At 41.7% G+C, this 144,179-nt stretch overlaps 5 protein-coding genes across 6 annotated transcripts; 2 read left to right on the top strand and 3 right to left on the bottom strand.

Annotated features, from left to right (window-relative positions):
• The first annotated feature begins 31,122 nt into the window (after positions 1–31,122).
• LOC135933225 (hippocalcin-like protein 1) lies at positions 31,123–80,664 on the top strand. Its single transcript, XM_065471261.1, has 5 exons — positions 31,123–31,491; positions 62,497–62,665; positions 66,239–66,520; positions 71,257–71,362; positions 78,103–80,664. The coding sequence occupies exons 2-5, from the start codon at positions 62,570–62,572 to the stop codon at positions 78,198–78,200; spliced, it is 582 nt and encodes a 193-aa protein (XP_065327333.1). The 5' UTR covers positions 31,123–31,491; positions 62,497–62,569; the 3' UTR covers positions 78,201–80,664.
• Positions 80,665–82,176: 1,512 nt separating this feature from the next.
• LOC135933115 (keratinocyte-associated protein 3-like) lies at positions 82,177–94,234 on the bottom strand. Its single transcript, XM_065471030.1, has 6 exons — positions 94,222–94,234; positions 92,883–93,079; positions 89,799–89,858; positions 86,516–86,707; positions 82,769–82,909; positions 82,177–82,602 (listed from the first exon to the last, which is right to left on the bottom strand). Exons 1-6 carry the CDS (start codon positions 94,232–94,234, stop codon positions 82,177–82,179), a joined length of 1,029 nt encoding a protein of 342 aa, XP_065327102.1.
• A 1,492-nt stretch (positions 94,235–95,726) lies between these two features.
• Positions 95,727–96,458, bottom strand: LOC135933106 (gap junction beta-3 protein-like). Its single transcript, XM_065471017.1, has one exon. The coding sequence runs from the start codon at positions 96,456–96,458 to the stop codon at positions 95,727–95,729; it is 732 nt and encodes a 243-aa protein (XP_065327089.1).
• Positions 96,459–99,799: 3,341 nt separating this feature from the next.
• Positions 99,800–100,701, bottom strand: LOC135933098 (gap junction beta-4 protein-like). The gene is made up of 2 exons (XM_065471002.1): positions 100,166–100,701; positions 99,800–100,076 (listed from the first exon to the last, which is right to left on the bottom strand). Exons 1-2 carry the CDS (start codon positions 100,699–100,701, stop codon positions 99,800–99,802), a joined length of 813 nt encoding a protein of 270 aa, XP_065327074.1.
• A 2,473-nt stretch (positions 100,702–103,174) lies between these two features.
• On the top strand, positions 103,175–123,258 carry zgc:91944 (uncharacterized protein LOC436941 homolog). 2 transcript variants are annotated; one of them, XM_065471259.1, is made up of 11 exons: positions 103,175–103,427; positions 104,376–104,487; positions 106,148–106,577; positions 106,850–106,935; positions 110,311–110,421; positions 111,643–111,861; positions 116,009–116,165; positions 118,970–119,052; positions 120,020–120,115; positions 120,254–120,372; positions 121,376–123,258. In XM_065471259.1, exons 2-11 carry the CDS (start codon positions 104,406–104,408, stop codon positions 121,520–121,522), a joined length of 1,530 nt encoding a protein of 509 aa, XP_065327331.1. In that variant the 5' UTR covers positions 103,175–103,427; positions 104,376–104,405; the 3' UTR covers positions 121,523–123,258. The 2 variants fall into 2 exon arrangements, with proteins under 2 accessions (XP_065327331.1, XP_065327332.1); XM_065471260.1 differs by lacking the exon at positions 111,643–111,861.
• Positions 123,259–144,179: the final 20,921 nt, after the last annotated feature.

The raw sequence follows: 144,179 nt of genomic DNA, 5'->3' as shown, positions 1-144,179 counted from the left end.
TGCACATGAAATTGACATATTAAGGCAACATAATGAACTTCTTGAACAGGACCTCCAGGAGCTTTCCAAAAGGAGTGGTGACTGTCAAAAAGAACTGAAACCACATGATGAGGGTGTGAAAGGAGAATCACGGATGTTCAAAGCCACTGAGAAAGACTCCAAACATGATTTTAACGTGACCAACAGAGAAAAGGAGTTGTTGTGCCATGAATGTGAGGCACTGAAAAGAGAGCTTGAAGAGGTCAAGAAAAATCTGTGTGATGTACAGGAAGCCATGAAAGCAAAAGACATGGCATTGCAAACCCAAGCTCAGACTCCCAAAGTTTCACAGGAAGAACATAACAATCTGATAAACAACTACGATGTCCAAGTTAACGCACTCAAACAACATTCATTTGATTTAATTGGCCCAAAATGAGTGACTGTACCCAGACACTCAGTAGCAAAAAAATTACAGAGATTCAAGAGAGAAAACGGTTTCTGCATAGACTCCTATAGTACTGTAAGTCGTGTCATCACCTGGTGTCCTGCATAGAGTGCAGGTTTAAGGTATTTACGTATCTTTCAGTCTTAGAAGCTATGCTGCGACAGGGGTTATAACAGCTGTGCCCCCCAACCGGTCGAGGCAGATGGCCGCCCCTCACTGAGCCTGGTTCTGCCGAAAGTTTCTTCCTGTTAAAAGGGAGTTTTTCTTTCCCACCGTCACCAAGTCTAAGGAGCTTGGAGAAAAGCGCCTGGACTTCTTTAAGTTTAACTTAAAGAAGTCCAGGCGCTTTTCTTTCCAAGCTCCTTAGACTACTATGGCCTTGATGACTGAGAACCTTCACTGTCATCAAGGGTTTGCTCACAGGGGATCATCTGATTGTTGGGGTTTTCTCTCTTATATTGTATGGTCTTTACCTTACAATATAAACAGCCGTGAAGCGGCTATTTTTGCAATCCGGTGCTTCAGAAATACATCTTAGCTGAACTGAACTCCATAACATCTGGACTGAAATGCCTACACACAACGGTAGGCTTTTCAATCAAGAGCTCTGTCCAAAACGTTCAATGACAAACATCAGCACCAGGATTGTTTTTTAGCTCACCAACAGTTCATGTTCCATACCCAGTTTTTATTGTCCATCATTCATATCACTGAACGGATACATTCATCTGTTTGCCTGATTGCAACTTTGTAAGACTGGGTTGGGAGATGTTCTTGTGGTGAGCTCAATAGGGAAGGGGTTGGTTTCTTTAATATTGAAATAAATACATTTGTATAACTGAAAACGGCGTTCTCATGTGTGATTGTCATATTGTATTCTTTAAACCATGTAACAGAATATATAATATATATAATTTAGTCATAGTAATATTAATATCTAATGTGACTGTGTTTCCTCATCTCTACTTATGTGCTGATGTGTTCACTGAGGCCATTGTATGGTCCATTTTGGCTGCATTTCCATGTTTTAAGCATGAAATATGCTCATTTAAAGGGTGTCTCATGTATCTCTTATGCAGAAATATGTGTTGCCTAGCTGGACAAATGTAGTACAGGTCTACTATTATTGGCCTAATGTATTTTAACAATCATTTCAGCATCCAGATAATCTCTTTCATACTCCCTTAGATGAATTTAGCCTGGTTGTCATGAAATAGGCATTTGAAGCAATTACTACCAGTAGCTTTGAATGTGTGTGATTTCACTAATCCTGCATATTTTTTGCAAGACACCTGGGTGCTTTCATGTAAAGAATGATCTGAGAACACTGAGGCTAATGAAGTAACAAGAGAAACATAGTAAGTTTTAGTTTTTTAGTTTGCATGATCAATTTTGATTAATGTTCATTTTCATTGCCATGTCAACATGTTTTAGAGCAACGTTTTCTCATTTTGAGCTCTTTTAGGTGTAAGTCATCATCAGTGATTACCCTAAGCCCAAAGCAACACCAAACATGGGCAACCAAAATGCATCATTTTGTTTGCATGTAATTGTTCTCCCAACTCTTATAAATCAAGAAACAACAAAAATAACAATTTTAACTTACAGACATGAAACACTTCCCCACCCCGGAAAAAGTCAATTTTGCCTTTTACAAAAATATAAGGTTAGTGTAATGTTAGATTTTGCATTAATACCTATGACTGAGGCCTCAAAGGTAATTCCTCGACTGCTTCAGTAATAGCCTGTTCACAGAACTAAGTAACAGCTAACTGAAATAAAGAGTAAACTTGACCCTGAGCATACAAAACAGCATAGAAAATAATAAATAAATTAAAACAAGTGCTCTGTAGCACTTGTAGCTTATGCTGTTTATGTGTATTTGTAGTCAAAATTTTAAGTATCTTTCTCATCTTCGTAGCTTATGTATTTGTTGAAGGTGCAGGTTTGGGCAAAACACATTTTCAGCTGTGGAGACTGTTTTACATATCTGTGTAGATACTTATGGTGTTATTTTTGTGTCAGTATTCTGAGCGCACATAAAAAAAATTTGAGCGCACGCAAAAAAATTTGCAGGTGCAAGTGTTGCATTTTGAGGAGAAATGTGTTTTGAGCGAAGAAAAGCTGAATTTGAGTGAACAAAATTCATTGCTGCATGCAAAAATGTATTTCATTGTTTGCTATTATCCACACACACACACAATAGCAGCCCCTCTCGCTCAGTTTTTGCATTTGCGCTTGCTCACAATGTGTTGCTTGCGCTCTCAACATTTCTGCCCGTGCGCGTTCATTTCTCTACACCGTCATATTTGTGCCACGAAACCAACCAATCACAGACTTGCATGCAAAAAATTCTGATTAGCTGTTTTGGTCTCCAATCAGTTCGAAATTACGAAATGCAATATCCCAGAATCCATTTCATCCAAAATTCAAAAGAGGGAGTGGCGGAGGAACACAGAGTGGCGGAGTTTAAAATATTACTCTTTCTGGGTCAGAAAATTAACTTTTAAGATATTTTCAGGCGAGAATGGTGCTGTGTAAACTTCAAATACCTGCTCGATTTATCAAGACATCACATATTTGCAAAAGTGCTCTAACATTTTCAGAGATGCCTGTTACCCAGCAGCTGGCTGCAAAGCTGGACTGGCCATCGGCCATGGTGATATTTCATTTTTATGTTTGTTTGTTTGATTGTTTTTGTAACAGTATAAACAATGAAAGGTGATGGATTAGCCAGTTGGTCATGATCAACTCTGGGCTGGACCAATTACAATACACAATACAATACAACATCCATATTGAGGTGAAAAGGAACGCGATTTGCCCGTACTTCAGCTAGAATGAAAAAAAAAAGACACAAAGCTGGAGTTATTCTGTGTCTTTACGGTGCACAGCTGCCTCTTCTTCTCTCATTCTCTCCCCCTCCCTCTCCTGTTGCTACTTCAATCATGAAACTGATCAATGATCAGCTGATCGGCTTTTCTGCCGCAAGTCCCGTCTCTCTTGTTTGTTTATCGCCCGCTTTGCACCAGAAAGAGGAAACCAGCGGATGTTACGCTAAACAACAGCAGCACGTTTAAGCTTGATCAGCTGTTGTTATAATTTACTTAATATTACTTTCTAGTATCAGCTGATGTTTGCTGGAGCCACAGCCGTAAAAGCTGCAACAAGACAGTGTACATCACTGTCACAACAGCGTTTGTTTTCGTTCAAAGGCTTTATGGTTTTTCCTATAATACCTGGTGGTGTAGTCAATACCTGGGCTGATTTTTTGTCCCAGTCCAGCCCTGGCTGATCCGCTGGTCAAGGCGTGGACTCCTGGCACATCGTTTTCAAACCCCCCGCGGTCTTTCGCTACTTGGATTAAACACAATATATAAGTCACTTAGATCACTTCTAAATGTTAATGTTTGGTTTATTTCAATGTTTGATTTGTTCCTGAGTAAATCGGTTTCGCTGAGATTAAAGTTCAGCTTCATAACTGGACCGTATTATTTAATACCAACCTTACTTGGAGAAATGTCAGTTTATTGTGAATTTCACCCGTCATATTATGAAAATGTTTCCTCCTGAATTTAAATATTTTTTTATATTAGATTTAATTCAGACTCCGCTGTTTAAATAAGAACAGAACATTTTACATCAGGGAATATGACGGCACACTTCGGGTGTCATTGTCCCCCATTGTCCATCATTAGTTCGTTGCAGAGAAACAAGCACAGGGCTCTCATTGATTTAGCATTATGGTGAATTATATATTTTCATGTACTTTACATTTGTTTTGTAGTTGTGTGTCTTATTTGCTGGTGGGTAACAGGCATCTCCAAAAACGTTAAAGCACTTATGCAAATATGTGATGTCTTTAAAAATTGAGCAGATATTTGAAGTTCACACAGCACCATTCTCATCTGAAAATATCTTAAAAGTTTATTTTGTGACCAAGGAAGAGTAATATTTCAAACCCCACCACTCTGCGTTCCTCCCCCACTGCCTCGTTTGAATTTTGGATGAAATGCATTGTGGGATATTTGCCTGGGTTTAGCTACAGCAGCTAGAGAGCTGATTGGATACCAAAATAGCCAATCAGAATTTTTTACCTCTTTAATTTTAACTGTATTTCTTGGTTTCCCCTTTTTTTTCTCTTATTCTAAAGGATCTTTAATGTAAAACTCTACAAGCTGCTAACATAGAGTTGCCAAACTGTGTTTCATTGTTCTTGTAACAGTGACAATAAAGATCTATTTTATCTTTCATGGTAAATCTGACAGGTATTTTACTTAGTCAACCTCAAAATCATGCCAAGAGCACTTGTGGTTTTCTAGCAGAATGGATAGATAGAGCAGAGGGTGGCTGCAGGCCAGTCACTGTCCCAAGATGGCAAAATGGAAAAGGGAGTGAATTTCCATTCATTCTCTCCATTGATGTTTGAAAAAACAATTTAGGCCTGACTTTAAGCCCAAGACCAAGCCGATAAGGCCTGAGGTGAATCGTTTCAATAAAAAGGTTTGATTTGGATTGAAAAATTAAAGGGAAATGAAAAAATGTTCTCTCTTTTTACACTGAAGGAACTACCCATTTACTATTTCCATTCAGGGTGGTGGAGACCTGGGGCTATCCCATATGATGCAAGAGATGGTGAACATTATGGATAATTCACCAATCTGTTGCAGGGATAACAAAGAAAGACAGAGAGCCATTCACCCTCACATACACACCAGTGACAAGTTTAGAATTTCCAGTCAAACTAACATGAATGTCTTTGGACTGTGGAATGAAGCCAGAGTGCCCAGAGAGAACCCAAGTAGGCACAGGGAGAACATGCAAACTCCACCCAGAAAGGCAATGGGCTCAAACTCTTCTTGTTGTGACCTATGGATGTGCACCATTAGTCAACCGGATGACTGATCACAGTTAATGTCACTAGTCCAAATCAGACATACTAGTTAACTGATGCCCAATGCTGATAAATTGTTGTCCTAAATGTTATGTCGCCATCTGCAACTAGATGGAGCTGCAGCCCGGACATCACTGTAGACAAACGTCATAGCTCTGTTAATCTATGCCTGACATTTTTGGTAGGTCTGTTATTGTCAGAGGTGTCAGAAGTACAGACATTCGGTACTTAAGTAGAAGTAACAAAGTACAAAGTAGCTCTTTGGAGGATGTTTCTACCACCTATTTTTCTGCAAAGCTAAATGAAACTTGTGCTATATTAATGTAATAATAACTTAATATTAGAATATAACTGGAATATAGAATATATGTTATTTCATTCTATTTTAATTTTAATAAATGTACAGTTAAATAGAGCATGACCAGAGGAAAAGAAGGGAAATAAAATATGGATACTGTTTATATTAGACGGCCACTGTGCACTAACCTTCAGAATATTTTCAAGCAGCCTTTAAATAACACAGTTTGTCCACCTCAGTTTGCATTCCCGCATGTCTCACAATATCAAAAAACATGTCACATGTAGAGACCCATGTAAGCTTTAAATTTGCAGTTTATGTAATCCCAATGAGCAGTCCTTACCTTTAAATCTAATCTCTCTTCTACCTCTCCTGTCCTTTCTTATCTTTCTCCATCTCTGAGTGAAGTTAGCTCTCCCTATAAAGTACAGCAGCTGGACATTTAGCTAACAACATACTGTGTAACAAACTGCACACGGGTTTGTGTGTTTGCTGATGTTTGTTGAGCTGATAGAGACGCTGCATTTGAAATTACCTGCCATATATTATTCCCTTTATGCTCATTCCTCTTCTATAAGAGTAGCTAGATGCTCAAGTACCTCAACTGTAACTTATGGACACCTCCAGTCATTCTGGTGTTGAAGCAACAAAAAAAAAAAAAAAAAAAACCCCTGCGCACTTTAACCCCTGACTTTGGCACACCTCATCTCTTTTTATGCTCTTTTTATTCCCTGGTGATTAGTAAACAATGAGGATTACCTTTGACGTGTTTCTGTTTATGCTCTAATCGGTTTGATATTTGAATCCTCGCACTGACATCAGGTAACTCCCCTCAAAATGTTTCAAAACGTTGGGAGTAAAGTAAAATAGTCAGAAAAAAAATACTCAAGTAAAGCACAGATACCTGAAAACTACACGACAGTACAGTGCCTGTCATGATCACCACCACGACAGGCATTAACCATCCAGTGGAGGCAGCACCTTGCAGCAGCGTCATCTATGGAGGTGCAGAACATTGTCCATTCTCACTAGCTACCCATTTTACAACATCTTTGTGGAACAAAAAAACATAATCACATAATAAAACATAGAGGAAGATGAAAGCCACTGCTGAGCTAAAGGAACATACAGGCTCATCTCAATTTTGCCAGAAAACATGTGGATGGTCCCCAAGACTTGGACTGATGAGACAAAAAGGTGAACTTTTTGAAAGGTGTGTGTCCCATTACACCTGATGTAAAAGTAACACAGCATTTCAGAAGCACATGCAGAAAGTGCATACATGCCATGAGCACTGATGACGTTCCTCTGACATTAAAAAGAGATACTGGAGCAGATGTGACTGTTATAAGTTTAGACCCACTACTGTCTACAAGAGACAAAAGTATTCATTCCCAGTGTATGTGATCAAAGGACAGAGTAGCAGTTTACTCAGCAGATCTAGGTTTTAAAAATGGGTTTATAGCCAAATTGAAAGTAAGTTTGCTGCTGTGTTGATTTGAAACAACTGGATCAGGCAGTAAAAGGTGAGAAATATGTGCTCCCAACAGTAGACAACATCATGCCGAGACTCTCAGGATCCAAAGTGTCTATATCACTTGATGCGGCCAATGACTTCTACCCGATTCCCTTTATAAGGAGAGCTGCAGATTAACCATGTTTATTACACCTTTCGAGAGATACGCTATTTTAGAAAGTACTCAGGCGATCCAAGCTGCAGGCCTGAAGCTAAATAAGACTAATTGCAAATTCAGGCAGAGAAGGATTCGGTTCCTTGGACACACCTGTGATGAAAACGGCATGTGATTAGGAATTTCCTCAGCCACAAGGTTTCTTGGAATGGTCAACTATATGCCAAAGTTCATTTCAGATCTGTCTACAGTGGGCCAACCTCTATACAAGCTGCAAATATGAAGGTGGAATGCCTCTCAATAGACAGCCTTTGAAAAGCTAAGAGTAACCTGAATTTTGTGTTTCTTATGAGACTAATGCATTTCAAGGCTTTAGCTGTGTATGCACCTGGAAAAACGCTGGCTGTAGCTGATGCTGTTTCCAGAAGACCAATGCCATGCACGACAGATGACACAAGTGAAGATGTTGCTGTTCATGTTGACTCTGTCTTGAGACATAACAGAAGATGCAGACAATCAAAGCTCTGACAGATACAGGCAGTGAAACGGCACAGCTAGGTAGGGTTGCCTGGTCATGTGAAATAGGTGCTTGAGATGAGGTGAGGGGGGAGCTATATGAGATAGATGGATTAGTGGTCAGAGGCAATTGTATTGTTATTCCCACTGGGTTAAGGAGGGATAGGCAGGATGCATGAGGGTCACCAAGAACTTTTAAAGTGCAGGGAGAGAGCTAGTCAGTCTGTATGGTGTCCACGAATATCATAGGATGTTGTCTCAAAAGTAACACAATGTCAGTTTTGCAGAGAAAACAGAAATTCACATATAAAGGTGGCATTAGAGCAGGGGTCACCAACCTTTTTGAAACTGAGAGCTACTTCTTGAGTATTGATTAATGAGAACAAATTTGCTCAATTTACCTTTAATTATATGTTATCATTAATAATTAATGATGTTCATCTATGTAGAAATAATGATTAAGTTAATGATTTCTCGCCATAATTATAAACAATGGTTTAACAAGGTAGGAAACAGATAAATATCAATGTTTAACTTCATTTCTATAAATCTCTGCAAGTATTTACATGTTCAAATGATCACTTCTTCAACATTTTCACTTGCCACAAACAATTTTTAACAAATCATGCACTACAATTCAGTGTTTGCACAGATGATCAATTATGTAACATACAAAACATCTGGTAGTGCTTTCTTTGACTGTTAGTGGGAATCCTGGCATTGCACGCTGTTCACCAGTGTGTTGCAATCTGGGGTATAACTTGACACTGCAACTCGGAGTGAGTCTTGCAGATGTGCATCAGAGAGGCGTGGTCTCTGTTTGGTCTTGATGAAGTTCATGTCAGAAAAGGCTGATTCACAAAGACAGGTTGAACCAAACAGGTTGGCAACCTTTAGAGCTGCTGTTCATACACCACTGTACTTTTCTGTGTCAACAAGGCACCAAAAGTTTGGTGCACCATGATAGGCTTTGAGGTGGAGGTCATTTTCAATGTTACATTTTTGATCTCCACCTGTCCAGCATCCAAGCTGAACATTGCACTTCGTTGCTCAGCAATGTATGTTGTGTCCATGTTCATGAAATGATTGAAAATAAACAACACACATGGCTCAAGCTGATCAAGGTCACAAAACCTGTTCTCAAACGCTTGCCCAAGTCAGTTTATGACTTGAGAGAACTTTTCTACAACTTTGTCAGAAGTCTCAGATGCAGAAGCATTGTCTTTCAGCACCATCTGCACAGAGGGAAAGTGCAGCACCTTTTTTCTCTGTAAATGCACAGAGAAATTTTTCATCTGGGCTTTAAATGCATTTAAAGCACTTATCATCAGCAAGAGTCTTACCTTTGGGTTACAAATGGTTCACTTTCCCAGTAACGTCCGTTAAAAATGCAAGGTCAAGTGTCCACTCAATGTGCTCCAGCAGCGAGGTGTCTTTGCCTTTGGATTGCATGAACTCCTTGATTTCACCCAAAAGTGACAAAAACCGAAGCAAAATTCATCCCCTGCTGAACCATCGGATTATCGTGTATCAGGTCACCATATTCAGCTGACAGCGCCTCCTCTTGAATGTTCTGTGCTGTTTCGCTCTGTAGCAGATGCTGTTTATGATTTTCACGATGGGAGTCCATCGGTTCCATATTTCTCGTCTTCAATCACAGTTTTTGCAATTATTATCATTGCTTCTTTGAAAACGTCCCCGTATGAAAATGCCTTCTTTTTCCTAAAGAAGAAATGTGTAGCCCTAAATGAGGCTTCGGTTGCTTTTTGGGAGTTTTTCACCGGTCTCGTGAAAAAATGTCAGCTGTTCTCTCAAACCTGCCTTTAACTCGCGAGCTTTTTCCGCTCGTAGTGTGCGGCCCATTGGGTAGTTAGCATGGTAGCTTGTGTGACACGTTCGGAAATGTCTCTCCATATTGTGCCACAGTCACCCAGATTAGACAAGAACTCTTCCTCCCATTCACTGTGAAAACGACATGTTTTCTTTCTTTTTCCCCCATTTTGTCATTATCGCCTCACCTTTACTGGCCTGCTAGCTGGTCTCCACGGCAACCGTTTCCGTGGAGACCAGCTAGCTCTGATTCAATATAAAACTTTTTTTTTTTTAAGTTTGTTATTTTTTTCAATTTTATCATTTTCAAATTTACGCCAATGGAAGTGTGATTTTAAAAAGAATAGCAACAACAACAACAGCAACAACAACAACAACAACAACAACAATAATAATAATAATAATAATAATAATAATAATAAAATAGATACAACTGGAAAGTGGCGCTATTGTGAGGTATTTTTAGAACAGGGGTCCGTTCTTCGTACCTTGCTTACTACATCCAAGATCAAATGACACATCCAAGATCAAATGACACATCCAAGATCAAATCATCGCGCTAACTTTGAGCTCGCTAATCCGGTTCTCCGAACACACCTGTTGTTGACGATTAGTATAGCTGGATGAAGTAATCTGAGGCTGTGTCCCAATTCAGGGGTATGCACGCTTGAAGTACGCATTTCAAGTGCGAATACGTCACCGCCACGCGACGACGGCTGTCCCAATTCGAAGTGTACTTCAAATGCGTACTCCAAATGCGCCGTCGATTTCCCCAAATATCAAGCGTGGTCCGGTGCACGCTTCGTGGTCCCATATATCCCACAATTCATAGCGCAGCGGTGGATGTGGATAATTTTGCCGCAAAATACGGCAGAAGGGAGCGGCCGAAGAGTGAACTGGCAAAAGTAAGTACTGAATATTATGTCACTTATTTATGTGCGAATGTTTAATAATGAAGAACATTAAAACATTACTGTTGGCCACATGTCGGTAAAGTTATGTGACATTAGTGATGTTTGTACTTTCAGCGTAAACTTGGTTTTAAAGCCTTTACTTATATATATATATATATATATATCATAATTGGCCATATTATATTTACATTACCACAGTGAGATGATTTTAGTCTCATGAACAACATTAGCTGATTGTTATTTACTAACTAATATTGAAATGACTGTTCAGTACAGAAATGAAGCCCAACAATCATGTTTTACAGTCCCGTGGTCTCAGCCTCAGATACTCAACTAATCAAAGTGATGTCATGACAAAAATGAAGGACCAACAGAACATTTTTTTCTCCTTCATTTCTGTCAAACAAAGCTGTATGACACGTTTCTCGCGGTTAGTATCATGGTTGCTAGGCAACCTGAACAGCGCGACGAGGGCTAGACCGTCCCATTTCACAAGCCTCTCACTTCCGCACTTCCCGTACTTATAGTACGCACCGTCCGTAGTACGCGTAGTGTGCGTACTTCAAGCGTGCATACCCTGAATTGGGACACAGCCTGAGATCACTGGGTGGCTTAAAAGTAGTAGAAACATTGATCGGCAACCCTGTGATTGGTCGGCGAAGATGTCGAAGGAGCGCGCTCAGTATTTTACGGCAGCAGAGCAAGAACTCTTGATTGAAGGATTTCAGGAGTTTCAGAGTTTAAGTAAAACGCAGGGGAACACTGCAAAGGCTGCAAAAGCAAGGAGAGAGGGCTGGCAGAAAGTTGCTGACAAATTAAACTCGTAAGTGATCCATGATATTACATTATATCATGTGATATTATATTATACCACATTATATTATATTACATCATATCCTCTTTCACATTAGAGCCACAACAGGACCCACTAGAACATGGGAACAAGTAAAAGTGAAATATAAGAATATTCTACAGAATGGTAATATTTATCACTTATATTGCTTTTAGTCTCTTGAAAAGAGACCCTGCAATAATCTGTTTGTTTGTTTATAACAACAACCAAGAAAAGGGCAGAGCAAATAAAGACAGGTGGTGGTCCTGCACCCCCTCGTCACACCCCGGCTTTTTGTACCGTGACATTTATTGACATTGTGGGTTTTTTTGTGTGTAGTTTTACATAACACTCCATCACTTTTACCTGTTCCCATGCAAGGGGTGACTGAAGCATGCACAGTAAGTTGGGAGATATATCTATCTATCTATCTATCTATCTATCTATATATATATATATATATATATATATATATATATATATATATATATATATATATATATATATGGAGAGAGAGAGAGAGAGAGAGTTAAGTAAATAACAAAAAAAGCGATATCTCTCTATGAGCACACTGTCGCGCTGAGCTAAAGGATCCTGTCTATCCCGCAATATACGCTGAATTCTGAAGACTCTCCTTATCAATCTTGCACCTTCCGCAATGGGTTGCTCGCGTACAAACGGACAGGACATGGCTGCGACAGACTTCCCAAATCCACCTTCGCTTTTATAGCCGTGGTCTCTCATCTTGATTACACGAAGTAATTTACTATTACTACTCTAAAATATGAATTACATCTGAAATAATCAAATACATGACATAGAATGATTAACAGTACATTTCCCTTTTTTTAGGAAATGACCTGTATGTATCTGTATGACATCAATAAAAGAATCAAATGCTGCATTATCTTTAGTTACATTGATAATATTTATTTATGGAAAAACAGTGGAGAAATATCGCTGTTGCTTTCGTATAACTGAAGCGGACATACCTGAGTGGCCGCGATCTAATCCTGTTTACATAAAGTAAGCCTGCTCCCAAGCAGGTTTACGCTTACGGATCTGTTGCTATGACAGCAAGTCCCGGATGAGCTTCGGAGAACCGAATGATCCAAGATCACGCGAAATCGTCAACAATCAAATCCGGCTAACTTACTTAGCGAGGTACGAAGAACGGACCCCAGGCCTATAGCGTTATTTTTGTGCTGCTATTCTGAGCGCACGTAAAAGACTTTGCAAGCACAGATGTTGCATTTTGAGGGGATTTTGAGGAGATTTAGTTTGCTCAACTTAAACTTTTCTTCACTCAAAATAATTTTCTCCTCAAAATGCAACATTTCACTTACATTTTTTTTTACATGCACTCAGAATAGAGTCACAAAAATAACGCCATACAGACTTGCTTGCAACTCATGTGGTCCTTGCGGGCGACCTGGTGTCCACAGGCACCATGTTGGTGACCTTCTACCTTCAATAACAACAAGGCAAGTGGTAGAAAAACTGAAGGTCACTTTTGCACTCTATGGTATTCCAGATGTGCTGGTGAGTGATAATATTCCTCAGCTTGTTTCAGATAACTTCAAACAGTTCAATGAGAAATGTTTTTGTCTGGATGTCAAGGCCAGTACGTGAATATGAACCCAAATGCAGATTCAGACTGCAGTAGCAGGAGGGTAGGCAGGTGAAGAGTTATGAATCTATGAGCATGAACCAACGGTTAGAGTTTCCAGGGTTGAACAGCATCCAGGTGAGTGAATTGTGGAGTATGAAGGCTCCGTAAAGCTACTAAGAACACAAGAAGAAAAAAGGTAAGTTTTAGCAAGAACACGATGAATCACAAGAAGTAAGGATGGCCTATAACTAACGTGTTAGCAGATGAACTGGCGAAATATAGTTGGGTGCGCTGGTCTTAAATACTACTGGCTGAATATCCCAGATCAGCAAAGTATGCGCCACAACCACTCTTGCTTGTGCTGTTGATGGCCTGTGAGTCAGCCATGAAGGAGAAAAAAGTTATAGTATACAAAGAGCTGAAGTGAATGTGAGAGTTAAAAATTTTGAAATTTATCCACTGGAGTCACTGTATGTGCTTTTCATGTTTTATTTTATGATCTTTAAAGGTTTTTTCATGGTCCTCCAATCCTGGAGAACATGAGTTGCTTTGAAGCTCGCTACAAAGTAACACATTTTTCTTTTGTCTTTTATATTTCTTTTTATCTCTTGTACATTTTATAGAGTTTGCATTTGCACTGTTGACATTGCATTTAATTAAACTGTACATGTTACAGTCGCAGTAAAGACAGTCTATTTGTACTTTGTGGCATTACTGCTTTTACCTATGTAAAGCATGTGAGTATGATCCATGAATTCCCATATCAGTAAACTTTATCAAATGCATTTGCATGTTTTTTTTTTTACTTTGCCAGTTTTTTTAAATGGATGGATGGATGCTTCAAATACTGATAATGTGTAAAAACAAGAAATAAAAATTATATAGTAATGCATGGTTATTTTGTTAGGTTCATGTTAATTAAGGATCATCTGGAATAAAACTGAGACCATGACCGTTTAATAAAGAGAAAAGCTTATTACAGGTGGCTAGAATAAACCATTTTATTGAGTATTTGTAATTTTAAACAAAACACACAAGTTGTATGCTGTTAACTTTTGACGTTGTACTCTTAAAAGCTGTGTTGCCGTTTTTAAGAGTACTTTCTTTAAGGTTAGTTGAGAACACTGTTATAGTGAGCCTGTTGCACAAAAATCACAATGTCCCATTGTCCTATAGTCATTATTATTTTTCAATTTGGTGTCAAAAAGGGTTTTTAGAACTAAAGGTAGAAAAATAAAGGGCACATATTGATTTCAGATGCAACCACCCTAGCCCTGACAGCATTGTGATTCATGACTACATGTTAGAAACTGGAATCTAATAAGAACTCTATAATAATGAATTAACCTTCAGCAGTGAAGCCAACATCACATTTTTCATTGGGTTAATCCGAGAATTTTCTGTCATGTGTTTCTCTCGCCATGAGAGGAATAAAACGTTCTGGCTCCTACCTTCTATATGCCAAGAGTCTTCCTTCTGTTTTCATTTCTAATTGCCTTAGCAAATACAAACAGATAATAAAAATGTTCACTTGTCAGGACTTTTTCCAAACCAGTGACTGACCCTGTGTTGAGGATGGAGTCATCTCAGATGTACTCTTAGCTGAACATTTGTCTGGTTTCAGCTTCTTCTTCAGATCATCAAAATGTAAATATTAGACAAAGATAACACAAGTAAACACAAGATGCAGTTTCTAAATAAAGGTGTTTATTATTAAGGAAGAAATAAAAAAAATCCAAATCTACACAGCCCTGTATGAAAAAGTAATTATCGCCTAATCCTAATAACTGGTTGGTCCACCTTTAGCAGCAACAACTGCAATCAAGTTAAACTCTCCAAAATGAATAAATATTTACAATATTCCGTTTCTATAGTTAGGCCCTGAGAATTTTATTTTATTTTTTTCCCTTTTAAAACTAGGGATGGGTACCGGTTCTGACATAAACGGTAGTAACCAGACCGAAAAGCAGCGCACATTTCGGTGCTTTATTTCGGTGATTTTCTTTTTCCTGAGATGTCATACACTTTGGATTCTAGCCAATTTTACCTTTCCAAGGATAGTAGGTGGTCCCAGGTACGTACGTTCTTTTAGAGCAGAGCTACAGATTAAAAATGCCCAAGGCGAAGCGGTCAAAAGTCTAGCTGTACTTCACAGCAGAAGATGCAAACTCAGCAGCCTGCAACAAGTGCTTTAAGGTGATACTGTGCAAAGGAGGTAACACCTCAAATCTGATGAAACACCTGGCGACGCATAGCGTTTTTTAAAAGCCGAGAAATGCACCGTATTTGATAGCTTGCTGCGAGACCTCACACCGAGCACATCTACTGTGGGTGTGGTGCCTGTTATCGGACCCGGAGTTAGCAACATCCCCCAAGAACCCGAAGAGGAGAGTCCTGGCCCCTAGCCCTGCCAGTGTAGCAGAGATGATGACGGATGATGATGGCAGCAGCAGCCGTCCTTCTCTGGGTCAGTAGCTTAATGTTGTTTGTGTGTAATTTACATTGAGTAGGCTAACCACGTTATTAAATTAATGCATGTAAGGTGAACTAGCAAACACCGTCGTAGTTACATGCGGCTGTCTTCTTGTTTGATGGCAGATACTCCCTTCACCCTGGCCAAAAAGGCTAAAATGACCAAAGAAAAAGTGGAAAACAGCTAAACATGAGAGGTTTTTGGACAAAGTTTGTGTTTTTTCCATTGTTTAAGCACTGCTTCCAGCCAAGAGTGATACCATATATGCCCTATAGCTGCAGAAAAGGCTAACATTGTTGTCTTTTTACAAAAAAACAGCTAAACATGAGAGGCTTTTGGACAAAGTTTGCGTTCTCCATTCTTTAAGCACCGGTTCGAGCACCGTTTAATCACCGGCACCATTTCAAAAGTACCGGTTTGGCACCGGTATCGGATGAAACCTAAACGATACCCATCCCTGTTTAAAACTGACTAAAACTGCCCCAAATTCACTCAGATGATTAAAAACTTTAGCTACAGAGGTAACTACAAGGGGATCTAGGAGGCTGTAAATCAGCAGTCCCCAACCTTTTTTGCACCACGGACCAGTTTGATGTCAGATATATTTTCACGGACCGGCCTTTAAGGTGTCGCGGATAAATACAACTAAATAAAATGATACGACCAAGACAACAACTGTGGTATTTTGTAAATATAATAATAAACACGAATTCACTGTGTAATTGTGTAACTTTATTAGCAGCGTCGTCCTGAAATGCGCCAACAACATTGAGAGTAACATCCTCCTCTCTGCCTCTTAATGCTCTCTGGTCACTAAGGTAATGCGTAAATATTTCTTTCAAAATAAAACACACAACTACAACACGGAAACCCAGGGAAACCGAGTTAACGGTAAAACCCTGAAAACCATAAATTTCACACCCGAGCCTCAACTCTCACAGCCCGGTACCAAACGACTCACAGACTGGTACCGGTCCGTGGCCCGGGGGTTGGGGACCACTGCTGTAAATGACCAAAATGTAAAACATTTAGTCAGTCCTTTTTTACAGTTAAAGGTCCACAGGGAAAGTCTTCTCCCAGAAATAAAGACATTAAATGATCTTTTTTAGTGCAGCAACAGCATTATGGTTTAAATGAGAGCAAATCTGTAATTATTGGAATGGGCTTTTTGTAGTTCTTATCAGTTGTTCTTATAAGTGTTAGGGTTCAACGCAGGGGACTCAAACGCGGGACTCCTGAATCAGCTTAAGACAAGGGTTTATTAACAGGGGTCACCAAAGTGTATATACAGAGAGTGCGGGGTAGTGCTATATACAGAAATGTGAGGGACGGGCTCCAGGGGATCCAAGGGGGGAATCACTCGCTCTCCAGCTCTCCACATACACGACAGCAGTCCTCTTCTTTCACACTCGACACAGATTCACACGGGAGGGGTTATCCAGGGGGTCTGCAGATCAGAAGACAGGAATGAGAACAATATTTACAGAAGGCACTTGACTTATCTTGAGCTGAGGTTCGACTTTCACTGACGCGTGGCAGACAACGATCCAGCGAAGACCAGCAGTCACTTCCTGGCTTAAATGCTGTTCACCTTGATGGGCACCAGGTGTGTTCTTTCCCGTGGGCGTGGGCCGAGGGCGTGAACCCGCAATGAGTTCCGCCCCGGCGACAGAGAGGAGGAGAGAGAGAGAGAGCACAAGAGCGAGAGACAGATGGAAAAGGCCAATCAGCGTCTCGCTGATCCCTCAGGCCGTGACAGTACCCCCCCCCCAACGGGAGCCTCCCGGCGACCCCCAGGCTTGTCAGGGTGGGCCGCATGGAACGCCCGCACCATGCCACGGTCCAGCAGGGCAGACCGCGGAATCCAGGACCGCTCCTCCATCCCGTAGCCCTCCCAGTCCACCAAATACTGCAGGCCACGCCCCCGGCGCCTGACGTCCATGATCCGAGAGACAGCGAAAGCCGGGCGGCCAGCAATGACCCGGGCGGGTGGCGGGGGCCTGGAAGGAGGGCACAAAGGACTGGACAGGCAGGGTTTCACTTGAGACACATGAAACACATTATGGATCCGCATATTCCGGGGCAATTTGAGACGAACAGAAACCGGGTTAACCAGAGAGTCTATAACAAACGGACCAACGAAGGTGGGAGATAGCTTCTTAGATTCAGCCCGGAGCGGAACAAACCGGGTCGACAGCCAAACCTTTTGTCCCGGGACGTAGGCAGGTGCAGGGGTCCGGTGACGGTCCGCCAGGCGTTTATTGCGATCAGCCGTGCGAAGAAGAGCGGCCCGGGTGGCTCTCCAGGCGCGTCGACACCTCCGTAGATGCTGCTGGACAGAGGGGACAAAGTGCTCACCTTCTACAGCCGGAAAGAGAGGTGGTTGGTAGCCCAGAGATGCTTCGAAGGGGGACACCCCGGTGGCTGAGGAGGTGAGACTATTGTGGGCATACTCTATCCACGCAAGTTGCTCACTCCAAGTTGTCTGATTGGTGGATGCCAAGCACCGGAGGGCCGCCTCGAGTTCCTGATTGGCCCGTTCTGCCTGGCCGTTAGTCTGCGGGTGGAACCCAGAGGAGAGACTGACCTGCGCTCCGAGGGCGTGGCAGAATTCTTTCCATACCCGAGATGTGAACTGCGGTCCTCTATCAGAGACGACGTCCGTGGGGATTCCATGAAGGCGAAAGACATGGTTAGTCAGGAGTTGAGCCGTTTCTAAAGCAGTGGGGAGCTTGGGAAGGGCGACAAAGTGAGCAGCTTTCGAAAAACGATCAATGATAGTAAGGATGACTGAGTTACCTGAGGAGGGAGGGAGACCCGTGATGAAGTCCATTGCAATATGTGACCATGGACGGCCAGGGGTCGACAGGGGTTGGAGAAGGCCGGAAGATGGCTGATTGACGCTCTTGTTTTGAGCGCATGTAGGACAGGCAGCAACGTATTCGCGGACGTCCTTGGCCAACGATGGCCACCAGGCGAAGCGTTGTAGAAAGGTAATGGTGCGGTGGACCCCAGGGTGGCAGGTGAACTTGGCTGTGTGAGCCCAATGCAAAACTTGTGATCTGACGGTAGAGGGAACAAAGAGTAGGCCCGGGGGACCCGTACCAGGGTCTGGTTCCATGCGTTGGGCCTCTCGAATAGCTGACTCAATCTCCCAGGTTAGGACCCCGACAACACACGTGGAAGGAAGAATGGGGGTGTCCTGGGCAGTGTCTTCGGAGGTAGCAAATTGGCGTGAGAGGGCATCGGGTTTGACATTACGAGAGCCGGGTCGGTAGGTGATTGTGAATTGGAATCTAGTGAGAAACAGAGCCCACCTAGCTTGCCTGGCGTTGAGTCGTTTCGCGGACCGGATGTATTCCAAGTTCTTGTGGTCGGTCCAAACCACGAACGGTTGGGCAGCTCCCTCCAACCAGTGACGCCACTCTTCAAGGGCCAGCTTGATGGCTAGTAGCTCACGGTTCCCCACATCATAGTTCTTCTCTGCAGGGGAGAGACGGCGAGAGAAGTAAGCACAAGGATGAAGCTTACCGCCCTGTCGCTGGGAGAGCACCGCCCCCACTCCGGCGTCCGAGGCGTCCACCTCCACGACGAAGGGTTGACTGAGATCGGGTTGGATAAGGATGGGAGCAGAGGCAAAGCGCTCCTTCAGACACGAGAAGGCCTGGCGAGCCGGTTCATCCCAGCGGAAGGGGACCTTGGGTGAGGTGAGACGAGTCAGGGGTAGAGCGAGCTGGCTATAGTTGCGGATGAAACGGCGGTAAAAGTTGGCGAAACCCAAGAAACTCTGAAGCTGTTTGCGATGGGAAGGAGTGGGCCAGTCTAACACAGCCTGAACTTTGGCGGGGTCCGCTCTCAGGTTACCTTGTTCAATGACATAGCCCAGGAAGGAGACTGTGGACGTATGAAACTCACATTTCTCCTCCTTCACAAAGAGACGGTTTTCCAGAAGGCGCTGGAGGACCTGCCTGACATGGCGTTCATGCTCGGAGACAGAATGAGAGAAGATGAGGATGTCATCCAGATAAACGAAGACGAAGTGGTTAATGAAGTCCCGAAGTACGTCGTTGACCAGGGCCTGAAAAACAGCTGGAGCATTGGAAAGACCAAACGGCATGACCAGATATTCATAATGACCCAGGTGAGTGTTAAAGGCTGTTTTCCATTCATCCCCCTCCCTTATTCTTACCAGATGGTATGCGTTGCGTAGGTCCAGTTTGGTGAAGATGGTGGCCCCCTGAAGGAGCTCGAAGGCAGAGTGTAACAGAGGGAGTGGATATTTATTCTTCACTGTGATATTGTTAAGGCCCCGATAATCAATACAAGGTCGTAAGCTCTTGTCTTTCTTGGCAACGAAGAAGAAGCCGGCAGCCACAGGAGATGACGAGGGACGAATGAGACCGGCAGTGAGTGATTCGTTGATGTACTTTTCCATACTTTCTCGTTCGGGCTGAGACAGACTGTATAGGCGGCTGGTAGGGAGGGGTGCGCCGGGAAGGAGATCAATGCCGCAGTCATACGGCCGATGCGGAGGAAGCGAGCGTGCTCCATCCTTACAAAACACTTGTTTGAGATCATGGTAGACGGGTGGCACGGAGGAAAGGTCCGGCGGCTCGGAGAGAGAAGAATTGGTTGGCGGTTCAGAAAAGAGGGTGGCAGCTTTAAGACAGGACATGTGACAATCTTCCCCCCACCCCACAATCCTCTCCTTTTTCCAATCGATAACGGGGCTATGTTGACGCAACCAAGGGTAACCCAGAACTAGCGGTGTGAGCGGGGCTTGAAACACATACAACTGGATAGTCTCGGAATGATTGCCAGAGAGAGTCAGTAAAACGGGCTCAGTGATATGAGTGATGTTAGGAAGCCGCTGGCCACTGAGGGCGGTGACCTGGAGTGACTGTGGCAAAGGCTCGGTGTTCAGGTTAAATCGTCGGGCCAGCGAGGCATCAATGAAGTTTTGTTCTGCCCCTGAATCGATTAGAGCCTTAAGACGGTGGACCTGAAGCTGTACAGTTAATTTAGCTGCTAGCATGAGCCGTGGAGGAGATTGTGAACTAGAGACCTCGCCCACCCGTATTCTCCCCTCTACTGGTGGGCACGACCTTTTTGGCAGGGATGGGCAGGCATTGGCGACATGACCCCTTTTGCCGCAATAAAAACACTCACCGGCCCTCCACCGACGGTGCCGTTCTTCGGGTGAAAGACGAGAGCGACCCAGCTGCATAGGTTGCTCACCCTCCTCCATGTTGTGCGCCTCCGAATTTCTTCCGCCACTCGTGGCACTTCCGCCCGAGGCTTCTTCGCCGCGTCCCAGAGACCTCTGGGAAATGTAGTCCCCGGTACTGCGGCGCGCACGTAAATGCTCCTCCACCTTAACACACAACGTTATCACATCAGATAAAGTCTTCGGTAACTCTCTCATCATGAGTTCGCCCTTTAATTCATCACACATGTTATTCAACAAAGTACTTATCAAGGCTGGCTGCCCCCACCCGGTCTCCTCGGCCAACGTCCAGAACTCAATGGAGTATTCCGCCATACTCCGTCTTCCCTGCTTGAGATTTAGTAAATGGTGAGCAGCTGCCTCGGCGCCAGTACCTCTCTCAAACACACATTTAAACTTAGTCAGAAAATCCTGATAGGAGATGTTGGCGTCAGTTCTAAGAACTGCTTGAGCCCAGTTTAAGGCTGGTCCACGTAAGAGCTGGACAAAAAAGGCAATCTTTGCCCCATCAGTTTCATATGTCCTCCGCAACTGTCTAAACTGCATTGTTATTTGGGTTAGAAAAGCGGCACACTTGTGAAACTCACCCGCAAAGGGCTCCGGTGTTGGCAGAGCTCGTTCCGGAGGCTCCGATGGAGCGGGGTGAGGCTGAGCCGAAGATCCGGGTATCGGAGGCTCAGAGCCCGGTAACTGTGAGGAGACAGAGGGAGGAGAAACTGTTGGGCTTGCCAAAGGTACATGCTGGGCGAGGGCCTGCGTTAGAGCAGCCAACTGCTGATTGATGTGCCGCAGCATTTGTTCGTGGCGTTCCAACACTTCCCCGGCCGTGACGGCGTGCTGCTGGGCGGCAGAGTCCGCTGAGTCCATATTCTGGCTGGATCGTTATGTTAGGGTTCAACGCAGGGGACTCAAACGCGGGACTCCTGAATCAGCTTAAGACAAGGGTTTATTAACAGGGGTCACCAAAGTGTATATACAGAGAGTGCGGGGTAGTGCTATATACAGAAATGTGAGGGACGGGCTCCAGGGGATCCAAGGGGGGAATCACTCGCTCTCCAGCTCTCCACATACACGACAGCAGTCCTCTTCTTTCACACTCGACACAGATTCACACGGGAGGGGTTATCCAGGGGGTCTGCAGATCAGAAGACAGGAATGAGAACAATATTTACAGAAGGCACTTGACTTATCTTGAGCTGAGGTTCGACTTTCACTGACGCGTGGCAGACAACGATCCAGCGAAGACCAGCAGTCACTTCCTGGCTTAAATGCTGTTCACCTTGATGGGCACCAGGTGTGTTCTTTCCCGTGGGCGTGGGCCGAGGGCGTGAACCCGCAATGAGTTCCGCCCCGGCGACAGAGAGGAGGAGAGAGAGAGAGAGAGAGCACAAGAGCGAGAGACAGATGGAAAAGGCCAATCAGCGTCTCGCTGATCCCTCAGGCCGTGACAATAAGTTTGTCTTTGTAATTTTGTAGTAGTTGGTGTTTGTTTAGTGTACTGTTTGGGACCATATTTTCTGTCTATAACCATGTAGAATGTATCAGCTAAACCTTGTTTGAATGCAATAATGTTGATATGTATCATTCCTTTTTTGCTGTATCAAAAAACGAAATAAAATTATATTAAATTGCAATATTTGCATCCAAAATATAGTGGACTAGAAGTCAAAATTGTGTACTTCAAAAGAAATTGACTATTGCTTTCCAACATAAATAAACAGACTTTGTTGTGTAAAATTGATTCCCAGTAGAAATGCAAATAAGTGCTTATGAAATTCAGTGGTAGAAATCAGTATTTGCTCTCCTGGTGAATCTGTACGTTTGCTCACTTAGAATGAAATGAACAGTCTCTAACTTTGATGTTCGTTTGTAAAGAGGAGTGAGCAAACCTGGTGACCGACTACAAGAAACATGTTACCCCTGTGCTTGCCAACAAGGGCTTCTCTACCAAGCGCTAAGTCATGTTTTGCTTGAGGATCAAATACTTTTTCGCTCAAAGACATGCAAATCAATTTACAACTTTTATGTCATGTTTTTTTCTGGATCTTTTTCCCCATAAAAATAGGGACTGTTCATTTCTTTGTAAATGAGCACACTTACAAATTCAGCAGGAGATCAAATAATTATTTCCCCCACTGCATGGACTTGGGGCATTCTGTCACACACTGGTAATCTATATTATGTATCATTAATGAGTAAAAAAATGTATTTATCTCACTTCTTTCAGGTTATTTCTCTCCCTCACTCTTTGCTTTCTTTAAATTCCAAGAAAACACTTAAGTCTCAGAGAAACTCTGCACTCTTTCCACCCTGTGAATCGCTGTATTTAAACACCTGTGCGTTCCTGTGTGGTAAATGAGACTGAGAACAGCAGAAAGCTGAAACACTCCCATCAATAAGTAATGAAATAAACTCATTAATCCTCAGGTCATTTAAGAACTTTAGTCCAGCTTCATCCTACTTTACTCAAGGTCAAACAGGTCTGATGATGCCGTCCTGTGGTGAGCGGAGCTCCACGCACAGCCAGTTAGTCTTCCTAGAATACTGAAATGAAGGTCAGTTTTCTGGGCCGTCTTTTCCCACAGTGACCATCCTGCCTGGGGAGGAAGAGATGGAGGAGGCAATGCAACACGACTGCTGCGCAGTTACGCAAGACCAGGGAAAGTGCAGCAGCAGCACTGAACCCTGGCACAGAGAAGGGAAAGTGCCAACGTTACACAAAAAAGACAGAGGGAAGAGGGAACGCGGGGGGTGCAGAGGATGAGGAGGACGGGGTAATTCAATCACATCAGTGTCCTCATTCGCAGGACACAGAGTTAGAAACCACTAATGAAATAAACAAAAGCTGAGTCAGATATTTTCGTTCTGTCACGATCCCTGGGAAATGACAAAGAGGGGAGACAAAAACAGAAAGCAAAGGCAGGAAACCAGGAACAGAAGTGGACAGACAGAGAAAGACCCATCCTATAATAACTCCAATCCATTAGGTCATTCCCCCCCATCCATCATCCCTTTGCTCTGAGCTTTAGACCACATGCATGACCACACACACACACACACACACACACACACACACACACATACATGCGATCTGGATTAAAAAACAGAACTGTTCAAGCCTCCAGCCTTTCACCATCTTCCACACTTCCTTTATTCTTCTCCCTGAGGTTTATAGTGTGACATCCACACAGCAACCCCCCAGGTCAGAAAAATGCAGCAGGGATCCAGTTCCAAGTCTCCCTATGATGAGCCAGTTGGGGGTGTTATGGGATCAGAGGAACAGCCGTTTTTACTGCACCAAAGACAAAAAAGCCATTAAAACTGCTCTCAGTTGCTTTGAACATTGGTTTATGTTACTCTGAGGCTTGCATATTTGTTACTAAACCCCATGTCTCCTCCTAATTACAACTTTAATGTCAGTTTATGTCCAAAACTGCTAATTATGCTTACTTTGAAATGTCATAAATGTTGCATGTACCTCTGCTATATTATTTCTTTCTTTAATTGTCGGTTGGTTTACAAAGACTACTTTGTAAACAAAAGAACATTCATCCAGCTATATAACTCACCTAATCTCTGGCTGCAAACCACTGGAGCGTGGCATAGCACAAATATGTTTTGCCTCTGTTTGTGGCTCTGTGGTGTTACCGGTCAGAAAGGTTTTTCTCTGTAACCACTTTGAGTATCAATATCATGAGATTTCAGTAGCAACACTTCACCAATTTAATGTCAGGGATATATAGTAACACAGGCAAGTATTGCAAATATTGGTACTCTGCATGCTTTATCTGTTTTCTAATATTAAGGACTATAGAAAGTGCACTTTGGGTAAACCTTCAAGGATCATATCACTTTGTGCAATATGTGGGATGGATGGTGTAAGTATGAGCCACCGGATGAGGACACTGCACTGAACAGAAGTGTCATAGGAATCTGATATCTCCCGTCTAAAGTGAGTAAAAGGGATGTGTCATCATGACAGTTTAAGAGTTGAGGTGAATAAAATATTACCATTAAAAAAACTAATGGTAATATTGTGTAAAATATTTGCACATTTATATTAGATATGCTAAAGCTGTTGTATAAAGAAATACTTGGCTGATTCTGAGGAGGTCAGGTTGAAACAGTTTTTCACATGTGTGGGCTTTCAGGTGTTTAAGTAACAGTACTAAGTGCACATCTTAATTCTTTACAATTAAACTGTATAATTCCATATTTAGCCATTGCTTGATATTTCTATATGGATGCTAACCACAAAGATTAACAAACTACATTTTAAAAAATGTCATTTTATTGGACACCTGATAAAAATATTATCACTTCTAGATTTATCATCTAAATATTTTCTATTAGCTGGCAGTTATGGGTACTGGATAAATTGTTAGAACATTTTCCTGTAACAAAAGTAGCAGTGAAATACTATGAAAACACCTCACTACACATAAAACTGTATTACTGGCAAACTTTATTAAGTATATGAAATAAAAGTACTTACTCTGAAGCAAATGTGGCTCAGTATAACTCCTGCAGATGTTTAAAGTTTAAGGTCAACTGAAATATTTTATGTTCTGTTTATTCTACAGTAATGTATCATAATCTGTCTGCTGTGAGGACCACATATTTCTTAAAAAATTCAAATTTTAATCAGCCCAGAAACAGACATACAACTTGATTTCAAAAAGCAAATTCAATAAATATATAGTGATTTCTTATAGATGCTAATTGGAACATGCTGGAACCTAAACCTGTTCAATTTAATGGGAGTTCTACAGTGGCCCTGAGAGGCCAAACGGACTGCAACTTAAGAAAACCCCAGCAATAAGAAAAACGCTGCAAAAGCACACAAATCACAATGGAAATAGGAAAAAAGAAAACAGAAATAGGAAAAAACAGATTTCCAAAAGCACAAGGAAGTGTTTCTGGGGAGACAATAACCCGATGGACCAGTTGCAGGAACCAAAATATGCTAGGTATGCGTGTTTTAATCTCATGATTCATATAATACTGATGACGTATTTTTAGGCTAATAGTTAGGCTAACACACTTGCCTCTCATCTTTTCTTTCCTCACAAAACCGATCGATCCTCCACTTCTTTTGAGTGTCTCCCAGCGCAATTCTTAGCATATTTTGGTTCCTGCAACTGGTCCGTGGGGTAATTGTCTCCCCAGAAACACCTTCCTTGTGCTTTTGGAAATCTGTTTTTTCCTATTTCCGTTTCCGTTTTTCCTATTTCCATTGTGATTTGTGTGCTTTTGCAGCGTTTTTCTTATTGCTGGTGTTTTCTTACGTTGCAGTCCGTTTGGCCTCTCACGGCCACCGTAGAGTTCTCCTCTTCATCATCAAAGCTTGCTAAAAAAGTTACTAAAGGTTTCTCATATCTTACATCCCAGGCAGAGATGGTTACTAAGAGAAAAGCCACCTGTTATGATGTTAAATGAGAGTGCCTATATTTGCAAAAGCTAGCTCTGTTTCCACACAAAGCACAGATATTAACTGATCTCAGGGCAGTGAAAGCAGAGACAGTGACATCTTGTCTAGTATCAGTCTCCCATCAAAGACCAGACTGCTATCCACAAAGCTCATGTGGATACAACCAGTAAAGGTTGCTGGCCTCTTAGCTCAATAAACTGGGACAGGTCACACCCATGACAATGCCTATGCCATATAAATTTCAATGGCTCCAAATCAAGAGGCGTTAATTGTTCCAATAACCAGTGCAGCCACAAAAGGGATTTTATGTAAAGGACTAGATATAAACAGGCATAATAGAAACGTGGTGACAGAAAGCTGTTTGAGATGAAAGGAGAGAGATCGCTTTCACTCACTGGTATGTTTTAACTGTTGTCTATTTTTACATTTCTCTAATAGACAAGCACTGCATGCCTTGCTTGCCCTGATGGAGCACTACTGCTTTGAATGCACTTGGCTACACCCGCCCATTAAGCTTAATTTGAAAACCATGCTGAGGGCAGAAAATTGTAATTCCACTCTTGCCATCTTCCACTTGCATCTCATTCTGCACTTGATTTAGCCAACCCTGCTGTGATTTCTTCTCTTCCTCTTCATTTATATGCCTGTGTGTGATGTCTATGCCATGATGTTCATCTATTAACGATTCCCTTTAATCAGACACACAACTTTTGATTTGCAAACAGTCTCCACCCCATGTTTACAGGCCTCCCTGAATCAATTTTTGCCCGCTCTTTGAAAAGTGGGTAAATTGACTGTGATGTTGTAAATGCATTGTGAAGTGGTTCATTTAACTGTACTGTACATAGGATTCATCAGCAGAAGTGACTGTGATTGGAGCAGAGAGCACCCAGTGGCCACGTCAACAGCTTATGTGTTGTCTAAATGACTAAGGTCTAATGAGACACGATCATGGCACACTACAGCAAATGATTAAAGAGCTGGCCATCTTTGCAACCCCTTTCCTGATGTCCCTCTTCAGAAATCCATTATGGTCCAGGCTATCACGGGAAAATTGCTTACGTGCTTCTGTTAGGAATGTGTCATTTTAGATTTTTCTGTTGAGGAAACGCTGGTTGCACAGGCCAGATGTCCCTTCAATGAGCAGCCAAACTTAGTCCAGAGAGACCGCTGGCTGTGAGTCATCTCCAGCCTTTGGAGTTAATAAAAAAACCTCCCCAAAGCTTGCTAAAGCTCTGTGAGGTGTGACAAAGTACGGCTGATGTCTGGCTCAGATGGTAAACCTCAGATTGTGTGTGTGTGTGTGTGGGGGGGGGGGGGGGGGGGTGAGTTTGTGTGTGCCTCCTGTTTAAGTAATAATGATTACTTCAGTTAAAAAAAAAAAAAAAAAGTTTTATTTTATTTATTTATTAATTTTTTGGAAAGAGACCAAATCACTGAACTAGTGGATGAATAAACTTTTTCATGGCATTGTAAATGGCAACTCTTTTATAATTAGATTTATCGAGATTACCAAGCAAAGACCAAGGATACTACTACTAATAATAATGATGAAACAATAATAATAATAATAATAATAATAATAATAATAATAATAATAATAATAGAAATGCACTATATGACAACCAGTCCATTTACCATGGATGGGATGAAAAGATAAAAATAACAGTTTTGTACCTCAGTCTTACCTCAGTTTAATATTTTCACACATTCATATTTTCTTACCACGTCATGAAGAGTAAACGGACAGGTTGCTATGGTGCACCCATTCGTACAAGCACTTTTTTCTATGTAAGTGCTGTCTATCTAGCGTTCACACACATTCATACTCTGATGGATGCATCAGAGAGCAACTTGGGGTCAGTATCTTGCCCAAGGATATTTGGTACTGGAGCAGACAGTGATTGAACCACCAAACTGATTAGTAGATGGCCTGGTCTACCTCCTGAACTACAGCCAGTGTAAAAGACAGTAATTCTCCTGACATCAATCAAAATCTATTTACATGTAAAAAAAAAAAAAAAAAAAAAAAAAAGGGGGGGGGGGGGGGGTTAATTGTCTCCAAAACATAAGCTAGGGTTGGGAGATTGGGCTAGGGGTTGTAGTCTTCACCAGCGATCCAAGTGATTCTCATCCTGCTTTGGGCTGAGGTTAGGATTTGGTTTTGTTTTAGCCACATGCAAATCTTCAGAAACAAAAAAATGTTGCATTTTAAATGTAACTCCATATATTTTTCCTCAAAAGCCTTTCCAAAAATCAGTAGAAAGAGTTCAATGTGGGTCTCAAATTAGAGCAACAGACAACTGCTCTTGATTTCTCTCAAATGAATCACGGCCACAGTCACCAATTTTACTTAACAGGTGATAAGGTTGTTCGTTCCTCGTAGTCTCGAGCGAAATGGCTAGCTTAGTAGCACATGTGCAGTAGTGTAGGACCTGAGTCCTCCCCAGCGTGCTTCATTTACCTGGCCAACACTTCACTTTGATGGGAATTCAGCACAGAAACCTTAACTCTAACCCTACATGGGTTATCAGAGACCCAGTTGACCCAGTACAGTCTGAAATCTCTTGGCAATTTCTCATTTCTAAGTATGCTAGTTGTCCAGGCTTCATGAAGGATATTCCAAAGCTCATCCCTGGATTTTGGCTGCATTTTGTTCCATTACCTGTCATGATGATCAGTAATATTAAGGTCCAAGCTCTGAGAAAACCAGTCTATGACTCACAGTGTTTCATTGTTTTCTATCTGGGTATTATTGCAGTGTATTAGCAGTGTGTTTATTGGCATTGTGTGGTGGTTCAAAATCTGATAGTGTGTTTCTGCATAGGGCTGTGGCCCCAAACCATGACAGAGCCTCCACCGTGTTTTACAGATGCTGTATACACACACTGTTGGGCCTCTCTTCCGTCCTCAAGAGTTTGTAGCGGCAGCCTTCTATTGGGAACAGTTGCTACTTATACACACACAGAAGTTCCAGTTGTGGTATACCTTTTAACTTCTATTTGTAGCTTTTAAATGAAGTGTGTCATGTTGTAAATATTGATCAGCAGGAACTAGCAGAATGCTATCACTTGGGCAAAATCAGTTTACCGGTATTAAAACTATGGTAAGTATTTATTTATTTATTTTTTATTTCCACTTGGACACATTAATGACACTGTATTTTTGAAAACTAAAATAAAATCCACAATTTTTGTATCATTCAATTCTGTTCAATCTCACGCTGTCTTTTGCACCACAGACTGAAATTAAAGCCATTTTTTTAAACTCAGAGTGCAAGTGGAGTATATGTCCCAGAGCTAATTCTATTATTTGAGATAATAAAAATGTTTATCATAGTAAAAACTAGGTTTTGTTAACTTTATCAATTTACGGTCAAATCTTGTGTTTTCATTACAGCTGCCATATTATTATGAGGTAGTCACCTCTTCTTGCATGATCTGAAATTTACTGTATTAGTGTTGTTCCTACATCATCATAATAGTTAGCTAATGCCTTTAAAAACTAACACCAGAAAACCAACATGAATTACTTAAACCCACATAGCAAACAGGTCTGGCCCGGATCTGGAATCAAGCCGGCACTGCTGGCTGAAGTCTGGCATGGTAAGTGGTGTGTCATCCAGATATGGGCCAGGCCTGGTGTAGATGGCACTGTTTATGTAATGGCATGCCACATCTGGCTCGATTGTGGTTTGGCTTATGTGGCCCAGGCTCATATAAAACAGGTCTGACCCAGATCCGGCATCAAGCTGGCCCTTGTGACTGACTGGTGTTATGGCAATGATGACACTATTTATGTTCCTTTTTTTCTGTTTTAGTTAGAAGACCCAAATGCCATGTTGCAATACTATACTGCTATGGTAGCCAATGTTTTGAATGCAGGTTTGAAAGGTTTGTGAGTGTACACTTTATCCAAAACCTAGTGAGGCTTTACTCATGTTTACCACTGGGTGGCTGTAACTCAGGAGGTAGAGCAGGTCACCTACTGATTGGAAGGTTAGTGGGTAGTAGTAAGCACTCAGTTTAGAGAAAGTGTGTGATTGGGTGAATGTGGCGTGTTGTATAGAGCACTTTGAGTAATCCGGAAGTGTAGAAAAGCGCTATATAAGAATCAGTCCATTCACTGTCTGAACAGAGTTTCGTCATGTCACTTTTGCACTATTATGTTCCAGCACATGTTGTTATTACATGGCTTGATTAAGGTACACATTAGGCTGACATCTGGGGCCAGAGCTAAAACTGTTCTGGGCCAGCACAGGACCAGCAGTTTGTCTGCAACTGGCCTTCTGCTGGCCCATGTGTTGGCCACCTCTGGCACACCAGATCTGGACCACCAAAGGGCCGTCATTCTTTGTGGTATGTGGGCCATGTGTAAGCACATTGTGTGGGCCAGATCCAGGCCATACCAATTTTGCTATGTGGGAACTGGATAACAGCAAAGCTAACTTGAGGACATATTTATTATATGTATTTATTATACTGTATAAATAAATAATAAAGGACAATTGAAACGCTTATCCCCCCACCCCACAGAACAGTGGTATTTATAAAGAAATACATTTTTGTATTTTTCACCCCACATTGCAAAGCCATAACATCACAACATCGTGATTGGTCAGTTGCAATGATGATTTTGAACCAACAATATTGTGAAAATGCAGAAACAACACTTACACAATCACTCCTTTCCCTATGCATTTTTTTTCCTGAGAGATGAGGCCACCCCAATGTACAAACGGCTGAACGCTCCTGACCCCTGTGCAGTCCTCATCGCAAGTCACTTGGAATAAAAATGTTGTGCATGAAATATTATTAAGCACACAGCGTGGTGCGGCATCAGCCGGTGATGAGATCCACACATCCAGCTATTTTACTGCCAAAGACAAAGAGAGAGAGAGACGGGAGAGAGAGAGGACAGAGAGAGAGGGGAGGGCTGTGCGCAGCGTTGGTGCCAATGGGCGCAGGGCTATCTAATTAAACCCCTACCACGTAATCCCAGCTACACCATCCCCCCGTTTAAATCCACTCCGCCGGCGCATACCACTTAAACACATTGCCCTCCCCTGCCGTCCTGTCCAGCCCAGGCTCCTGGAGGAGAGAAAGCTGCCACCACAGCAGCAGCACCATCACTGATGCCTGTCGCCTGCACGGTATCATGGTTTGAAGGGTTCGGCTGCTGTAGCCAGGGGCCACTAAGTCAGTCACTCAGCCTGCGCGTGTGTGGATGTGTGTGAGCGTGCACTGAGAAGCGGCAGTAACAGCACGCGACCGGTCCAGCGACGCTATTCAGCCAGGAGCTCCGGAGAAAGTCGCATAAGAGCGAGCCGAGACGAGCATCTCTCCCCGGCTGTCCTGCAGCAGGGATACCCTCCTCACCGGCACCGACACTGCCTCGCCTATTCGGGTAAGAGGAGCGGGTCGGCGTTATTGCTTCAGTTTAGCTTGCTTTTATGCCTAATGTATTCTAGGGCTAATATTCAGTTTCTGGAAAGCGGCGCAGACGCTTTTGTTTACTCGCGGAAACTGTTAGTCTTCCGGCTGCGCGGTGCTGATAAACCGCGTGAACCGACCAGCCGAGCTGAAAATATTCCCGCCTGTAGTATGTGTGTGTTTTTGACTGTTTGTGTCGTTCTCCGGACATTTCTTTAAAATAAAAGGAGAAAAAAGGAGGCTGCTTTTGTACAGCCAATAGGATGAAAGCAGTGTAGGCCTGCCATTTTTATGAATGATCTTCACGCGGGGCAAAAGGATGGAGGCGCGTGGCGCTTCTCTGGAACTTCCTTCCCTGCTCTGAGCTCTCAGGTTTGGGCTGCACTGAAGCCTCCGGAAGAAGAGGCAACATCTTTGCCTGCTGGCTTATTTCTAGCCTGATAGTAAATGCGTTACTAGTTAACTACTGAGTGCAAAGCATTTCCGTACAGAGGAGCCTACGTTAATCACGCTCTTTAATTGCATGATGCATTTTTGCCTAATGTGGAGTTTATAGAAATTTCAAACTAACACCTTTGTTTCTTTTGTACCAGCTGTGTATGCCTGCTTATCAAATAAGATAGTACCAACAAAGACTAGCCCAACATTTCAGGATGTGATGTCTTTTTTTCTCTGTGAGTGAGGTTAGCTCACTGTTTTGGTTGTTAACACTTTTCCTGGGCATCCACTGTGATTATTACATATTAATACTGGACTGAGAGCTGGGTGGGGTGTGCACAAGAGGGAACCAAGAAACAATGAGTGGGAAACAGAAACTTTATCAAATATAAATATAAACTACTAGAAAATTGACAAGTTGGCAAGTTGTCATTGTGAAGAGACCTGCCTGCATAAATATGTATTATGAAACATGTATGCCCTGTCAGGGACATTAAAGCACAACATCCAATTGAGGGGCTAACAAAAAGCAGTAAATATGTTGGTAGAATTAAAGAAGAAAGTCATTTTGATTTAAGCACACTTTTGCAATGTGAAGGAGTGAATCAAACCAGTGTAAGGCACATGTTGAGGGAAAATTGTAATGGTTTGCATCTCGAATTATATATTCAATATTCACTGGGGACTGTTCTTCCACTCACGCTCTAAACCAGTGGTCCCCAACCTTTTTTACGCCATGCACTGGTTTATGTCCAACAATATTTTCACAGACCGGCCTTTAAGGTGTCCGTATAAATACAACAAAATAAAACCAGTACCAGTACCAAAAAAAGAAGATTTATTCATAACACATGGGAAAAGACCCAGGGAAACTGAGTTAATGATAAAAATGATCAAAAAAATAACGCTAAAAACCGATAAAAACCCTGAAAACCATGACTTTCACACGCGAGCCTCAACTCTCATGGCCCGGTACCAAACAACTCACGCACCAGTACTGGTCTGTGGCCCGGGGGTTGGGGACCACTGCTCTAAACAACTCAGGAATGACTGTTCTGGCTGATGTGTAATGTGCTAGCTTAATGGTACAACATAACGATAAACTGGACTGCCTCTAAGTTCTGAACGCGTTCCGAAAAAGATGTTTTGCTAGCTGTCGTCGTCTCTGATTGTGTTTGTTATTACCTGTTTGTACAGCAGCACCAAATATGACTGTGACACACACTTTGCCAGTGGAATAGCTGGTAGTTAGTGGGTCATTTTTATAATTTTTGTTGTTTTGTTTGTTTAGCTTTAAAGTGCATATTACATTACCACACTTGTTTGGCTTTAGTAGTACAGTGCATTCAACCACCCAGTAGTAAAATCAAGGAAGATATGTAGACAAGACAAAGGACAGTCAACTTAATGACTGTTTGAGTATTAGAAAATCGTGACTAACCCCAAATGTTGCATTAGTTAACATTAAATAATATTATTTACAGTGATGCATTAAAGGAAGACAGTGGAACCTTTTTTTCCCAACATAATTTGGACTTATGGTACTTTTAACATAACATATCATTTTTGAAAGGGCAACCCCCGTAAGGATGGGGTTGTGACACCCCAGACTCCCTGCTTTAGGCGCACCCATGTTTAGGACCTCTGCTCTGCTTTTTCCTTGAGATAGCACACCAGCTTCTGCCGTGCTCCGCTGATAACACGATACATTGTCTCTGCCTTTTCTTTCCTAAATGCCACACAGCTACTGCTCGCCTTCTGTATAATCCTTTCAGATTTACCATCAGGCTTGGCACAGGGCGCAGACAAGCGAAATTTGTGCAGGCAGTCAGGAATACTCAAAGGAGCCGCATGATTGGCAGCTCATGGTGGGGGGGTGGGGGTGAAAGCCTTTGTGGTCATTCTCTAGCTGTCATTTAGGGCAGCTAATGATGAACAGAATGATGAGAGAGACCATTTTAACATGGCCATTTTCAGCCCGACCCCAGGTTAATGGGAATGTGGAGGCACGGCCCCAACAAATTGATCCGTGTTTGGGGCTCGTGCTGTAAGGGAACCTGCTGAATTCTGTCTGAAGCGAGCAGAATTGTGCTGCTCATGTTTTTGGTGGGTAGAGGCAGCATTTAGCCTGCATCTGCTTGTCTAGTTGTTACATAAGAAGATAAATGTGCGCTGGAGCACTACTCTCTCAGTCACTTGGACTCATAAGCACCCCCGCCTGCACACACACTTCTAACTCGTGCTTGTATATACACATGAAAAGAGGTTTTAACCCTGAAGCACCTTGCAACAGATCGATGTCGCAGTCAACGTGTATATCAATGAGGCAGGTGAGTTGCAGAGCAGAGGAAATGGCCTCATTAGTATCTCTTACTCTCTTTGGTGGTTTTTTCACGCATTGCTTCTGTGTGAATAATGCATCCCTTTCTATGTTCTACACTGCAGGCTCTCACATTAAGGGAAACAATGTAGCCTCGCTCATTTATGTGACCCTGCTCTCACATGATGCCGCCAGAAATTCTTGACAAGATAGATGCCCCTGACTGCTTGCATGCATGGGAATACATAAGTACGCAGCCTCAAAGTCACTTTCAATTAAGGTTACATGTGAAGGCAGGTCAGCAGGGACATACAGACTCAGCATCTTGGAGATCTTTCTTGAAGAGACACAAGGAAATCCTGTGAATCTGTGGTGGCCACAGCTCAGGAGGTAGAGCAGGTCATCTGCATGGTTTGATCCATGCCAAAGTATACTCGGGTAGGATACTGAACTTTATGTTGCATTTCCGATGCAATCCTCGGAGTGTGAATGTGTGTAAAAACAAAGTGCTTGTATTAATAAGGGTGATTGAGGCGTGCTGTGTAAAATGCTTTGAGTGCTCAGGTAGGAACGTGCTATATAAGAACCAGTCCATTTACCATTTACCATGTGACTGAGGCCGGGGAAACGTACATGTCCAAAACAGCTCCAGGCTTAAAGTTGGGTTAACTACCCCGCCCCTGCAAAAGTGTGCTGTTTGTACATCTTCCAGTAACCTGATAGATTCGAAAGGTCAGAGGATTTTTATTTATTTTTCTCTGAGGAGAACTACAAGGCCTTTCCAGGAAAAAAAACAATACAAAACAAAACACAGTCATTATGCGAAAAGAGAAGAGAGACTTCAAATGAGTGTAAAATGGATCTGTGGTCTGTAGCATAACACAGTAATGGGTGGAAATGGAAATCGTTCAGTTTATCTTTTACAAGAGTGATGTTACATTTAATTAGCAAAATGTGAGCAGTCACTTTCCCATGAACCATCATAACTGGATTTTAATGATGCTGTTAGGTACTAATGTACACGACACTTTCTATGTTTAAATGATTCACACACCTTTAAATTTCTCTGATAAGCAACTTAAATAATCTGTATAGTCAAACTGCGATTTTTTTAAATGAAATTTGAACAGGATTTTGTTGATTCGGTGAGACATTGACTCAATTCATTCTGCGAAAGCAACATGATCACCTACTGTACCTAAATCACATAACTAACAAAAACAAAACATTCTTAACGCCACAATAAGTTGGATCATCTATGTAACGTTGGTATGCGATTGCTGTCATCTATGTTTTGTAACAATTTTGTATCAATAATACTATAAACCACGCTATAAACCTTTATTGCTTCGATAGAGCCATGCCTCATGTAAGTTAATGACTCAACGTGTTGGCAGGGTTTCTCCATGATTTGCATGTTTCAAATTTTGGTAAATGGACTTGTAATAGAAAGTGATTTACTACTTACTCATTGTGAACACTTTAAGCATTTTCTATTACAAGCATCATTTACCCAGTTACAAACATTGATGACAGTTTCTTTTCTATACCTAAATGCCTTGTCTAACATTCGGGCACACACTCTCATGGATGTATTTGGGGGAAACTTGGGGTTCAGTAGCTTGTCTGAGGATACGTCAGCATGCAGAATGAAGCAGCACGGAGTCGAGCTACCGACCTCCCGGTTTGCTCTACCTTCTGTACCACAGTAGAAAATGTGGTATTCGTGGGACCACACTGGTTAAAGTGTTAAAAAGACAAAAATCGAATTTATTTAGATGGAACCTCAAAACTGTAGCAACTGACTGTGCTGATAGTAATAATGCTAACTAACAGAAATAGTTTGATAGTAATTTCTTCATGCATGCTCAATCATCCAGGTAAGTAAATCCTCAAAAGCTGATTCTGTTCATCAGATGAACAGATTCAACTTTTTATAGCGTAAACTATAAATAGCAAATGTGTATACATTTCGCTTCAGAGATATCAACTGAAGTTGAAATGATTCCAGGCTGTACTCTCATGTAATACCACTTTGAACCACAAGGTGGCACAGCAAATCATTTTACACTCACCAACCAGTTGGTGAGTGGTTGGTGGAGATTGGTGGCTGTTCCCAACCGATTGCAAAGAAGAAGCTGCACCAAAAACCTCTGTGTGGTTGCTTTGGTCGCTAGCAGATTGCTGTTGCCACCAGTGGTTGGTGCCCAGACTAATAACAAGGAGATTTTTGGTGCTGCACTGTATTCCTTTTTGCGACCAGTTTCACACTAGTGTTCGCCAGCAGCCCCTCTTTATGCCTGTGTACAATGGGCTTTAACAATCGATTTTACAGCAGCCTCCACAAACTTTCCAACTGGTTTTGGAATATGCATTTTTCCCTCGCAACTTGTGGTTGCCACATCGTCACTGACTGGTCTGTGGGCCTGTCTGACTGGGGTTTTAACATGGCCTGATTCCAACATGCGGCATATTATTGTTAAGCTTATGTCAGCTCAAATGGACATAATTCCTGTTTCTGTCACACTTACTTGTTTCTGAAGTTGAAAGAGCACAGATGACGCAGCTTCCGAAAAACAAGCTTAGAAATATTAGATTAGTTAGAAGTCATCCATCAAGATAGAAATAGAGGTATGATTCATCACACCAATGTTTGAAGCCGACTTAAAAGAAAAAAGCAACAGTTATTTAAGTTCAGCATAATTTGGAAGAATCAAAGCTAGTTCATAAAAAGAACTGTTAAAATCATACCGCAAAGGCAGAGTTTGGTGTGACAGGTATGTCGAGCTGCAAAAAAGATTAGATCCTACATTTCCCACAGGGCAAGAGACTAATGTTCACTATCACCAAGCCCAACTCTCCTTCAAATAACACAAGAAAAATTCAATGAATCCTGTTCTAAAGGTGCTCTGGTGACATCAGTGTGACATCCCAGGGTTACAAACCTACAGAAGGTATTCAGCTATAACTGCTTTTTTAGACTCAGTAGCATTTTTTGATTACACTTCACACATGTGTAAAACGAGTGGAGTGCTCCTTAAAAAGACACAAAACTACACTAAACTTCACACATAGCTTGAGAGTCGTGAATGCTACATGATCATTATGGGATGAGTGGGAATCAGCAACTCAGACAGAGATGTTTTCATGGTCATCTCTGTGTGTGGATATGTTTTCACGTGATCTGTTCGGGAGTGGGATGTAACCCGCAAGGGTTAACGCGACGTCCATGCATCCCATGTGCGCCGCCGGCCACATAATCTGCTCTGATCCTAGTTGGGAGGGGCGTCTTCTGACTGTCAGACATCCAGTTTGATAATGACTGCGATAAGGCAGAGAGAGCAGCTGCTCTGCTGGAGGTGGATGGCTTAAAGTAAAATGCTAAAATCCAAAGAGTTTACCCATCAGTCCGAGGTGAACCTCCATTTACTCTGTGGGCTTATTAGAGCATTGGTCCTGTGTAAATTAGCACAGTAGTGCTTTGCATTTTATGAGCATCTTTTGAATCAAGCGAATGAGACATGAAGCTTAATCAAGACTATTGTTCAGGTTCCTTATTGTAAGGAGATCTAGCTACTCTGTCTCAAATCTCTGTCTGAAATCAAAAGGAAACAATCTGAATTCTGGATTTGACAGAAGTGGTTTGTGATGCTCCTTTTTGTCCTCTAATAAAAGGACCGAAAATAAGTGAAGAAGGAAAGAGCAGGGAGTTAAAACAATAAAGTAGCTAGTGAAAAACAATAAAACAGATCACAGGAAAGCAAGAAGACTCTGAGTGGAGGTTTTATTTATGAAACGACTGTAATTCTGCTTGTTTGCCTCTTGATCTCTCCTTGCCTCTCCTCTTGCCATTAGGAGGCTGAAAGGGCAGCCAATTACTCCCTGAGCTCGGTGTGCAGTTTGGCTAATGAAGCCAGGGGAGGAAAAAAAATGTGTGAGAGCAGGTTCTTTAGCATAAAAGGGCCACAAGCTCTCAACTGATAAGGCGTGGTGGGGAACACACAAACATGCACACGCGCTTCAGATCATATCTCAGTGCAGCTTTATCTTCCATGTCTCTCCCAGACCACAAAAATATTTCACTTTAGTGTCTTTAGAGCGATTTCTCTCTTCTTCTCTTCCGTTTAATCAAATCTCTTCCTGTCCATCCACAAAAATACCTCTCTGTCTGTCTCTCTGTCCATTTCAAAAGGCTCCCTAAGAAGCGAAAAGTAGTTTAATTAGTCCCTTCACTCCAAGAAGCTGTACAGTAGGCGAGAAAACGAAAATATCTTCTGTTCTCAGGGCGCTCCCCTGACTCTTCGCTCCTCCGGGCCTTCTCTCTCAATTTAGATGCCTCCCTTCCACCTGAACATAATGCTAGGAATTTTATGGAAGAATAACCACCAGCTGTGTCTCCACCTCAGTCTCATAAACATAAACAAAGTGGTGGTTGTTGTCGCGTCTGTGTTTTCTTATTTATTTATTATTATATACGTCACTCTAATTGTATTGAACATGGAGATAAAATGTTCCCGGTGACAAATTCAGCCCGTGCCTCGGAACTGTCAGTTAAGCTTCGCTCTCCACCAGTAGCCTTCTTGCAGGGCTCCCGCGACAGTAACAGAGGGCCAATCAGAAATAAGAAAATCGATCCGGCATCGGCCGGTTTGTATGCATTTACAAGCAGCCATAACAACTGCAGACTCATTTCTCCGGCTGCTGGTGCAATCGCACAGCAACCTCCTTCTGTCGAACTGTGAGCAAAAGAGCAGCATTATTCTGTGGAGTCTGCTCAGTTACTGTAAATGCGCTTCCTGTCTTTCAGGCCGTGGCATGGTGCTCTTATAATGTGAACAGCTTTTTTTTACCCTGTTCCCTCATTTGACACAGTCAAACACAGTATGTTTCTGGAGACTCTTTTTCTTTTGTCTGCTTTGCAGCTGGGAATATGACTTTTTGCATACTGACTGATCACACTAATGAGCACGTATTGATGCTGCTGCTGCTTCAGAGCTGTTGGTTTGAATTACTGCTAATCAATGGCATCGTATGAGGAAGGGATCATACAGGTCTGTGGACTCCCTGCGAGTAACTACCTACTGCAGCGCTCCCCTGAGTACTACATACCTTAAGGGGCTTTCCTTTTCTGTTTGCCTTCCTACCACCAATAGGAGGGCTAGTGTGACATATTAGTTGGCATAGCAACAGCTAGAATGGTGTCGATGGTAATAGCCTGCAAAAGGAACTGTCAGAAGGTGGTGTTAGTGCTCCTGAAAAGTGTTTACCAGCACCCATTAAACAAACAAGAAGGAAAACATGTTACTAAGTTCCAGGTGTGGCAGGTGTGGCGTGGTGACGTTAGAAGCTACTGAACGAGCAGGAGAAGACTAATTAGAAAGAACTTAAAATGAAACATGGAAGAGTGTAACTGCGTAGAGTTAGCCTGTTAGTAGTTAGCAGGGTGGTGTGAGATCTAGTCGAGTAATTGCCAGGATATCATTTTGTATTTTTTCCCAACTTTCCCATCTGTACTGATTAATCTTTTGGCTCCCTGAAGTGAGGGATAGCATCTAGTAAAACACAGGAATTCAGATCCACCTCAGCTGTTTTTACTTACTTTATTGTTATCCAATTTCAGATTCAGCACATTGTTTCACTTTATGTGAATACCCAGTCAGAGGAAATGCTAATGAAGCTTTAACAAATTGAAAAAACTATTTCTCAGGTAGCTAAGGTCCAAATCCCACTATAATGCCACTGCTAATGTTTTTTGTGTATTTTTTTCTTATCTGGCAGTTCTCTGTGTCACAGTATTAAAGGCATTTTTACATCCAGACAAATCAGTCTACAGTTACATCACTCAAACGGTTCTCCACAGAGCTGGAGAGTATCTGTCTTGAAATAAAAGGCAGGAAAAAATCCACAGATGGGGTTCTAAGATCTTTGATAGTTTCTTATTCCTTCAGTGTCAATACACAAAAAGGAATACTTCCATTAAAGGTCATAAGAACTATGAAAAGATTCCTCTGATCCTAAAATACCTATTGATTTGGGCCAGGGCTGAACTGGTGCCATGCAAAATGGTTTACATTACAGACATTATTCTTTTCAGTCATTGATTTTCTTTTCTAATTTGTAGCTGTTCTCATGGGGTCAAACAGCATTCTGTGACTTCATGATGATAATGGCTGAATCTTTGCAGTACAGTGGCAAAATACTTTTTCTGACTAAAAGATGTTGCATGAAACCCCAGACCGCTGTCAGCAGGTCTTATAGCATAACACTTATACTGTGAAATGTACCCCATAATCATTCTGTAAATAACCACTCCCTAAACTCGCTAGTTTCTGAATGAATGTCGCATAAAAATAATGCTAACTGTAATATCTTTCTTTGTTTCTTCCACCATGAGAAACATGATCGGCTAATTCTCCTTCAAATTACCCTTGACTCTGGGGTTGGCTTAGAGCTGGAGTTGGTCCCTGAGTGCTGCACACAGCTGCCCACTGCTCTTAATACTTGGTTGGGTTAAATGCACATATAGAAAGATTTCCCCATAATAGGATAACCTTACTTAGTTTAATATGAATGCTACCTAAACATACTCAATCCTAAACTTAGTTGTGGATTTAATGCCGTTGCTTTCAGCTGTGGTGCTTTTGCTGCATCACTTAACTGATGTCACATGTTACATCAGTGTTTTATGTCCCTGCCTCTGAATACATATTCAAAGCTGCTAATTTCACATCTCTGTAAAATTGATCCATGGATTATAATATTAACTACTTGACTTATTCGAAATTACATTTGATTTATTTTACTGACGTTAAGGCTCTGGGACTACCTTTAGTCTTAATAATGCTACAGATCCAACCGCTGGTGTAAAACTGCCAAATCAAAGATGCAGAGCTAGCTGCTGTGGTGACCCCTTAGGGCAAAAGACCACCCGAAAGCATTTTTATGCTACCATGTTACCTATGATTACGAGATAAGTTAATCTGTTCACCCTAAGTGCCTCAATAGCTCAACTTTGAAACATGAAACAGTTTCACGAGGCAATGGTTTATACATTAACCCTTTAAGACCTAGCATAGAACCAAGTCCGCCAGAGCTTATATTATATTTTTACATGCTGTAGTGCCAATTTTGGGAGCATTTCAAGTTGATATACATCAATACAACCATTACAGCCCAAATTTTAATAATATGTATGCATTAAGTGCATAGTAATTACATAAATTGCAAAAAAGTGCAATAAACTACAAAAAAAATGAAAATCGTTTTTGTTTTTTTAACATATATTTCTAGTTAGAGAAATTTAAGAGGCTTATCCCTCAAAACTGTAAATACAAAAAAGTTGCACAAACTAGTTTCCCACCACAGGAAATTTATTTGAAGTGTCTTCATAGTTTTACTTTTGAAATACACCAATTTTTATATACTGCAGGAAAAACGAAAATAAATATTATAGTGCAAATTTGCAAAAAAGCAGCATATGCATCAAAATAAACTATTTCCAGCAGTGCAATTTGAGTTCTAAGCATCCCAGAAACGACACAGAAAGTCATAAAGTCAAAGATAACTTTTAAAAACACCAGTATAGAAAGTCATAAAGTCAAAGATAACTTTTAAAAACACCAGTATAGGCTCTGAGGCCCTGACAGTAAAAAAAAACTACATTTCCGCGAAAATGACGTCACTTCCGGTTTCGGGCAGGTAATGGCGGACATGCGAAAGTTCGCGCTGACGTCTATTCCAACGTAGGAAGTGTTATGAACAGCTGATCGGATCGGCAAAGCGTGTTTCTGGAATATTATGTTTTTGTTGCTGCAAGCGCTTTTTATGCAGTTTTTGCAAAGCTATATGTGGAAGAAAACCGTGACCTAGGACAAGCTGATGGCATAAGATGTAAGTACAACTGCTCCGGTTTCATATGCAAAAAAAATTATTGCGCTAGCTTACGTGGTTGCAGTGATACAGGGATTTAAAAATAGATATGCAAATCGTAGCGGGGGCGCTACGCTCGGCTCTAAAGGGTTAAACTAAACTACTCATGATGCAGTTAAGAAGAAAACTATGTCAAGAAGAAAACTATGCGCCCTTGCAAACTGCTCCTCAGATGGTTTGGTGATTTATTTATTTTTTTGCAAGCCTTGACATACTAAAGAATAAACCAAAATAACCTAGCTTACTTAATTAAAGGGCAAGGGGGTAGTCCCACTTAAATAAGAAAATAGACTAGCTGTAACTTTGGGATCTGAAAAGCAAAGGTAGTGTTGAAGGGCCTTAAACCTGTGCTCTTTCTAACAGCCAATAGAAGGTTTTTTTCTGGTTTGAAGAGGAAGTCTGATTCTATAGACACCTATGGGAAAACGACACGTCTGCTGTCTTGCCCTGAGACCTCAGTAAAATGTTTCCCAACATGTTTACTGTCTCTGTCTTTAGTTACATTTTATTGAATACAACACAATGTTTATTTTATGAATGTTGGTCCCCATTAGAGGATAAGTAGGGTGGGCCCATAGTTATTCTCATATGAGCATGTAGTGTCACGTCCACTCTTCAGTTTCCACTATCGCCAAGATGTTGATAGTGGAAATTTTCTGCCCAGGGCTTCACAACAGATCGTCACTGACCACCAGTTGCCATCTTTTATATACAGTCTGTGTCTAAAACACTTAAACTACAAGTTGAGGTTTTCCATTATGGTCTGAATTTGTTTATCAAAGCAAGTTAGATCTTTGCTGTAGCTCAGAACAAAACTGTACCTTGTTCTTGTAAGTCAGATATTGGGTTGAAATATGCTGTTTTCCTGTGAAGCCTTTTGAATTTTTTTTCAAATGCATTTTTCCCAAAGGATCCCGCCTTGAATTTAAATGCCGAGTACATTAAACATGCACTGTTTACAGTAAACAAGAAAAACAAGAAGCAGAGCTCATTTATTTTTTTTTTGCCTCAATTTATACCCTGGTGCAGTAAGGAATCTCTCTTCCAGTGGTTGCATTATAAAAACGAGTAACCTGAGCAGCGGCTAAGCAGCACGAATTCTTTGCTCGGTGCCGATGGACTGATGTGTGAGCTTCACAGCCTGCAGGAGACAAAGAAGGAGTAGGTAGAGTGTCAGAACAAGAGAGTCTACAAGCAAGAGACATGAAGTTGCCTGAATGCGTGAGCGTGCCCTGCACTTCAATACACTGCAAGTCACAGCACTGCATTGTGGGATATCTTCATCATGCAGCTATCGGCGAGACGCGATCGTTTCTGAAGGGGAAATTCTTGCTGAGCTGGCTCTCTCCCTTCACGGCAAAGGCTGAGGGTGGGCTGGACTTTTATTTAATGCTTCCTCTGTTTTCATGGCTGGTTCAGTGAATCTGAAAGTGAGACATCTATAATGTGGGAAGGTGTGGAGTGTGTTTTTTAGCTGTCCCTGTGTCTCCTGTCCCAGGCTTAACCCATCTCTCTGCATATATAGCACTGCATTTAAGAAAGGATCTACATACATTCCTCACTCTTGAATTGTTTAATGTCACTTTACTTGCCTTTTCTCTTAAGTAGACCAGGGCAAGCAAACCGGTTGCACATTCATCAGCTACATTCAATCAAACTTCGCTGTGACAAGAGAGAAGTCACAGTGAAATAGGCAAGGCTGAGCAGGAGTTAGATTATGGTTGTGAGAACACAAAGTGGGGGTTAAATCCTCTTTATGTAAGTATGTTTGAGGGCAATGTTCTTTGCTTCATTTTAATATGGTGACTTAAGGGCAGGATCTCTCCCTCTTCTGCAACAGGGATACTCATTGGAGCTGGAATCAGTGTAATCACCAAGTGTAACACACTAAAGGGATTTGAGGATCTTCTTAGGACAACTCTGCGTTATGTACAGATAATAGGATTATTCTGAATAGCAGCCAAAGACATGCAATGATGAGTAAATATTACATTTTCTTTCTTTAATGACAAGAAAGTTTTAAGAAGTAATATTGTCAAAGCATTGGAACAACATTAGTCTAAATTATTTGGACAGTGCAAAATGGAAGTGATATGAATAAAAGTGAACGTCTTTACTCGACATACTGTCACATAATGTGTGAAATGAAGCAATATGGCACCTACAGTTCTCCTACACATGCTCTGCAAACAGAAACACTGCCAGGTTATATATATTTTAAGTTCCATTCAGTACATTCTGCTTTGTGAGTCACGTATTTCCAAAGGATGTGTGATCTCCATATGATGGATGATGCGAGGTGGAATTCATCCAAGAAGTATAGGGGGGGGGGATGTTGCTGGTGATTTTCCTTGGACAATTAGCAAATGTCACAGAGAACATGCAACGTCGGCACGAGAGATGTGGTAGAGGAAGAATGAAGGGAACCAGATACGGGGGAAATGAAGTGGAAAGCTAAACAGAGAGTGAGAGAGAGGGGACAAAAAAAGCGAAAGGGTCGTAACCTTGTCGTCAGTGTTTGTGCCAGCTAGCAGCTGGAAAAGACTGATGCTCCTGCCTCTCCCATCTGCCTTTCACACCCCGCCCCACCAACCATCAGCTCCACATGACCAAAGCTTCTCGTTTTTCTTCTCATGTAACTGTGACTTTTTCTGTTTTCTGTCACCGGCCTTAAGATCAATCTTAATTTCACTGATCAATAACTTTTGTCAAAGTTTCCCACACGACTTTTTTTCTAATGATAACGAGACGATAACTAAATAAATACTAATGCACAGTGAAAAAACCATGATGACATGCATTGACACTTTCTTCATGAATGAGACGAAAAATGACGCACATGGAAAAGCTGTTCGCTGTCCATGTAGCGTTAATAGTGTGGTTTTATTTTGTTTTCTTTGTAAATTTTCATTGTAGCATGACGTTAGCTGAAGTTAATCCTCACTGTAACCATAGGCAAGCAGAATATTTATTTTTTTATTCTTATTAGGTTGTTCTCCCAAGTCAGGAAACAAAGAAGATAATAATTATAAAACTATATATATATATATGTAGTTTTTAAATTCAGCTTGATCTTTTTCCAGAATATAAGATTAGGAAGAGCATTTATGATGACCTGAATTTTCGTGGGATCAAAAGACTTTCCATGCGGGTGATCCAAAAAGTAAAATTCTATACAAAGGGTGGGATAAGTGACCAGACACAGATACTACCCTTAACTCTAACTTAGATGGGTTGCCAGTGTCTGGGTGGGTGTTAACAGGTTGACAAAGATGTGAATTTTTCAGACTAACTGCGCCGTAATGATGGAAGCCTGCCAACACTGAGACCTGAACGTTCTCGCACAGTCACAGCTCAAACCGTTTCTCCATAAATATCCCATGATATCAATAAAATACAAGAAGTCATTTTTCTTGTGGCAGTTATCTTGAGGAACCAGACTTTTGTTTTCATAAGATAAAGAAATAAACTGATTCATATTCTTGAGAAAAAAACAGCTTTGTTACCTTGAAATACCTTTGTTACCAGAATACAATTTCCCAGTGACTGATATAAAAAAAAAAAAGGATAATATAACTGCGATATCAACAGAAAATGTAAAAAAGCAAATGGTATCATTATCATCCAAATTAATCTATAACTTTATTGTTGTGTGTCGCTTTTAGTATGTGAAACAAACAAGGATGTAGACACAGTATCGACATTTGGTTTGTCACTGTCAGTTCATGATCCAAGGACATGAACGATCGTGTTATCATGTAAAAGATAAAAAGGTGCTTTCAGTTCACCTAAGACTGATGTGTATTATGACCAAGTAAAATATTAAAAAGGAAAACTGAATTCTCTCAGGCTAAAACGTGGGAACTGTCACAGTGAAGTCCACGAGCCTGTCTTTTTCCCCCCTCTACTCGTTTCTCATCACAGAGCAATCCTTGACCTGAATAAGCGAATAATTGCCTTCAGCAACAAAAGAAGGAAGCTGATGCTTAGAGAATAATTACCAGCTTCATCTTGGGAAGTGTGTGTGACACTGCAGTGTGTCTTTGTCTCGTAGGACTCCTGCACGCTGCTCCGAGTGCGTCCTTGGGGCTAGTGCAGGTTGCTGCTGTGGGACATGAACTAAAATACACGTTAGTGCCTCGACAGCTCTTCACCCTGGAGGTGTCGCTCCGTAAGGGATGTCCCCTTTTTCGAGCCCCCGGAGAGCTCCAAAAACAGTGCAGTCCACCCTTTCATTCCCTCATCAGTGCCTACAAGACATTTCACTTCCCAGGCAATGTGATACCGCTTGCAGGTTGAAAGGAGAGAGGTTTGATTCAGTATCTTGTTTAACTTACTATTACATTATCATCTACATTGTATCTAAAGCTAACCAGAAGCCTTTCAGAAGATCAGAGAGCTGCTAAAGTTTTTAATTTTTGTCACATAGAATTATGTTATTCTTGATTTCATTGATTGCCAAGGCTCAGGCAAGCTAAGGGTTAGCTTTAGGGTTATGGCTGGGGTTGTTGCAATGACTTAGATGGTAGAGGGTTGACTTTACTACTTTGGTAGCTTTTTAATAGTCAGGTAGCTAAAACCAGGACACTGCACGGCACATCTGAACCCACTTTTAGTTAGTTTAATAATGAGGAGAAAGGCCACAGGGCTGGGTTCTAGGTTCTGTTGCCAATTTGCATTGGCAGGAACGGGACAGAAAGATCTAGAGCAGTGATACCAGGGGAGCACAAACAGCAGCAAGCTAGGCCCAAGGCATTTACTAAAGATCAAGGGCTGTTAGAAAATGACAAACTGACACTAGAAATGGTTTAGAGTGGACAGAAGATGCTGGAAGGAGGACAGAGGATAAGAAAAAGGAGAGGGTAAAAGAGAGGATCGGGAAGACGGGTGTGGTATGTCAGCAGATCGATTCCAGCTAAGGATAGATCTATATCAGGATCCTCCTTCACCTCAGCGACAGGAATAGCTGCACTTGTAACTCCTGGGGGAAATTTGTGGATGCTATAGATTTGTTTAGGGGACAGTCTCACAGACACAATTTCAGTTATATCCTTGATGGTGATCTTGGAATGCTATAAATGAGCTGGACAGTTTGCTCCGTTGTCCAGTCGTCCTGTGTTTGCTGCATTGCCAATGACTGATAGTGTCGCTGACCGGGCAGCAGGATGTTAATGTGAGAGCGTAGTAATATCCATCCTCTATGGTGCACAGTTTGGGCCCCAAAACAAAACAAAACAAGGAAGGAAGATTAACATAAGAGATGGATATGAGCCAGACACTAAAACAGTATTAACTGATAACATTTGGTAGCTTTTTACTTTTTACTTTTTGACCTTAAACCTGTAGGTCTACTATAGGTTGATGATGATGGACTGATCGATGAAGCCACTCACACACACATATTTATTTCAAAGTATGCAGAAGTGTAGGCACGACCTTGTGTGCAGGTGCCTGTGCATGCCCAGACATGCCTGTGCTGCAAATAATGGGTATATGTGGAGATGCGACATGAAATTATAGTGAACTTCATATTAATCACCCAACATCATCGTCCATCGGCACATCCTGGGGTTCAGTTTATTAAAAAGGATCAGTAACAAACATCTGCATCAGATTCAGATAAGGATTGGTGACATTGGGGTTTTTTTTCTAAATAAGCCGGTTTGTACCAGTGAGGGAAAAAACACAAGAACTTTCTCACTTGAAATTAAAGCTGTTAGAACTTGAACTGAACAGAACAAACACTAAAGATATAATCAGGAACACAATTTGTAGACTGTTGCAAACAAGGATTCAGATATTAATGGTTATTAATATCTGAATCCATAATTTCCACCTCTACTTCATGTACACTAATATTTTCCTACATGTGGTATCATTGGTGAGAACTGCTCCAATAATCTGCCTATAATCCTTAGTCCATCCACAGGAGGATTACCTTGCCCTGATAGCTGTGTGGCTGCTATACCAGCATGTTAGCATGGGACTAAATGGCTCAGATTATGATGAGTTAAAGGACATCAGGTTAAATGAGTGGTGCAGCTCAGTCTGATGGGTAATTATTTTGAATTATTACTCATGCATAGAATTAGATTCTATCTCTGCTAGGGCTTTGGTATATACATACATACATCTGCACATGAAAGGAGACAGACAAGATGTGCATCTGCAAACACTTTAATAACCAAGTACTTTGAGACAAAGTAACAGATTAATATTATTGACAATCCCTCGGCAAGTTTCTCATCCTGTCGATTGGCTCCACAGGCATGGACTGTAGCCAGTAATAGTAGTATTTATGCTTTTTGCTGTTTAAACTCAGCACAGTAGGACATGAACCAGTTCTCCTTCTTGATTTAAAACACTGTGTTTAATTCATGCTGTAGCTGGTGTAGCCCAGCACCCTACAATGCAGCCTCACGTATATCTGACAACAACACGACATAGCATCGCAGACCCTAATGATTGTGATAGGTCTGTTTGGTAGTAAACATAGTATTGATTAGTTCAAGCTTACTTGTTTCTAGCGTGCTCTTGCTAATGCTAATGCAGTTGTAGCCAATTTTCTTATTTTCATAATCTAATAATAATCTAAAAATCACCCCAACTGGTCGTGGCAGATAGCTGCCTGTCCCTGAGCCTGGTTCTGCTGGAGGTTTCTTCCTGTTAAAAGGCGCTTACTCATAGGGGCTCATATGATTGTTGGGTTTTTCTCTGTATGTGTTAATGTAGGGTCTACCTTACAATATAGTGCCACTGTTGCTATGATTTGGGAGTGTATAAATAAAATGTAATTGAATTGAATTAAATAATCTGTGTGAGGGCTTGAGAGTTTCTGATGTTGTCTTTCTTTTCTGCATTTCAGTGAAAATTAGTTTGAGATTTATTAGCCCCAAATCCAATATGGATAGCTCTGTTTCATGATGTTACAATGGAGACACACCAGGGGAGAAGTTAAAACCTGTCTGACCACAGGACAAGAGAATCACTGGAGGGACAGCTGAATGATATTTGAAACTGATCTACCTGCCCTGCCAGCAGGAAAACACAAGAAAGGAAGGGCGAGCGCTAGCTGGTTAACAGCAACTGAACTCCCAAAAAGCCAGGGACTGTCCTCTAGAAAATCAATTGTGGTTGGATCTGGTTGAAAGCCCATGATAGTGCCTGGTAGTTTTCTGTCTGGGTTTTCATATTGGCTTTTTCTTGGTGGAAGCTGTAGAGCGTGTCTGACAATGGAAAACCTTCCTGACAATGAGTTGGATTATTGCCTAATATTGTGTTACAGACTTGCCATGCTCAGCTGCTGAGGTCAAGTTGTCTCCAGGAGGAAGATGAGCAAACTTGCGGCTGTATCACCAACCCTCACCCCTTCTCCCCCATGGGAGCTCGATTCCTGGTGATATAATAGGCTGTCTTAGTGGAGGGCCACGGTTCAGCCTGTCAGCAGCCTGTCTCCTGTCTTGGGTTTGCACAATGAGCAGCAGACCCTATGGATTTTCATATATTATTATGCTCAGGCCCTGTGCTAGAATTACACACTCGCTAAAGGTCAGAGCGGTGCATAGAGCAGCTACTGAGACGAAAACAGACGGCGAGAGAAGGGAGGGAGGGAGGAAGGAAGAGGAAAAAGTCACATTAATTATCCATCAGTGTTCCACTTGTTTTGTGTAGTCTTTTTTTATTGCTCCTCTTTTGCTCTTTCTTTTCCTCCTCTTAATCTGCTACCTTTACAGAGTGAAACCTAACCTCGCAAACATTCTTCAGTCATGATGTCTCTCGGTCTCACATATGGTCTAATCATCGAAAGGAAAAAGCTCGGCTCCCTTTGATGCGCCAACTGTGCCGACACCCTGCTCGCAGTCTCCTCAAACCTGGCCCTTCCCACACAAGCACATGGTGCGCTTCAGTTGGGAAGCTAGCTAGAACACCCTCCCGTGCTGTGAATGTGCAGACAGATGCAGAGCTGACCTGAGCCGTATGCTGGCTAGCACACAAGTCTTCCTCAAAGCAACAGCTCAGAGTGTTCGTGCACTCAGCCAAATGCTTCGTTTTCTGTCTGAACATGTTTACGGTGCACTGATGTGTTTTCGCCATTAGCTGCAATGAAATCAAAAAATAAGGCTGTAATAGCTGCCCACACTTTCCCGTTTGTGAACACTCTCCCTGCTCTGTTTCCATGCATGAAATGGTTAGTGTAAACAGCACGAAGTGCATTACCAAAGGTACTGTTCAGATCCTGTTTCAACCTAAAAATTCATAACAAAAAGTGTGTAGCTACAGCACACAATTGCTTTTGCCTTGGACGCAGCGGTTGTGTGCGTTTGCAGTCGCTCAAGGCAGAATTTCTCTGCAATTCTGCCCCATGCACGTGTGAGGGGAGCAGAATGAAGTAGTTAACAAATGCATGCTGGCTACATGGTGAATTTTGCCTTAGTGACTGTGAAGATGAGCTTCCCAGTGTCAATATTTTATAAGGAACTGCTGTGAGTAGGCTTTCCACCAGTCCGGCTTCTAGAAAAATATTACATAAATATTATATAAATGAATATCTTCTCTCTTCCTTGTCATGTGGGACCGGCTGGCTCATATATCTTTCCTATGAGCAAAAAGTAAAGAATATCCGTACATTCCTGTGTGCTGATATATTTGGGGATGTGCATCTTTTTTCTTTTCTTTTTTTTTTTTTATCATACACGAACCCTCTGAGGTCTAAATTATCATTTATGGTGACCCTGCACTAACCCTGTGCTACCAGAATATGTAATTTTGTTGTTTTAAAAAACTGTTTCTCTTGGGTCTTGGCAGTCAGGAAAAAGTAGTGAACATTCTTACTGGCACTCATAAAAATCTGATTTTGATGTTTTTCCAATAAAAGTACTTTTTAACCCTAAAACAAAGGGTTAGGGTTGGGATTGGAGTTTGGGGATAGGGTTGATGGTGTTGCTGATGTCGACTTCAAGCACAAAGAGGTAAAGGTATTTAAGTCATGAAGGTAAACCTTTTTCCCACAAGTCAGTTGAAAACTGGAGCAGTTGGTGGTATGGACAGTAATTTCATTTTGAACCATTCCTGTTCCCATTAAACAAAGTGTTCACGGCTGGATACAGATCTTTATTGAGTCTCCTGTAACTCCTTACAAACCACTATCACTGCTTTCCAGAGTTTGATTTGTCTCAGTTGGAATGATTATTTTGTGTCTGCTAGCATAGAGTTAAGTTTTAGGGTCATCATCAGATTCCCTAACAGAGAGCCAATCTGTATTCTGCCGATCTGTTGGCGACCCAAGGAAATAGATAAGTTGTGGGGGAGGGGGACTGCTGAATGCTTTCAGTCATGAAATTGAGATTTGTACTCCTGGATGCAGGACATTATTTCCTGTCTTTGTGACCTAGATGGAAATAGCGTTGCCCTCTGATGGATGTGTTATAAATGAGGTCAGCCTCCTCCCAGATGGAGGTCTGAGATTTTGAAAAGAGGTCTACAATTGGGCCGATGAAGAAGGAATGCTGGCAGTATCGCAGCATTAATACCACCTGCCTTAATGGTGTGTAGACTGGTCTTGAGATGTCGAAACCACTTTTAGCTGTTTTAGCACTGGGGTGTTGGCAATAGATTCTTACATTTCGGTGCACTGGGGTTGGATGATTAATTAGACTTCAATTTATTAAGATGTTGACCTTTAAGAGAAGAGAATCCAGTTAAAATGATTGTTTTTTCCATATATTCACACTACAAGGTTTTCCCCAATAGGAACCTTTTCAATTACAGCAGTGCTCATTCATCCTTCTCAAAACCCCAAACTTACTTACTTCAGATGGAGCCGAGACAATGGAAAAAGGACCTTTGGTCCTCAAGACTATATCTGAAAAATGTCAAAGTCATAACAAGATTTCCAGAAGTGAACCTTTGACAAGACCATTAACTGTTCCCTGCAGCTGCCTGTGTCTACAGATCCAGCAGCTTGTGGTGGAGGCTGTGCCATAATTTCTTTATTTTTCATCTGAATTAGATTTTTAACTGGCAAAAATTCCCTGTAAAAAGATGCAATTTTCAAAAAGTCAGTAATGCATAATTCTTGAATGAGTTATTGTGTTACATTAAGAGTTTTGGCATAACAGAGCAGACCCTGTTTCCATGCACTGGACCAATCCCAGTTCACTCTGAAGATCTTGAAGATCCATTTGGGATGCAAGGAGTTTGGAGTCTTGGTCTCTTCACAGTGCTCCTTACTCGTGAATAGTTTTTGTTTTGTGGGTGAATCCGATGGAGAGTGGGACTGTACCAAACAGAAGATTGCTTGTAACTGGGGATCTTCTTACTCAACTAAACAAGGAAAAAATATTAGACTGACCGCTAGTCTAAAACTAAGAAACACTAAATATCAAGTTAAATTTGAGAATTGCTTAATGGACCATGTCAAAAACCAGTAACAAAGACATTTGAAACCATTAATCACATTCATTCTTTTTCTGTCTTCTTGGTCATAAAAGCAAAGTGACTATAAAAAAAATCATAATTCACGATCAGTCACTGAGTAGAGGTTTTCAGTTTGACCTTTCGAATTCACAGCGGGGATTTACTGCTTTTGTGAGTTTCCATGACAGTAAATGGAATATCATTCGACTGTAATTTATAGCATCCTTGAAATCTTTAGCTTCACTATTAATTGCAGCATTAACCTCTTGACATATAAGTGTCTGTGGTTAGGGCTAGGATGATTGTGAGTCTCATGCTAAGCCAGCACATTTTTAGAAAAACGTTATATTTTAAGGGTCATTTTTGTATGTCTTCCTTGCAGCTCTTTCATAAGCTTTCATATGTTTTTCCCATCTCAAATGGGCAAATTTTCCATAAAAAGAGTGCCCTACCACCAACCGGAGTGGGACACTGCGACCTTGGTGCAAACAGAATAAATAGATATCCATTGATTATGTTCATAAACAGAATACATATTGAACAAATAGGAAAGATTAAATAAACAGTTTGCAGTTCTCTGAATTGATTGCAATAATATGTGAAGAATGATTAGCAGCTATTTCAATCATGTGGAAAGCTCCATCAAAAAAGGCGTCCCTGATTTACCCCTAAACTCTCCTCTTCATCTGTCTGTTTTTCTCTCCGTCTCTCAGAGAGGTGAATGCCACATAAGCCTTTTAAGCCATAGCCCGCTGCACTTATGTGACCTTAGCTGTTACTTCATCATACCCCAATCTCTTCTTATCGTTTTATACATTAGTCATTTTGAATGAAGGAGGAACGGTTTTAGATCATACTGTATTGCATTGTGTGTGTGTGTTCAGATAGCCGTGACTACTCAGTAATGTGTGTGTTCCCTGTTTGATAGCAGGTTATTATCAGCATTTAGTCCTGCTCTGAAAACTCTCTCTGCAGCAGCAAAGAGCTCCACACTGAGGACCAGTCCTCATTCTTATTTTTAACCACTCCATTAATGTCTTTTCTTTCAATAACTCTCAGTTTCTTCAACAATCCTTCTTCCTGTCCCCTGCCTCTGCTTCTTTATGTCTATTTTTTCCCACTGCTTCTTAAGATGGAAGCACAAGAATTTGGAGACTTGACGAACTGATTTGTATTGATCAGCTGCCTCTGCCAGGCAGGCAGTGACAAGGCACAATATGGAGCAGGTTCAGGAAAGGAAGGATGGGGTTGATGGGAGAATTATTCTTAAAGGGCCATGATCATATCTATTATGTACACAAGAAAAGCTCTTTGTTGGTTCATTTTTGTGAAATACTAATGAATTGTTACTAAATCAACATTCCCCCTAAGTTTTACTGAGCATTTTAGCATTTTCCAGCTTCTGTCTGATTTAGTCCCATAACATCAGGTGTTTGGGGGGTTAGTCTTATGAGTCTTTATAAGTTTATAAGTCTTATAAACCCCAATTCAAAAAGCAGACAAAGTAAACAACTAGTAAGCTTTTAGCACAGACTTTTGTCGCTAAAGATCTGAACAATCCCTCATTAGTTTTAGCAAACAAGCTAGCTAATGCTAGCAATGGAGTGCTAATGTTACCTTTTGCTTCAAAGGCATTTGCAACCATTTATAAAAGGTGTTTAATGTCATCACCGTTTGTAAAATGTAATTAAAATGTTCACAATCAGAGGACAGTGTTTTACCGCTTTTGCTACGTAGCAACCATTAGCATTAAGACCTTTGATCTTAGCCTTTCAAAAGAAATGGTCCCAGTTCAATCATACTCGGCATGATCAGTTATTCCTTTAATCTTACATTACTGCATCTATCATACCACCACTTTGCATTCTGTTGATAGCATTAGGTACTTTTGAAAAAGTTTAAACTTTTTTTTTTAAATTAATAGTTAGTAGCTTTAAAGTTGCCAAAAATCTCATCCCATTGTATCAGTATTTCATTATGCCCAAAAATCTCCTGAATGCTTTAGTTCACCATAAGTGCGCTGTTGAATATATTCAAAGTTTTTTAAACAAGGTCTAAAATTGACTTTCCTCATTGGTGCCTTCAGGGATGCTGCAAAAAAAGATTTGCATTCATGAATTATTTTGCCCTTTAAAGGATAAACCATGAAGAATTCTGGTGGCGACTGGATGTCATAACGGAGATAGGATTTCAGAAGCAATAAAGGAAGAGTGAAATTCAGAAGTAAGTTTCAGGAATAAGATTTGCGAGTTGCAGTCAATGACACAATGACCCAGCAGTTCTGCATAACTCGTCGATCAGAAATCTTTTTGTTCCTATGTGTTCACAAATAATTTTATTTCCAAATAATCTATTCTTCCAAAACTTACAGTCATTTGGAAATAAGTCTGTCAAAAATCTGTGAAAACCAGCTTCACTCTTTGCAGGCTTGAGAGTCTTAACCTCCTAGGATCCGGCGTCCACATATGTGGACATCACATTTTGGGTTATTTAGACCAAAATACTCAATTTTGCTTCACAGGGGCCTGGTATCCACTTACGAGGACATTATACTGCTACTGTTCTATCTAAATTTTAAATGAATATCCTCATATGTGGCTCTCATTTTTCTTAGAAACAAAAATTAGGGAAAAAAAATCTGGTAATTCTTTGTTTTTACATTCATCAGGTCCCAATCAGCCCAAATATCAAAGAGAAATTAAAAATGCATGCTGTGGATGAGTTCGGGTCTCAGGAGGTTAAGGTGTGTTTTCATTTTTTTTTGATTAGGGTTTTTTGCTGAGGCAGTCCATGAGGGTGGAAGTTGCTATATAAAAGATATAAAGGAGTGCCTTCAATCTGCATTCTTTCTAATGTACAGTAGGGGACGACTCCTCTGGTTCCAAAAAGAGGTGCATTTGTATAGAATTATATGAGAAAACAGACCTGCGCTGGATCTGTGAGCTCAGTAAATGCTGTAATAATCAATATAATACATTTATAGGCTTGGCTGCTAGTTTTAAATCTCGTTGAATACAACATGATGTTCATTTTGCAAAATAAAGTATGAGCCCATTACATACTATTGATTTATACTTCTGTGTAAAATATTTCTGAAACCTTATGCTGGAACCTACGCTGTAAGCTAACATGAACCTCCCTGGAAATGCATCCATATGATGAACTGGCATAAATGCTGGCAAAGGTGCTGACCACTTGCAAAGGCTTTATTGTAGACTCTACACAGATTCATGGCAGTAAAAATAAAAATATAAAAGTATCATTTAAGCTTTAGAAACTGCAAGGGTACGTAAAGGGTGAACAGGAGCGGACCAAACGATGAGGATAAAAAGAGAGCAGTTAAGATGCAAATATCTTTCAATCTTTTACTATGTTACCATTTTCTAATTTGTCACCTACACAGTGCACAAATACAGTTATCATCAAAAGTGAGAAAAAGGTGTCAAAAAATAAGACTCAAATTCTTTTGTGAGAACAATCGCTGTGAGACCACGCCAGGCTATCGCTTATCCCCGGAGTGACAGGGAGAAGCACCAGGAGGGCTGCTCCAATAGAAGAAAAGGAAATTGTTGGGCAGAAATTACGGAAAATTGCGAGGGAGATAAAAGCATGAAGAGCAGGACGGGGAGGAAAAGAAAGGTATAAGCAGCCCAGCATCTCAGGTGGCCTCTCAGATTGCTGCTCTTTGGCTCTTTGAGAAGAAGCAACGGGAGACGGCAGACTGAAAACACTCGAGTGGAGAATAATAATAAAAAAAAATCAATGGTGCCTCTCAGTTTTTTTGATCTGTCGCTCTTTTCACATGGCACCAGCTTGGTGTGCTTTATTCAAGTACCGTATACCACTTCAGCATCCCCCCACCCCTGTTGTCTGTCTTCTCTCCAGTCCTCTTGCTTTTTTTCCCTTCCTCTCTCTATCCCTTTTCCTCCCTAATGACTGAGCTGCTGGCAGGCGATATGAAGGCGGTATTTTCTCATCGTAAAAGCATATTAAACAGTCAAGAAAGAGACCAACTCTCTGAAATGTTAAATTGAACTTTGGACTTATCTCTAGCTCTCTAGCTTGCCTTTTTTTTTAACATTCTTCCTTTCTCTTTTCCCATTTCCACCTCTCCGTCTCAAACTTTTCTACCTCACTACTCTCTCTTTCAATTTATTGCTGCTAAAGTTGGGCAGATGTTCTGTAAAAGCCTTTTATTAAAAACCTGATATTGGCCAGCCAATGCCATCCTCTTCTTTTATAATGGCAGTGCGTCCCTGACCACAGTTAGTCAATATAGTTTTAATACTTTTTATTTCACATGGGCGCCCAGAGAAATAATTTCAGCCTGGTGTGGGAGGATTTTACTGAACGGTCTGTAAAACCTGCAATGAAACCTGCTTCAATCCTCCTTAAGGAGCAGCTTACACAACTAGAAGAACTAAATTACTTGTAGAATCAACTGATGTGCTCTAAGGTACTTCTGATGGGTTTTCTGGGTAATATAATTCTATCTATCTATCTATCTATCTATCTATCTATCTATCTATCTATCTATCTATCTATCTATCTATATAAAATGTATCTAGCACATAATAGCAGGGTGCAAGCTGCTAGCAGGCAGGGCATTCATGGAACGCTATAACCAAGTGGCCGGCATATTATGACAGCAACATCAGGAAGAAGGAACAAGAGAAGCTGGAGAAGTACCAAGGGCTCAGAGAAGAGCTCGAGAAGATGTGGATGGTGAAGGTAACAATGGTCCTAGTGGTAACCGGAGCACTTGGTGCAGTGACTCCCAAGCTAGCCGAGTGGCTCCAGCAAATCCCAGGAAGAACATCTGGTATCTCTGTCCAGAAGAGCACAGTCCTGGGAACAGCTAAGATACTGCGCAGGACCCTCAAGCTCCCAGGGCTCTGGTGGCAGACCTGAGCTTGAAGGATAGACCGCCTGCAGGGCCCAGAGGAGACATTTTTTCTACATGTGTTACATAAATGCCTGAAATCGTGAATGCTATGAAAAATAACTTATCATATTAGTTTTCCAATTACATAAAAGCAAACAACAACAATAAAATGGTAAATAGAGCTTTAGCATCAACAGCTAACTTAATATTAATTTAACATAAGCATAAATAACACTGAAAAACCCAGTTATGTGATTCATTAATACTGCAATGTATGTCGCTAACATTAGCAAGGCAGCTAATGTGTTGACACAACTTTGTTCGATGGGATTTGCATGGTTTGGTTAGTCTGTATCCCCCACCTCTAGCTCTTGAGCCAAGCTAGCTAGCTAGCTTTGAACTGTATGTTTTGCTGAATGCGGCAAGATCACTTCAACACCTCGATCAGACTCACTCTAAAACAGCAAAGCAACAGCAAACTAAGTACCAAGCTTTTAAAGAAATGGGCCATTAGGTGATGTGAAGTTATCATGGTGTGTATATGACAACTTAGTAAAGACATTAGACTGTTACCTAAACAGGAGGGGCTACTATGAACCATACATCAGCTACAAAGGGACGTATAATGAGTGAATCGCTTTGTGTTTACTCAAAAATACCACATTTCTTTTTAATTAGTGAGAGTTTCAGACTGCAGTGCTCTGAAATTGCTCTGAAATGGTGTTTTTGGATTTTCAGGAAGGTACTTGGAAAAAACACAGTTGCAGATACTGTAATAAGTTTTGGTAGCACCTCTAAATCCACAGATCTGACTTTCTGTCACCTCTTTTCCCTTTCTCTCTGTGATCCTGTCTTTGTTCTTAAGCCATTTGTCTGTGTAGCTTTGTCTCTCTTCTTCGCCTGTCTTTCTCTCTTTTCTCCATGCGAAGATCATCAGGGTAGAAGTCAGTGACCCGCTTAGCAGCTCTGAAACAGATGTTCACAGGGTTTGTGTATGTGTGCGTATGGACTTAGGACGGGGCCTGACAACAGCAACTAACAAGCAGTGGGCACTTAAACTGGGGAGATGGATTAATGTTTTTTTCATGTTTCAGGATGGAAGGATAAGCAATAAAGGGACAGTAGGGATTGGGTTTGGGAGTTAGATTGGGATTAAAATAACTGTGGCTGTGGCTTCTTTGACCGACTGACATGCACACAGAGTTGTCGTGGATCACAGCTTGGTTAAAGAACAATTCTAGGGGGAAAGAAGAGAGTTGTGAGTTCACAGAAAAGGTCAGTGTGCTAGAATAGGTTTTGTTGTACAGTTGTAGCATAGAGCACTGTCAGTCAGGCTGTCACTTTGCATTATTGAGTCTTTAGGACAGGATCTGACTGACTCGTGGCGGTAGCCATTTTTGTTAGAGTTTTAGGGATGGTCTTGATGAAATAATATAAAATATGATTGTAAAGATCACCGTTGTGTTTAATACACAATGCTAACAATCTTATTTGTTGTGAAGACTCAGATCTAAAAGCCGAGCGGATTGCAAAAAAGCGCCATGACATTCCAGATTTTTTCATATGCGAACTTATAACATATAATATGTTCTATAAGATATGCACACATGGAAAGGATTGCATTTCTGCATTGTGAAAAAAAAGGAAGTAAACATCGAGTGATTATGAGCTGGTCCTGATATTTCAAAACAAGAAATGGAGATTCTGGGTTCATCAGTTCTCAGCAGAAGGCAGCAACGGGGAGGTTTGAAGAGTTGAGGCTGTATGACGGCTGCTTTTGTACACATTTCAGGATGTGAGTGGGGCACTTTCAGCTCTTGTCGGTAGAGGTGGGACCACATCAAAATTATGCAGGTGGTGTGAACGGTGAATTGAGAATAGTCGAGGCCCCAACATTTCTTTAACACACAAAATATTTTCTGTGTCCGGTGTGTAAAGGCCTTGAGCGTGACTACGAAAAACACATGCCTAAAGTAAAGTCCTTATAAGGTAACTGTTTGTTTTTTGGGTTTTTTTTAACTCAGTTACTTCAAAAGCTGGATGAGCTTGCTCTTAGGATGCAGCTGTGGTTCCCATTCTGAGCCTTTCCACCAACAATAAATGCACTGGACCTCCATGAGAAGAGGAAAATCCCATGATCTGTGGATCTGTGGCTACATGTGGCAAAAGGTCCTCAAAAATCCTGATGTGAACATTTTAGCAGGTCTTCACAAACTCACTCACTTTCTGTTTGTTTTTTTGGATATCAGCCCAAATCATCTGCAGCGTTTCACAGAGACATCATGTGGAAGTGACCCTCGTGGCTAATTGAAGCAGAGGTTGACTGTTTCTGTTTGTCATCGGGAAACCTTTGTTGCTGTTATTTAATCACCTTTGTCTCAACAATTAAATTTCACATTTGGGCAGCGTGGGAAGGAATTATTAATCGTTACAGGAACTAGAAAGTGTGTGCATCAGTGAGTGCGTGACGGGTGTGTGTTCTCCAAATGCTCATCCAAGGCACAACGGTGCACTCGGTCTGTTCAGCTAAAACGTAAATTACTGGTTTACAGCAACTGCCTACTCATTTCACATATAGCCTTCAGCGCTGCAGGCACCACCACCCAGTTACTCCTTGAGGAGAAATAGATTTATGTCCGTCTTTGTGGTTGGATTGCACATGATGTTTAAGACCAACTGAACTCTGCTCAGAGTAAAAAATCAAAGGTTTGTGTGTTGAAAATTTGATCACTCAAACTATTTAAAAACATCGTGGACTTAAAATTTGAAACAAGCTCTTCTGGGAAAAAACAAAAAGAAAGCATTGGTCCTCAGGTGTTTCTAAAATAACCTTCTAAACCTGACGCCCTAGTTCCTTCAGAATCAAAGCAGCTCCAAGGTGTGAACTTGACAGGAAACACTGGTGTTGCGCCAAGTAAACGGCATTTTTCTGACAGCTGGCAAAGGGTGGAAAATTGCAGTGCATTCTGGGTAGTTGCCACCATGTTGGTGTTTGCTCAAAACCTAAACAAAGATAGAAATCAACAGGTAGTTACTCAATATTCAATGCTGTACTGTAATGTGTTTTGTCTTTTTTCCAATTAGATAAAACACAACATTTCCTTATTATTACATACTAATATTTTGTAACCATGTAACAATTACTGTAGATGTGTAACTGAAGTGCAACGACAGCACCCAGTCAGGACTGCAAAACTTTTAAAATACGAAAGTATAAAGCTTTTGTTTGATTCAAGCCATACCGCCATGTAGCTACAGCCTACATAACTGCCACATTTGTAATGTAGCAAAATCCCTACGATGTCTTCAAGCCGTACATCGTCGGCTTCATGACCAAAGCAAAAGTCTTCCTCCACTCTGTAAAACACGGCTGTGTCACAGCAGTTCACCATTCTGATGACCCAAAAGCAGCTTCAGTCTCTGTATTTGCTTTTCTCAACTTGGATTTGCACGAACAATGGTCCCATAATGCACTTTGTTGGTGACGACACGATCCCAACCTCCGTCACATCCCAGTCCTCCATCTGCAACTTTCACCAGACCCCAAAGAGGAAGGACTCATAACTGATGGTTGCAGTTCCAGCGTCAGCAGGCTGGGGACTGACTACAAGAATTACTGTCAGTGCTCAAGCGTTTACAGTAAAGCCTCCAGAATGAGGGACTTAATATGAGTCTAATTTTATTAGCCGAGTAAAGAGATGGTTGAGTGCGTGGGTTTCGCTTCTGCGATGGTGCAGCTCTTGCCAGTCAGTGATAAACACCTGCATCGCCCACGCCGTCCACCTCAAATGCCCCACCAGCTCGCTTTGACTTTGTAGAGGTCGCGTAAACACAAACAGGCCCGCGCTTGTTCTCGCTTCTTTGGGCACGTACACGAAAAGCCGACGGCGTAATTACTGAGCTCGACCGAGGAGAAAGTGGAGGTCAGGAAGCGTCTCGTCAGAGGTGTTCAAGCCCGACTGATACTGTAATTTTAATTTGCATTGCCACACACACAGAAGACACAGAACACTTTGATGGCTGAGCACAAGCTAATTAGTGGTCCAAAGTAAGGAAACAAAGTTAACAAGCACAAGTTTGTTGCACCTTTTTTTTACTGAAAGATGTTACAGTGCAGAACTATATGAACGTATGTATAGAAAGCTCTACCACAAGAAATACCACAAAGACGTCATTTTAAATGAGGCAATCACTGCATTTCAACCCTAATTGGTGGCAATTTAAGGTATATTTAGTTTTTTTTCCTACTGTTAAAATCTCTTACTCTATGTATTTAATCTTTAACCACTATTGCAATCTACAAATTGCCTCCAAAGTACCTTGATTACATTATTAATAGGTAAATTAATCTGATTTTAAATAAATGATGTACTCCTTTTCATAGTAATGGTTTTATTGTTTAGTTGAATCATTAAAATCGCATTTTGTGCAGCAGGTTGATCTGACATGAAGATTAGGAGATCTGAAGGCACACACCACACGGCTGATTTGACACACAGACACGCAGCTGGCTAAATAATCCCATAAAAATGTGATCAGTGGGCTAGCGCTTGACGTCACCGGGGCGCGCTCAGGATTATTTAACGTTTTGCGACTGTGATGCGACAGTTTAAAGACTTGCGTAACATCTCGTGTCAAAGGGACCGGGTAACAATACCGTCACAAGGCTTGCTTTGATTCCATTAAAAGACTTTGTGTGAGTTGCAAAGCTGTGCTGTCTGTTTGGAAGTGTCTATGTTACTGTTCCATGGTTTGCCCGATCATTTTATTTGTTCAAGCAGAAAGCAGCTGCTGGTTTTAATTGTAGCCGACAGTCGACTGTGCGAACCCTCCCTTCTAATCCCTCATATGTTTTGTTTTTGTTTTTTTCATCTGTTGCCGAGCAGCTTTGGTGACGTTGCGCTGTTTGCACTTCTCAATTGTCACTCGAGTTCACCCTCCTCTCTTCTTAATTGTTGCTGACCTCCTGTTTCCTTATCTCTGATTGACAGGTGTGAAAAGCAGCCCGGCTAGTGCTGTAGTCGCTGTTGTTGTCAAGGAAACCCAAAGTCCCATCCCGTTGCCATGGGGAAACAGAACAGCAAACTGCGGCCAGAGGTGTTGCAGGATCTCCGTGAGAATACCGAGTTCTCCGACCACGAGTTGCAGGAGTGGTACAAGGTGCACAATTCACACCCTGAACACGTACGATACAGTGCTGTGCAAAAGTCTCAAGCCCGCCTTCAACTCTTTATACTCTCCTTCCAAGGAGCAAGACTTTATTGCAAATTTTTAAAGTGGTCTTGAGCAATAGTTCTTCAGGCTTTCTGAAGGTGTTCAAAGTTTTTTAGACATTGACTGCAAGTCCTTAGACTCAATCATTTTCACAGGAATGCTTTCTCTTGTTTGTTGAGCCACATAACCCTGACATATGATTCATTCTAGGATAAAATGGCACCTAATGCCACCTAAAGGCACCAAACCTGCGTTGTGTCTACACATGACAGACCACAGATCAGTAGATGAACAGTATCTGAAAGTCACATCCCTAAGAAACAGGATAAAATCCAGCAAAGACCTGACACAGGACCTGAGCTGCCTGAGAGATTACAGCTGGCTCTTCAGCTGTATTTTGTGTATCAATGTGTACAGAGGAGGTCAGGATAGAGGTACAACAGTGTGTGGCTGCAACCATCTGTAAAACATGATGGAGGCTTTGTCGTGGTTTGGGGCTGCATTTCAGACAGTTGTGTCAGGGATCTTTTGGATGATGATGGAAAAGATGGAAAAGTACTATCTGATTTTGATCCACCATTCAGTACCATCTAGAAGGTGTCTGGTTGGCCACAGCTTCATTTTAGAGCATTACAATGATCATAAACAAACTGCCAATACAGTAAAAATCATTCCTGGTAGAGGAACTAACACAATGGAACACTTTCAGTCATGGATTGGCCTCCCCAGAGCCAAAAATCCAATGTTTTGAAGCAATGTGGGATCATCCTAACAGAGAATAGAACAAAAGCCAACATCTAAAGAAGACCTTCAAAAAGTTTGACGAACTATTCCCAAAGATACTTGATAAAATGATAAGGAAGCTGACCTAAGAGAGTTCAAGCTGCGTGGGAGAGTAAGGCCAGTCATACCAAATATTGACTTTCAAGCTCATTAAAACTTTAAATTTAAAGCTTTAAATACTGTATTTCTAATTGTGTTCCCACATGCTGCAATAAATTGCTGCATGAGAAGGAATGCAGAAAATTAAAAGAAATGATGAATGGCTCAAAACCTTTGCACAGTACTGTACTATATTATAACTGTAGTCTTACGCTACTGTACTTCCAAGAGAAATACTGTATTTTTTTGTTTTGCACATTTATATTGAATTGCATATAATGACAGATCTGGTATTTATATGGCATCTACATAAAATGGACCAGTAATACTAATATAAGTATAAGAGCTATCATTTGGCATAGATGTTTATAAAGCCGACAATGAAGCCAACAGCAAAGAACCAAAAACTGCAGTTTCTCAAATGGCCATCTGAGGCATGAGGCTCAACTTTAGTACAGAAATAAACTGCCCAAGTTCTCTGCACATGGCAACTGTGCAGGAGGTGGTTTTTTTCAACTCTTCCATTTAACATTATACTGGGTTAAATGTTAGCTATTAATGAGGGTGGGGCAACTTTGAGTTACAGAATAGTGCTCACCTCAGGCAATTCCAGTCACTGAACTAGATCTCTTATTTGTGGTGTTGGTGCCTTTTGGAGCATATTCACTGAAGTTATCCAGCAAATAATATGGATTGCAGTTTGGTTATTATACAGACAGATTGTCCAACAAATCCATGATCCTGTGTTGTTTGTTGAATTACAATCTTTTATTCTATCGTGGGATATCTTGACGCATGCTCGATCATCCATTTAAGTAAATCCCAAAAGGCTGATTCTGTTCAACCGGATGTAGCGTTTTCAGTGGGAGAAATGTTTCGTCACTCATCTGCAGGTTTCCTCAGCCTTCAGTGGCTGGTTTCAGTTACTGTGCAAATGTACTTTGGGAAACCTGCAGTCAGCTGAGACTGAAGAAGTCACTTGGATGAGTGACGAAACGTTTCTCCGATTGAAAACGCTACATGCAGATGAACAGAATCAACCTTTGTGGGAAATGTTACTTGGCTTAAACACAGATACCAGGTATCTGTATGATCTACTACCATCTACTCATACAATGCCAACTAAGCTTGCTAGTGTTAGCTGATAACACAACCATTTTTGTCAGATTCTTTGGCTATTTGGGAGCAACACAACTAGCTAGCAACTAGCTGAACCCATTAGCAAACTAATAAAAGCAATAACCCAGAGCATAAAGATGAATAATCTGTTCGATTTAAGTAGATTCGTCACCTCGCATATGACACAGCACAATCGGATCAATTGGTGTTATAAAAATATTCAGTGTTGCACCTTTAACTAAAACGTCTGAACAGCATGGCTTGAGTTATCATCTTCTGATATCAAAGTTGCATGTTTAAAATAAATCTCTTTACCTATTGTTTCTCCAAAATCAGAATCTTCCTGATCTTCAAACATTTCAAAAGCGCTTTGGATCCTTTCATTGTTGGTAAAAATAAGTTCTAAACTAGGCAAATATGTCACACAGCAGAGTTATGATTTATATCACGATTGTTAGGACATCCTTGCGTCTTCTGTACAGACATGTTTCTATCTGTGATCTGTAACACTGACAGCAGTCTTATCTCCGTCCACCACAGAGCACTGTCTAAACCCAGTCCTTTATTCAGTGAGGAGCTTAGCATTATGAAATGCCACAGTGACCTGACCTCACGAGTTATCTCATCTTATGCACATGGATATATGTGTAGTGGCTGCGGAGCTTTACGCATGGATTAAACCTATGGAACAGCTGTGCGTGCTGTCCTGAATAAGAGTTGTACAGGTTAAAGCCCCTCCCTCACTGACCTGTCACAGTGGTCGCAGCTCTCAGCAGATTAACTGCTTCTGAGTGTGGGAGATGCTGGATGCTTCACTAAACACTGTGAAATTTTGAACACTGTCAATTAAAAAATATTTATTAGGAGCACAACCCTGCTGATTTTTCCCCTCCACTTGTGAGTAAAAATCCCAGCCATCAGAAATGGTTTTGTGACCTCATTGCCTCTATCTTAAAGGTCTTTGTAAAAGAGCTTTATTTCTTTTGAACAAAGACCAGGGATAGAAGTGACTTTTACCTCCCTTTTTTTCCTCAGGCACAATGCCACTTTATCAAATGTGAGGGCTTGAATAGAAGATAGCGTTGGCTTTTCTTATCCAAGACTAAGCTCCTTTTCAAAATCATTCTTATCAGAATAAGAAGTTACATGATTGAAAATGTTACTACTCAAAGTTTTGATTGAGAAATTTGATCTCTGACTGTTCTGATGTTTTGAAAAAGTTATGTTAGTTTCCTGGCTTCTGGATAGAAACAAGGCCTTGCATATTTGAGCAACACAATGCTGAACTGCATACTGCATTTATTACAACACCAAGGCTTTATAATAGAAGAGTCCAGGTACTAGACTAGCCTGTCTGCAGTCCAAAATAGACACTGATCACCTAGAATTCAGTGCATTTTAGACAGCGTCCCAACTTTATTGGAATTGGAGTTGTTTTATGTTGTTCTATAGACATAAAGAAAATGGACTTATTTTCAACGTTGTCTCACCTAATAGCTGCTTTTTCTTTAACCTCAGGGTTTCTTGAAGGACTGCCCCAGTGGAACCTTGAATGTGGAGGAATTCAAGAAGATCTACGCCAATTTCTTCCCCTACGGCGATGCCTCCAAGTTTGCCGAGCATGTCTTCCGAACTTTTGACACCAACGCCGACGGGACAATAGACTTCCGGGAGTTCATCATTGCCTTGAGTGTGACGTCACGAGGAAAGCTGGAGCAGAAGCTTAAATGGGCCTTCAGTATGTACGACCTGGATGGAAATGGGTACATCAGCCGCGAGGAAATGCTGGAGATTGTAGAGGTAAGCAAGGGAAACTGGTTAGTTTTAGTGGAAGTAAACACTTCTTCTGGCCTCAGGTGCTGGTGGAGGGGTTGTCACATGTAGACCATGCGATTTGTCTCAAAACCTTCCGTTATAGCTCAATATGACACTTTTATTAGGACCACAAGGTTGCTGCCATTTAAAAGCAAACTGTTGTTGCAGTGCTATCTACTGCATTTAGCTAGGTCACACATCCAGAGGGCTTGTAGCCTACTCTACATTTACCTCTTGACTGTATACGCTTACCTAATTGCATAGTGAGTTGATGTTGGTGGCATCTCCCCCACCACATAACCAACAACAAGCTAATTAACTCCCTTTAAATCGAAACTCAGGCTAGATAAAAAGTTAGCCATGGCAGTTTTGAAGTTGTAACACTGGAATCATTAGTAGCATCCAAGTTTGCGAACATGAATTAGAGTGCCTTAGCAGCTCACAGACACTTAGTATCATCACTAAATAATATAAATACTTGTGCAAAAAAACTTTGTCATCTCCCTAGCAGGCCTTAATATTAGTGCTGTCAGCGTTAATCTCGTTAAAATGACGTTAACGCCATAACCACATTAATGCGGCAAATTTCCGTTAGCAAGTTACCGCGGATTACCCCGTGCGTGGGGCTGCACGGTGTCAACGCGTTAACGAGCTAACCGCGCTAACGCGGAAGTGACACAGCTATAGGGTCTAACATACAGACAGAAGCACTGACTGCTTTTGAAAAAGTAACTATTTTATAACTCGTTACACTTGTACAGTCAACAAATTTCGAATACATTAAATCACGAATGAAATCACTAATGTAGACTCTATAGTATGCTTGCCGTATGTGTAGAAGATCCCTTAATATCTGTAGCAGTTGTAGCTCAGGATATAGAGCGGGTCGTCCACCAGTAAGGTGACACTCAACCCCCCAATTGCCTGTGATGCACCTGTGGGCATGCTGTGTGAATGTGGCTTGTAGTAAAAAGCACTCAGTAAGAGCAGTAAAGCACTTTGATTTATGGTCCATTTCAATTTCTAAATCCCCAAACCTGAATTTTCCTTTTAATAAACACACATCATGCGACTGAAACAGGAATGTTCTTGAATAATAAATTTGATCTCACCAGGAGTCTCAGTATGTTTTCTTGCTTTTTCCTGCTTGTTCTTTCCATTGGACCTTCAAATTTTCATCTAGCACATGGTGCAAACTACATGACAGTTTCTATTGATCAGCCAATCACATAGATTTATACAATACTAAGAAAAGGCAGAGCACCTTTAATAAATACTCCCATTAGTTATGTTAAGTAAGTTAATGCATTCATTTAAGTATGTGGATGAATGCATTAACTTACTCTAATAGGCACCCTGAGTGCAGCATTGGCACAGGCAACAGTTTGCAGGAAGGCTGTTAAGTAGTGCTGCATCTAATCCTTTCACTGTTGAAGAGAACAAGCAGAAGGACTCATATGTCAAGATACTGGACTGAGGATCTCGCTGTGTATTCTGTGTGTGTGTATGCACTTCTGGATTCTCATGGATTAGCAAGTTAAATTTAACTTGAGTTTATCCCTGAGTGTGCAGAATGCTAGGATTATCTACAGGCTCACTGAGGTTACACACCGTTAGGGAAAGGAGGGGACCATTATGTGCTGAGAGTGAGCAGGAGAGTGGGAGGGTCATGACTGAGGTCAGATTTGTTTTACACCACATTATCAGATTAATAAAAGCTCTACACTTTTGCTGATCAATGGATGCGTCCACCATAATAACCACAATTTCAGTTTCTGGCATATTGTGAGTTGTATGTGGGGCTGGACATGCAGGAAGGAGAAAAGGACTCGTGTAGATTGGTTAGACGGAGAAATCGAGGTGGAAACGACGTGCAGCAGGTCAGGGTGATTAAAGATAGATATGTGCTAACAAGCAAAAGAGTTTGCTGAGAAGATGGAAGGAGCCGTTTGAGGAGCTGATGAATGAGAGAATTGGGAAAGATGGTGAACTGGGAAGTGCAGAGGATTAGTAAGGAGGAAATGAGGGACAGAGGGCGGTGGACTTATTAACCAAATTGTTCAGCGCAATCCACAAGAGTGAGAGGATAACTGAGGAATGGAGAAGTCTGCTGCTACTGATTTTCAAGAGGTGTGATGTGCAGAGCTGTAGTAGTGATGAGCCATACCAAGATAATATGGGAAAGAGCTGTTGATGCTAGGTTGAGAATAGAGGTGACGATTGGTGAGCAGCAGTGTGGCTTCATACTGACAAAGAGCTCTACAGATCTGATGTTTGCTTTGAGAGTGTTGATGGAGAAGTGTAGAGAAGGATCTCCACTGTGTCTTTGTGCATCTAGAGAAAGCAGATTGTCAAAGAGTGTCAGGAGTGGGAGAGATATGGGTGGTGCAGTGCATGTATGAGGACAGCTAAGACATTGGTGATGTGTGCGGTAGGAGTGACAAGGAGTTAACCCTAACACTAACCAACGTGGGGGTGGGATTACATCAGTAATGAGCCTCTTCTTCTTCCTCTCCAGAGGGTTGGTGTGACAGAGGAGGATGTTAGGGATAGGCTGAGATATTCAGATGATCTGCTGTGGGGAATCCTAAAGGCAACAAGCTGTGGCCTTCAGTGAATCCTTTACAGACTATGGCCTTGCTATGGTGGAGTCGCTTTTTCTACTCTGGCACAATTGAAATTGGGTTACTTATTAACAAGTATCATAACTGCTCTTCCAACATATCTTTTCTGTAAAATTCATATTTTAGAGTCCACATCTTTACTCATAACCTGAAATTGAGTAAACCCCTGCAGTTCAATCTAAATGTGATTTTTATCAACTCTATTTTTTTAAGTGTAAAACTTTAAAAAATTAACCAAAACTATTACAAGAATGTAATGAAACAACTGCTTAATATTCACATCCATGAAATGTGCTAAAGATATATAATCCAAAGTTGTAATACCATTTTGTACCACAAGATGGTGCAAAGAGTCACTATAACATTTAATGTAACCAGCCAAATCGATTAAAAACTGAGCGGGGGAGGGAGTAAGAGGAATATCAAAACATCTCAACCATCTACAGTCATTGATCTCAACACAGTCAGTTGTGAAATGCTGCCCCCTGGTGTTGAAAGTTTTAGTTTTCCTCAACAAATGCAGGGATAACTTCCACATCCCAAACTGTGAACTTGTGTATCACAAAACCCTGTTTTCTCACTAATGTTCATTTTATTTATTTTTTACTTTCTAGCTACCTTAGTAAGTCAGCTTAGGACAATATTAATCAAATATTGAGCTAACGCTGGTTTGAATGCTGTTTGTCTGTCTTAATGATGGATGGATGCTACAATATGCCCTTAAAATGGTATAAAGTAAGAGTACAGCTGGGCTCCATTTCAACTTGAGCTGATATCTCTGCAGCAAAATCCACAGACATCTTGGACATAACATCATCACTGTTGTGTCTTCAGATTCTGTTGATAGCTACAGATCAGTTTGGATTTTTTTTTAACTATAACTATTTCAGGGGTCTAACTGAGAAAATGTGGCCAGCACTGGATAGATACTGACGTTTCGAAACATCTCGACATTCGGGGTTTTTTTTCACCCAATGAGTGTTTTCATGATGGCAGGTGCCAAAAGGAATCTCAGCCATCATCACTCAGGACACTGCTAGATTACGTTCTTGATGGTCAGTGGTGTGTTTGGGCTAAGTCGATCCACAAAGCAGCATTTTAATAGACACAAATACTGTGTGGTCCCGAGTCATTAGTGAGCCTTCCTGGGAGGCACATCTGAGGATACCTCTCATTACAGGGAGCCACCTGGCACACCTGTTGGCATTAGCTTGACATTCATTGTTGGTGAAAAGATAAAAGGAGCCAACCATGAAACTGAAGGGTTGTTGCACACTAATGATGGCATAGCTGAATCATCTGTGCTCAGACTTAAAGCAGTAAAATACCTGATTATTTCTGTGTGCCTGACGCCTTTATCACTATTTTTCTCCTTGGAGTTTTTTTCCCACAGTTTTTTGAAGGAAGACGTGGGCATGCGCTTTATAGTCAGAGGAGATAACATTTTAGAGCCAGTGTATCTTTCTAAAAAGCACAGAGGGCTCATTTCCTGCGAGCTCCCTGCCTCTGTGACGATGCTCCTGCGACACCAATCTACAGTCGCTTTTACACCCTATACTCCCAGCGGAGATTTAATAGGCACGTAAGCTGATTTTAGATCCGCGCCTGAGGCCAGCTGATACTCTGAGCTTCTCTTGCAGAGGTTAATTTAATGCTATCAGGGGACGCGGCGTGCTCATATCGGTCAGCAGATAAAGATGTATGAGATCAATAGCGTAAGCCCTGCTCGTAAGCCCTCCCTCCCTTTACCCCGCTGCCACATGTGATCCATGTCACCGTGGTGCGATGGAGCGATTCTATAGGCACACAAACACTGCGTGGGTATTTGTGGAAAAGCTGCCCAGGGAGCAGCTCTTAGCATCAGGAGCAACAAATGTCAGTGAATCATGTGGACTTTCAGAAAGGCTATTTATCAGCATCTTGAAAGCTGCAGTGACTTTATTTTTTTAGTTCAGTTATGTTTTACTTCTTTCCTGCTGAGTCTCCTTAATGGGTCCCTGCTGGCTTGAATTCACTTATCTTTCTTGTTCTCCTGCCACCGCCCACCCAACCACCCACCCTGTCTCTCTCTCCTTCTTTTTCTCTCTCATCTCTCAGGCCATCTACAAGATGGTGTCATCTGTGATGAAGATGCCAGAGGATGAATCCACGCCGGAGAAGAGGACGGATAAGATCTTCAGACAAATGGACCTCAATAATGATGGTGAGAGGAGGAAATGGCAAAAAGGAGGGTGCTGGGGAGAGACAGAAAAAGAAATGAGGGTAGCGCTGGGTGAATGTGACAAGATCATCTTTGAAATGTGCTAATTTTGTTGGGGACAAAAGACTTTGTACAGAAGTCAAACAGCATATATGTGTCAAACATTTACAAACACAAAATGCGGCTTTCATTCACACGTGAAAAACAAACCATTTTGTGTGTGTGCGCATGTGTTTAATGAAAGCAATTAGTCTTTATGTGTCATCCTGTTGTTAGAATAGAAATAAACAAAGTGCAGATGAGGCCAAAATTATTAGCCATCGTCTGAAAATTGTATTTGACTAAAGTGTTTCCCAAGTGCTGTTAAACAGAGCTGGGATTTTTAACACAGCTCTTTAAAGGTTTGATTTTGGATTCTTACATTATTTTTATTTTTTTTACACAAAAGCAAAATTATTTACCCCCCCTGCCGTTAATTATTAGCCCCCTGATGGTAATAGTTACTTGTTGGTATCTTTTTTTGCTGGATAACAGCCTGCAGTCATTTGCTGTAGTCTCAAAAACACTTCTGAGCTCTCCACATATTTTCAATGCGGTGCAGGTTGGGGCTTTGTGACTTCTGGAGGTAGTGCTTCACCAGGAGCGACATATATTTTGGGTCCTTGTCATGATGAAAGACAAAGTGCTGATCCAGACCTGGTTTTACTGCTGACTGCTTGAGGCTTTCTTTCAAAATCTTCACAAGTCCTCCTTTCTTCATGATTCCTTCCACCTTCATGCATTTCTCAGTTCAAGATGTGCTGAAGCATCCCCACAGCGTAAGACTCCCACCACCGTGTTTCACTGTGCTGATGGTTTTCTTTTGGCTGTGCATCCCTCCCTTCTTTCTCCAAAAATAAGAAACACCTCTGTGGCCAAAAAGCTCTAGTTTCATCTAATCTGACCAAAGGATGTGCTTCCAGTACGCATAGTCTTTCTCCAGAGTTGCAAATATGGACGATATGATCTAAAAGCATAAACTAAGATTTACGAATGTGTCCAATGATTTATCTTTTGTTCAGCTCACAAATCCAATAATTTTCTCTTTCAGAAACCTTTCTGTGCACAAAAATGTGTAAAACTACACGTACCATCTCTCTCGCTCACTCACAAAACGTGTGGCGAATTACCTGATACGCACAGATCATGACCACGTGGGGTTTTGAGACTGATTTAATGCTGGCAGCTTCGCACAGATCCACAAATGTATGCTGCTTTCAAGTCCCAGTGTAAAACTGGGACATCTGGGCTTCCACTGTATAGTTGAGGGTTTGTTTTCTTTTTGCTTTGCTACCATTACCACCATGATTATTCATTACACTAACATTAATGTTAGCCTGCCTTTATTAGTGAATGGTGACATTAACATTAAAGTGTTACATTATTTGCCTTAAATATATATTCAGACTATACTGAGATTAGGTAGCATACACTCATCCCAGAGGATGATCCACAACGTGGTGTTCCATATCTGCAGCTGAGCACTGGCTGACTTTTCCCAGCAGAAGAACGTCCAGCATGTAACACCAGATTATTTAAACCACATATTAACCTTTATAGGCTGCTGTATAGTGTCTGTAATTGGTAAGTCACATTTTCTAGTTTGTTTTTTTTAGAAAAAGAAATGTCAGGTATACAGTGGAAGCCCAGATGTCCCAGTTTTACACTGGGACTTGAAAGCAGACATATTTCTCTCCATATCCTTAGCATACTTTAATGTGGCTTGAAGGTGTGTCTTCTGCAGAAGAGCAGTTTTTCTTGGTCTGTAACCTCTGCAGGGTTCTAGTGGTTGTCTTCTTTGAGACTACAATTCCCAAAGTGGTTATGAGAGTCACTTGTGTCTTGGCAGATGTTCTGGGCTCTTTAGAAACATCTCTCACAAGTTTTCTTTCCAGAGTCTGAAATCTTTCACTTCTTCCCGCTGCTAGGCTTTCTCTGTTTGCCATGACACTAAAACACTGTGGCTCTCTTAGAATCTCTTGATGATGTTTCTCACTCCAGGTCTTGACACTTGCAAATGCTGTGGTTTGTATATCTATCTTCTGCTTTGTGCGCATCAACAATTTTTTCTCTCAAGTCTAAACTGATTACTTTGGTTTTTGGTTTTTCAAGTGACAGATCAAACCCTTGCTGAAGTTTTTATACTTTGTGTAAATTGGAAGATAACCATGGTATCTGTAATTTTGTCTGATATTGTGTGCAAAAAGAAATAACTTCACAGACTATCACTGCCTATTGTTGTGCATCCTTTATGGCCTTGGCTACTTCCAGCATGCACCAAGTCCCAAAGCAAAAGTTATGTCAAAATGGTTTCATTGGCATGGGGATGTGGCTTTACTGTTGGCTGATTGACAAATATATTGGTTATCATTGGTTGACAGATATTTTACTAAAAGCTTAACTTTTGAGTAGGTTTGTCCTACCCAAAAAGCATTTCTAAGGCAACTGCAACTCTATGTATAATGTAAGCACAATGAACTGTGGGTAAATCTGCGAAGTCAACAGAAATTCAGACGTACCAAAAGTGTTTGCCAAAGAGCCCATGTGTACTTAAAAACTTGGGGTTGGAACAGACATAAGCCCAGACTGATTTAGCAGGAACGCAACTCAAACTCTGGGAGCCTGAGAGTGTGGACATTGGGATTGGGCTTCAAACTCCATGACGCAGAGAAGTGAGGGTTTAAAGGCTGTAATGATGTAACTGCACAGGAACAGGCCAGCAGTAATGAAAATTAGAAAGATGTTGCAGTAACTGTCGAAATAAACACTGGATTGATTCAGATATGATTTAACCATAGTTCTGACATAAAACACGAAAGATCGTTACATGATTCTGAATAAAAATCTTCCAGTTGGTTCTAGTGTTGGTTTTTATTTATCTAAAAACAGAAGAAAACTGGAGGCAAGAAATAAAAGACAAAGAAAAGGAAGATGAATGGGATGTAAGGATGTACTTATGCCTTACCTACCTACCTCCATTAAAAGCTAACTACATATTTAATGAAATACATATACATATACAAGACAGACTACTCTCACATGCTTGGGGGCAATTAGCTTAGCCTCGCATAAGAGCAAAAGAAGGAGCAAGTGTTAATCAGGCGGTTTCTGCTGGTGTAAAGATACACACCAAACACACATGTATCATTATACATATATATTCTATTATACATTATAGCATTAGTAAACGTTCAGACAAACTGTTTTCTGGTTGAAATTTTATGCTAACATAAGCTGCTACAGAAATGGAATTGTCAGAAACATCACAGCATGTATGTAGTGTTCAAGCTAGCATAAAACAAGGACATGATCATAGCTATGCCACTAATGGAGAGCTACAGTGGCTTGCAAAAGTATTCGGCCCCCTTGAACTTTCCCACATTTTGTCACATTACAGCCACAAACATGAATCAATTTTATTGGAATTCCACGTGAAAGACCAATACAAAGTGGTGTACACATGAGAAGTGGAACGAAAATCATACATGATTCCAAACATTTTTTACAAATAAATAACTGAAAAGTGGGGTGTGCGTAATTATTCAGCCCCCTTTGGTCTGAGTGCAGTCAGTTGTCCATAGACATTGCCTGATGAGTGCTAATGACTAAATAGAGTGCACCTGTGTGTAATCTAATGTCAGTACAAATACAGCTGCTCTGTGACGGTTTCAGAGGTTGTCTAAGAGAATATTGGGAGCAACAACACCATGAAGTCCAAAGAACACACCAGACAGGTCAGGGATAAAGTTATTGAGAAATTTAAAGCAGGCTTAGGCTACAAAAAGATTTCCCAAGCCTTGAACATCCCACGGAGCACTGTTCAAGCGATCATTCAGAAATGGAAGGAGTTTATAACTGTAAACCTACCAAGACAAGGACGTCCACCTAAACTCACAGGCCGAACAAGGAGAGCGCTGATCAGAAATGCAGCCAAGAGGCCCATGGTGACTCTGGACGAGCTGCAGAGATCTACAGCTCAGGTGGGGGAATCTGTCCATAGGACAACTATTAGTTGTGCACTGCACAAAGTTGGCCTTTATGGAAGAGTGGCAAGAAGAAAGCCATTGTTAACAGAAAACCATAAGAAGTCCCGTTTGCAGTTTGCCACAAGCCATGTGGGGGACACAGCAAACATGTGGAAGAAGGTGCTCTGGTCAGATGAGACCAAAATGGAACTTTTTGGCCAAAATGCAAAACGCTATGTGTGGCAGAAAACTAACACTGCACATCACTCTGAACACACCATCCCCACTGTCAAATATGGTGGTGGCAGCATCATGCTCTGGGGGTGCTTCTCTTCAGCAGGGACAGGGAAGCTGGTCAGAGTTGATGGGAAGATGGATGGAGCCAAAAACAGGGCAATCTTGGAAGAAAACCTCTTGGAGTCTGCAAAAGACTTGAGACTGGGGCGGAGGTTCACCTTCCAGCAGGACAACGACCCTAAACATAAAGCCAGGGCAACAATGGAATGGTTTAAAACAAAACATATCCATGTGTTAGAATGGCCCAGTAAAAGTCCAGATCTAAATCCAATCGAGAATCTGTGGCAAGATCTGAAAACTGCTGTTCACAAACGCTGTCCATCTAATCTGACTGAGCTGGAGCTGTTTTGCAAAGAAGAATGGGCAAGGATTTCAGTCTCTAGATGTGCGAAGCTGGTAGAGACATACCCTAAAAGACTGGCAGCTGTAATTGCAGCAAAATGTGGTTCTACAAAGTAATGACTCAGGGGGCTGAATAGTTATGCACACCCCACTTTGCAGTTATTTATTTGTAACAAATGTTTGGAATCATGTATGATTTTCGTTGCACTTCTCACGTGTACACCACTTTGTATTGGTCTTTCACGTGGAATTCCAATAAAATTGATTCATGTTTGTGGCTGTAATGTGACAAAATGTGGGAAAGTTCAAGGGAGCCGAATACTTATGCAAGCCACTGTAACTACATATTTGAAGCTACACTAGTGTTTTGGTGCCACCATGGATTTTTGTTGTTGTTGTGGTTTTGTTTCCTGCCAGAAGCAAAGAGCGCTAATTTATCAGCTAATGCTAGCAAGCTTGGCTAACCCGATCCGTACCGGAAACAAGATCGGTACCACGCATGTGCGAAAGGTGTCTACTTCCGGCCGAAGCATTTTACGATAGTTACGGGTCAGAGTATCTGTTAAGATGTTAAGAATAATAAGTATCGCTTAAAATGTTTGCAATAAAGAAACATCTCAATATAATGTAGACAAAAACTAAAAATAAAACGATAGTTACAGATCAGGACTCCCGGATCCTTACTGAGCATGTGCAAAGTCGGACCGTACAAATCGGGTCTACCGGATCCGTACTGCGCATGTGCAGATGTATTCTTCTTCTTCTGTTTCGTTTAATGGCAGTTTACTCCCCAGTGTACGAGGATACTGCCACCTGCTGACCGAGCGAATGAGCACTATTGTAAAATGAACTAGCGTCATTACACATGCGTGTTAAATTTGATTTAGTGATAGTCGAGTGTGTTTACCCATATGGAAAAGATATATATAAATCTTATAAAGTTTGTATCTGTCTTGTGTGAAACTTGTATGAAAAGCATACAAGAGTGAAAACAGATATAAGATCCTTTGAAAAATTATATAAATGAAACTTGTATGTTTTGGATACTTACTAAAACAATATATGAAAGTAATGAGAAAGTGGCCACTTTCATGAGTAAATCATGTAAGCCTTATATGATTTACTCATGAAAGTGGCCACTTTCATGAGTAAATCATATATGGGTATGCTTGTCTGTGTGGAAAGGATTGTTGGAATAGTAATGATGATGTCCGCTATCACTGTCAATTGTCAGTAAACACTTAATCTGGCTGATGAATCTTCACGTGACATATTGCTAAGTCAGTATTATTAAGTCTGTAATTAGGTGCCATTCTTCTTATTTTACGGCGCTGTTGTTCAATCAGGGGACGCTCTCTGTTGAGGAGAAAAGCATGAATTTGTTTGTATACGGATTATCCATTGTTTAAATGTCCCGGGCAGTCGAAAAGGAGGCAGAGCTGTTGAGAAATGCTATGAGCTAACTGGATGCTAACCGTGTCACTCAAATACATTAACTGTCGCAATGTTGGCAAAGAGAGGAAGTGACGTAAGATTTGCGCATGCGTGGTACCGATCGGGTTTCCGGTACGGATCGGGTAGTGACACTAACAAGTAGTACTGATAAACTGTAAGGATACAATGCGCAGACACATTGGCTAATTGTAGTCTGATAATCCAATAAAATGCTCCAAAAGGTGCATTTTAAACAGCCCAAACTCACACACTGTATATTCTGTAAACATACATTTTAATTCTGTAAAGTTGGCCATTTCACACGGAAATACCATTTTTCCCACTTGTATATTTGAGGAGGGTGTTGAATACATTAGTAGGTTAGTTTGGAATGTGCACTATCAACTAGTCACCAGCTGTAGTATTGTGTGTAGAACAAGCAAATATTTGTGGACATGGCTTTAGTGAGGCTGACACACCTCTTTATCAGAACATTAGTTATAGTAACAGTGTAGGTACAGTAGCTGATACTTCTTAATCATACTTCCCTTGCTCACTCTTTTTCAGCATATTACACACATTGATCTTCAAAATATCTCCACAAATTAATAACAGCATTTCTTTTGTTTTTGTTCTTCTTCTTCTCTCTCTCTGTCTCTTTTGCAGGCAAGCTATCCCTGGAGGAGTTTATCAAAGGTGCCAAAAGTGACCCCTCCATCGTTAGGCTACTCCAGTGTGACCCCAGCTCGGCCTCCCAGTTCTAAAACTGCCCCTACTGCAACCTTCTTCTTTTTTTTATCCACAACTTTGCTCTGTTGCTCTATTGAAACAGTCAATCAAATCAATGCATGATGGTTCTCGTCTCTGATATTATCTTTCTGTTGTTGTTGTTACTGTGTGCAAGGATGATAGAGGAGGATAAGGAAAGTCGTCACTGTCATTTTACGTTTATGTTTGGGAGAATGAAGGGACTAGGTATGACTGACAGAGACGCCTGCTAATGTTCCAGAATATCTGTCTCTCTCTCTCTGGAGCGTTGGATTTCCAAGGAGCTTGTGACGGCGTGTGGATGTTTGTTTGTTTTCTTCTTTTTTCCGCAGGGAGAGGAATCAGTTCCTACTCCTACACATATGCACATGTAGATGTACATCATGTATATACTGTACGCCTGTATATCATAAGATAAAGTGCATCTGTCTTCATATAGGGGCGCACACTCTTTGCCATTGAAAGGCAGTATTATGTAGCGTAGCTTCCTGGTGACATCTGAATGGGCAGTTTAAGGGGGGTGGGATGGGGGCGGGGCTACTTCTGTACATCAGATTTCTTTGATTTTTTTTTTTTTTTAATTTTAAAATGCTTTTTATTTTCCTTTTGTACATACCGTTTTCCTCCTTCATGATTTATTTATTCAATTTTTATCTCATTATTGCGCTTTTACTTTGATAATGTCGAGACGATCAAATTCCAGTTTACAGTGACGGAGAGAGAGAGAGACAAAACTAGTCAAGTTTGACCTCTTTGTGGACTCGAGCGGAGGAATTCCTGTAAAATAACAGGATCCCATTTGTTGCATTTGATCGATGACACCAGTAGCACATATCAGTCGAGCCGCCATTTGTTTATATAAAGTATGGCTGTGCATTTGGGTCTGAATGCGTGCGCGTGCATGTGGACACACACACTGTATGCTTGAGGCTAACTTTTACAGTATTATCTTGTTGTGTTGTTTCTTAATTTGTAAGTATTTTAAAGTTCTTTAACGATGAGCAGTAAACTTAAGATAGCTGTAACCGTTCGCTATACTACTGCATGATCCTTCGAACCAGGCGACGACAGAATCCACAGACACAGTTTACGCACAGCGGTAACTTTTTGTAGCTCTTCAGCCTCCTCAGCATGGACCCCAGGCAGAAATGATTCGATATTTGTCTTGCTCTGGGACAACACGGCCCTCCTACCCCCGCGCTCTCTTTTCCTCTGACGGACCGAGAACTCACTAAGGGCTTGTTCATCACTCTCTAGCCGAATGATTTTCTTTTAATTATTATTTTTTAACCTCCTGGATTAGTCTGCTTGCAGAGCAGTTAGATGAAGGGACGTGTTTCACAAGATTGCAGCGAGTCCGGAAATGTGTTCTAATTTGGATCTGTTTGACCTTATTTATAGTTAGAGCAGAAAGAATGTTGAATATATTTTAAAAAAAATTTAAAATTATACGCTTGTCTCCTGTATCAGTGACAAATACTTATTGTGCGTTGTTGAGGTTTTAAAAAGACCAGATGCAGTTGTGAAGAAGACCTGAACCTGAAATAAACATAGTTACTGGTTGCAGCACGGCCAGCACCATTCTCCTTTATCACGCCTTAAATGCCCCCATAGTCAGATCACTATTGCCCTCTTGTGTTTTCAAGGTAAAACACACACACTCAAATTAAAGCAATGGGACAAAGCTAACAGAAAATGTGTGTGGATATGGCGCACAAGAAAGTTGGACTCAAGGATATCAGTTTGTCACGATGGATTTTGTCATCATGGGTGTCGTGATGAGCAAAACACAAAATCACGTTAACGGTATTTCAGTATTTATAGAAAATAATGCTCTCGGTCAAATTTTTGTCTTCTTTAACGAACACAGCAGGGAGGAGGTAGGAATGTAGTCATGAATTCATAAATACCCAAACAACATTGATATTTTATTTTTAAATATCAGGATTATTGTTAATTCGAAGTTAGCTTGTCACCTCTGATTTATAATATTAGTTCAGTATTTTATTTCAGTGGTGTGTTCTGCAGACAGAACGCCAACACGTTGTCTCCTTTCAATTTTATCTTAACATCATTAGCCAGACTTTAGCTAACTTACTGAATTACTGTAGCAGTGGGGGCTGAGAGTCGTCCTGGTGCTGCTGCATCTATGTGACATTTAACTAGTACCAAACACTCGCACAGGAGCTTCCTAACCAGCCGCACCTCTGCTTTGGGGATCCTTTAGTGTCACTGCCTTCTGCTGGTAAGATAAAGAACAACAGTTGCTACTCTCTGATCTATTACAGTGTAATCCTTTTCTATTCTCACTGCCTCTGATGAACTGGTACCTTGTGTTGAATAAATACGATCCTCCTTCTTTCTTCCTTCCTACTTTTCTGTTGCATGAAAACCTCGTCTGAGGATGTCATGTTTATTCTGTTGAACCTGAAATCGAAATATATGTGTTTCTAAGCTGCACGTGTGCACTGTGTCCTCATTTGTGGTCATTTTGGATACGTGTGGAAAACGTTAAAACAGGGGTCGGCATACAGTCTGCTTTTGTCTTAACTGGATCAAACCAATGAAACTCTCTGAAACTGCTTACAGAGTTGTAAACCACTGACATTGTTATCATATTAAAACATTTAATTATCTTAATATAGGAATAAGAAGCCCAATTTTAACATTATGTCTCATTTTGTCTACATGATATAGAAATGTAGAATGCAGTTTTAAAGAAAAACATCTGCTAGCATGACTCTTTGGACTTAAATTACAAGGGGAAAAATCAGCAGAAAAAAGTAGGTCATTGCCCAGACTGTCCTCTAATTATGGAGCAGAAAGATTTTTGTTAATTCACATAAATAGCCTTTTTTTGCGGACCCATTGTACAAAAAAAAGAAAATCCAACATTTATGCCTTTCTCTCCTTATTTTTCAAAGCAGCCCAGTCGACCGAATTGGAGTCTGTGGTGGCCCAATTCTGGTCCCCGAGCCTTATGTTTGACCAGATCGTGTCTGATCTGACAGCTGAACTTTAATATATTAAAAACATGACATATATATTCCATATATTCCAGGCACTTCTTGACGTGCACCTGCAGATGGTTTGTACCAACCTGGCTAAAAGTCATGCATAACCAGTCCTACCTGTCAGGTCACTCATGAGCTGCTGGCGTTACCATATGCTAAAAATGTTTTGGTGCCAAAGTTCAGAAACAAAACACAAAACAATGGTGCAGTTTCTTGAATAAAAACTTTATTTACTTAAGAAATTAAAAACAACATGCGCAGTGCTAATCTGACTTGGGCTAAAAGCAGAAAACAAAATGCATCTCATACCCTGTTAGGCAAACCTGAGACTCTATCCTCAGCAAAAAGAGGAAAAGCATTGTAACACCAGGAGAGCAGCTCATTTACATCCCAACAAAGTCAGAATAAAGAATATTTTCATCTTGTTCTTCCCATTCTGTTGGCATTGTGCAAAAGAACCCACCAAAAAAAACCCAAAATGAAAACATTTTGTGGTCACATTTTGGCGTGTGTGAAATACTGAGCTTTGAATTGTGGTAGAGATATCAGTGTTGGAGAGCGCTAACTTCCAGATTAGCCCTGCTTCATGGCTTTATACTGGGAAAGTGTGAATCGAGTTTTAAACAGGTCCGAACAGCTGACATCACAGCGGCATCGGATCATTCATCCAACCCTTGGCAACAAACTGACCAGCTATTTCTCATAATCCCATTCAGACCTGGCACTGTGTCCTCTCTTTGCAGCATTTAGCTAAGTTTTCTCTCCTGATGTGCATATTTTGTTCAACACGACGACAAGAATGAGAACTGACAAATTCCCATAACTGGGAAATAATCTGGGCCTCATAATATTCATAGATCAGTTCCTCTTAAAGAAACATCTTCATCTGAGGCCAGAGCTTTAAAGTACTGACAGGTTATGAGCATGAAGTTTGACTCCAAGTACTGTAGCTGGAACCTCATAAGTCTTTTTCTGGCTCTTCGAGTAGATCTGCTGCGTTAAATAACGCTATATCCAGAAGCTGGACCTTTCCAGCGTCCCCCTTTGCAAGAGCCGGTGTTGCTCCGTCACCCTTTGCTGGCTTCCAGCTCTTGTTACTTGCCTTTCTCTGTCTGATCTCACTCTGTGTGGCTGGTGAAGAGGTTGTCTCTCTGAGGGAGGAAGACTGTGGTGCTGACGAGGAAGATACTGTGGAGGGGTGGGAGTTCGGTGCTGGCGTTGTGGAGTTGCTGTGCTCCTTCTTGGTGGTTGGCTGTTGGTTCTTGGTGGTTGGCTGTTGGTTCTTGGTGGTTGGCTGTTGGTTCTTGGTGGTTGGCTGTTGGTTCTTGGTGGTTGGCTGTAGGTTCTTGGTGGTTGGCTGTAGGTTCTTGGAGGCTCTGTATGCCTAGGGGCAGGTTCATTATAGCTACTTGGAGGTCTAGAATAGTGAGGAGAAGCACCTTTCTCAATTGGCACCACAGCGTTAATCTACAGAGACACCAAAAAATGGCTTTAGTTATACTGCACAGACTGCCAGTAGAGTTCAATAGATGCTCGAGTCAAAATCTCACCGATCTGCCTCTGGGTCTCTTCCTGGTAGGGCAGCAAGGCAGACCCAGAAAGGAAATGCAGACAGCAAAGCAGCGGGCGCAAAACACCAGCTGGATGAGACAAGTCACGATTAAAGGCACCCAAAGGATCAGAGTCGTACTCTGGGGAGGGAGAAGGTGAAGATGAGCTAGGGGGAAAACACCAGCTGGACCATTCAGAGAACAATATCTGTAAAGGTGCTCTGCAGTCTCACATAAAATTGAGAAACTGTATAAATAATAACGTGATACAGAAGTGAACATGTTCTCAGATTGCACAGCAGTGCTGCAAACCAAAAAACGCAGCAAGTCTGGGAATTTCAGTTTGCACAGGAGAGGCTGAACAAAATATGCAGAGCAGAGAGTATCAGCGTGAAATGCTACAGAGGGAATTCAAAGAAATAGAGATGCCTTTTGTTGTTGGGCACACTGACTCGCAGACTACAAAGAGAATAAAAAAGTGCACCGCTCAAAATTTGGAGCTCTCTTTGTAAATCATGATAAAATATGCAGGAAGCACAGAACATAAGGCTTGCATAACCATTATTACTGCTTCTAAGCATGCATGTGTGCCAGAAAAGTCCAAAACACACTCTCAGGTGATGTAATGTACCCTCCGGCAGCCATATTGGAGGCCGCTAGCTAATACGCAGCTCTGAGTGAACAGCATGGTCTGCAGTCTCAATAGACTACGACAAAACTTGATGCTCTGGGGTCCAGTTTAAATTTGGTCCATCGCAAACTTTAGGTGGCTATAAAACGAGGAAGAAACACACCGAAGATGATAATCCAACCCTCATTCCAGAAAGAAAGCAGAAGAACTTGGGTTCAAATCTTACAACTTGTCTACAATTTCAGATAAGTATTGCTCAAGTTTTGTTTCAAAGCTCTCTGTTGACTTATTAAACCCATTTTCTCTCTTTTTAATAAGCTTTGATGGTAGCTACTTACTATATTAACACAAGTATTGAGCCACACCTCTTAAGATTTGAATTCAGGTGTTTTTAGTCCCATTGCCACCGAGGAATAAAACCAAGCACCCAGTCATGCAATCTGTCTTTGAGGGTCGTTCTAAAGAGGTCAGAGAATGGTACTGTAATAGGATGGCACTGCTGCAACAAGAGAGTTTGTCTTCCCTCCTAGATATTTCAGGATCAACTGTAAGTGGTATGATTGCACAGCAACGCAGCTGCAAAGTGTCAGCAGACAAAGATGGCGAGCGAGGGTCGCTAAATACTAAGTATAGACTCAGTAACCGCAATCTTCCTCTGGCATTAACATCAGCACAAAAACTGTGTGCCAGGAGCTTCAATAGGAATCCTATTATTATGCTTTACATTATGTACTCAGGTTTGCAATAATTCCCCCACTTTGCCTTTTAGCTTCATTTCCTTCTGCCACTCCCGTTCACGTCCTGTCAGACTGTGGCAGGTTCACACTGATTTATTTATTCAGAGGAATTCTAAAGAAAACACGAAGAAATCCACATAATTAACAAGACAAGTTTCTTTTCTTTGCTTAAATTCTAATAAATGTACTTGTTATTAATTATTTTTAGGTCTATGAGCAATTGTAATCTCAATATTGAACAAAATAATTCTGTATATACAGTGGTCCCTCGTTTATCGCAGAAGTTACTTTCTAAAAATAACCGGTGATAGGTGAAATCGGCGAAGTAGCCAACCTTATTTTATTTTTTACAATTATTATAGATGTTTTAAGGCTGTAAACCCCCTCACTGCACACTTTATACACTTTTCTCAGACAGGCATGAACATTTTCACACTTTTCACTCTTGTTTAAACACTCTCAAAGTTCAAACCTTCGTAGAAAAATAAGTCCAGTATTATAGAATGAAACCAAAGGCACCCATGGTTTCCTTTGACGGTGCAAAACATTTCATCGACATTGTTGTGTTTGTCGGGGAGAAAACTTACATACTGTACAGCACTTCAGACTCACGCTGCTAGCGATGGAAGATTTATGTAAATTTGACAAGCTGAATGAAAAGTGAACCGTTATAGCGAGGGACCACTGTAATAAAATAACAAGCAGCACTAGTGCATTTTTGGCTTCTTCAACTATACTATAATAATAATAATAATAATAATAATAATAATAATAATAATAATAATACATTTTATTTGAAAGCGCCTTTCAAAACACTCAAGGTCACTGTACACAATAGAGTAAAAAGCAACATAAAAGCAAGGAGTTTACACAATCATAAAAGCATAGGATATAAACAAATTTAAAATAGTCGAATGGAGAGGTTATGTAGGATATGTAGGATTTTGAACAAGTGGGTTTTGAGTTGGGACTTAAAGAGAGAGAAGGTAGAGATATTTCTTAAATCAGGAGGTAGGGAATTCCAGAGTCGTGGAGCAGAGCAGCTGAAAGCCCTGCTCCCCATGGTGACAAGACGGGGGGAGGGGACGGAGAGTGACAGGGAAGAAGAAGATCTGAGACAACGAGATGGAGTGGTGATGTTAACCAGATCAGAGAGATATGGAGGAGAGAGATGATGAATAGCTTTAAATGTGTACAAGAGTATTTTGAAATTGATACGATATTTGACCGGGAGCCAATGAAGCTGCTGCAGGACAGGAGTGATGTGGTGGACAGAAGGGGTCCTGGTGATGATACGGGCAGCAGAGTTCTGGACGCGTTGAAGCTTGTGGATGGATTTTTGAGTAAGACCAAAAAGAAGTGAATTACAATAATCAATCCGGGAAGTGAAAACACCTGTGTTATTTAAAGCAGCGTGAATGTTAGGGTTTTAAGGTAGTACGTCTGAGTTAGTCGTTGCTTTAACTGTCTTTTGTGATCTTCAGGATGATTTGCCCTGTTCTCATCCCAATCATCGGGTGTAGGGCACTAAATAAAGTAAATAAAAGCACGGCCCACAGGCGGTTACAATCATGGTTAAATGACTTACACAGATGTATTGATTCAAACGGAAACATATCTGTTCAGCCAGAGAAACGATGTAGAAACGAGCCATAACATGCTACCCTGTGATTACCGCTCTCTATCATGATGAGTGACAATCTGCACTGCAGACACGACTGCACGATGGCAGTTTCCTTTTCAATATTGAGACAAGTGAAGCCCTCCCACTCACTGGGGCACAAAATTGACTGAAAGAATACAAACACGGCGGCAGTGGGGACTGTCTGCCCAGGGCCGTGTCTGTGCTACTTACAAATGATAACCTACACTGCGTGCATCAGCAGCTGTGCCATTAACCCCCCCCGTGCCAAGAATAAATCCACTTTAAGATGAAGGTGACTGATGCAACAAATTGTCAACTACACTGGGTGTTAAAATGCCAAAGTGCTGCTGATGTGTGGATGTTTCCGTGAGGCTTAGTGCGTCTGACAGTGTAACGGTGTCTGGACGCAGCCCGGAGCTAGCTGACGGGGTCAGGTCAGCGTTTGTGCCACCAGTCCGTCAGCCGCACAAGCGCGACAGCCTGAGTGACAGAGAAGACAGACACCCAGCCTCCCACTCCTTCTCCCACACCCTTATGTACACACACACACACACACACACACACACACACACAGACACAGACACAGTACAAAAGGGAATGCTGCCACCATGATGCACAGCCTCTGTTGTGATTATGTCACAACAGTCAGCTGTTCAAAGAGCCATCTGCTGCAGAAAAGGTCACAGGTCACGCCTTGATCTCAGCATCTGTGGCGCGCACACTAATGCACTCACGTAGATGCGTGTGGGGTCAAAGGGACACTCGTTGGTGATGCTGGAGTAGCCGGTGGCGTCGGGGAAGCGGCAGAAAGTCATGAGGCTCCGCCCACCGTGAACAATGGCCCTCACCACGGATACAAAAAGGCCAATGGCTGAAGCCGCTGCCATGAAAGATGCAACCAGACTCACTGTGAAGAGAGACCACGTCTAGGGAAAAGGAAGAGAGAAGTACAACTTAGATGATCAGGAAGGAAAAACTTCTCCCAGCTGGGAAACTGGGGCATCTCCAGCTGGAAATAGACTTTATAAAAAAAAAAAGAAAAGAAAAAAACGGCAAAAGAGAAACAAACATTAGTAGAGCTGAGATTATTCACAGCAGCCGCTCTGACATGTCAGAGCAACAAAAGCACAGGTGTATTAATGATTCTGGTTCCACTTCCACTCCTGCTACTGTGCGTGCTGATTCACTGCCATAGACTCCTCATCCTTCCCACCCACAACAAGAAGTTTACAATACAAACAGGGTTAGTTAGGATAGTAAAAGCAAGCAAAAGCAGGAGCAGGATTTTGACTGATGCTCATAAGGAAATATGCAAAGAAAAGCAAGACTAACTGGACAAAAACAAACAAAACAGTTTGATATTTAACGACCTCACTTCAACCAGGGGGTGCAGTGTGGAGTTTGCATGTTCTCCCTGTGTCTGTGGGCTCTCTCCAGTTATTTTGGCTTCCTCCCACAGTCCAAACACACAAATGGGGTTAGGTAAATTGGCCATAGGTATGAATGTGAGTATGAATGGTTGTCTGTCTCTCTGTGTTAGCTCTGTGGTGGACTGGCGTCCTCTGCCTCTATGATATGATCCGGCTGCCTCCGTGACCCTTAATTGGATAAGCAGAGGAAAATGGATGGATGACTTTAACCATGCTTTTGATTAAGTAGACTTTAAATTGTTGTGTCCCTCCATTTATCGCAATTTGTCATTACGCAGCCTATCAGATTTCATATACCAAGATAAGTGTTCTTGTCAAAAGAACTCCTGTGTCTGAATATTGTGTTTCTGTCTTCAAAGAGTTGAGCTCCCTTAACACACGAAAAAAAACCCTAAATTACAAAAAAAACCTAAACAAAAACCCCAAAAGAAATCGGTTTGTCTCTGCTTGGACATGTTCTCTCGCCTTGCTTGTCCTGACTGCACTGCCATAACCTAGCATAGCGTCGTATAGCATAGCGTAGCATAGCATAGCATAGCATAATAGGCTCTCAAAACACATTATGATTTGAATGTTGATGGCTGCACAGTAAAAGCTACAGATAGCAGCCTTAGGCTCACACAGGATTAGAGAGCGTTAAAAGACTGCCTTGCAACCATTGGTTGTTATTAAAAAAAAAATGTTACCCAATCTGTTGCAAGTACTTGTTAGAGGCTGCCGGCAGTTGCTGTGAAATCGACTGCTAAAGCCCCAATCATGCAGGCTTAAAAACCTGCAATGCCTGCTAGCCCCTAGTTGCTAGGGAAAAATTTATATTCCCTAAATTGTTTGCAAGTGGTTGCTGGAGGTTGTTAGCTGCTGCTAGGTGAAACTAGTTGTAAGAACTTATACAGCTGTGCTGACAACCTCCTTGCAATTGCTTTTGTCGCTAAAAACATTGCTGTGGTTGCCTGTTGTTTGTATGTTGCTCCTTTTGCCAAGTGTTGGTTTCAGAGATTGGGGGGTTGCTGCAGCACTCCCTCTGTGACCCATCACAACAAACAATCTCCAACAACCACTCACCAACCAGTCGGCAATTAAGATTTTTTTGCTGACCAGTCTCTACGTCTGTGTGATTAGGGGCTTAGCAATCCATCCATTTTCTACCAATTGTTCAGGGCCGGTTGGCGAGGACAGCTGGATGCTAACAGAATCACATCATCTACAAAAAGCAGAGATGAGATTCTGGGGCCACTAACATGAAAGCCTACTGCCACCTGGCTACACCTAAAACCTATGTCCATAATATCTGAAAAGAATGAAAAGAATCTGTGACAAAGGGCAGGCGTAGCAAAGTCAGACACCCACCGGGAACGAGTCTGGGTTATTGTCGGTAGTTTCGATCAAGCTCCTGCAGTAGATCTACAGCAAACACCCCATAGCCTGTAGCACCCCCAACAGGACACTCGGAGGGATGCGGCTGAATGCCTTCTCCAAGTCCACAAAACACAAGTAGACTGTGGGTTATAAATTTGAAATGAAAATTCTGATTTGATCACAATGAAAATCTTGGGTTAAAACCAATTTTAAATGGGAACTAAAGTCCAATTTAACCATGAACACAAACATTGCAGTTTATTTCCTGATGGTGTTTCCTAAGTGCAGTCATCGCCTGTTCTAAGGAACTACTTATAATTTGTTTTAAAAAAGAAAAAATAATAGTAATCAATTCAGGATGTAGCACGCCTCTTGGACAATGCAACAGGAATAAGCTCCAGCCTCCATGCATGATAAGAAGATAAGAAAATAGACTGATTATGCAAGCCTTAGCTATACTTGTATTACAAATGAATGATGCACAATAATGAATGATACGCTGGGTGGAGAAACCTATCCCGAATTTACAGAAGGTGAGATGCAGCTAATCAGCGTGCCCAGATATTTAAAGTCAATTTGCGAAGATGACTGAGCTGTTAAATCAAAACCCGATAAGGCCAATAAAAAGAAATTAAAAAAAACACCTACAGCAGCCAGCACATGTAAGAAAGGCCTGTGTTCACTCATCACTTGAAGTGGATGACTGAGTTACATAACAAGATGTAATGGACTCAAACTGCCGCCTCACAGCTCTGCCCTGCCTGCTTCACAGAGGCACTCGCTAACAAAGGAAACCGGGAGTGGTTTATCAACCTACAGCTCACTCATGAGCAAGCTGCCTCGTCAGTCCCGTCTGAGCAGCCCGACAGCTAACTGAATAAACAGAGAGGAGATGCAGAGAGTGAGAGGGGAAAAAAAACACACACACACACACACACACACACACACACACACACACACACCAATCCAGCTCTGCAGGGCTGAATTCAGACACCTGAGGCAATGTGCAGGCTTTTTTTTTAAGTCACGACAGGGAGAAAAAAGTGAGGAAGCTGTAAAATATCAAAGCAGAAGCAGGCGAGCAGAGTGCTGGAGCGCTGTGAAGGTACTGCTCTGGCACAGTAATGTTAGATCAATAAGAAAAGCAAAGGAGAAAAGGTGGATAACACAAGGAGAAAGGCACCTACTCTCCAGATATTGAGATTAAAAAGCATACTGCAGAGATACTAACCAGGGATTTACTCTTCTTGTTTTTAGAGAGGACGATAGCCAGAATACCAGCAACGACTCCCTGCGGAGAGAACACAGATGACATTTAAAAAACAAAAAACAAAACAAAACAGGGAACGCACTGCAAGCAATTCAAACACATCTTTAAGTGCCTCGGTATTTTTGAAAGATATTTTTAGGAGACCTGAGGAGCAGCATTTTCACAGAGTGGCTCAAACTAAGTGCAAACCACTCAGATTCCTACACAAGCCACATTTTTCAGAGAGAAATTAAACATTATTCTAGAGTTCTTTATACAGTAAAAATGGTTTTAATGAACTTTAACACTGACCTATTTTCGCACACAAACAAATGTGCTGCATGTCATTCTCAGAATTGCTTCCTCATAGCAGCAAGGAGAATCATTTATGGCACAAACCCAAAGAACAGCCAGAAGTGAACCCTGTCTTAAAGTGTGGTCACATCTTACAGCAAAGTCATTGTGACTTTGTTTCATTCTTATCTGTAACGAGCACATCACATCAATCCCCTACACGTGAATGACATCAGCAACTTTTAACTAGAGTTGGGGTAGTCCAATTAGCCAAAGGCCGGAGCTGCAGATTAGAAACGAAAAGTCAACTTAAGCCTGTGATATTTGTCCAGAGATGGCAAAAGTGAGCACATTCATCACTGAAGCAGACATACAGATGCTTGTGGTAACAAGTACTTTGGTAAATGTTAATGTACTGATTCAATTTATTAACTCAAGAGAGAAAAGGCAGAAAGTAAAAAGTAACTCTTTGGATATTTCTACCAGCTTTTTGAACCTCCCACAAACGTGAACACAAACCTTATCATTTTAAAATTTGAATAGCGATAACCATCTGTTATTTGGAAGCAAAGTGAGATTCAGCAGGTGAGGGCAGCGTAAGAGCCCGTCCTATCTGTCTTACATCTTTCTCCATCTCTGATTGGGTGTATCTGGCCATATCCCTGTGTTGGTGTTAATCATGCATTATGATAATAATGTTGTTCCAGGATCAACATTGCAACTGATCGATCACGTTGTGTCATAACTTTGGAATTCGGAGAAAAAGAAAAAAAATGCCTTTGTTTATAAGAAACTCTCTTCTGGAAAAAATGTCAAGTGTTTCCTTTATTAAGTTATATTATATAATGTGTATATTATCAATATTATCAGCTTTGCTGTTACTCCAAATTCACGCTACTCATGCTGGTTAGCTAGCAATAGTTTTTAAAAGCATTAGCTAACTTCTTGGCTAATGCTAACTGACTCCTCAGACAACATCATTGGTAAGCTGGAATCTTGATCCTGGACCGATGATGATGCAGGATCAATGGAATTATCAGATGGTGGCTCTGAGTGAACTTATCGAGCACTCTTCTTTTCCTGGGAAATACAGCAGCTGGATCTTTAGCCGACAGACGTAACGTGTGACCAACTGCACACAAATAGATGGTGTATTTGTTGATATCTCTTGAGCTTTTAGAAACTCATTTGAAATTACCTGCTACCAAAACAAACCCCTGAACAAACAAACAAAAAGTTACTTCATTTACGCTAGCGCCTCTTCTGTAGCGCTAGCTAGATGTTAAAGTACTTCAACCACAACTTTTGGACCATCTGCACCAAAAAAGCCATCTCAGATTGTTCCGGCCCACTTAACCCCCGAGTATAGTACAACAAATGATATAATGTGTATAGATTATATGGGGGGTTTTTGCCTCTTAGATTTCTTTGTGATAAGCACCAGTGATGGAGACACCAATAGGACTGATCGTCCTTTTTCTTGTTCTCCCCATTTGGCCTCCAATCAGTTTAATGTTTGAACATTAGCAGTGTCAGGAAATAATAGCCCCCCTCAAAATTGTTAAAAACTGGAGTAAAGAACTTGTTTGGAAAATGTAATGAGTAGAAAGTGCTGATATCTTGGTTAAAATGTAGAGAGTACAAGTAAAAAGCTGAAAAAGTAAAGTAAAGATACCTGAAAAATCTTCTTAAGTACAGTAAAGTATATTTTTACTTCACAGCTGTGTATTTGTTTACAGATTTATGACTTATGAATCCTGAAAAACAGGTAATTCTATTGTTTTTTTTCCCCATGTTGCTCTAACCTGTGCTGTCATCACCATGAGGGAAGGCAACATTGGTAATACTTTACTAAGACGAAGGCGCATAAAATAATTCTTAACCTGCACAAAGAAAACAAACAAGCACGCACACACAAAATCACCATCGGCTTTACGAAACCCGCGCACCGGCCTGTCGCGTCTCACCACCATCCTTATCTGCACACTGCTCCACGTGACCTTAACTCGTCCACACTGTTTAGGATGTGTGACACTCACAGTGACAGAGTATGATCAAGCAAATAAAGCTTTATTCACACAGGTAAAAATGACTATTCCCCGACTGAATGGGAGTGGCAGCTGGAAAGTTTACACTGGCTGCAGCACTGAGAGTGAACTTTTAGTCTGAGGGCAAACTTCTTTCCAGTCTGTTGCACATTTTCAAGCTTTAGCATCGCTAAGCTACCAGAAAGCATGAAAAACTAGAATATGTTTACTTATATTATATATTGCATATTGTAGCATATGGTATTTTGGAAAACCATAACTATAAATAATAACCAAAAGGCAATATTTTTATCATTATTATTATTGTTGTCGTCGTCATTGTTAGTGATAATAGTAGAAGTAGTATTCATGTCAAAGATTTATGTTTAAATAGTCAAAACCTGTTCTAAAATCACAAGAGTGAAGCAAAGATGACATTTTTTTTTGAACCAGTCCTCCAGAAAGGAGGATTGTGGGTGTTTTGGCTCTTTTTGAATGTGGTCTTGCAGGTTGGTTCTCTCTCTTACCTTCAGGGCATCGTTGTAGCTTACCTGCTAGTAAAAGTTTTTGATGCTTTAGCTCACGTGTTTGTTTGGATGTTACTGTGTTTTATGTACAACAAGCTGCTCTGAGCTAAATTAGCCACAGTGGGATTTATACAGTTATTAATAAAGATTAGATTTCTTAAAATTCCCTCCACAGAGATGTCCTCTAGCTCTGTCCTTGTTAGTGCCGAAATGCTCACCAGCATGCCAGATGCGATGACCACCACATTGGCGATGGCGTACTGCATGGTACGGTCCTGGTTTTTGATGCTGATGTGCCTGAGCACCACGCCGTGCACCAGAGCTCCCAACAGGAAGTTCACGTGACCGACTATAATCACGCTCAGACCCATCTTCATCAGGGCCTTGGGATCCTGCAGGCTGTCGCAGCACAGTCCTGATGGGAGAGGGGAGAGGGAGAAAAGAAGCAAGTCGAGCCACAGCAGCAGAGCAGAGAGAGGTGACTTTACGTCATCCACGCCGTATTGATCAGAAACACAGGGGCCAGGTCAAAACCACGGCGGAGATGTCAGCCGTGTTAATAATTAGCTGCTGAGCGCAGGCTGTCCCAAACAAGTGTGTAAGAGGTGACCAAAGACTTCCAAGACAAAAAAAATCTACACTTGGCCTGTTATGCCTTTCCCCCCCATCTTTTCAACCGGTCAATGCTCACAATAAACCCACATTAGCTTCATGTAATGTGCAATAATCCCTCTAATCCAAAAGCGGAAACTACAGATACTCGGTTCCTGACAAGCTTTTCTACTCTTGGCTCTGTGTGATGTCATCAATGTCATCTAAGACACACCGCCCTGTTTGTGAGAACAAAATCACTTTTATGCTTGCACATCAACTTTAATCTCATATTGTGAGAAGCCTGCTGTTTAAACCTTCTGTTTACTAGAAGCAGCCAATCAGAAGAAAGCAAGCTTTAAGGGAAGGGGAAAGGAGCTAACACAGACTGGATAAAATCAAGGGATGCTCCAAGGCCCAGTTTAATAGAAAGAAGGATTATTCTGAACTGCCAAAGCTGCTCAAGTAGAAAGTAAAATTATGAAGTAGAAAGTTAGCATGAACAGGCCTCCCGTTCTTATGAAATCTGGATCACATCTCAATTTATATAATGAATGTTGATGGGGTTTGTGTAGTCACGTGACACCGGTCCTCGCATACATTTCCTACGGAGATCCATCCAAGTGAGATCGATATTTATTCCTTTATTCCAGCCACAACAGTTTCACAACTAAATATCTGGTCAATGTTTACTCGCCTCTTGCCACTTGAAACATCCACGCACAGGCGTGACAGGTGTGACAATTTAACACACAGGGTTTGTTTGAATCTGCCAGTAAAGGGTGAAAACGTTTAGAGAAAATGCCCAAAGTAAGCAGTCACTCTGTTATTGCGGTATCAAAAGTGCCCTGATAAACTAGTTCCACACCACCACCACCACCACACCCAAACAAACACTGAAGTCTGGAACACTGACAGCACTTTACAGGCGATTAAATCCCAAACCCCCACACTCCTGTTTGTTACCTGTGTCGCCCATCTCTGTCAGGTCACCATTCGGTAGTTTTTTTTTTTTGTTTGTTTGTTTTGTTTTTTTTTAATTATTTTAATTTAAAGGACAGGCTGTCCTGCGGTGGGAGGGTGTCAGCGTGCTCTCGCTTCTTCTTCAAAGTGATCTCCACAATCCCGTCGGACAGAAAGTCACGGTCTCTGACGCTTCTGCACGACGCTTTTCAAAATAAAACAATGATCAATAGCGTGTCCCTGAAAGTTGAGCATACTTGATGAGTTTTCAAAATAAAATAGTTTTGAAAACTGTCGATAAGCTTTCAAAACTATTTTGTTATTATGAAAAGAAATGAGGAATTTAATACTTTAAACTGATTCTTTCTTGCGTGGAAAAATAAATTGGGATTATGTCTGTGAAATAATTGCTAAACTAATTCTCATTTTACAGGCTTTTATAGGCACGCATATCTCAATTTTCTCCCCTGAATTAATTGTTTTAAATACATGCTTTTATTTTGAAAGTAAATTCACTAATTAGTATTAGTCTATATTCTCTAACCTTGATGCAGACGAGGGCACTGCCTATAGTTGGCGTATTAATAGATTTCTTTTTAAATGTAAAAATATTTGAATGATTGTGATGCAACTTTTTCAAAGAAAAACAGTTTGACAGTTAACATTAAAAAAAAGTCCAAACTTCAATATATGTGGCTGTTTTGAATAAATAAGTAAGTTGCACAAGAGTAAAAGAATGTGTAGCAACTACAGCAAAATTAGCTTTTAAAGAAGCCCAAATAGTAAACAGTCACAAAACAACTGAACTCTGGGGATATCACTGATGGGTTCTGTCCCTTCATATGCCAATAAGGCTTTACTGCCACCAAGTGGATCAGTGACGCTATTGAAGAAATATGAAGCTGAATGACCATTTTACAGATTTTTACAGATTTATACAAGTTGTAATGTTTATTTTTGTCCTTTTGAGCGACTAAGTCAAACAAATTAACAGTCACTTTTGCTCAGTGTTGTACTGTCTGTAGTCACAAATCTGTGAATGTTCAGCCCATAATGTGAAAATCAGTTCCTGATATTTCATCAAACATTTATTTGTAAGATCACAACAGGGAATTAGAACATTTACATTAAATTACATTTTGGAAACTTTATAAATGTAAATACAATAAACCTGAATGCGTTCACCTTTTTTCATGGGTGCTTTTTAACAACACTCAGTGGTCTAAATTATCATCGTGTCCATTAGGGCCATGGAGAGATCCCTTCTGAAGGTTAACAAAACACGCACACACTTAAGTTCAGTTGAAGCTGATATGAGGTGTCAGATGTCAAGTGGATAATCTTACATTTGAATGATATTAGGAAGGGATCTTCAAATATGCAGAACACCATATCATAGATTTGAAAGCCAAAGGTGAAACTACTTAACATTTAATGCATAAAAATAGGTGATTAATAAGGGGCGTGAGAAGATTTCTTGATTTTTTGTTCCCCAAAAGGGTCTTCAGCTATTCAGCGTGAGAGGACTTGCAGGTGTCGCAGTCCACTTCAGGGCGGACTTTTCTCGATGCAATTCTTATGCTGCCGTGTTGTTTTCGATTCACCACTCTGGTGGCAATCATGTAGAATATCTCACAAATGTTGAGCACCACACACAGGACGGATGCCCCCACCATGAAGTAGGAAAAAATGGTTTTCTCAGTGGGTCGAGACACGTAGCAGTCGACCAGATTTGGACAGGGGCTGACATCGCATTGAACCTTCCTGGGCAGCTTAAAGCTATCGTAGATGTAGTGGAGCAAGTAGAGAAAAGTGATCTCGAAACCGGTTTTGATGAAGAGGCTCATCAGGTACGTCCACCACAGGCCGCCATGCTTTTGTCCCGGGTTGTCGTAGAGCCGAGTGTTCTCGCCGTGCTTGGCTCGGTACTTGCGTTCCCGTTCTTCCCGGTAAGCCACGTGGAGCACCACCATGAATGAAGGGCAAGTGATGAAAACGAGTTGGAGGGCCCAAAGGCGAATGTGGGAGATGGGGAAGAAGTGATTATAGCAGATGTTGGTGCAACCAGGCTGGCGGGTGTTGCAGTCGAAGTGCCCCTGCTCGTCACTCCAGACTCGCTCAGCAGCCACCACGAAGATCAGCACCCGGAAAACAAAGACCACCGATAACCAGATCCTTCCGAAGGCGGTGGAGTACTTGTTGACTCCGCTGAGAAAACCCTGAAGAACTTTCCAATCCATGAGTTCAGGCTTCAATACGTTTCTTTTAAGCTGTGAATATTTGGGGAGACAGAATAAAATGAAAACATAAAGGCAAAGTTATGCAATCATCCAGAGAAAATCTGTTCCCAATAGCTCAGTGGATCTTTCAAATAGGTGTTCCCATTTCTGATCAAACTTTTGCTCGGCAGCTCTGAAACCTCAAGCTCTCCCACTTCTCACAGCGTGTTTTCACTTATGTTCAAAATTTGACACTTTAAAGAAATATGCCATTAATAATTAATGAAATGCTCACTGGTTTAAAACATAAAATCCCTCTACAGCACAAAAAATACTTGATTCTCTACCTCGTCTACCTTTAGAAGAGTTTAAGCTGAAGCTTGCCCTAAACTGTGTTCCACGTTTAGTTCTTCCATTAAACTTAAGGATTTCTTTTTCTAAATAAAGTTTTAAAATGAAAAATAACTAATGTGAGACTGTGTCTAAAAGAAACTTACCTTATGACTTCTGTTCTTGCACGCAGTCTTTCATGCGTCCAGTCTGGGAAATAAACTTCCTAAAAAAATAAGTTAAACGGGTAGCATTGGTTCAACCTCTGGACGGATTGGTCATAATCTAGAGGTGTGTCCACTTCTGGCATCTACCCAGCTAAGCGGAGTGCTGGACAATATACTTCCTTACAGTTATGAATGCAGCAAAAAATGACAAAATACACATACGTAGTGATACGCTACCATTTAGCCTTAATAAGGCACATTTTAAATTGTATTTGTCCACTGTGATTTGAGTTTCTTATGTTTCTTATCAGTCTCACGAGGCAGTTCAGATGTGAAGATATGTCCTTGGGTAGGTGCTCAGTCAACAAGGCTACCACCTAACATTTGTTTGAGCAACAACTCTAAAATGCACCTGAGATATGGAGAGTTGATATCGCTAAACAGTATATGCATTTGTTTGTTGATTTTCTAAGGTAAGGAAGTGCAGCAGTCACCACCTTATAAGTACACTCAGTACAAATCTGTTCTTTGATATGACGCTCGTAGAAGGAATGCCAAATGTAGTTTTTACTGAGGTGGTGCGAAACTAGTGTAGGAGTAGTGTTTGTTTTTAATGCTACTCCCTTCACTTACCACATGAAGTTGTCGTATGGATACATCACATTGCAGTTTTGCTGACTACTTTAAAAGATCTCATGGTATGATAGTAGCAGTCTGGCTCTATTAGTTCATTTTACAGCATTGCCATTTGTCTCAAGCATTTAACCAGAACACCGGTGATCTGTCTCAGCTTTGGGTTGGGTTTAGCCAATTGCTAAGTTTACAGAAACTAGAACAGCGTTTCAAATAAACTTTTATATATTTTGGTGTGATGATTTTTCTGTTGAGTGTTCCAAACAGGTACAAAATTCTGTAGAAAGTGGTGGAATTTAAATGAAAATCTAACCTGGGTGGGTGATAACTAAAAAATGATAAACTCTTGAGAAGTTATAATGTCCATCCTAATTCTTTCTGAGTGTAGTTTAAAGAAAAAATTGGTTTACTTTAATTCATTCAGCACAGGTTCAGAAATTTTGTGTTATGTAGATTGGAGAATCTTAACGGTTGGTTACATTGTAACCCAGGTTCTCTGAGGGGAAAGACTAGATCTACACTGAACAAAAATATAAACGCAACACTTTTGTTTTTGCTCCCATTTTTCATGAGCTGAACTCAAAGATCTGAAACATTTTCTACATACACAAAGGACCCATTACTATCAAATATAGTTCACAAATCTGTCTAAATCTGTTTTAGTGAGCACGTCTCCTTTGCCCAGATTATTCATCCCACCTCGCAGGTGTGGCATGTCAAGGTGCCGATTAGACAGCATGAATATTGCACAGGTGTGCCTTAGACTGCCCACAATAAAAGGCCACTCTGAAATATGCAATTGATCACACAGCACAATGCCACAGATGTGGCAAAACCAGTCTGTATCTGGTGTGGCCACCATTTGCCTCATGCAGTGCAACACATCTCCATCGCATAGAGTTGATCAGGTTGTTGATTGTGGGCTGTGGAAGGTTGGTCTACTCCTCTTCAATAGCTGTGCAAAGTTGCTGATATTGGCAGGAATTGGAACACTCTGTCGTGTACGTCGATCCAGAGCATCCCAAACATGCTCAATGGGTGACATGTCCGGCGAGTATGCTGGCCATGCAAGAACTGGGATGTTTTCAGCTTCCAGGAATTGTGTACAGATCCTTGCAATATGGGGCCGTGCATTATCATGCTTTAACATGAGGTGATGGTCATGGATGAATGGCACAACAATAGTCCTCAGGATCACAACACAACAATGGGCCTCAGGTTCTCAACACGGTATCTCTGTGCATTCAAAATGCCAGCAATAAAATACATTTGTGTTCGTTGTCCATAACATATGTTTTCCCATACCACAACCCCACCCACCATTAGTCAATTGATCCTGAGACAATTTCTGACAGTTTGTGCAGAAATTCTTTGGTTATGCAAACCGATATTTGCTGCAGCTGTCTGGGTGGCCGGTCTCAGACGATCCATGAGGTGAACATGCTCAATGTGGAGGTCCTGGGCTGGTATGGTTACACGTGGTCTGCGATTGTGAGGCCGGTTGGATGTACAGCCAAATTCTCTGAAACGCCTTTGAAGATGGCTTATGGCAGAGAAATGAACATTCATTTCACGGGCAACAGCTCTGGTAGACATTCCTGCAGTCGGCATGCCAATTGCACGCTCCCTCAAACGTTGCGACATCTGTGGCATTGTGCTGTGTGATCAATTGCATATTTCAGAGTGGCCTTTTATTGTGGGCAGTCTAAGGCACACCTGTGCAATATTCATGCTGTCTAATCAGCACCTTGACATGCCACACCTGCGAGGTGGGAAGGATAATCTCGGCAAAGGAGAAGTGCTTACAAATGCAGATTTAGACAGATTTGTGAACAATATTTGGGTCCTACAATGGGTCCTTTGTGTATGTAGAAAATGTTTCAGATCTTTGAGTTCAGCTCATGAAAAATGGGAGCAAAAACAAAAGTGTTGCGTTTATATTTTTGTTCAGTGTACATTGCTGAACATGTGGAATATGTAGAGTGGAGAGATAGTCTTGACATATGGTCATATAAATCCATAAAAAAATCATTTTGATTGTATCAGATTAAATGTTTATTGAAATATCAGTACATACATGCTCAACACATCAATGTTGGGGAACACAAACACAAAATAGTTTAAATGTAAAATTGGTTTCAAAATAAACAACATCATCTGTTTGTAAGCATTTGCAGATGATTCTGATTCTGATATTTAAAAATTCATTATGTCTCTCAGGACATAATAAGCTCAGGCTATGGTGTAGGGCGGGGCTGAACCCTTCTGGCCCGGTTCTCCATTGGTCACACTCTTCTCCAGAACCGGTTCTTTGTAGGCTGAGTTTTCATTACCACTCAGAGGAACTCTGGTCATCATGAAGGAGTTGTCTCTCATGGAGCGAGGTCCTTTTTTGCAGCATTCCCGGAACCTCTTCCCACACAGATATAACACCTCACAAAGAGTGAGGAAAATGCACACAAAGCTGGTCACCACCATAAAGACAGTAAATATCTTCTTTTCCGTTGGCCTGGAAAACAGAATGTAAGAGATAAAACATAATGTAGGATTGAGCGTTCGAAATTTTTGACCATTTAGAACCTTAAAGGTATCCCTTACCTTGCAATGTAGCAGTCCACCACATTGGGACATGGCTCTTCTCTGCATTTCACCAGTGGAGGAAAGAAGGCAGCTTCGTAGAGGTAAAACAGCAGGAAGACAAACACGCCATCCACAGCTATCTTGAACAGCAGGCTGAAAAAGTAGGTCCACCAGAGACCCCCTCTTTTCTTTCCTGTGTTATCATACAGAGGTGTGCAGTCTTCTCCGTACTTTAGCCGGTGCTTACGCTCCCGGTCTTTTCTGTAGGAAACGTGGAGAGTCACGAGAAGGGATGGACAAGTCACAAAGATCAGCTGGAGAGCCCAGAGTCGGGTGTAAGAGATGGGGAAGTAGTGGTCATAGCAGACATTTTGACAACCAGGCTGGCGGGTGTTGCAATCAAAGTCCTTTTGTTCGTCGCCCCAGACCTTTTCACAAGCCACCAAGAAGACCAAGAGCCTGAAGATGAAGACAATGGCAAGCCAGATTCGACCAAACCTTGTGGCGTACTTGTTAGTCCCACTGAGGAGACCCTCCAAGAAAATCCAGTTCATGGTGTTGTTTCAGATGTCAGTTGAACCCAATTGTAGAAACAGAGCACTGAAAAAAAATCCCAAAATGTGGGACCCACTGCTGAGGTATAGCTCGCTTGGACGCACTCTGAACTGGGCATGTCAAGCACGAAGGCGCTTTAATATGTTTCTTAATACCTGCCTGTGCCTTCTTGGCACAGCCAGAAAGGGAGGGAGGTACACAGAACAAAGCAAACATAGACCCATTCTTCAGCTACAGTCACTTCTGCAACTGGTGATAAAACACACACACCTTGACTAACAGAGAGAGACTGCTAAATAATAGTTCACCCAAGCTCTGCATCATCCTGGACGCTACAAGTCTTACATTCAAAGAAAGCCAGTTAGCCTGACTTAGAATAAATAAGGAAAGGTAGGTGATACAACGAGCGAGGTTGTGTCAAAAGATACAAAAAGTCTGCCTATCAGGAAGTTTCTTAGAAAGAGACAGATGAGTATTCACTTCTGAGTTTTTATAGACACCAACCTGTCTTCTCCTGACTGTAGCGTTACTGTATATTTAAAATGTGGCCAAAACAGCACAATCCTATCCTTGGACGAGCTGGAAACAAAGACAAAAAATCACAGTTGATTTATATAATCCCATCATTCCTGTATGAGGAACTCATTTTTATTTGTATAGCATTAAATCACAACAACAGTTCCTCAAGGTGGTTTGTATTGTAAGGTAAAGACCCCGCAAAAATACAAAGAAAACAGAGGTTATAATATAATATAATATTGATTCACTCTTTAGTTAAATTATAATAGAAAGGGGAAAAACAACCTTTTAAAGACAAAGACACAGCACCTCTGTGAAATCATTTTAATTTATTTTTTGCAAAAGCTGTTACAATCACAAGACAAAACTTGTCAGATTGGACAAAACGCAACACAGTTACAATAATCTCATTATCAATTTTATAACCTGTGAAGCTGGTCCTGGGTGAATAACCTTTTTGTATATCAACCCTTGCTAGGAAGGCAGTCTGCTGGCTGGCTCCACAGCTCTACAGTGCACAATAACTTTGGAGTGGATATAGAGAACCACATCAGCCAGAGTCAAGTAATCCTTTGGGTTTAGACCACAGACTGTATAATATGGTTATGACATTGTACGTGTCTGTGTGAAGCTGGACAATGAAATCCAGCTGTATCAGATTAGATCAGCAGTTGATATTCACTCTTGGAGAGTACTGATGTACAAAGATGCAACAACGCTATAGGAACGTGTTTATGTCTACAGCCTACACAGACGGAGAGGCCCAGGAAGACCTGACTCAATATTATTCATTATTATTATTTGTGGATTAATAGTTATACTAACATAATGTATATTGTGACATTATAGGTTTTTAGTCATTCTAATTTATAATTCTAATTAATTATTATTATTATGAATTATAATGACACGTTTCATGTAGATGCCCTGAGTGATAATGGATCTCTTTTAACACTAATGCTTTTTTTTTTTACTACAAGTAATCAATCAATAACTACATACATATATCTCTCTCTCTCTATATATATATCTATATCTATATATATATACTGTTTTATACTGTAAATAAAATAAAGTTTAAGATAAATTTCTTTCTTTGCACTGAATGAGAGGATAAAATTTTGTAGGTTTTGCATATAGCTGCAATAAAAAAAGATTCTCATATTTAAAAAAGATTCTGAAGGAGTTTGACTGCCGGACTTGGAAACACGTACCTTCATATTGTAGTATTATGATTCTTACTTGAAACGAGATTCAAATACTTTTTCCAACATTATGCAAAAATAGTTAATTCAGAATCATTTTCAGACATTTGTGCACAGTCACTTTTTAAAGTCATACCATCTGTATTAAAGTACAGGGTGATGCCCAAGAACCAAAAAGTTGTCCCCAATATTTTCTATCCATATTTGTATTTAATTTTTTATAGATTTTTCTGATTTTCTATACAGGCTCCCACTGACTGCTTTGCGAGGCACAACCTCACAAAGTTGCAAATGCTCCTTGCAAATACATATTATGGTTAAGTACATTTCATGGTATCCCAAGCCAAGAACAGCCACACTCTCGTTTTATCCACTCATTATAACTGTTGTTTACCTCCTGTTCATATGGCTTCTTCTGCAAACGCTTGCGAGGAAGCTTATTACAGTCTGCATACAGACCCACTTATGTATTGGGCGGTGATGCGTCAAGGAAAACCGATTTAGTGACATATTTCCTAAGTACTTGTCCAAAATAAAAGAAGAAATGTTTTCATCATGGGCATTAAATGCCGCTAAAGCCGCCTGAGCGAGATGTACGCACGAGCATCGTTACATTTTCCAGACACTTTAGTTAAAATGTTACTTTTGGCTTCATGTCGTCCTGCAGCCGTGCTTGAATTTAGGGTAGACGTTTTCTAGCATGCACTGTACAACCGGAAATCACAATGATAATTCTTGCTGCCTTCACGGTACTGTCGGGTGAGGGGTCACAAATTGAGACAGACTCCTCTCGTTTGCATATACTATTTCCCCACTGCATAGCGAAAGACAACATGACCCCGCATCCTTCACCCTCTACTCGTTAACTTAACCGTCCGCCTTCAACCCAGGACTTATTTACTATAGCGGAGTTGAGTGGACCGCTACTTTTTTTTTGCCACTTTTAATTATCTGCCCTGTCCGACCAGCCGGCTGCAGCTGTCTCCCTTCAGCAACGGGAGGTAAGAGAGGTGCTCCGCGGCGGGACAATCCGCTGCTAGCCACCAGCTAACTTAGCTAGCAGGCGAGCTAACCCGTTAGCAGCTGGCGGTGGTCCCAGCCTTTCGACTTAACACATAAAATGTTTGGCTGTAGCACTCTAGAACGGTGAATTTTTCGTAAACGGTTGCTTGTTTGAAACATTGCTCATATTGCCCTTAAAGTGCAAGTTTTGGGTAAGTTGTTAGCCGAGACAAGACAGACCGTTTTATCAAGGTAACCAGAGTAAGTAGCATCGTTTCACGAGTTTTTCAAAATAAAAGTGCAATTTGCGCTCATAATTGGAGCAAAATAATAGTTGTAATTTCAGTAAATGGATCACAAAAGGTGAATACATTTAACTTTCTAAGCGTTTCACATTCATCTTTGTATTTCTGTGTGTATAAGTGGATACTGGAGTTTGAGAAAAGACATGGCATGTGAAAAGTATTTTACTTTATTTATTTGTTTATTTATTTATTTATGTTTACTACTCTGTCATTTTACAGCTGAGTTAACCTAACACTACATTGAGACATAAATGGAAATAGCCCCAGATAGAAAGAGAGGTGGAAAATAGACTCATTTTGTAAAATAACTATAAAGTAGCTATATGCTTCCGAATTCAGTTTAATTCTGTCTGTGTATGCAGTATAATGTGAAAAATGGTTATTGTTATCGAGCTACCAGTTTGTCTTACTTTGAAGGTTGCAAGCATCGCTTCCGCTTTCTAGTCTCGTTCTGGCTAACAGGGCAGCTAAGCAGCAGTTGATGGGAGGTTGGTGCTCAGGGGAACCAACTGGAGTTGACGGCGCTAGCTTAGCCAGCACAGGCTGCTAGGGGAATGATCTGTTGTTGCAGGTTTGGCAAGATGCTAATAGAAGCGATTTAACCGCAACACACTGCAGCAAGTCTCCTGTGTGACTCCTCAGAGGTCCAGCCGAGCTGAACTTCGCTGAGCCATGCGACAGTGGTGTGTCCCCGTTGCGACCCCACGCACTGAACCACTCCCGGGGCGCCTGTCCGTGTCACCCCCTCCATCAGGTAAGATCTACAACGAGACAGCGAAACAGTCAAAGTCAGCCAGCTGTTGAGATGTTACAGTTGTGCTTAGAGAGATCCGTGTGTGGTAAAGGTGGCGGGTTAAATCACTGCGCGCTGCTTTGGGAGCGCTTGACTTTTGAAGCAGAGAGCTTTGTAAAAAAAATAAAAAATAAAAAAATCCAACAACTTAACTTTTTCCAGGCGGCAGTGATCTGGAGGTTTCCTCGTCTTGCAACACATTTAACAAGTTGAACTTTTTCTGTTTGTTGTAGCAGCATCATTATCCATTATTTACAGTTATGCAAAAGTGGGAGAAATTATCCCAGTAGATTATTGTCATCCAAGAACAGGGCAGGGTGTTTAAAATGTATCATCCTGCTTAGGTGAATGTGCAAAAGTTTTATCATCATAATGTACTTAATGCACTTCAAGTGAAAGTACTCATGCAGACTTTCATGCAAGATGTTGAATTAAAATCATCTGCAGCTGGAGGCTAATGTTAGGGTACTGCTGGTAGATTAAAAAATACAGCTTCATATTAAGGAGACAGATATTTTAGAATACATGCAAAACCTACTTTAGAAGTACTTCAGTGCATTAAACGTACTTAATGCTGCTACCTTATTTCCAGAGGTGTCGCCACAGTGGATTGATCCATATATTTTATTTGGCACAGTTTTTTCGCCATATGCCCTTCCTTCCACTGCTGTACTTTACTAAAGTACTTGAGTAAATGCACTGAGTTATGTCTACCACTGGTGCTATCTGTACTAACATCTAGTGGCACTGATCATTATAGAAAATCAAATTTGAGGGGGGCATTTGAGAGGGCATCTATGAATACCCATGCTTTTCATGTTAGCAAGGTCATGTCAAATTCCTGTATTTCTTAAAAAAAAAAAAGTTTAATGTGATCTTTACTTTTTAGTGCATCTTAGTCATTGGTGAATACTAGGATAAGGCTCCCTGCAGACTTGCGGGACTTTAAAAAAAAACCCTAAAAGGATGGATATGACTCAGCCGAGGTGGGACCTGATGTTAGGTTACGTATGCCAGGGTGATCTTACTTTAATTCCACCCAGGACAAATGGAGCAAGGTTAGCCTAAGTGCAGTGTTGCCAAGCATTTGAAAGGTGGCCAAAACTTTTTTTTTTTTTTGAATGACCCAAAGGGTTCCTCGCAGGAGAACAGTGCGGTGTGCTCTGTTTTCTAAGTGCAATTTTTTTTATACCCTCGTCATGTTTTCACTCAAAGTTATTTGGTTTTTTTTCGAGTATTAACGTTACCAAAATACTTGGATCAGATTTGCATTTAAAGTGTCAGTATAAATAAACTCCTTCAAAGTGCTTGAATCCTGCTGCGTGTGCCTTTCTCATCTATTAATATTCCTTTGATCATTTCTCTGCAGGTTCTGAAAAAGTCTGCAACATATTATCTCTATTTAAGGTCTGTGAATGGTGTTGAGCGGGGATAAATATAGCCGTTTATGTCTTGGTAACACTCTGTGAAGTCTCGTGGTGCTGTTTATCTGGTGAGAAATCAGCCTGTCCGTGCTGCTCTCGGGTGTATTAATAGGGTGATGGTTGGTTCAGACTCACTCACAGATTTGGTTTTGTGTCTCATTGGTTTCGCCTCGATAAACCCGGCTCATTTACACTAGATGCCAGAATGGAGTGCTGTGAGGTGGAGCCCCGCTACACCATCGAGCAGATTGACCTCCTGCAGCGCCTGCGACTGTCCGGCATGACCAAACCTCAGATCATCCACGCTTTGGAGTCCCTGGAGAGGCTGGACCCCGACCACCGCCCGTCCCACTGTGACTCTCACCCGGCCCCTTCCAACAACGCCCCCGCCACTGCCGCCCCAGCCCCGTCCTCGTCGTCATCATCCTCCGCCTCCTCGCTCTCCCTGGCCTCAGCAACCACGCAGACCTCCGGCCTGGACGGCGCCGCGCTGTCCCCGAGCAACAGCTTCGAGGCCTCTCCCCCACCCCTCTATCCTCCCACTGTGGCAGTTCAGCGGTCTTTCAGCTACGACATGATGGGGGAGGAGGATTGGGACCTGGAGGAAAAGGTGGAGGAGTACATGAGGTAAGGAGAGGGAGAACGGGAGGATTGTGGTGCAAGAGAGACCAAAGGAATAGTAGAGAGACTATTATAACATCAGATAATGACAGCTACTATTCCCAGAGGCGAAGGCTTATTCTTCAGAATTTACATGCAGTTAATTCAGGTCAGGTGCTCAGGGATGGCTGAAAAAGGAGAAGCAGCAGTGAATAAGGTTAGTCGGAGCAAAGGCTGGTGTTTTAACCACCGTGTAATGGTTCTTCTGGCAGTGATGGGGCCTTTTGTTGCTTTCGCAGGAGAGACAGCAACCTGGTGAAAGAAGAGATTAAAACTTTCCTGAACAACCGCAGGATCTCTCAGGCAATCGTGGGCCAAGTTACAGGTACTCTGCTTTGCTGTGACATCCCCGATCATTAAACTGTTGATCGTGCAGTGAGAAACACGGGGGGGCTCAGCATTTAATTAGATTTTAACTTTTGTTGTCTTGATTTAATTCAAACAAAATGCTAAACCAAATGATTCTGTATTGAACAAATGAAAAGCTGCTTTCAGGCTTTTTGCTCTTATTCTCTCTGCCAACTCATTCACTCATGTTTTTTTTTTTTTTTTTAAACTGCAAAATGAAGTGTAACTGGCTCACAGATGCTCCCATCCCACTTTTGCCAGTTTCTATTCAATACTTGAACCTTGGCTTCAGGCATCTGCTGATGCGGAGTATTGATACTACTGAAACTACTGCAAACTTAAAGCTGTTAAAGTTGTGAAATCTCTCCAAGCTGCTCTTGTTTTGCTGTTAACTTTCTGTTGGATTAAATTTGTTGATAGTTTGAGACTGTTAGGAGACCACGCACACAAACCAACATTATTGTGTACAATGAAATTGTGGCCGTGTTGCTTTTGGTGGTTTTAAAGATGGAGAGCATGTCTGCAACATGCAATCATGATCAGTTGTGATGAACTAGTGGAAACTGCAGTTTTCACTAGTTGAACATCATAGACTCAGAAATTCAGAAACCTATATAAATAGTGACGTAGTTGCTGCAATACGAGGATTTAACTGAAAAATTATTTAGGTGCATAGCAACCTTGCTGTTATAGTAATATAACCAGTTGGCAACCGGTTGAGTTGAGTCCCCTACTGCAAAGAGACAAATTGTAGACAAATTGCACTTATCGGTGTAAACTGATTCAGGTTAATGTCAATGTATTGACAATCTCTCTGCTTTTATAAATGAGACGGCAACTATTTGCAAACTTTCAGCAGTCTGTCTGAGTCAAGACTGTTTGGAAAAGACTTGCGTCCTATCAGCCAACCTGTGCAATCACCTTGCGATTGGGAGCGGTTTCCACATCTATTTGCGATCGGTCACCAAATGGGGGAAATTCCACTCCATCACAGATGCTTAGACATGAGTTTCACACATTCTGTTAAAACCTAACCATAAACTACCCCTCAGATACGTCAGGTTTCCATTAGTGGGCTAAGTTAATGTTGTAGCTTATACAGTCAGGTCCATAAATATTGGGACATCGACACAATTCTAACATTTTTGGCTCTATACACAACCACAATGGATTCCAAATGAAACGAACAAGACATGCTTTAACTGCAGACTGTCAGCTTTTATTTGAGGGTATTTACATCCAAATCAGGTGAACAGTATAGGAATTATGACAGTTTGTATATGTGCCTCCCACTTCTTAAGGGACCAAAAGTAATGGGACAATTGGCTTCTCAGCTGTTCCATGGCCAGGTGTGTGTTATTCCCTCATTACCCCAATTACAATGAACAAATAAAAGGTCCAGAGTTCATTTCAAGTGTGCTGTTTGCTTTTTGAACCTGTTGCTGTCAACTGCCAGGATGAGATCCAAAGAGCTGTCACTACCAGTGAAGCAAGCCATCATTAGGCTGAAAAAAACAAAACAAACCCATCAGAGAGATAGCAAAAACATCAGGCGTGGCCAAAACAACTGTTTAGAACATTCCCAAAAAGAAGGAACACACTGGTGAGCTCAGCAACACCAAAAGACTAGGAAGACCACGGAACACAACTGTGGTGGATGACCAAAGAATCCTTTCCCTGGTGAAGAAAACACCCTTCACAACAGTTGGCCAGATCAAGAACACTCTCTAGGAGGCAGGTGTATGTGCGTCAGAGTCAACAATCAAGAGAAGACTCCACCAGTGTGAATACAGAGGGTTCACCACAAGATGTAAACCTTTGGTGAGCCCCAAAAACAGGCAGGCCAGATTAGAGTTTGCCAAACGACATCTGAAAAAGCCGTCGCAGTTCTGGAACAACATCCTATGGACAGATGAGACCAACATCAACTTGTACCAGAGTGATGGGAAGAGAAGAGTATGGAGAAGGAAAGGAACTGCTCATGATCCTAAGCATACCACCTCATCAGTGAAGCATTGTGGTGCAAGTGTCATGGCGTGGGCATGTATGGCTGCCAGTGGAACTCGTTCTCTTGTATTTATTGATGATGTGACTGCTGACAAAAGCAGCACAATGAATTCTGAAGTGTTTCGGGCAATATTATCTGCTCATATTCAGACAAATGCTTCAAAACTCATTGGACGGCGCTTCACAGTGCAGGTGGACAACGACCCAAAGCATACTGCAAAAGCAACCAAAGAGTTTTTGAAGGGAAAGAAGTGGACTGTTTTGCAATGGCCAAGTCAATCACCTGACCTGAATCCGATTGAGCATGTATTTCACTTGCTGAAGACAAAACTGAAGGGAAAATGCCCCAAGAACAAGCGGGAACTGAAAACTGTTGCAGTAGAGGCCTGGCAGAGCATCACCAGGGATGAAACCCGGCGTCTGGTGATGTCTATGTGTTCCAGACTTCAGGCTGTGATTGACTGTAAAGGATTTGCAACCAAGTATTAAAAAATGAATGTTTGATTTATGGCTCTTATTCTGTCCCATTACTTTTGGTCCCTCAAGAAGTGGGAGGCACATTTGCAAACTGTTGTAATTCCTACACCGTTCACCTGATTTGGATGTAAATACCCTCAAATAAAAGCTGACACTCTGCAGTTAAAGCATGTCTTGTTCGTTTCATTTGGAATCCATTGTGGTGGTGTATAGAGCCAAAAATGTTAGAATTGTGTCGATGTCCCAATATTTATGGACCTGACTGTATCTAAATGTTTATATATAAAGATCCTAAAATACAGAATTTCCTGGTCTTGGTGGTCATTTTAGGGCCATCGAGTTGTCAGTGTGTGTTGGGCAACACACACTGGTAAAAAACTTGAGAAAATATTGTGATTAAAGTCTTTAAATTAACTGCTTTGTCTAACAAAGTTCAGAGAGATTCACTGTACTGTCGTTTAGGCACCTAACTGGTAACTGGACTTGCTTTCAAAGCCTGAATACAGTTGAGTACCTGAGCACAGTCTGACTTTTAATACCAAGAAAAGGAAAAATAAGCACACCGAGTCAGAAAGATTTTAAAGAGCCTTTTAATGGGCTTCAGCTAATGCCAGCTGTATTATGTGTGTTTGCAGTAGCAGCAGGTTCATGTCAGTAAACTTCTACTCCTTCCCTGAAAATGGATTGCACTACATCACGTCCTTAATTAAAGTATCGATGTCGGGGGATGGCTTCATTAGCTTAACAGGAGTATTCCAGAGCTGGAACGCAGCCGATCTCTCCAGCAGCGCCGCCGCCGATGGTGCGCCGCGACATAAATCATTGTCCTCAACCTGTTAAAATAACGTGTGTCACCTCCTGCACGCAGGCATCAGCCAGAGCTACATTTCTCAGTGGCTGCTGCAGCAGGGCCTGGAGATGAGCGACTCCAAGCGCAGAGCTTTCTACCGCTGGTACCTGCTGGAGAGGAACAACCCAGGTGAGACGCAGGCCAAGAGGTACAAGCGTAACATGTAACTTTTACAGAGGAGAGGAGCGGGACACAGATCCTCCCAGGAATAATGGATTTTGGATTAATTATGAGAAGGTGCAGATCAGTGCCTCAAGGTTGAATGTCAGGTTAATGATGAAAGATTACACTGCAGATTAGATAACAGAAGGCTCGTGTTAGAAAGGGATAATATGTCTTGTGTGTCTTGAATGCGAACCACCGCTTGCTAACCCTTCCCCATCCACCTCTCCTCCTCCTCCGCTTTACCCGCCCACCATCCTCCCGCATGGTAAACCCGCACACCTTTAATTCCTCCCGCTTAACCCCAACCTGGTCCACAATGGCTGCGAGGTCGAGAAAGGACACAAGACAAATCTATATTTTCAGCTAAAGGTAGTCCCGTCACAGGAGATTCTAATCGATAACGTTAAGGCTTCTGGTTGGGAAATGAAACTTTAGCGGGCGAATCCGGCTTCTCTGCGCAGGCTAGAGTAACAGCTCGGGTCAGCGCTGACCTCGCCTCGTCCTGAGATGCAAATTCGGCAAGCATTAAAACGGCGACGGCACGACAAACGGGCATCAACTCAAGATGCTCCCTGCTTTTATTGATTATTGTCAAACAGCATGCTCCCGCACTAAATCATGTCAAAAAGTCCCATCTTTACATTGTTAGCGTGTGAAATAAACAAAGCCGCTGATGGACCATCTGCCGTCCCTGCTGTCTCCTTTCATCTTAATGCTTTATTATTTCCCTCCCCCCCTCCCACACCGTCCCACTCAGGCTTCGCTTTAGCTCCTCTGTAGTTCCCAGCCCTGACGCTGGAGGTACTCTGGTGCTGGTTTTCATTCCCACATGGCTAACAAACAAGCTATTAACAGTGATACTAACAATAACTACTTTGTCTGCAATGTTTCTGAGCCAAAGTGGCCACAGCGCTTTGCTTCTTACATGAGCTCTTATTGACCTGCCCTCCATGAATCTGTAAAGAAGCAGTGTTGTCTGTGAAATTGATTCCTGATCGGCCAATCCACTGAAATTACAGCGCGTGTATTTGTTGATAAAGTTACCATTTCAAGGCACGTCTGCAGGAGTGTGTCACTTAATCCAGAGACATAGATGCAAACTATCAGCCTCCAGTTGTTGCCACAGCTGGTGTCTGTGTCCCGTGGCGGTGGCCTGCCTGACTATTGGTTTTGTCCCGACTGAAGGGCTGAGGTGGAGTGAAAGCCAGCACAGCGTGAGTCCCAGGGCCAGGGGAGGGGACAGAGACGGGACGGTAGCAGGGGCAAGCAGCAGCCTCCCCAACATCCTCCCCAATCCCAACACCAACCTCAACCCCAACCCATCGTGGAGCAGGCAGAGAGAGCTGCTGATGCACTTGCTGCCGTGGTACACTGCTGCAGCCGCAGCTGCCCAAGCCCAGCCAGGTAACCGCGCCCTTACTCGCGCACCCCCACCCCGCCCTCCTTGGCATCAGCAGCTTGCCACAGGAGACACATGCACCACAGTGGGTCTGCATGCTGATCAGCCTGGACCTGCTTTGTCAGCACGGGGTTTTACAGCAGTCTCAGATGGCTCCTAAACTTAGATTTCTAATGCTAAAAAGAAATGGCTCCAGACGTTTCATATCCAGCTCACCATTATAGCGAGTGGGTGTGGTTTAAATGTAGTTGTCTCTGTACGTTCTGAGTCATCCAGGTCATGATAATCTAAGGAGCTTGGAAAGATAAGTGAATGGACTTCTTTAAGTTTCTTAAAGACGTTTCACCTCTCATTCGAGAGGTAGTTCACACGTTTATCTAGAAGTGAGTTTCTTACTCTCTGTTTAAGATTCCCTTTCTGTTCCATTCCACTCAACCTTTCTGTGACAGTGTTTTCATAAAGCTCGCTTAGTCAAAGTACAGATGGTAAAAAGTTCTGATAGGGTTTGACATAAAATCCCACATGCACTGTGATTGGTACCCCAAATTCTTCACATTCACAATCAGATACTAAACATAGTTCAGTATAGCAAAACCGTTTTTTCCCTTTTCCCTGCTACATTTAAACTTTGAGCTTTTAAAAGCTTTTGAAAAGATTTAAAAGTCTGTGTCATGCAAATTGCGTTGATATCGTGTCCTTTAAAAACCTGAGACATGAATGTGATCTGAAAAGAATAAGAAGTATCTACAGCTGAGATGTTTTGTTAAAGCCTTTTACTTGACCACTACAAACGCCTTCTGTTGAAGGACTGTTTAGGACAGGGCATCGTATCAGAGTTTTTCTTTTCTTTTTTCTTTTTTAAACAAAAAATCAATTTAAATGCATTTCAGAAAAGTATTGGTTCCCTTTGCTAAACATACTTTAGTACCTGGTGGCAAAACCTTTGTTGGCAATCACAGAGGTCAGACGTGTCTTGTAGTTGGCCACACGTTTTTCACGCAGAGGGGATTTTGTCCCACTCTTCTTTGCAGATCCTCTCCCAGTCATTAATGTTTCGTGGCTGATTTTTGGCAACTCGAACCTTCAGCTCCCTCCACAGATTTTCTATAGGGTTAAGGTCTGGAGACTGACTAGGCCACTCCAAGACCTCAATATGCTTCTTCTTCAGCAAATTCTTTGTTGCCTTGGCCGTGTGTTTTGGATCATTGACATGCCGGAATACCCACCCATTACCCGTTTTTAATGCCCTGGCTGAGGGAAGGAGGTTCTCACCCAAGATTTGACGGTACATGGCCTCATCCATCCTCCCTTTGATGCAGTTCGGTTGTACTGTCCCTTTGGCAGAAAAACACCCCCAAAGCATAATGTTTCCACCTCCATATTTGACCCTGGGTACGGTGTTCTTGGAGTCACAGGCAGCATTCCTCCTTCTCCAAACACGGTGAGTTGAATTGATGCCAAAGAGATTTTGGTCTCATCTGACCACAACACTTTCTCCCAGTCCTCCTCTGAGTCATTGAGATGTTCAGTGGCATACTTCAAACGGGCCTGTACATCTGCTTCCTTGAGCCAGTGGGGCCTTGTGGACACTCACCGAGCTGCTTGGCGATGGTCTTGTAGCCCATTCCAGCCTTGTGTAGGTCCAAATTCTTGTCCCTGACATCCTAGGAAAGCTCTTTGTCTTGGCCATCATACAGAGTTTGGCATCTGGATAGATTGATTGCTTCTATGGACAGCTGCCTTTTATACAAGTAACAAGTTGAAAAGGCTGTCATTGTCAGCTTTACCTGTATAAAATACACCTGGGAGCCAGAAATCTTACTGATTGATAGGGGATCAAATACCTATTTCCTTCATGAAAATGTGAATTAATTGATAACTTTTTTGAAATGCATTTTTTTGTTATTGTTCTGTCTCTCACTGTTCAAATAAACCTACCATTGAAATAACAGGCTGATCAGTTCTTTGTTAGTGGGCAAACTTACAAGATCAGCAGGGGTTCAAATATTTTTTTCCCTGACTGTATGTGCTAAAATATGCACTGAGGCTACATGAGCACTGTTTCCTTGTACATCAGTTTAATTCAGTTTTATTTATACAGCGCCAAATCACAACAACCGTTGCCTCAAGGCGCTTTATACTGTAAGTTAAAGACCCTACAATAATACATACAGAGAAAAACCCAACAATCATATGACCCCCTATGAGCAAGCACTTTGGCGACAGTGGGAAGGAAAAACTCCCTTTTAACAGGAAGAAACCTCCAGCAGAACCAGGCTCAGGGAGGGGCGGGGCCATCTGCTGCGACCAGTTGGGGTGAGAGAAGGAAGACAGGATAAAGACATGCTGTGAAAGAGAGACAGAGATTAATAACAAGTATGATTTAATGCAGAGAGGTCTATTAACATATAGTGAGTGAGAAAGGTGACTGAAGAAGAACTACTCAGTGCATCATGGGAATCCCCCAGCAGTCTACACCTATTGCAGGATAACTAAAGGAGGATTCAGGGTCACCTAATCCAGCCCTAACTATTTGCTTTAGCAAAAAGGAAAGTTTTAAGCCTAATCTTAAAAGTAGAGATAGTGTCTGTCTCCTGAATCCAAACTGGAAGCTGGTTCCACAGAAGAGGGGCCTGAAAACTGAAGGCTCTCCCTTCCATTCTACTTTTACTACAAGTAAGTCTGCAGTGCGAGAGCAAAGTGCTCTAATAGGGTGATATGGTATTATAAGGTCATTAAGATAAGATGGGGCCTGATTATTTAAGACCTTGTATGTGAGGAGCAGGATTTTGAATTCAATTCTGGATTTAACAGGAAGCCAATGAAGGGAAGCCAATACAGGAGAAATCTGCTCTCTCTTTCTCGTCCCTGTCAGGACTCTTGCTGCAGCATTTTGGATTAACTGAAGGCTTTTCAGTGAGTTTTTAGGACATCCTGATAATAATGAACTGCAGTAGTCCAGCCTGGAAATAATAAATGCATGAACTAGTTTTTCAGCGTCACTCTGAGACAGGATATTTCTAATTTTAGAGATCTTGCGCAAATGGAAGAAAGCAGTCTTACATATTTGTTTAATATGTGCATTGAAGTACATGTCCTGGTCAAAAATGACTCCAAGGTTCCTCACAGTGTTACTGGAGGCCAAGGTAATGCCATCCAGAGTAAGAATCTGGTTAGATACCATAATTCTAAGATTTTCAGGGCCGAGTACAATAACCTCAGTTTTATCTGAATTAAGAAGCAGAAAGTTAGCGGCCATCCAGGTCTTTATGTCTTTAAGACATTCCTGCAGTTTAACTAATTGGTGTGTGTTACCTGGCTTCATGAATAGATAAAGCTGGGTGTCATCAGCATAGCAGTGAAAATGTATGCTATGTCTTCTGACGATACAGCCTAAGGGAGGCATGTATAATGTAAACAGAATTGGTCCTAGCACTGAACCCTGTGGAACACCATAATTATCCTGAGTGTGTGAAGAGGATTCTCCATTTACATGCACAAATTGGAGTCTATTAGATAGATATGATACAAACCACTGCAGCGCAGTACCTGAAATACCTACAGCATGTTCTAATCGCTCTAATAGGATATTATGGTCAACAGTATCGAACTCTGCACTAAGGTCTAGCAGGACAAGCACAGAGATGAGTCCACTGTCAGAGGCCATAAGAAGATCATTTGTAACCTTCACTAAAGCTGTTTCTGTGCTGTGATGAGCTCTGAAACCTGACTGAAACTCTTCAAATAAGCCATTCCTCTGCAGATGATCTGTTAGCTGTTTGACAACTACTCTTTCAAGGATTTTTGATATGAAAGGAAGGTTGGAGATTGGCCTATAATTAGCTAAGATAGCTGGGTCAAGAGATGACTTCATCAGAGTGAAAAAAGTTATTTCAGAAGACTGAAAGTTTTTTTTTAATGGGTTTGTGTCTGGAGGGACAAAAACATGATAAAATGAACAAAAATGACTAAACCTCAGTTTTTAAATGCCAAAAAGGGAATAGCACAAGAAGCTCATAGGCTAAGTGTTACACATTGGATAAGACAATGTCAAACCTTCCGCTATAAAGAAAAACATATTGAAGGACACAGCGACGCCCTTTGTAAAGGTCTGGTCTTGGAAAGTGAAGTTGCATGCTCTCCCTTCTACAGGTGCTACCTTATCAATGCGTTCTTTGGTGAAGGAAGAGCCTGACTGGAGGACGGGGATCATGACAGGCGAGAGAGCAGGGATAGTGGGCGGTCCACTGAGGCTGCGCAGAGGAAGCCGTTTCACCTGGAGAAAGGAATGCCAATCAATTATGGAGAGGTGAGGAAGGTTTAGCACTAATTTAGACTTGGCTTATGGTTTTCCATTCAGCTTTATTTTCTGTCGTGTATCAGGTTTGGATTGTTGGAGTAGCACTTTAAGCAGAGATTTTCAGACTAGGGATGTTCCTGGTGACTAAATCAGGAAAAAAATTACCCAACTAATTTGAAACTAATAAACACTTAGATGTCAATTTAAATGTGTCCATTTAAAGGACACTGTCAAAAACTGTCTAAACAAAGACATTTGAAAACATTAATCACATTCTTCAATCATACTTTAAATGCTGCTTAACTGTGTGGCACCTCACATCATGGATTATGAATATGGCATTTTATACTTTAAAATGAAAATGAAGAAGAAGGAAAAAAAGAACAGCTCATGTTGAATATGATATGAAAACATGTTACTGAAAAGATGTTCAAGTCTCATTATTATCCATCAGTACATTTTCTTCGACTTGTCTGGGGCTGGGTCACGCCTGAGCAGAGCGGCCTCCTCCAGCTTATCCTGCGAAACACTGGGGCGTACCAGGCCAGCCGAGAGAGTAGTCTCTCCAGCGTGTCCTGGGTCTCCTCCAGGTATGACACCTCATCCAGAAGGTGACCACCTCAACAGGCTCCTTTGGTGCCAAAGTGTAACAGCTCCAGTCTGAGCCTCTCCCAAATGACCGAACTCCTCACCCTGTCTGTTACGGAGAGGCCAGCCACCCTTAACATAAAGCAGATTTCCACTGCTTATATCTGCAATGTCATTATGTCGCGTTTAGAACATCTAATAATAATATGCTCAACAAAAAGATCAGGTTTAGATGAACAGCCTTATGGCGTTTTTCTACAACAGTGTCGGGACTGCAGCGCCATCTGATGGCAGATGGCTGCATAATATTTAGGACAGAAATTTACAGACAATGAATATCAAAATGTTAACAGAATAAATGATACTGAACGAGCAATGATTAATCATCTGGTCAACTAATCACACCCATACCTAGCCTAGACCTCCCTCTCCCCAGCCACTTCTTCAAGGATGGGAGGGACACAGAGATGTTTCCAAGCCAGCAAAGAGACATAATTTGTCCAGCAAGTCCCGAGTCTACCGCAGGGTCCTGGGCCTTGAACCACCTCACCTGGCTCTTCGATGTGGAGGAGTGGTGGTTCTACTCTGAGCCCTTCAGAGTGACCAAGCTTCTCTATCACTAAAAGACAGGGTGAGGTCCACAGGAGTGTGTGACCCGATACCCTTCAGTGGAAGTTCATCTCACTTGCATCGAGAATCTCACTCTTTTAGTCCCTGCCCACAACTCCTTGCTATAGCTGAAAGTATGAATGTAGCCTCAGTAAATTGACAACTTAACCTTCAGCCCTCTGTTCACTATGACAGAGCAATATAATCTCAGCATTACTGCAGACCATCTGTCAGGCTTATAGTTTGTTTTACCACCGTCTGTAGGTCCTCACCTCTGACAGATACCCTTTGTAATATGGTCTTGACTGGTCTTGGCTGTAGCTCAACCAAAACAGCTGAAAGGATTTAGTAAATTTCCAAAAATAAAATTTGGAAATTTTATTTTTGCCACAACCCGCCTAACTAGGGTTAGGGTTAGTACTGTGTCTGTTCTGTTGTTCCGAAATATTTCTGCTGACAGATGTCCCGTCTTCATAAGTGCAGTGACCAAAACAAATAGTGAAACTTACAAACCTAAGGTAAAACTGCATAATTAGAATAACTCTGGATGGATCCTAAATTGTCACCATAAACATCTGCAGCCCCCTTAAACAATGACTGGAAAATTCCCGTGGTCGCCTGTTGTGCTTAGATAAAGTTTATGTGACGCTCTGAAGTAAAAAAGCTCATAGAAAGCAGCCGAGATCGGCAGAACACTTCAGATGACTTGGAGCACATCTGTGCTCGAGTTCTTGGAACAGAAGCGCAGCGTCGCTTAAGCTAACGGTCAGCATTATAAACCTTTCCAGTATTTGTGTCCTTTATTGCTTCTTTGCCGCGGCTTCCTGCTCTCAGTGGCGAGCAGAACCGTCTCAGTTTATGATGTCATTTTTCATTAAGGCTGCTGTGACCCTACTTCCCTGGTACGTATTTGTCCCAGACAGTCTTCTCAGTAACCTAGACGGATGCTGAGAAAGAGGAGCACGGTGCCCGCTGTGTGCAATTGATTTCTCTATTAAATGGTTGCTGTAAGTATGGGGTGCAGTCTGGGCACTCAAAGTAATAAGAGCACGCAGACAACACTCACCAGCAGTACCCCGGGATTACGCAATTCTACTGCAGTGCTGATCCTTATGAGCTAGTTCAGATCCAAGGACGATACAGTAGAGGTGAAGATGATGTGTGTGAGGGAGGGAGGGAGGTGAAAGGATAGGAGAGCTGGGAGAAATTGATCCCTGTGTTTTTTTTAAAATGTGAAATTAATGATTCTTTTTCACTGTTAGACAGACAGGAAAAGGAAAGAGATGAGTAACACAAATTTGCAAAGAAAAAGATCGAAATAGAAATAAATAGTCGTATTTACGGGGTTAGAGTTTTGAGTGTAGAAAGCTAGAATTGCAGAAATGAATCCGCTTAATGAGTTCGTTAATCTGTCACTTCACGGCTGCTCTCTCGCTGTGTAAACATTGTCCTTAACTCTCCTGCCGCTTAATACAAAAGCCTGAAAAGTTGATGAGGTATAAAATTAGGGCGTAACTAGCTCGGCTCAGACCGGCGCCGCGCGTCGACTAATAAATGCCCGTGACGCCTGCGTGATTGAGCTCTTTGCCAACAGAGCGGCTCTTCATGTCTTCCAGCTTCTTCATGGAGAACCAGTATCCAGATGAGGCGAAGCGGGAGGAGATCGCCAACGCCTGCAACTCCGTCATCCAGAAACCAGGTAGCAAGAGGGGTTCGTCAGTAAAGCGCACTTTTCTGAGTTCTGAAAATACATCTTGCTGAATTGATGTCAGCTGACAGGTGATTAGTCGCTGACGTTCATCATTATTAGTCTTTTTTTTTGAGTTAAAATGCCACCTACAGCTTATCGAGCGGGAACACCTGCTGCTTTTCTGTCATGCACATCAACATTCATAAACGCTGTTGGAGAAAGCAAGTGAGCAAGAGCTTTAGCTTTTTCCTGGAGTTTCTGATTGGACCGTTCGAACCTTCTGGAGATGTTTTTCCTCATCACAGAACAGCTTCACCACTCCTGAATTCTGAAGCTGCTTCGAAGCTGATGGTCATATGTCAACAAACAGTTTAATTCGCTCTCATCAGTCGTCGCTAAAGGTCGCTCATCTGGAAGTTTGTTGCTCTGTAACTGTGTTCGACTTTCCAGTGCTGGCCGCCTGTTTTGCTTCAATCACTCTGCAGCATCTTTAAAATCCACAAACACCGTAGACTCATTCTTTGAAACTTTCAGTTCCAGTTTAGCTCCAGTTAGCCCCATTGTGTCTTATTTTTGAGGTTCTGTACCTGCAGATTCACAGGCTGCTGTTGTGGCGGTCCTCCACGTCACTCAGCTGCCTTTCCAAGTGAGTCTCTCCTACTTCAGACAGACTCTAACTCCACATGTTATTCTGCTCTAAAGATCCACTGATGGATCCACTGGAGAGCCACTTGAACCAGTACCAACAGTAGGGTGGTAACTGTTGGATGCTTCAGTCCAGAGTGGGAGTAGGTAAGTTGGAAACGAGACCTCCTGCAGGGGCAGCTGAAGGACATTTTGGACTATCATGTTAACAACATAGCCAGCCTGCAGGCAGAGAAACAGGATGTGTAAGCAGCGCCTGGAATTGCAAAATAAAATCCTTAGGATCTGCACATTTAACTGTTTTGTATGTTTGGTTTGTTTCAACCTTCAGGCTGTAAACTGTCAGAGTTTGAGCGTGTGACAGCGCTGAAGGTTTACAACTGGTTCGCCAATCGTCGGAAGGAGATGAAGAGGAGAGCGAATATAGGTGAGGAAGATGGAAACATAGGAACGAAAGATTAAGGCTTTTGGAAATGTTAGCTTCTGCTAATGTTAATTAATTTATATGCACATTTTCTACACATTATATTTATCTCACTTCTGCTTCCTCATCTGACCCAACCAGAAGCTGCCATTTTGGAAAGCCATGGGATCGAGGTACCAAGTCCAAGCTGCCACTCGAATGGGGAGGAAGGAGAGATGCAGGAGTTCACGGATCAGGTGACTCATCGATTCTCAGAGCAAGTAAGTAAACATGGACATAATTACATGGCCATATTCTACCCAAGGAGAGGCCAGAACAAATAACTAGCAGGAACACGTATAGGCCGGGTAAAACTGCTCGCGTTGATGCTCCATGTCGCACTGCTCAGAAAATTAAAGGAACACTTTGAAAATGCATCAGATCTGTAATCATGCTGGACATGTATGCCATATAGAGGATATATTGATACAGAGGGCTGAATTCAAACAAACCCCCCAAATTTAGAAAATGATATAGCAGGTTAGTCCATTTTACCCAAATTTCATTGCAGCAACTGGACCAGAGCATCACTGAACTCCCGGACAGTCTGTCCCAGAGGTGTTCCACAGGGTTAAGAGTTAGCTAATACATTACTCAGCCCATAGTGGTACAGATATTCAGCATAATTTTTTTCCCATTGAGATTTGATGTGTTTTCAAAGTTTTCATTTATTAATTAATTTATTTTTTGAACAGTGAATTTACATCTTTTCCACTAAAAGCACAGAGCGGCGACGGTCATCATGAACAATATACACAAGGCTGAATTGTAAAAGCAATACTGAGACCACAAGAATCCTAGTGATGCCATACCCGCTTACACTTTAAGCTAAGAAAATGGTGCATTTTTCACACATTTTTCAAACGCCTCCAGTGTGAACAAACACGGAGCTGCTGCTGCTCTGCTAACATGCTACGCCTTCTGTGCAGACACGGTGTAGCAGCCAGAGTTTACTAAACTGTACAAATCGCAGGAAGTCACTGGGGCCAGAGCAGAAGCTGGGGCCAGCTGTTAGCTGGTCACAGCAGGCAAGGCATAAACACAGTGTGCAGCACTTCCACAGCCGCTTCACTGCCCTTAACAAGCTGTCCAAGCCCAAACTGCTGCCTTAAGACTGACAAGAGGGCCTGAGCTGCTATACGAGAGAAAAGGGACCCACTTTATGGAGTGATATCTAATAAAAGTGACACTAAAGTCCCAACTGTTTTGCTTATGCATCCACAGGAAGACACGTCTTCCCAGAGGATTGTCGACCAACAGGATCCCGCCTCGCTTGCTTCTACGGAGGTGGCAGCCTTGCCGAGCCCCCGCCCTCAGGTTCTGGAACAGAAAGAAGAGGATTCAAAAAGGGAGAGTGTGGATGAAGAGTGACTGAAGTCGGGCACGTCTGTGTTCGAATTTTAATCAGATGAAATAGGGAAACATTAAGTGTCTCCTGCTCCACCAATGCAGGGCCTTTTCGGGCCTGAGTCACCCAAATATGAAAGGGAGGAGGGTGCAGAAGCTCGCTGAGGTGCCTCAGATGGTAAGGAGGCCACTGTATTTATCAACAGTAATCCTGCTTATATTAACGGCAATATACAGTATATAAATATCTAAATATATATATCGATATATATAGTGCATTCCAAGATGGTATTAAAAAGCCTAAATTCCTTAGAGGGAGAATCATGTAAGTGATACCTCGCCTATTTTAAGCTAAGCGTTTTCTGTTTTTGTGCTCCATGCCTTCTTTGAGCTTTGTTTTTTAAAGGGTGGCTGTTTGATGGACTGTGGTGACGGGAATGTGCTGAGCCTGCAGGTCGGGTGTGTTGGGGTGGTGGGGATAAAGCGCGACATCAAGGATCTAGCGTGCGGCGAAACAAACGCCCTCTGTTTTCTTGAACGTCTTGACCTCTTCCCCCCCTCCCTACATCTGATCCGTAAGACTGCAACCTCAATCAATCAATCGATTGATTCAATCAGTCGATCAATCAAGGAGTGCTGTTGCCATCAAAAGCCCTGAGGGACAACCGGAATCTCAGGTAATCCCAAAAATCGTGGATAAAGGCGGTGAAGAGTTGCACCAGGTTTCTTTCGTGTCTTAACGTGTGCTTCGTTTTCTTCGTCTTAACTGTTTAACCGAAACAGGAAGTGTTATTTATACCTTTTGATATTAGCCAGACATGCCTAGGACTAAGTATCACACTCTCTGTCTTCTTTCTTATATTTAATGCTGCTGTCTCCAACCTCAGCCAGTGAAGCTAGACTAGAAACATAAAGTCTACTCAGTTTTTTTTTTCTTGTTTCTTTTTTATCGTTTGAAAGAACGCTAAAACAAATGTGATCAAAAATCATTGTGCGACAACATAAATGCTACAAGTTACCCTCACTTTCTATTGGGATAAGCTAAAGCTCGAGCTTGTAAATTTCTCAGACTGCAAAGCTGCACTTCGGAGTGAATCTTACTGGAATTGTGTTCGAGGAGCTCTCCGACATGTACATAACCCAGAAAAAAAAATCCCACACCTATGGGTGCTTTCCTTTCAGTCCATTAGCAGTATATAGAAACTTATTTGTCAGACTTGAAATATGAATAGCTGAACTTTGCATTACATAGTCCCTCATATATTCACTGGCCTAAGGCCTTGGAAGTTACCTCCTCGATGTTCATTTAATGAACAAAAACTCATGTTCTCAAATTGCGGGTGGGGGCGGCTACCATTTTACCTCCTAATGCCAAAGCTATGCCACGGTAGAGAAACCAGGAAGTGATGGTCACAACACTATAGCTATACAATAGATAGGTTTATTTGCTCAGTACAACACTAGCCAACTCAAGCTTACCTCAGAGTTCCTGTGCGACAGGCGTGCACGACGGGTTTAGTGTCACGAAGCTTCGACAGCAGCCCTCATTGTGACTGTTTATGATATGGACAGTGTCATGTAGCATTTATGGCGCTGGGGTTTGCCCTGTGTTGATAATGTATACTCACCTCAGACAGTTCCCTCGTCCAGCTTTGGACAGGAAAGCTGCACGCCATTATGATTATAATGCTCCTCTCTCTATCTCTCTGCTTTTATCTGACAAGGGAAACCAGTAACGATAATAAAATTGTACACAACCAGTGGAATATGTCTTTATTTATTTCAAAGGATGTAATGTTAGGTTAGGCTTTTCCTTATTTCTTTTTTTATATTTATACTGTTATATTGCAGCTAATGTTTCAAACGATGAGGTCGGTGTAGGCGTGAGTAAAACCCGTCAGGCAAAAGCTCTGGCTTCAGATTCCTCTAAACATGTGGTTTAAGATGGTTACTTCTACTGTGGGCTTGGTATGATGAGGACCTTAATATGGTCATTTTAGGTGCACAGCTCTGCTCATGAGCACACAAGCACCTCCGACCTGCTGTAAAACTTTTTCCTGAGAGGGAGCCAGTCGGAAGGAAGCTGACCTAAAAGGGAAAGCAGCTAAAATGTCTGCTTTCAGCCAGGCGGAGCTAAGGCCGATATAAGATCAGCAGAGATTATTAATGAACTAGGAATCATACAAAGCTGTTGTAGTAGATTTTTAGTTATGTGTAGTTATCTGGTAGGGCTTACCAAAATTATGTCATCATAATGAGATACAAAAAAACTGTTCAACTTCCTTGAATACAAATGATGTTCATGAACTCATGAAACACAAATTATTTTTTTGGGGTGACATCAAGAGCGAATATCCCCAATATAATCTTGTTCCTGCATGTGAAGAAGTGAGCACAGAAGCCCCACCCACCTGCTGTTCAGGCTTTGTGTTCAAGAGGGGCAGCCAATCAGAAGAAAGTTGGCTTACTGGGAAAGAGTAGGGGGCTAAAACAGCTTGTTTCAGTCAGAGAATAAACTGAGGAGCTCATTAACAGCCCAGAGCAGTGTGCTGGGTTTGATTCTGGAAGGACACAAATCAAAAATGCTGAGCTACCCACTGTGGTGGCCCCTTATGAACAAGGGAGCAGCTAAAAGCAGCTTTATTCAAAACCTAACCCAAAGGAAACGGGGATCATTGTGAGTCATACAAAACTACTCTAACAGAGTCCCAAGAATAAAAATTAAATTAAATGTGAAAGGCCCTCTTTAAGGTTTTGTTTTTGGAATGGGAACATTCACTGAGGGATAAGAAGGTGAAAACATTTCAAACACTTTTTCATCACACACCAATTAGAACAGAATTATTTATAAATAATTTAAGAAAGAAATTATATAGTTAGTAGTTCAAACTTAATGTTAGTCATAATTCAATGTTAGTTCAAGCGAATGGTTTCTAATGAGTGCACCACAGATCTCAGGAGAAGTGGCAGCACTGTGATTTTTATCTGCCAGAGCAGAAAGTCAGGGTCACAGATGATGTTGGCAGATAACAGATGTAGTGGAACAACACGGTGAGCAAATCTTCCAAGTATTAGCTGCTAATAAGTCACCAAACCTTCGTATCCAACGTGACTGAAAATGTTCAACTCGAAGCACCAGCGGCCTACAGGACTGTCGAAGCATGTCCTGTACAATAAAATAAAATACATTTGACCTCAAGATCAAATTTGAGTTCATTCACACGTTGAGCTGGTGTCCAAATTTCACCTGTTTCTGTAAAGTGGTGCTTCATTTCTCACCACAGGATGGCAATATTATCACTCAACTGTGCATAAAAGATGCTTGAGTGAAGAAAGGGGATCAAGCCTGAAAAATGTGTAAAGGCATTGTAAAGCCTATCAGCTGAGCTGGTATATGTTATTATGAACTGAGGCCTATATTGCTGTGATAAGCAGTTTGTTGGTGTGAGCTGAATGTTGAAGGGGACCTTAAAAGTGCTGGATACTCCTATTAAACATGGCTGAGATTTCATACAACACCAAATATAAGAAGAAAATGCTCCTCTCAGGCAAAGAAGTCTGGCTGCGCAGAAGGCCCCACCCTACTGGGGTTCACAGCTTTTGTTCCTCAGGGGCAGCCAATCAGAAGAAAGCTGATCTAGATGAAGGTTGCTTGAGACAGTGACAGAGTGAGTGCACCAGGGCCAAGTATAAGGTAAGTTAAATATGAACTGTGATTTCCAGTAGAGTCTAAGAATAAATATGAATGGGAATGAGTGTAATAGAAAGATAAAGAGCTGAGGGAAGAGTAATTAAGTACAAACAGGAGCCAGTTGGTAATTATTTGGTAGCTGATTCAGCAAATACAGAAGCTGATATATTTGGAATTACCTATGTGATCTCTGCACCAGCTGAGATCCTTATGGATGGGTGTCAAACATGCCCCATGTTTTGATTGGCTCCAGTTTACTGGATGTGTGTCATTTTCACAAGAAACATGACTCGGAAAGAAATGCACGGATTCCTGCTGAGACCCAACGACGATTACAAGGCAGAGCAGCAGCTGAAAAACACAGTTTTAACAGTTATTCCAAAAGAAATAATGAATGCATATATACAACTCAATAATTTCTGTTTATATAAGAAATTGGGGAAACTTGTGTATAGTGTCTGTCTGCCTCCCTGAGCCTGGTTCTGCTGGAGGTTTCTTCTTGTTAAAAGGGAGTTTTTCCTTCCCACTGTCGCCAAGTGCTTGCTGATAGGGGGTCATCTGTTGGGGTTTTCTCTGTATCATTGTAGGGTGTTTACATTACAATATCAAATGCATTGAGGTGACTGTGATTTGATTCTATATAAATAAAGTCGAACTGATTCTGAGATTTTAATAAACGTTTAGTGATGCACTGCAATTCTGTACTTTGAGTTGCACAATTTCTAACTCACTGAGTTTTAGCAGTGTGGGTGACACAACTGCACAAGGTTAAAGAGAAAAATACTATTTAGAAAGACCACTCCATTGACCATGAACACACTGACAAGCAACGTGATAAAAGTGATGATCCTAATCCTTCAGAAATCTAATTGTTTCAGAAAGTGCTGGAAGTCTGAGTCTGTACTGTTGTTGTGGGTCCTTGTATGCTTGCAGTCAACAGCTACGAAGAGTTCCTTTACATGTTGTTCCTTCCTTAAACCACATGAGGGAGACATTGTCTGCTGCTGATTGCTAGGCCCTGTCGTCAGCAGACTGTTCCTACTGTACCTTAAGGCAGTAGTGTTAATGTTGAACTGTTGGATCTTCTTTTGAAAAGGAAAAAAAAAAATCTTACCCTGCATGTTAAAAATGACTTGAAAGAGAAAGTGCTTTTTACTAAGACTTCTTCACATTTCTTTTCGCCTCCTCATGCTGGTATAAGACAATATGATGAGTGTCAGCAAGTGTCAGAAATCACACTGACGTATTTGCAAGTCAAATCAGCTCGGCTCCCTTTGTTTTTTTCTGTTGTCAGGCATTTTTGAATAATCGTGTTGCAGTAAAATCCTCAACCATCTGGTACGTTTAGCAGCCCGCCTGAAGCAAACTCCCTATCCTACAGACCGAATGCATCTCACTATGCATGTGTTCAGTTAATTCATGCTGTGAAAATGTGTCAGTCGAAAGTAATTTTATGATGCATGGCTTCAGCTGCTTTTATTTTATTTATTTATTGTGATCTTATGATCATCCTGTCTAGATATACATCAATATGAAAACCTCTGATTCAAGAAGATATATGAGTCAAGATAGCACACGTTGAGATGAAGCAAACTGTAGTAATTTGCTTTACTGAAAATCTTTTGCTTTTGAATCAAATCTTAACTTCTGAAATAAGCTAACAGGTAAATGAAAAGATCCACGTCACTCATTTCTGTGCACGCCAAGCTTAATTAAAAGTCTGATAACAGGTTGACAGGCCTGCACAGTCTGAAAGACTAAACACGTGCCATTTAATAACTTTATAATGACTACATTACGTGAGCTGAATATCGTCTTCGCCTGTCTCGTTTCTATTTTAAGTGGTCACGCATTGCTTTCCTTGCTTGTCTTGATTGCCCTTAAATTTAGGGAGGGTTCAATGAGACCGCTCTCATTCCCAACGCGTAACATACCGACGATTTGTCACATCCCGAGGCGTCCCATTGGAACCCGAACGGTAACCTTCCGCGTCCCTATGATACGCGCCAGATTGTGGATGGAATCCAATAGAATGACGCTCACGGCGGTAACACGTGTTTCAGCCGTGTATTCCAGCCCTAACCCTAACCATAACCGAAATCATTAGATAGTGTTTTCCAAAGCGATTTATGATGAGAAAGTAAAATAAATGTGCGTGTGTAGATTCATTCCAAACAGTTCTTATGTTTCTGAACACATAACATACAGACAGGTTGGGTGGCCGATAGCTTAACATACCAGTGATTTGGCACATAGCGTCGTTATGTTACGCTTTGGGATGAGAACGTGTTGGTTTAACTGAATACTGCTTTAAGCTGAACGGTGTTACTAGGGATTAATGCTGAATTTACCCATGGTATTGATCTGATATCAGTGTCTGGATGTCTTACCTGGATGATGAGATGCAAAGATAAAGTGGACATGTTTCCCCATAGATAGATCGATATGATGGTGAACGCTAGTAATAAACCTGGACCAAACTTTTAAAAATGAGTGTGACTAATTCCTGTAAATGCTAAATGCTCAGTTTTCAGCTGTTCTCCCTGACTCTTGTGTGTATGATTTCAGTAATGATTTCATGTTTATTCCCAGCAGGAGCGTTTGCCCTTTGCATTCAGTTTTGTCCTTAACCTGTATATATCTCAGAGATGCAAACAGCCTTGATAAAACTGCATTTGATGTCCTGAGAAGGAGAGCAGGTTGGTAAATGTTGGGTAGCCAAGCTAGCTAGTCCCACCTTCTGACTAGCAGTCCTAAAGAGTTTTAATAATTACCCATTTTCTAATGTATTCTTACTTTCTCTGTAGCCACTGATTCAGTTTTACTCCACTGATAGCTGCCATTTATTGTGATGCATAAACATGGGCATCATAATAAAATCTCACTGAATTTGAGTTTGGGTTGTCACAGTTACCAAATATTAATTTGTACTTAGTTAAATAAAAACATCCCCTTTCAAAGTGTTTATTCTGCTTTGATTAGTAAAACTGTTTTGATTGTTTTGAAAACTCAGTTTAAGGCCGTTAGTATCAGCAAGTTTTTCAGTCATGTGACCACAGACCACTTACGATAATTTGTCTGCCATTTTGGTCATGCAAGCTCGAACGAATAAGGCCTCGTTCACACAGGCGTAGAAACCAGTTGGCAAGCATCTGGCAAACACTGGTCATGGGGGAAAAATGTTCCCAGACTGGTTTGCAAGTGGTTGCTGGAGGTTTCTGGCAGTCAGTGTAAAATTAATTGTTAAAGTCTGATTGACACAAGCCTAGAGAGGAGGTCACTGACTGCTGAGACCATCGCCCTTCAAGATTAACTTTGCACACTTTGAAATGAGACACAATTTTAACTCTGAACTATAAACATTCTCTGTTTTGTGTTTGAAATGCATTTTTCAAGTTTTGCAATTAGTAGCCTATGTTTTTCATACAAAACAGTATCTTCCATGCAAACTACGGGTCACTTCGATAATCTTACCTTCAATGAAATGTTCATTGCATAATCTACTGCAAACTTTAGGCTCCTACTGTTTGGGATTCACCGCTGCAATCCAATTTGGGAGGAAAGTGATAAAAACAAAAGTTCTCCTTCTGTGCTTTATGATTGCTAAAGCCAACAGGGCAGCAGAAAATAGTTTTAATTCACACATAAACAACGTGAGTTGTGTCAAAGGTCATGTCAGTAGGTTGTATCACATCCAATATGACGGACAACTCTCAAGCAATGTGCTTGCGACATGACACAAGAAACATGAATTGGCAAATCCACAGTCACTTTCATCTTCGTGTCTTTCATCTTTATTTCATACGTAAAATATTTATTATAATTTTAATACTGCATTTGGTAGATCTGTCATGGGATATCCAAAAGGAACACAAGACTGGGCCTTTGAGCAAAACAAAAGGCTTCTTCAGAATGGCAGCACCAGAAACCCATCTTGTAAGTGGGATAAAATGGTAACAAGCTTTTTTCCAAGGACTATAAAATGATGTATATTTAACTCATGTGTATTTATTCTTTATTTCATCTTTGTTTGTTAATATACCCACCAGTACTCAAAAGAAGAACGGTAGCCTTGTGGAGATGTTAAATAAAGCGAATGCTCAGAAACAGCAGTCTCTCCCATCCTTCTCTCCGACATGATCGGAATGTAGAACGACTGCACAGATATACGAGATTGGATCAATCATCTCATATTGATGCTGCCCTATATGTTGGAGCCTTCTTCTTTTTTAATGACTCAAGGTCTTCCTCTTTCCAGTTCCCAGGGAAACCAGCCAATCATAGACAAAGACCAGGAGAAAGAGACTTAATTACTGTGAGTCAGTATTAGGTGGCACCTCTGTGTTAATATGCGCACAAACAACAAAATGCCTTTTGAAAGCTATACACTGAAGTACATCCAAGTCCAAATCCAAATCCTTTCAGGTATAAATACCCACCTACAGACACTTTGTTAAGCAGCGTGCGTCCAATTCAGTCACACAAACGCACACACAGTGGGGTGGTTTTGGCAGCGTCAGGTTTTGAGACCGGCGTGCCCGTTCTATCATTCATTCCCTCAGAAGTGTTTTTCATCCTCTTTTACCCCTGTGGAAAAACAGAATTCATGACCTGCCACCTTTTTTTGCTGACTGCACAGGCCATCCGCTGCCTCGGTAAACGATTTTCCCGGCTTTTTTCAGCCGCCTCACAAAACACTTGATGACACAAGTGGCATGAAAAGTATGCAATTCAATTTGTCAGTGGTTATTACTTCGCAGCGTGGACAGTTACAGTTATGTGTTGATTACAGGCAGATTTTTATTTTTCCTCCTGTCGAGCTGACTGTCACTTCAGGCAGTTGGGAAAAGCAAAAGTATTTATTTCTTCCCTTTGGCAATCTATTAAATGCCTGATTAAATATCATCTAATGGTGAGGCTCACCTTTTTGTGAGGTGTCTCTTTGTGCGGCTGGAGAAACAAGAAAGTGAGAAATGAGGTGGGGGAGTGGGGTGTTACACCGATGGAGGATAAAGAAGCAGAGGGGGAGGTTTTCTTCAGACTGGCAGTAGACTAGAGAATTTGTGTGATCGTAAGAGGAAATACCGTCTGCTTTGATTTGATTTCCACTGGAGTGTTTGGCTTGGGTGTTTAAATAAAGCACTGGCTATAGTCAAACTCTGGTATTTGCCCTTGAAAGAATAACACTGGAAGATATGAGTACAAACCTTTTTTTTTTTTAACCATGTCCTATTTTGCAGGACAAAAAAATGGAAACTACACACACACACACACTTAGAAAAATCACAGTGACACACTGTGCCCTGAATCTGTCAGGACCTTAGTCCCCCCCCCCTCCTCCAGTTAGATAAGAATTTCCACAAAGGACCTGTCGCAGTCTCACCATGCTTTTTTTTTTCCTCCCCTACTTCCCATAATTCAGAGCATCTCTCAGCAGCACGGAGCAACTTCTCAAATGAACACGAGCAGGTTCAAATAAAATGAGCAAAACCCGCCTCTCCTCGGAGGCTTCTCCTCTGAGCTCGATATGAGTTTTCCTTTTTTATTCTCTCCCTCCCTCCACCCCATCTTCCTCTCCGGCCCCTGCAACTTTTTCTCTTTACTTTGCTCCTTCCATCATCATCCCTCTCAGTGGGGTTGCAGGCTGCAAAGAAAAAAGAAAAGAAAGAAAGAAAAAACGGGCCTTCATGTTGAAAGAAATCCAACCTTTAGTTACTGAAACACCAAACCTACTGCTGTCAAATGTTCAAGTAAGACACAAACGACAGCTACACATATATTTTTAACCTTCATTTTATCTGGGGAAAGCATGTGTGCGCTTTGTCTCACACACTGTTGCACACATTCGCAGTGGGATCTGCCCCCTGCAGCCTCAGGTGTCTGCTGCTGGTCAATGAATAGATCGCCTGCAGCGTGCGCCTTCCTCCAAAGCATTAAAACATGTTCTACCTTTAAATTCTTTCAATCCAGAGAGTTGGTCCACAAGACAGACTATCCTTGGCAGATAAAAATGTTTTTAGGTGTCAACCCAGGCCATGAGTAATGGGTCTGATTTCTTGGGTTGTTGCTAGGTTACTGATGTTTTCAGCAAAGTGGAAATCTCCACAGCAGGAAAATACACAGAAGTGGAACAAACTGCAGTTCCTGGAGTGGCCACTTGAGGCTGGCTCAAAAAGCAAGTCAATCCCAATAGAGTCTCAATTTAAAATGGCCAACTTAACAGTATTAAAAAGTGTGTGTACAACCTGGTAAGAACTGGGGTTTTGGTCTCTATGGTGAATTTTTATATCACCCATTTGGATTTTACTGAGACTTAAAGTTAGGGGGTGTGGCCACGTTTATTTAAAGAAGACAGGCTACTTGGCCTCATATCTGCTAATGTAAGTAACTAACCATAACATCTTCACTGTGTTTATGATGTTGGTTCCTTTTTGACCATTTTTAATGGAATTATCTGAGAAATAACATGGGCTGCTGTGTGCTGCACACTCTTCAAGAATTTTTGCATCTCTGTGTTGCACTAATACAGCTTAGCTATACAGCTTGCTAACCAAGCTTCAAAATGAGTTTAGAAACCAACAGTTGACACCACTGTGGTTATATCCTTTTCTACACCAATCGGGCATTACATTATTAACACTTGCCTAATATTATGTTGGCCCCCCTGACCCGCTGAGGCATGGACTCCACTAGACTCCTGAAGGTGTGCTGTGGTTTCTGCACCAAGATGTTAGCAGCAGATCCATTAAGTCCTGTAAGTGTGAGGTGGGGCCTCCTTTGATCAGCCTTGTTTGTCCAGCACATCCCATAGATGCTCGATTGGTTTGAGATCTGGGGAGTTTGGAAGCCAAGCCAACGCCTCAAATTTGTTGTTGTGCTCCTCAAACCATTCCTCAACTATCTTTGTCTTTGTCGCAGGAAACATTATCCTGCTGAAAGAGGCTACAGCCAGAAGGGGATGCTGTTATCGTTCCCCAGGTAAACGATACACACACATTGGCCATGTACGTTAGCGGTCCCCAACACCTGGGCCATGGACCACTACCAGCCCGTGAATCGTTTGGTACCGGGCCATGAAAGTTGAGGTTCGGGTGTGAAATTTATGGTTTTCAGGGTTTTTACCAGTTTTTATTGTTATTTTTTTTATCGTTAGCTCTGTTTCCCTGGGACTTTTCCTGTGTGTTATGAATAACTCTTCATTTGGATAGTTCCGGTACTGGTTTTATTGTGTTGTATTTATCCGCGACACCTTAAAGGCTGGTCCGGGAAAATATTGTCGGACATAAGCCGGTCCATGGCGCAAAAAAGGTTCGAGGCCGCTGCTCTGTGTGATGTAAAAGAAAATGCGATTCATCGGTGTAGGTCACCTTCTTCCATTGTTCTGAGGTCCAGTTCTGATGCTCATTGTTGGTGCTTTCGATGGTGGACAGGGGTCAATATGGGCACTCTAACAGGTCTGCGGTTATGCAGCCCCAAACACAACAAACTGTAATTTACTGTGTATTCTGACACATTTCTGTCAGAACCAGTAATACATTTTTACCTACAGCATCTCCTCTGTTGGGTGGAACCACACGGCCTTTTCTAAACTCACTCAAATCTTTATGGTTTCCCATTTTTCTGCTTCTAACGCATCAAACTGTTCAGGTCCCCTGATGAAGCGATAATCGGTGTTATTCACCTCACCTGTAAGTGGTGCTGATGTTATGCCTGATAGAGTGTGTGTTTAATGCAGACTGCAGACCTAAAGTCACGTGACATGCGACATCTCGTGAAGTCGTCTTTGAGAAGCAAAGGCTGATGTAATGTGACTTGGTAAAACCTTCCTAATGTATCTTCAGATTGCAAACAAAGTCAAAGTGACGCCTTCAGCAGTCAAAGTCAGTATACGCTGCATGGCTTGAAACCACTTCTACTTTCCGAGCACAAGTCCACCTGAAACACAAAGGTCTGTTTGATTAAACAGGAAGCTGGAGTGCATCACAGTTTAGGTTTCTATGGGTTATGATCACATCGTACCTTTCAAAGTAGCTGCAGTCATGAAGCAATAGGCAGGGTTTTTTTGTTGTATTAACATTTCTCCCATATAAATGATGATTGCGCACTGTAGTAGTTATGGAATAATGACACCATTGCAAAGTGACTTTTATTTCCAGCCATTTCCATGTTCAGCAGTCCATGCAATCATTTAGAACTGTGAGTGTAACTAAACCCCAACCATCAAGGGCCATTTGCATGGCAGATCATATGAATCATGTTGGTGGTTTTGACAACAACAGCACACAAACTGTGTGATTGGAGGACTTGACAAAGCCAGTCTACATAATCTCTAGATATATATTAATATTTTTTACACTCTGTATTATGCCAGCTTACCGGGCGGCACACCCTCACATGATCTCGTGTTCCAGCCACCCCGCTGTTTCATGAGGCTGTGGGCTTACTGGCAGAGGGACGCGTGAGATGAAGCACCTGAGTGTGCTGAGCTCCGGAGAGTGCTACTCTGCCCCGCGACAGATAAGCCTCCCGTCTCCGCCAGCCTCCTTCGCCACGCGCTCATCCCTCAGCGAAGAAGATTGAAAAGGAAGATTTCCCGGAAAATTTCAAAGCAGCAAACAGGATCAACAGCTTAGACGGCTTTTCACTTCTCAGCAACTTCCTCGCTCCTGATGTTTATGCTTTTTTTTCTCTTCTTTTTTTTGAAGGAGGATGCAGCTGTGTGTGTGTGTGGCTGTGTGTGCAAGTGTGTGGAAGAAAGGGTGGTCTAGTGAGGGAATTTATTCCTCTGTGTATTGGTGTGTAAAAGATGCCAGAATGCTGTCTTTCACTTCACTGATGATGTGCGGCAGCCACATGAAGCGGGAAAATAACACCCCCCCCCCCCCCCCCCCGCCCAGTCTCTCTAACAAACACACACACACACACACACACACACACTGTAACTCTTGCCCTTTTACCATCACACACTTTGTGACATCCATATAAATATACCCACTCAGTACATTATTACTTTAAAAAAGGCCATTACATTAGGCTTCTCTCTTATGTCACTTTTATGGCCACCGCTGTCGTCGTGTGAATGCAAATGAGACCGTGAGTATTCGGCAGATGCTCAAACACCAGCAACCTGGAGAAGAAAGCTCACAGCTACCGCTGCCAAAGCCTAGCAGCCGTGTGCTGATTCCTCTTCCTACCTCGATATTGTTTGCTGGAGTAAAACAGGCATGCGGCAGTCCTCGCTGTGAAGCATTGAAGTGGCTTCCCAGATGTTTTCTGTTTGCAGAGGATGAATTTCTAATGGCGGTAAATTCCACGTCGCTGCCAGCAGCCGTAAACAGATCGATGGAAAAGAGAGGAGGGCTCAAGGGAACAGGATCAACTTGGCTGTTGACGGAGGACCACAGCAAGAGGGTCAAACAGCTAAAACAAGAAAAGGTCTGAGCAACAAACAGTCCAGCGTGATCTTAACTGAATCCCACACCAAACACACTGCGCGCTCAGAAAACAGAGGTTTACCTTTAGGGGTGTCTGAATCTGAGGGGTGTCTGAATCACCTCACTTAGGAGGCATTCTCATTAGATGCCTCAACCTCCTCAGCTGGCATTGACGTGGAAGAGTAGTAGTTCAACTCTCAGTCACTGTTTAATGACCGAGATTGTCACCTTATGTCTAAGTGAGAACCTGGACTGCCTTGGAAGGAAACTTATTTCAGCCACTTGTATCCACAGTGTCATTCTTTTGGTCACTCCCCACACCTCATGGGCATAGGTGAGGGTAACAGTGTAAATCAGCAGTCTTGCTTTCACATTCAGCTCTGTCTTCACCACACCAGACCTGCACAGCATCCTCATTAACATCTCTTCCTTCTTTCCAAGGAGGAAAACAGTTCAGCTATGATAATAAAGGAGCAGTTGTCACTGCCCAGCAGTCTGGGAAGCGCTTAGAAGGCTGTTTCTAGACAATTTGAAGTCCATCATTGTGCAGTGAGAAAGCATTTATTCACAAGTGAAACACACTCTGACAGTTGTCAGTCTTCCCCAGGAGTGGATGTCCTAGGAAATTCGCCCGAGATCAGACTTACATCTTGGGTAAGCTCAAATCTTTTTTTAGTCATAGGACCCGAACTTCTTTAGAGTCAAACATGAGGTTGTTGGTCTGGCAGCTAAAGCTTGGCCTTGGGTCATAGATAGATAGATAGATAGATAGATCTATAATCTTTTTAGTTGGGCAAAATGTAAAAGTTCTTTGCTGACAGGGTCGAATAGCCCAGCAATCAATGAGAGGATCCATCGTTTGATGTTTTTTTCTAAGGACTATTGGGACAAATTTGCTTTTTGATGAGCAGCTGGGTTTCATCTTCATTTTCAGAAGTCTAAAGGACTTCTTTCCTGCTCCAAAAAAAGGCTTTATTGCCAAGAGGTAGATGAGAAGATTCAATCCTTTGAAAGCACATCAGGCCATTCCGTGATGTGACAATAAAGGCTGTTTTTAATTTTTTGTTACATGTGAAGTATTCCCAAGACCACCAAACAGGCTGGTATTTAAAATTAGTGGAGCTCCCCTTTAATGAGTTACCGTATATGACCCTATGAAAGAAGCAGTGCAGTACCCAATCAGGGAGACAGAGAGAGAGTGTGTGTGTCTGTGTGTGTGTTTGCAGACCTGCTCATCTAAACTGACAATCATGATTACAGGTAACCAAAAGGTTTGGCACATTTTTTGGGGGGTGGGATAGGAAAGCTTGGGAAAGCATTATTGTCAATTCCTACCCTCACAAAGATGGCTGAACATTAGCCGTGGGTGTAGTCCCTCCACCTACACAGCGTGGAGCAGCTACTGTTCATTCTGGGGCAGACGCTGGTAACGGAGGAAAATTTGTATCCAAAATTACGAAATCCAAACGAGCTCAAACGCTGGTTCTCGGCAGTATGTTCAAGTCAGAGAGAAAATTCTGGAATTACAGTAAGGTGCTGGATGTTGTTGGGCAGTCTGAAACACAATTTTTTATTAAGAAAACCCCCCAAAGTTCTGACTGCTATACAAGTCAAACGCTTGCTATCATGACAGAGCTGCCGATTTCTATGAGGATTCTGAGGAGAAAGACTGCGGCTGGGAAACGAAATCCTGCTGCTTGTTCTGCTTGTTATTTGGGCTGTGGGCAGCTCCAGCTGACCTGTGCTGACCTCTGGCTGTATGTGCTGCACACACTGAGCCGATGCTCTTCTTTTCAGGCTCTGCTTTCGGCTTCCTCCTCCTCCTCCAGAGCTCGCTGAGAGAGTGCACCTATGCCCCGGCACGCCCAGAGCGACACATACATCCATGTTAAAATTCAGAGAAGTTAACAGTGCTTAGTCTGTGTGTGTGTGTGTGTGTGTGTGCGAGAGAGAGAGAGAGAGAGAGAGAAAAAGATGTGGGGTTTGATGTTTAGTCGAGCGAACCCCTTCATTGTGAGATGCGCGGACAGGTTGAAGCCTCGACATGCTGCGTGCCGTCTGTTGAGCGTGCGAATGTGGAGAACCGGCCCTCTGACAGAGAGATAATTAGAAACGTAAGCATCGGGCCGTGATTTCGTTCAGTCTCCGGGAGGATTTGCAGCCATTTCCTCGCTGCCTACCTTTGTCTGATCACCACTCCCTCTCCCCTTCGTGTCCTCTGGCGCCCTGCTTGACCTTGTATTATTCTAATTATTCTCATTACAGTGTGGCTTTCGAGACCTCCTGCAGCAGGTTCTGCGCTAACAGCGGAGTCTCGGCCGACCTTGGAAACAGCGGGAGGATGATGGCTCATTTAAACGCGGCCATCCTCGATTTGTGCGCGCGTGTGGGAGGACGAGGCGAGGGGGCGGGGAGGGTGGGTTGCGGGCTCACTCTGGGAGCTGGTTTGTCTTCTGCACAGGTAATTAATACGCTTATTAACTCCTCTGCTCAGATTATACTCAAAACCACAAGGAGAGAGTGGTGGGGGCGGAATATCTTAATGGAATTCGTGCTGCTTTAACTCACAGGGTTGAGCTTGATGGAGGAAAGGGGGGAGAAAAAAGTAGTTAAAGTTTAGAGGTGACTGAATCACTGAATCATTTCACTGAGTGTGCTGTGTTTATGGCAGGGGTACGCATACGGCACAGTTGGGCACGCTGAAGTGTGCTTAACCTGTAAATGAGGACGAGATCTTGTATTTCACCGGAGAGTGACGAGGGAGCTGAAATGGGCCGAAAATGGCATAATCAGTGGGTTAGTTTGCCAGGCAGGAGAAGGTAAACAATATTCAGTGCTGTGAAAAAGTATTTGCCCCCCTTCTTGATTTCTTGGGGGGGGGGGGGGGGGGGGGGGTGTTGCATATTTTTCCATACTTAAATGTTTCAGCTCATCAAATAAAGTTTGCTACCACACAAAAATACATTTATTAAGGGAAACAAGATATCCAAACGTACCTGGCACTGTGTGAAAAAAGTAATTAGTCATCAATCAACCACAGTTTTTTGGAGAGCTGAGTTCAATTTCTGTAGCCACACCCAAGACTAATTACTGCTAGACCTGCTAAATCATGAAATCACTTACATAGAACCCGTGTGACAACTAAAGTAGGCTAAAAGATCTCAAAAGGCAAAAATCTGCCATAATCTAAAGAAAGAGCTGAGAAAGGTATTAACATCTATCAGTCTGAAAAGAGTTACAAAGCCATTCCTCAGGCTTTGGGACGCCAGTGAACCACAGTGAGCCATTATACACAAATGATGAAAACCCGGAACAGTGCTGAACCTTCCAAAAGTGTCCAGCCCACTAAAACTACTCCAAGAGCACATCGACGACTCATCCGGGAGGTCACAAAAGAACCCAGAACAACATCAGTACTGTAGGCCTCACTTGCCTCAGTTAAGGTCAGAGTTCATGATTCAACAATAAGAAAGCGACTGGGCAAAAATGACATCCATGGGACAGTTCAACAAGAAAACCACTGCTGACCAAAGAGAACACAAAGGCTCATCTCACATTTGCCAAAAACATCTTGATGATCACCAAGAATTTCAGGAAAATATTCTGTGGACTGACGGGACAAAGTTGAACTTTTTGGAAGGTTTGAGTTCCGTTACACCCACTATAAAACCAACACAGCATTTCGTAAAAGTAACCTCATTCCAAGAGTCAAACATGGTGAAGGTTGCGTAATATTCTTTTGCTCCCTCAGGACCTGGATGACTTGCTGTAATTGGTGGATCCATGAACAGGAAATCCTGAACAACAATGTCGAACCATCAGTTTGTGCCCTGAAGCTCAAGCTCAAGAGTGGTCCAAAATTCCTCCACAGGGGTGTTAAAGACTCTGTCATTGCTAACGTTTGATTACAGGTCTTTTGTCAGGAGTGGGAGAACCAGTTATTAGGTTTAGACACAGTTACTTCTTCACACAAAGCCAGGTAGGGTTGGATAGCCTTTTTCCTTCAATAAATCAAATCATTATTTAATCACAGATTTTTTTAAAACAGGTTATTAGTGCCTAACATTAAATATGTTTGTTGATCTGAAACATCTAAGTTTGATAAATATGCAAAAAAAAAGAAAACCCCAACAAACCAAGCTGTTTCATGCCGAGCTAACAGAGGCTGCAAGGTGCACCTTGCAACACGACTGTTACAAGGTGCGAGTCCAGATAGCGAAGAGTTTGTCCACAGAGTGAGGGATTAACTCGATTCCATTTGTCTGTGCAAATCACTTATTTGCATTATGAAATGTGAGCACTGAAGGCAGAAGCAATCCTACTCGAAGGTAAAGAGGCATCCACGTTGGAATTGAATCGCTTGCTTTGCATTGCTTTTGAAGATGACCGTTGGTTGCCAGGGTCCAGTTACCTAGGTAACACTCAAATCTCGGGTCACCACAAAGCTGCAGATTGCTTCCTGTTTGGATGACCCTTATGAACTAAAAGCAGTTGAAGTGCCACTTGAGGAACATGACGTGAAGTCACTTTGAGGTCCATTTGAAAGTCGTGTAGACATCTAAGTCAAAGGGGAAGAACCTACATTTAAAGCAATGCAGTACAAGACCTGGCAGCAGGTTTAGTGGGTATGAAGACTAAATGACAAAAGGCTCAAAGAATGGATAACAGATGCCATACTTGTTTCTCTCGTCCGTGTATATCAGCATTAAAACCATTGATCTAATATTTTTTGAGATCCCCTTGTGCTGCCAAAATGGCTTTGACCCATCAGGGCATGGACAGAGGACCTGTGGACCTGATGCTAGTAGCCCATCCTTTGTACCTCATGCTTGATTTGATTGGTATGCGGGGAGTTAGGAGGCAAGGTCATCTTGGGTGTGTGTCAATAGATTGCAGATTGCTGTAATTGAAGTCTTAATTTGTGTAAAAGTACAGAAAAACGTGTTCATGTGAAACACTGTTAGTCTGTTAATCTTTTTGTCCAGATTTTTTTTACCAGGGGAATTTATGGACCTCTGTTTTGTTTTTTAAGCATAATTTTCATGTCTCCGAGCAGTCCATGTCCATGCTTTATTAGTCCGTTTCCTCAGTGTACTAACAGGGGCACACAGACTTTCACATTCTGTTCTCACTACATGACCCCTGTAGAAATCCATAGAAAATATAGTTTTTAGTTGTTATTTGCTGACTTTGCCAGTAACACAGATTTTACTGAACTGCCATTCCTGGATGAGGAAAAGAAGCTCAGGGGATTTGATGCATAGCGCTCCACAGAAGTCTGCAAAAACATTGCAGCAAAGAAAAAAAAGCTTTCTTTAAATTCATCTAAAGTACAGCCTTGGCCGCTGAGGCTGGATGGTCTGCCTGACCTCACTACTGTAGGAAGCACTGCAGGTAGCTTTGAGAGTCCATTGAGAATGCAGTTTGAGCCGCCCAAGGCCACATCAGACCTCATCAGGCCAGCTGTCTGGATCCAGGTGTTGTTTGAGTCGAGAGGGTTCACCCTCTGCTTCGCCCACAGCTCGCGTTGGGTGTATTTTTACTCAAGGCATGTGTGCGCATTGTTTGTGTGCGCCTTTACTAAAGGCCAAACTAGACAAATTCGACTCGACACCCGAGGAGGACTGCGTAACCTCGACGTGAGGAGGGGGTCGAACCTGCCAAACAATCAGGTTAACCAAAATGACAGCACAGTGATGGAGGACTTGATATGGGAAAAGACAGAAAAACTCCCCGAGGGATTTGATTGATGGTCTTTTTGTTGTTCATGTGAACTGGCATTAAAAACAAAAAATCTTTCAGGTGAGAAACAAAGTGTTGCCGGTTTGTAGTCACGAGTGTATATCTGCTCAGCGATTCCCAGATTATACAGAGGGAGATGCTGCAACAGCTTGAAAATATGACTTTGTGGAGAAAACTTTGAAAACAAAACAAAACAAAAATCTCAGTTTCTTTGCTTCCAGCAGAAACTAATCCTTTACCAGCACTGTTGCCGCGGTTCTGTCCGAGTGTGTCATGAACCCTGCTTTCACATTCATAATCCCGTTTGCTGATCTTTATATTTTCTTGAGCGTTTGGGAACGTTTAGTTCTTATCATAATTTTGTTTTAGTTTTAGAGCTTATTTGTTCCCTCAGTGTCAAGAGCTTGAAAAAAGAAAGCGACTGGACTTCTTTAAAAGAAGAAAGAAGTCCAGTTGCCTTCTGTTTTTTTACCTTGCCCTGGATGACTGAGTAACTACATTGACTTATTCCGTCGGTATTCCCCATCTTATCCTCTTAGTCAGTTTCCCCAAGTCAAATTTTATGTGTCTATGTTTCCCCATTTAGTTACAGCTTTAAAGTTCCTCTTTCATTTTGATATTTTTCTGTCTTTTGTGCCTTTGGTTTTGCTTCCATGTGTCTCCTTATCTGGACAGAGTTAGTGTTGGGGTAGTTACTCAAAAACAGTAATGTATTACACATTACTCCTTACTTTTTAAAAAACTAATTCAGTGAGTTACTTCATTATTCACTGGTGAAAGTAATTTGTCACACTACTAGTTACATTACTATCTCGTGACCAGAGACCATGCAGTGTTTAAAGCGTGGACGTACTGACATTACTTTAAGTTTTAGTCTGTAAAAAGTGACAAAAACATTAGCGTCTGCTGTACACTCTGTGTGGGAAGAAAGGTTTCTACAGCGAAAAATTAAACTTCAAATCTGAGCAAGCACCTAGCACGCCACCACGGGAATGTGAAATTCACAGAGAAACCCCCGCTGCGACACCGGGAAAACCTCCACAGGTGACAATAGATTTAAGAGCGACAGGACTGCTGCTGAATCTTTGATTTTATTTATTTTTTGCTGTTTTACTTGCATCTATTTGAAAGAGTGAGTGTAAACACAAAACATTATTTTATTTTGTCTGCTGGAATATGCAGAAAATAGGTTTAAATGTTAAATAATTTCTTCAAGTCAAAGATCGTTGCATATAATTTAATTTTTGCTTAATGCAATGTGCATAAAGTTAAAAGATGAAAACTAATAAAACAATTTTTAAAAAGAGGCTTTTTTTATTTGATTACATTTTATATGATGGATTATGCAGAAAAAATAGACCTGGGCTGAAAGGTCTCTTGCTTTATTACGTATTCAGGTTGTGTATCATGTCTTTTAAAAGTAACTAAGTAACTAATTACTTTCAAAAGTAAGTAATCAGTAAAGTAATGGGAGTTCCTTTTTGTTAAAGCAATCAGTAATTAGTTACTAATTACTTTTCTCAAGCAACCTGACCAACACTGCTCACTACTCTGTTAAATGACCTGAAACACGCTGTCCCATAATTATCAGTTAACAACATAAAAACACACAAACACAAATCCCTATCCCAATGCTGACACATACAGTCTTCCTTGCTCCCACCGCACTTTCTTCTGATTGGCTGCCTCTCGCAAACAGGTTTGAACTGACCATTTTAGGCACATCCCCTCTCTGTGACATCACAAAGAGCTGAGAGTAGAAAAAACCCCTGAAACCGAGCTTTTAGAACAGTCTGAGGAAGGAGCTCTCAGCTCACAGGGATTACGCGCACATACACTGACTTCATTAGTTGAAACTTTGGTCACGTTTAATGTGAGCATCCATCACTGCAGCGGTATACATATGGAATAAAGTAAGGAAAAGAATAATGGGTCCCCTTTAATAACTAGGGAGTGAGCCGAATGTCACACAGATGTGCTTCTTTATCGTGGACGGCTGCAGAAAGCTGAGTCAGAACATGAATATTGTTCTTGGGGAGCGAGCAGGGAAATGTCTCCTCCCTGCAATTACAAGTTTCCATGAATAATTTTTAGCAATATGTGGAGCGGAGAGGTGATAAATTGCATTCCTCTGCATTCGGTGCGTGCATGAAACACTCAAAGCAAAGGGGGGTAATGACGCAGGGAGGGTGGTGGTGGGGTTGGCGGTGGAGGTGGCGCTTTCCTTTTTCTGATTTGTCTTCAAAGTTCTGTCTGAAGTATGTGTCATTAGCTGGGAAGAACCCGATCGTGTCATTTACACACACATGCACACACACACTTCATATATATGTATATATACACCACGTAAGGTAGTATTTGATCCCAGATCTTTAGCTCTGGGGAACACGGTGTTTTTCTTTACTGTTTACATGAACACATGTCCACACCCACACACATATATACAAGCGCACAGCCACACACGCTCACGCCTCGATCAAAGGGATCCCTGAGAAGAAGCTCAAAGGCAGGGCTTCTCTTTACCCCTCTATTTCACCTTAAAAGAATACCTGCTTTGAAGAAGCACCATGAAGAGGGATGTATCATTCACAAACATTAAAAAAAAACTGAATGTGGGATGAGTTACGGCTGCGTTTGTGTAAATGCCCCGAAGGTAGAAGGCAGGTGAAGGGTAAGAAAAAAAGAAAAAAAAATTCTCAGTAGTCATGACATTTCATTACAGAGCTTTGACAGTTAAGAAAAGGCCTCTGATCTCCATCTGCAGCCAGCCTTTGAAGGCCTCGATGCATTTCTAATTATTAGTGCTCTAAACCAAGTGTGAAATCCTCTTTTGGTTTTGGAGATTATTTATAGTATTTGTGCATTTGAGATGCTGTTCAGTGAAGAGAGGCGGGAGGGACCACGGTCTGAGATATCAAATGGGCTGAGAGCCCTGTTTGATGTTGCTGTGTTACTGAGGCAGCAGAGTCTGACCGTGACCGTCCAGCTGTGGTGGGTCAGGAGAGCCTGAGTGGAAAGCCAGAAGATGAGTCTAAAGGAAAATGAGTGTAAAGCATGTCATATTTTAAAGGAAAAGAAGATATTTTGAAGAAAAAAAGATCCACTATTGGTTCTGGTTATAAATATTTCTGGATTCAGAGTTGACACATGCTAAATGGTGAACTGGAAGGAATTCATGAGGGTTTTTGGGAGATCGTTCTGAAACCGTAAAGCTCGGCACAAAACCACTAATTATCTCTATATCCAGTTCCAACTCAGCGTAATTGGACACATAACTCTAATTAAATGTCTTTCTGATGACACAGGAAAGGGCAAGAAAATCAAGGCTGGGATGGGATGATACAGAAACTGTTGAGCAGAAGGGATTCCCTTGGGGTTAAATGCCTCTACGCTCTACCCTACTAGTGGCTTGTCTGGTAGTTTAATGGGACTGGATACCACAATCCCACTCAACTACTGTGGTTCTCTTTTGCCATTTCTATAACTACACAGCCACCACATCTACTTTGGCAGCCAGCATTCAGTTGGCAATTTGGATCAAACCATTTCTTCTAAGATGTAGTTGATAGAATGTATAAATCCTTCATACAGGGACTTTGGACAAGGAACAAGGAAAAGAGAGAAAAACAAACTTTGGAGCAGAAAACATAAATGCATATAATAAATATCCTGAAGTCCCATTAAAATTATACCGATGACTCTCTAGAACCGGGGTGTCAAACATCGGCCCAGCAAAGACTTCAGTCCAGCCCACTGGACAGCTTTGGAAAATGTGAAGGACTGCACAGATTTTGAACTTTCAACTGTATTTTCT

This window comes from Pelmatolapia mariae, linkage group LG22 (genome assembly GCF_036321145.2).
Source record: "Pelmatolapia mariae isolate MD_Pm_ZW linkage group LG22, Pm_UMD_F_2, whole genome shotgun sequence".
Lineage (NCBI taxonomy): Eukaryota > Metazoa > Chordata > Actinopteri > Cichliformes > Cichlidae > Pelmatolapia > Pelmatolapia mariae.
The sequence above is the reverse complement of the archived record's forward strand: the minus strand, read 5'-3'. Positions and strand labels throughout refer to the sequence as shown.

Coding starts and splice junctions, on each gene's coding strand:
- LOC135933115 (XM_065471030.1), bottom strand. Junction 89,859..92,882: donor TCATCGCATCTGGCATGCTG/GTGAGCATTTCG, acceptor TTCTCTCCGCAG/GGAGTCGTTGCTGGTATTCT. Junction 82,910..86,515: donor TTGACCCCACACGCATCTAC/GTGAGTGCATTA, acceptor CTCCCTCCCCAG/AGTACGACTCTGATCCTTTG.
- LOC135933225 (XM_065471261.1), top strand. CDS start 62,570: ATGGGGAAACAGAACAGCAAACTGCGGCCAGAGGTGTTGCAGGATCTC. Junction 62,666..66,238: donor AGTTGCAGGAGTGGTACAAG/GTGCACAATTCA, acceptor CTTTAACCTCAG/GGTTTCTTGAAGGACTGCCC. Junction 71,363..78,102: donor AATGGACCTCAATAATGATG/GTGAGAGGAGGA, acceptor TCTCTTTTGCAG/GCAAGCTATCCCTGGAGGAG.
- zgc:91944 (XM_065471259.1), top strand. CDS start 104,406: ATGCGACAGTGGTGTGTCCCCGTTGCGACCCCACGCACTGAACCACTC. Junction 106,578..106,849: donor AAGGTGGAGGAGTACATGAG/GTAAGGAGAGGG, acceptor TTGCTTTCGCAG/GAGAGACAGCAACCTGGTGA. Junction 110,422..111,642: donor GCTGGAGAGGAACAACCCAG/GTGAGACGCAGG, acceptor TCCCGACTGAAG/GGCTGAGGTGGAGTGAAAGC.
- LOC135933098 (XM_065471002.1), bottom strand. CDS start 100,701: ATGAACTGGATTTTCTTGGAGGGTCTCCTCAGTGGGACTAACAAGTAC. Junction 100,077..100,165: donor GTGGACTGCTACATTGCAAG/GTAAGGGATACC, acceptor TCTGTTTTCCAG/GCCAACGGAAAAGAAGATAT.
- LOC135933106 (XM_065471017.1), bottom strand. CDS start 96,458: ATGGATTGGAAAGTTCTTCAGGGTTTTCTCAGCGGAGTCAACAAGTAC.